Genomic DNA, 112,580 nt, shown 5'->3' on the forward strand with positions numbered 1-112,580 from the left:
CTGGGCAGATTCAGGCAGATCGGGTGTGTGATGAGGACCCATTTCCTACTTCATAGCCTACTGTCTTCCTGCTGTCTTCACGTGGCAGAGTTCAATGAATGCAGGCATGAATGTTCTGCACAAGGACACAGGCCCTCTCCCACTCTCAGGCCCACCATAGTGCTGCCATGATTGATTCCTTATCTATAATTCTTTGACTTGTCACTGCCTGAATCAATCAGCATGACAGGTTTTCTCTCTTACGAATGATGCAGGAGTGGTATATCAAGCAGCATTGTCTTTGTTCTGAACAAGGACTTCAGGAGTGTTAGGTCTGAGAAAGACCTAACCTTTTTACCCAGGTAGTGGGTATGACTAAAATGAGTATGATACAATCTACGAGGTTTATGAACTAAAAAAAGGCCAACCACAAAAGAAGGTGATCTATGGAGCAGCCACACTTCCCTTCAGTGTAGGAAATCTGTATCTACATATTTTATTACATATCTGAATGGAGGACAGGAAATTCTAATTTGCTTACTGGTGTACCCCAATGCTTAAACAATAGCTGGCACATTACACAAAATCAACACATATGTACTGAAGGGCACCAGAATTACATTACTCTCCTAAACAGGCCCATTTTTGCTCCTCTAGTCATCCAAAATGCAGCTTTGAACCCTCCCCATTGTCAGTTTAAATTAAGGCAGGCTAGGTAATTATATCATTCCCCTCCAAGTCTTGGAAGACAGTTATCAGGTGGGAAAGAAACTGAAAAAATTAGGGGAAACACTAGAACTAACATACTGAGGCTGAAATCAGACAGCCCTCTATAAAAATGACACAGAACTCACTGATAGAGGCATTTGTGAATACCTTTTAGATGGAAATGCTGTTTCCCTACTAGCCAACCTCAAGTAAATTCACGTCCCTTCAACTGAGTTCTAATGTCTGATATGCTACTGGAACATATAATTGTACGAGAGATTTTCTTGTTTAAAACCTTTCTGTGGCTACGACAGACCAAGCATAGACCAAGGAGGCCATACTTTAGCAAGAGAACACCTTCACAGACCAACAGGCCTACCCTACAAACTTCATCTCCTGCTACCCTGCCGGGAGATTATATAATAAGCTTGAGATATAATCTACATACCATAAAATTTCATCCACATTTTTTAGTGTACAAGCAATAAACTTTAGTATATTTGCTTAGTTGTACAACCATCACTAGTTTATTTTAGAATATTTCAATCACCCTAATTTCCATTTCTCTGTGATAGAAGGCAAAAGTATGGCTTACTACCGAGCGCTGTGTTGACACCGAAATATAGGGAAGCGCGTTTTCTTCATAACTTCTTCTGAACTAAATGCCTGGGTTTCCTTGCTGTCTGAATCCGGCTTCTTTTGCACACCATTTCAGGTTAGTTTTTTAATCGAGACAAATCACCCCATTAGTGGCGGTAATTTCAGTACTGTTCTCAGGACATGAGACTCAGATGTCAGTCTGTTTCATAACACGTAAAAAACATTTACTAAACCTGGTTTTTGCCTTTTCTCGCTCGATTTCCCACCCCCTACTTATGTCGCCGCGGTAAAGCACAGATCACCAGTTCTGATAGGCTGACACTCATGCGTGGGGCTTGGCGACCTGAAGTTTTTCTTCTTACTTTTCCACTTTTAATAATCTTCGCCGCTACCATGAGGGCGAATGATTCTGTACGTATATGCACTTTACTAAACCCCGCAATGTTTTCTAGTTCAGGGCTAGTGTTCCATTTCCACTATAGCACTTAACTGCTTCCCGGCTAATAGTTACAGCTCTTTTTAAGAGTAGTTGGGTGGCCCTGAAAAGGGCCTTTAGATTGAAATCAAACTGAGGGCAAACCGGAAAGGTTAACCACCAAAACCATAGAGAGTACGGCCCTGGCGCTTGAGAGCATAGACCACATCCATAGCGGTGACAGTCTTCCGCTTGGCATGTTCGGTGTAGGTGACTGCATCCCGGATCACGTTCTCCAGAAACACTTTCAGGACGCCGCGGGTCTCTTCGTAGATGAGACCAGAGATGCGCTTCACACCGCCACGACGAGCCAGGCGGCGGATAGCAGGCTTAGTGATGCCCTGGATGTTGTCGCGCAGAACCTTACGGTGGCGCTTAGCGCCACCTTTCCCCAAGCCTTTGCCGCCTTTGCCGCGTCCCGACATGGCTTCGCGAGTAAACCAACAGCGACTGACGAGTAACCCGAGAACCGATTCTTATATACCTACTCCCTCCGCCCCTCCCGCCAGAGAGGGCACGGAAAGCGTGCAAGCCGGAAGTGACGCCATCAATCCCCGCCCTTAATCCCTCCTCCAACCCCGGGAACAGGCGCCAAAGGAACTGAAGGGCCGGAAGTGAGAGGCGGATCAGGTTGGGCTATACTGTTTTAACTAAAGTAATTAGAGGAAGCAGGCTTAGAGCAAACATATTCCAAATATCCTAGGTAGAACAAATTCTTTAAAGGGCGAAAATTTACTATCAATAATTTTTGATAGTCGTAAAAATGTCAAAATCAGAGATAGAAATGTAAAAATGGTTATACTATCCTGACGGTCAAAAGGCCCTATTATAAAAACATCTGCAAATGTCACTCTGCGTGCCTCCGAAACTCTGGCTCTTCATTAAGATATAACAGTACTAAACACAAAGGGCCAGTTTGTTCGCATATGCAGGGAATATTGAAACAAAAAGCACCCATGACCCGAGTGTTATTGATGAATGTTCTTCCATCCCCAAAGCAGTATATTCAACTACTGTAGTTGGTTTGTCTTACAGCCGTTTTACTTGAAAACGTGGGTGGCTCTGAAAAGAGCCTTTGGTTGAAATCTCAGACTGGAATTTATGCCCTCTCCCCGCGGATCCGACGGGCTAGCTGGATGTCTTTGGGCATGATGGTAACGCGCTTTGCGTGAATAGCGCATAAATTGGTATCCTCGAAAAGACCCACCAGATAGGCTTCACATGCCTCCTGCAGTGCCATCACCGCCGAACTCTGGAAGCGCAAGTCGGTCTTGAAGTCCTGGGCAATCTCACGCACAAGGCGTTGAAAAGGAAGTTTACGGATAAGGAGCTCTGTGGATTTCTGGTAGCGGCGGATCTCGCGCAGGGCCACCGTGCCAGGACGGTAGCGGTGAGGCTTTTTTACGCCGCCAGTGGCCGGTGCACTCTTACGAGCCGCCTTGGTGGCTAGCTGCTTGCGTGGCGCCTTGCCGCCGGTGGATTTACGGGCAGTTTGCTTAGTACGAGCCATGACAAGTAACTGCGAAGCAAATATGCCTAACACTAGCCCAAATAAATCGCCCAGTATTTTTTGCTGGTATTTATAGTACGTCAGGGGTAGTGATTGGGCGGGAGAAAAGTTTGAATATTACGTTACAGGTTCTGATTAGTCTAGCTTTAAACTTTCCAAAAACCGTACAGTTTCATTGGCCGCTTCCTTCTATCCTCAGCTCTTTTCAATTTTTTTTTTTTTTTAAACTTTTGTTCTTTTCCACACACGATTTTCCTGTCAATGCAATGCTCTGGGCGTTACCTTTTCGGAAAAATAGACATTCACTAAATTGATATTGTAGTAATGTAGGTTTTCTTAGTCCCCTGAGTCAGGTGGGAATTGAGGGTACATTCTCTGGTCTGTAACCCGATATCGGGTTAGAAATTTTTAAAGCCATTTTACCAAAAAAGAGAGATCTCTCTGTAAAGCTTAAACTGACCGACGAACTTCTTTGAAACCTAGAAGATGTAACCACAAAAACAGTAAAAAAAAAAAAAAATCACACTAGCGTTTCCATAAGTATTTTCTGTAATAAGGCACCTTTTTCTTATGCTCTGACTTTATACTTGGAGCTTTCTGAAACTAAAGTCTAGAATACACTTAGCCTGGTGCAATGCCGGGTAGACAACGGCGGGACAGCCACAAGGGATCAGAGGAATTTCCCCATGGGAAGCAGGCGATGGACTAAACTCAGTGAACAGATTATGGACCAAAACGAAGACAATTTACTACTGCCAGTGACTGATCTTATTTTTTTTGAAAAAACCAAATGTGAACCGTTATGCGAAAGCGGTAGTCCAGATTCTACCTTTTGATTGGTAGAGTCCATTTTACTTGGTAGCCAGTAAGAATGCATATCTAGCATCCCTCATTTGCATGGAGCATTTCCCTTTCATTTGAAACTTGTTAAACCCATTAGACACAGGCGGTATAAATCATTCTTTAAACAAATTTTTGCGTGCAGTATTTCCCTTTTAAAAACTTTGTATTAGATGCCACATTTATTACTATAGGAAAAGCTTATGTCTTTCCAGAAATGCTCATTTATGAAACCTTCCTCTTGGAGAAACATTGTATACCTGTGTTATACTTGTCCTTTAAACCAAGACGCCTAGCTCCAATTGTTCTTATCTCTTCCAAGTTATTAGAAATTACGTAATGGGTTTTGTAAATACAGACTCAAGAAAATGACAGTTAAGAAAGGGTAAAGATGGGCGACTCTCGTGTCTGGGCTCAGTCGTGTCCGACTCTGCGACTCCACGGACTGTAGCCCGCCAGGGTCCTCTGTGCCTGGGATTCTCCAGGCAAGAATACTGGAGTGGGTTGCCATTCCCTGTGTCTGGAACCCTTTTATTATTGGCCACAGGCGGAAACGAGCTCTTAGGTTTTTTGAGGGTTACTGGGGGAAATTCGGGTTACTAAGACCAGTGCGGACTTGTTTGAAAACCGCAGGTACTGGCGCGGGAATGACTTGTCACTGCTTCATTCTCTCTACTGCTAGGAGATTGCCCAGGACTGAATTGTGAGGGACTGTAAACCAGAGTGGGGTTGTGAAAGGGAAGTTTTATTCTCTTCAGTGGTTAGTCTGATTCGCATTGTGAAGTCGTTTTAGCATTGTTGCTGCTTTTACAGCCACAAACAAGTTAAAGGGACAGTGCCCTAAAATATTATCTCGGGGCTGTGTTCTCACATTTTCATACTAAAGCAACTTTTCCCCCTGCTCCCACATCCTCCCTGTGTGCAATGCCTATCCAGGCACAGTTTAGTCCACCCAGAGATTACTTGATGTCTTTCGTGTTCTAGGTTTGCAGCTTGGTATATGTTATGAGGATGAAAGGCAATCCAAAATTTGTTACGTGCATTGGGCTGTGGAAATAAGTTGAAATTACATAAATTGCGTGCTAAGTTTTCCACAGGTGCAGCTTGAGGGTCAGTTGCAGTGTTAACCAATTCTTTTGTTTTCTGCAATTCTCCTTTGTCCCAAATACATAAACGCACCCTGGTTCAGACCAAGGGCACTCGCGTCTCGGGTCTTTACCGCACATACTCAGCGTTGCCAGGAAAGGAAGTGGCATCAATGAGAACTTTTCCCAAACCTGCAGACCAGGCCTACATATTCTCGCTTTCCGCTCTCCCTTTCAGTCATCCAAGATATAACCTTTTGAATTGATTGCAGATTAGAAACTGATATCCCTTGGCAGTGCTTCCCAGAGGCGAGGTTTCAGGTGAAACTCCTTGGATTCTTACGCAATTACCTTATTTACAGCTCCTCCTCCCACCCCCAAAAGGAAAAAAAACAAAACAAAAAACCCCTGCTTTTTTTAAAAAGAGGTCGCACCCTCTGATGGTAATGGCCTGGACCCTACCCTGCCGAGTGGAGTATTTCCGTCTCCGCTGGGCGACCGGCGTCGAGGTGAGGGGTGGAGAAGGATGCTGTCTGGGTGCTTCAGTGCAAGCGGCAGGAAAGCGGGACCACAGGCCCCGGCGGCCGGCTGCTGCCTTGCGAGACCCAGCCGGGAGGGCAGGGGGCGCTAGGGTGCCGGGGGCGGGCGCCAGCGCTCACCAATCACAGCGCGGCCCCGCCCTATAAATATCGCGCGCCCGAGCCACCCGCATCTTACTGCCTCGTTGGGTCTAGCGGTTTAGTTAGTTTCTCCTTACTTCCGCCATGTCCGAGGTCGCGCTCCCCGCTCCAGCTGCTTCCACTCCCCCTGAGAAGCCTTCAGCTGGCAAGAAGGCGAAGAAACCTGTGAAGGCTGCAGCAGCCGCCAAGAAGAAACCCGCGGGCCCTTCAGTTTCGGAGCTGATTCTGCAAGCCGTTTCCTCCTCTAAGGAGCGCAGCGGTGTGTCCCTGGCCGCGCTGAAGAAGGCGCTGGCAGCCGCTGGCTACGATGTGGAAAAGAACAACAGCCGCATCAAGTTGGGTCTTAAGAGCCTAGTGGGCAAAGGCACCTTGGTGCAGACCAAGGGCACCGGCGCCTCGGGTTCTTTCAAGCTCAACAAGAAAGTAGCCTCCGTGGATGCTAAGCCCAGCGCCACAAAGGTGGCAACGAAAACCAAGGTAACAAACGCTTCTAAGAAGCCCAAGAAGGCCACTGGGGCGGCTGCTACTAAGAAAGGTGTGAAGACTCCAAAAAAGGCTAAAAAGCCTGTGGCGACAAAGAAGTCCTCCAAGAGTCCTAAGAAGCCCAAGGCTGTGAAGCCTAAGAAAGTAGCCAAGAGCCCTGCCAAAGCCAAGGCTGTGAAACCCAAAGGGGCCAAAGTAAAGATAACCAAGCCAAAGACCGCTGCCAAACCCAAGAAGGCAGCACCCAAGAAGAAGTAAGAGTTCCGTTGGAAGCTGCTTCCAATAAACCAACGGCTCTTTTAAGAGCCACCAACTTATTTCAGGGAAAGAGCTTTATTACCACACTTTTTTTTTTTTCTTTCTGCCCTCAATGCAAATAGTGTGTGCAAGCCATTCTTAGCTCTACATCAGAATCTTAAAACTCACACTGTGGGGTTAGAAGCTGGTGTTTTGGGCCTCTCAAACGATTTCCCTAATCCCGTTTTAATCGTATGTCAGAAACAAGCGGGGGAACTTTGGAGCCTATCCTTTAGTCCCATACCCCAGAGTAGTTCTCAGCAGCACGATTGAGGGCTGGGTCCGTGTGCTATGTGCTCGTTTGTCTGTTAAAGATTTCTCGTGTTATCTGAGATCAAGGCCGGGACATAGGTTCTTGGGCCATATCGCTACCGCTAAGTTGGCTTTTTCCGAAATTGGGTGGCTCTGAAATGCTTTTAAGGTGACCTTGGGAACGACGGTGATCCGCCGGCTTAGCCGGCACTCAGATTGGTGTCTTCGCAAGCCTCAGGCTGCGCCATCGAGGCCAGGCTCGGCCGACTTACCCCGGGACCATTTGCCGGTTGTCAGCTAGTTTCCCGCCAGGGTCAGGAGAACTTGGCTGCCCTGGAATTTTAGAGCTAAAGCCCAAAACCTCTTACCGGGTTTCTCTGCTCCTGGAGACAGAACTGCCCAGATTGGATATTTGAAATTTCCGCTCTGTGCCTAACTAGATAGTATTTCTCCAGGCGCAGGGTTTTCAACCCTGGTGTGCTACACCACGTTAAATATTGATATTTGGGGACACTTTTATAGAATTGGCTCTTAAAGCTTTCGAAGTTTTAATTTTGGAATTCAGTTTAATTACTACTTTTTTCACATCCAAGGGGAAAAAACACAATACCATATGTTGAGCCCGGTTTACTCACTTAAACTTAATGAAAATCAATTAGTTGTAAAACTTTTACATATAAGGGTGCAAAAAATTTTTTTATGTGAATACCAAGCATTTGTTTTTTTGTACTGCATTTGCTAAGAATTTCCACAGTAAATTTGAATAATATTTTTAGCAGTCAGCCCTGTTTAGTTCTCGGTTTTAATTAACATGGCATTGTTTTGTCCTTTAGCATAATGTTAATTTTTTGTATCTCCACTATATTTAAATGGTTCCCTTCAATTGTTTTCTACTTTTTTAAATTAAATGGCAGCTAGACTTTCTTCATGTATTGATACTATCATGTGGTTTTTCTCTTTTAATTTGTTCAATGCTTTTAGATGTTGTGAGCTCTCAAACTCAATGTGGCTGAAAGAATAAACTAGAAGAATGAGATGAATTTTCCTAAAATGATCATCTATAAGAGAGAAGCAAGTGTGCTATGATGGTGCTGGGAGGGTGAATCAGAAGTTTTGTTGTAAAATTTGCAGTCTAAGAGATTTCCCAAGCGGATGAGGGAGTAAATTAACTGGGTTCAAATGTTGCTGATAGACTGAAGTGACTAGATGCCTGAGAACAGTTCCTTGGTTTAGTGGTATGGATGTCAGTAGCAGCTTTGACAGAGTAGTTTAGGGGAGGATGGAGTTGAATTAAGTTGGAGCCATACATTTTGGAATCATTGGTATATGGATGGCATTTAAATTCATGAGACTTGGTGAGGTCACCAAGGGGGTGAATGAGGTGGAGAATATAAAGAACGGTAAAGGATAGAGGAGACCTGGTCCTGACATTTTATCACCCATAAAAATGAATCATTATTCCACCTCTTTGTGCTTACCTTTGCTTATTTATTGTAAGTTAAGCTCTTTGTGCACAAGCCAAGAGGCTTGCCTCTTGGTGCACATGGCTGAGCACAGAACTTGCCTGCAATTGTGAAGGCAGTTCCATTCTCCCAGCTGTGGAGTTCAGTATTTAAAACTGCTGCTAAACTCTCAGTTTTAAAAGAGGGAACCTAGCTCAGGGGAAGAGACTATGACTGTTTGCAGGAGTTCATCTTTACATGGTACAGGTTAGATTAAAACTCCTCAGCAGGTATTCAGTATGTGCTGATTCTTTCTGTCTCCATCCTGAGTTTCCAGTTTCTATCTTGGAAGCCCCCTTTCATGAGCCCACAATCATCTCTCATTCTGTCAATACATCTTCATCAATAAATCAGAAGCTTTCTCAACTGTAGCCAGAGCACCTCGAACCTGTTCCTTCCATAAGGAAGATTTTTAAAAAGGTAGAACTCAGAAAGAGATTTGCAGCTAAAGGGGGCCTTCCTAAAGACAACAAGCTGACACTTCTAGAATTCAAGTGAAACAAAGGTGATATTAAAATGTCAGGGTGCAGGACTTCAAGAGCACCTTCAAGAGGACTCCCAAAAGGATGTATTCACCTAGAACAAGGAGACAAGAAATTATGGAATAAGGAACTTGATGTTCCCAGAGTTGTCCAGCAGAGGGAGGCCTCTGGCTGATGGCAGGCTGACCACAGAGAAGGTAGAAATTGGAGGCCTTTAATAGCCATCATGTTCCCTACTTCTAAGTGACTAGAAAAAAGGTTACCCATTAAGAAAATTTTTTTTCTAGGAAAAAAAGAACTATACTTACTTTTATATCAAGTTTATTTAGACTTTTCTATCAAATCCTAATTTTAAAAACTTTAAATGTGTTCTTACACTTGTTATCAGATAGGACACATTTAAGTTTCAACTGATTTGAAGGTTTGTAACTTAGCATATTAAAAAGCAGAGACATCACATTGCCAACAAAGGTCCGTCTGGTCAAAGCTATGGTTTTTCCAGTAGTCATGTATGGATGTGAGAGTTGGACTGTAAAGAAAGCTGAGTGCCGAAGAACTGATGCTTTTGAACTGTGGTGTTGGAGAAGACTCTTGAGAGTCCCTTGGACTGCAAGGAGATCCAACCAGTCCATCCTAAAGGAAATCAGTTCTGAATATTCATTGGAAGGACTGATGTTGAAGCTGAAACTCCAATACTTTGGCCACCTGATGTGAAGAGCTGACTCATTTGAAAAGCCCCTGATGCTGGGAAAGATTGAAGGCAGGAGGAGAAGGGGACAACAGAGGATGAGCTGGTTGGATGGCATCACCGACCCAATGGGCATGAGTGTGAGTAAACTCCAGGAGTTGGTGATGGATAGGGAGGCGTGGCGTGCTGCAGTCCATGGGGTCGCAGAGGTGGACACGACTGAGCAACTGAAGTGAACATATAGTTTGGATTATTGCATGAATTACCAAGGTGATGGCTAGTAGAAAGCTTACTAATCTTATGTTTCTCTGTCTTCCAGCTACTAAAACAAACAAAACCCAGTTAAGGCCAAAACTTCATCATCTTATCTGCCATATTTCAGCAAGACATAACACTACATAAATCTGACTGCATGTTGGTGGAGTTCCTACCCATGGCTTTGGTTTTCTCTATAAAAAGGGCAAAAGTCCTGGGTAAAAGCAAGGTCTGATATGGTGGCAAAACAGAAATGAGGAGGGAGGGGAAATCTCTATTTGCCAAGGTGGAACATGGGGAGGGGATTGGCTCCCAAACCCAGCAGAAATTCCAGGAGAGACGACCTCAAAAAGCAACCTTCATCGGAGAAGGCCTAAGCCCTGCAGGAAGGGATGCAGACAGAATTTCTTTCCCACACCTCACGGACCCATAGGCACTGTGTATGTACTGTGATGTATGTATGAGGGGTGTCATCCTTTGATCCTGGTGTCCCAGTGGAGAAGATAAAAAGCAGACTGTGGGGAGGATCATAACCAGGAGGTGACAATTTGGACAGTGACCAGAAAGGAATAGGATGGGGATGTATAAAGCCTCATCCAATTATCTGGTCTCAAGATTTCCAGAGAAATGGGTCTCAGTGGTCCCAGATGTTTCTGGGAGAACTCTGCCCAGTTAGCATCACACAACTTTCACCCTGCAACAGTATCACTCCCTGCTTCCCTTGTTTTAGCTTTTATCTGTCCAAACAGTAATCATACAGTCATAGAGCCTTGGATATGGACCTTTAAAGCTCCTTAAAGACAATGCCTTCCAATCCCTCCTGCAGCAGATAATACAATAAAATAACTCATATAAGATGCCCAGGTAGTTAATAGCAGCTAATAAACACAGAATAACTATAAAATTTGACATGTCTATAAGTGTTACATTAACTATAATTTTAAAGCACTGCTTATTGTGTTTGCCTAATAACCACATGGTACAATAGTATTTGATGTGATCTGTTAGTGGCTCAATTATGTCCAACTCTTTGCAATCCCATGAACTGTAGCCCACCAGGCTCCTCTGTCCATTGGAATTCTCTAGGCAGTAATACTGGAGTGGGTTCCCATTCCCTTCTCCAGGGGATCTTCTCAACCCAGGGACTGAACCTGAGTCTCCTACACTTCAGGCAGATTCTTTACCATCTGAGCCACAGGGGGCCTTACAATATTTATATATCTTATTATGTGTAACATAGACTAGTAGAAGGTGTATCTGTCACAACTCCATTCTTTGCTTAGGGCTCCAGGTTCATCATATTATGCACAGCTGCCTAAGGACTTATGCTTATAACATAAAAAAAAAAAAAAAATACAGAAGACATATGTGAATAGATATGGCAGGATGGGAGGGAGAGGCAGGGAAGGCAATGGAGAGAAGGAGATGGGAGAGGGCAAACTGATAGGGGTGGGGACAACTCCAGAAGTGTAGAAAGAGATTCCACACAACTGAAGCCCATGGGAGACTGATGACATTAATGTGTAAATGGAATGAGTCCCAAGGCAATGGGGAGTGGTAGGGCCAAGGGGACACCAGAGAGCACATATGAACATTCTCTACCCAACTAGAAGGTGTCTGTCCTCCTTCCCAGTCCCCTACCCCTCTATATACCACCAACTAGGCAAGTTCTCAATTCTTGGTGGAAGGCATAACCATTAAAGGTCTTAGATTAGAGAATCATTCATTCATTCAACAAATATTTCTCTATTTATTTACTTATTTCTTTATTGGCTTTCTGGATCTTAGTTCCCCGACCAGGGATCTAACCAGGTCCAAGGTAGTGAAAGCATCAAGTCCTAACCATTGGATCACTAGGAAATTCCCTCAACAAATATTTACTGTGTATCTACTATGAACTAAGTACTGTAACAGGTACAAAAACACTCTTATTCTCTATAAAACTTAATTTCTTCATTAGTAAAATGGAGATGTTAATGCCTGATTTACCCATCATTCTAAGCCCAACCCTTTCTGACAGCAGTAAGTAACCTAAAGTTTGTTTTTTTAATCAATTACTCTAAATAGTCCTTCCAGTCTCTGGTGGATGCTGGCATGCCCCAAAGACCCATCCTGATGGCAATGCTAACCTCTGCACCACTGTTCTACACTTCTACAAGATCTCCCCTACCCTGTGAGCAGCTCTCAGCCTGCTCTGGTCCTGATCTGCTTTGCCTTGCATATACATAAAGACCTTTTCCCTGGTGGCTCAGGCAGTAAAGAATCTGCCTGCAATGCAGGAGACCCAGGTTTGATTCCTGGGTCAGGAAGATCCCCCGGAGAAGGGAATGGCTACCCACTCCAGTATTCTTGCCTGGAGAATTCCAATGGACAGAGGAGCCTGGCTGGCTATACTCCATGGGGTCACAAAGAGTCGGACATGACAGACAGACTGACTTTCATTTCAGTTTCATGACCAAGATATTATGGGAAATCTAGAATTTCCCCTCAACAACACTGAGTGCTAGGAGAATAAAAAATACAACTGGGACTTAAAAGTGGGTATTAGAGAAGACTTCTCTCCAAATCCCTTGGAGGTGATTGTTCTCCAGTGGTGATGCAAATGTAGCTCCTTCCACTTTGAGGCTTGTCTCTCTTCAGGTCATGGTTCCAAGGATGCTCTGGGGCTAGTCTCTGACCCATGGACTCTAAAGAGAAAAAAGATGGAGAACTGTAACTGGCAGTTCTGAAGGGGTACACACCACTTTTGGCTAAGTCTGAAGGGGTACACACCACTTTTGCCCACCTTCTACAGACTAGTATTCAGTCATTTGACAAGAAGGGTCTAACTTCTTGTCAAATTCAGTCATTTGACAAGAAGGAGTCTAACTTTGAATCCAGGAAGAAGAGGAAAGGGACCATACTTAACAAAAGTTTAATAATCTCTGACACAGGTACTTTGCTGACTCTCATTGTCTGGCTGTGACCTTTCTCCCCATCCTGCCACGTCACAAAGGCCAGCATCAATTGGTTGGTTTTGAGATATTAAGAAACTAATGAACCACTGCAGCACCTCAAATACAGAGCCTACTGATAAAAAGATGTACAAGCCAAATGATTCTGATGATTATGAATCATGTCAATAATAAGAGGTAGTAGCTGAGGTAATTTTTATTTTTGATCTTTATTTTTTATTTCATTGAAATCCCTTTTATATAGTAAACTACACAGAATTTAAATGTGCAGCTTGATGAGTTTTGACAAATGTATATTTGCATTTACCACCACCCTAATCAAGGCTTAAAATTGTTAAGATGTTAATTCTCTCCAAGTTGATATATATAGCCCAGGGAATTGCCTACAAAGAGGCACAGGGGAACTATCTAAGTTGATGGAAATGTCCTGTGTGTTGGTTAAGGTGGTAACCACACATACTGGTCTATAAAACTCATTGACATTAATACAGGTGCATTTTATTGTGTATAAGTTATCCTTCAATAAAGTTGTTTTTTATTATGTTATTGGCTGGAATGGGGGTGACAATTATTTTAAGGATAATTAGGCACAATACAACATTAAGAATTGTATAATCAACTTATTATTACATATAAAAAAGGGGATAAACAGTGGCATGATGAATTAAAATTAAAAACAACCTCTAAATTTTACTTTAGCCTATGGTTTTAAAAGCTGCCCTCCTTAACAAAAGCTACTCTTCAACTTTCCAAGTTCCATTATTCTGGTTGTTTCACATTGTTCTCATTTATCAGCTTATCTATCAAGAAAAAGCTATCAGATAAACTCATTCATGTGCGGATAGAAACATATGTTAAACTTTAGTGAACACTTTAATTTTGAAAGAAAATACTGGTTAGACAAATAAAACTAAAAAGATCAATACTTAATGGTAAGACTACACCTACTGAAACAAGTAAATGGGAAGAGCTGGAGAACAGGCCCTTTCTAGATTCTCCCATCTCTCCCTCCCCACCTCAGCACATACCCTGGGGCCTTCTTACACATGGGATCACCAACTCAAACCACCTGGTCTAAATTAGGGTTCCTGCTGAGCAGCTAGGGTTAGCTCTCTCCAGTGTTAGTCGTTCGTTGTATCTGATTCTTTGCAACCCCACGGACTGTAGCCCACCAGGCTCCTCTATCCATGGGATTCTCCAGGCAAGAATACTGGAGTAGAGTGGGTTGCCATTCCCTTCTCCAGACAATCTTCCTGACCCAGGGATTAAACCCAGGTCTCCTGCATTGCAGGCAGATTCTTGACCATCTGAGTCACCAGGGAAGCCCTGAGGTTAAGGACTATGCTACTTGAACCCTAGGTGACATCATATTGATATGTCCTATCTCTCACTATGCCACATCAGAGTACCTGGCAGCACTTATTAAGAGTAGGTGTTGGAATCTGAAAGTCTACCACTGGGAGGGTGAAAAGGTAAACTGGATGGGGGCGGGGGGGAGCGGGGAGAGGTGCACACACACTAGGATTAGATAGGATTTAGATAAATTACATACAGCAACAGGAAAGGTCTTACACACATGTTGAAAGGTCTTTGGGAAACATCTTAGAAACAGCATGAGATCACAGTAGCAGAGCCTGCCAGTTCTCCACACTGTGGAAGTATACAACCTAAATGTTCTTCAACAGAGGGACACAGGAGCACATTATGATTTATTCTTTCAATGGGATGGACTACACTGCGTGCATCTACATAGGTAAACGAAATCAATACCACATAGGGAAAAAAGGGACAGAAGTTTAGATAGAAAAGGTCAGTGCAACAAGAAAACATTTAATATTGCTTTAGTGAAAGTGAAAGTCACTCAGTCGTGTGACTCTGCGACCCCATGGACGTCCATGGAGTTCTCCAGGCCAGAACACTGGAGTGGGCAGCCTTTCCCTTCTCGAGAGGATCTTCACAACCCAGGTAGCGAACCCAGGTCTCCCGCATTGTGGGCAGATTCTTTACCAGCTGAGTCACAAGGGAACTCCCAAGGATACCAGGGAGTGCTGGATATTGCTTTGCTTGACTTTAATAATTCATGGAAATTATGTCATATCCATCTAATCTTAGGGAAAATACTTTTTAATATTTTTAACAAAAGCAGTTACTGGGAGAATAGAACCTATCTTCAGAAGCATGGATACCCCTAAGAGAGATAGGTGGTGTTCTTCCCTCAGCGTGTCACCTTTTTATTTCTCTAAAAACAATCTAAAGCAGTAAGTCAAATGTTAACTTTTAAAAATCTGGGGTTGGATACGCAGATTTCCTCTACTTATTTTTTGTACTTTTCCATTTGAACTCTTTCACGGGGGGAAAAAAAAAAAAACAGTAACTACAAAGTATGGCTAAAAGGAATTGCAGGTTCATGGACCCCACATCAGCCTCACCCTCGCCCTCCTGCCACCCCACCCTAGGACTGTCTTTACTCACCCTGCCTCTTTTCTTGCTGGCATACCTGGGGTTTCCATCTTTGTCACCTGAAGAGTCCACCTGGGTCAGCTCATTTCCCAGAGTTCTCGCCCTGAGAGAGAAACGAAAAAAGGATCAGCAGAGATCCCCAAGATGCTTGCTGCATTCCAGCCTCAGACCCTCACTTTGACTAGGGACGCGGAGTGACCTCTCAGGTGAAAGGATGCTGAGTCTGCGCCAAGAATGCTGGCCACTCAGAGAAGCCGAGAAGCAAGTTACGCGTGGGGTACACATAGGGCTTATAAGGGCAGTAGCGAGGGCGGGGGAGGGGGGCCGGTAACGGTACTCTCGGAGGCAGGGGCGGGGTCAGCTTTGTGGGCGGGGCTTCCGCGGTGAGCGAAGGTCTGGCCCCCACGCGGCGCGCGGGCCCCGGCTCTGAGCAGCGTTTCTTACGCTGGTGACGCTGGAATCCGGCCTCGCGAGATTTCCTCTCCTTAGGTCTGTGGTGGAGTCGCGGTAGCGACGCGACTATCTTCACAGCGACTGCCTGCTTGCTGGTCTCTGCGCGCGCGTCTCGTGAACAACTGAATTTCGGGTGTAAGAATCACAAATGAGGAAAGACGAATCGTCCTTACCAACAAACAAAACCTGGAAAACATCTTTTTAAGAAATAAACTCGTGACCTTGTCTTTTCAGAACTTTCCTGAAATACGTCACGGACAGTGGCAGGGAAAGGATATGTAACTTAAACGCCCCTCCTCCCCTCAGCCTCACAGAACAGCCCCCACCAGTTCGCGAAATGCGCGGAGTCCTGGACTCCATACAGCGGCCGGCCACCAGAAAATGTGAAAGGGAGGCCGCAGCGTAAGGGCAACCCCCACGGGTCCTGCCGCCCGCCCTGCTTTAGCTGGGGGGGACCTTGAACCCCACCCCTTCCTCCCAGGACCCGCATCTGGAGAGAAATGAGAGTGCCCGGTAGATTTGGGGGAAGTGGTGAAGTCATTTGTGGCTCATCTAGGGGTGTGGCGGGCCTGGTAAGGCCAAAGAAGTGATGTCTGACGACACCCCCAGGGGAGAAGACCCTTCCGTGTTACCTGCAGAACCTCAGAATGTCAGACCTCTGCCTGAGCTCCCCTCCGTTATATCGACATCCCTTTTTAATTTGGGGCAGGCCAGGCTTCCCTAAGTTATTTAAAATATCTCTAGGAATTTGCTTCAACGGTTGAGAACCACAGACGTGCTACGAGTCCCATACAGTAGTGGGTCGAGCCCCACACAGTAGTGAATGTTCTTCTTTGTCGATCTCCACAGTTAATATTTTTGAAATAGCGGAAGGCCCAGAGAAATAATTGAATTACCCAGGATGCCACAAAGATTAAGTGATGGTGGCCCAAGAATTCCTCTTCAGCAAGTCTTAAAAGTATGAAAGGGCTTTGCAATCATTATATAGAAAATTAAAACGCCTGTTTATTTTATTGTATAGCTAGTGCTTTGGGCCTGAGCATTTCTCACTACAACCTGGGATTATTGCCCCACTATTACACTTGAAGAGATGGAGACCCAGAGAGGTAGTGTCACTTGTTCATTAAAATCAGAAATTGGACTGGACCCTAGGAAGGTGGATCATTTTATTTTTAAACTTTACCTAATATCTTTAATGGATCCAGAATGTCCAGCAAACTAAAGCAGGAACTCAGGAGTGGTATCAAGATTGAAAAAAAAGAAAAAAATCCAGTCCCATCCTCAGAGAATTTAGGTCTTGGAGAAGAGGGACAGACGGCTAAGATAAAAGACATGGGGAAGAGAGGGAGCTTTGAAGATTGGAGGCCCTGCCTGTGGACTAGAGTGTCGAGGCAACGCCTAGTTCTTGGAATTTCACAGATTGGATCATTTTTACTTGGAAAAAATGGGGAAATCAGGATAAACTCAAGGAGAGATTAGCATAGTCTAAGGTCCACAAGCTTATTAATATGCTAATCAAGCACCTTCTTGAACAACAATCACTTTGTCTTCCTTATTCCTGGTGAAGAGGGACTATTTGGGGTGAAGTGCCTAGGTGTGGAGCTTCCTGCGTTTTCAATCCCAGCTGCTGCATAAACACTTCTTCCCTCCCTGAGAGTCCCAAAAAACTAGTGCAGAGATTCCACTTCAGGCTGGTAGTGTGAGTGGGCAAGGTTGAGAGAGAAGGATGTGAGGATCAGTTCTCACAGAATCCCAGGCACTGAGGCTGTTTGTGTGGATGAAGAAAGTGTAATTACTGACAGCACTGAGAGCTCTAATAAATCTTGTTTCTGGAAAGAAACAGGCACTGGGTCTGTTGAGAGCTAGGGACTCAGAGTGTCTCTGTATCTCTGTCCCTCCTTAATTTAGATTTTGAGACTTTATGCAGCAAGCTTCTTAGGATAAATTGCAAAAATTTCCTAAATTTGTCTTATCCCATTGCTTTTTGCAATGTGACTTTGTAGCTTTTCCTTCCATCAAGAACTGGAGTTAAAAAAAAAAAAAACTGGAGTTAATTTTTTTCTCTGTCTCTTGAATCTGGGTTTGACCAAGTGATTTAACAAATGTGACCCAAGCAGATGGTTGAAAATAGCCTGGCATAGTGCAGCTTTCACACATCTTGATTCTCTCACAACCCTGAAACTCCTATGTTATGAAAGATACTGAGCTCATTGTTGGAGATTAAAGCGCCCAAGTCAAGAGCCTGCCAACTGCCAGACTTGCAGGTGAGGCTATCGCATATCACCCAATGCCAGTCAACTCTCCAGTTGATGGAAACACCTGAGAAGACCCAGCAGAATTTAACCCTAACTACAAGAACCACTGGCTGAGCTACAGAATTGTAAGTGAACAAATGGTAGTCGTTTTAAGCAACTAAATTTTCAGGTAGTTTGATACTCATCAAAAATTGGCACATGCTTAGTGAATGGTCATGAATTAGTCTTCTAGGACAGTCTCAATTCTGCCTGTCCTTCAAGAGAAGCAACCCATGCTCTGTAGCAAATCCTAGATACATCCAGATCCTTATTCTCTCCCCCTCTCCCCTCCATTTTTTCCATTTTTATATCCCTCCGTTTCCTACATTAGGAAACAGAAATGAGGGCTAATGAAGTGGTCTAGGCTCCAGTGATGTTTTCACTTAGCAGTCTCATTCCCATCTCCTCAGAAAGATTCTCCAGTCAGATTCCCCAGCCCATAGTTTTCCACATTATCAAAGTCCCTTCAGGTTCCCAGCTCTTAGAGGGTTTGATTGATGACAGTGAGAGTTGTGGAAACATAAGAGGCAGGTTGGGGAAGAGGAAGAAAGGGAAGGAGGGAGATAAGAATATATCAGTAGTATTTTAAACAAACGTTCATATACTGTGACTCCGAAATTCTCTTTCAAAAATTCACCCGAGTAAAACAAGAGAAGTGAAAACCTACTTACATACATTGATGTTCATTTCAACATTAAATAGCAAGAGACAACTGAGTGTATGTGCGATTATGAGATCACTAGTCGTTTAAAACCACATCTTAACATAATGTTTAATGCCATGGGGAAAAGCTGAGGAAAAAAAAATGCAAGATCAAACATATATATGGGGAAGGTGATTTGGAGTGTGCATTCTTTAGAACTAAGAGTATTATTACTGTATTTTACAGTATTCCATACAATATATCTGTTAATTTAATCATTTAATATCTAAAGCTGTTTCCATATTTATATATTGAAAAAGGAAAAGAGAGGGGGAGGTAGCAGTGGTTGCTGTCTCTGAAAAATTATTTTTTCTATTATTTATTTATTTGGCTGTGCCAGGTCTTAATAGTGGCACATGGATCTTCGTTGTGGCATGTGGAATCTTTCGTTGCAGCATTCTTCATTGTGGCATATGGAAGCTGGTTCCCTAACCAGGGATCGATTCTGGTTTCCCTGAATGGTAAGCATGGAGTCTTAACCACTGGACCACAGGGAAGTCCCATGTCACTGAAACGTTGAGCTGAGACCTGGATGTAGGAGAAGGTGGTAACTAGGATGCAGGGTGCTGGAACAGGGAGGCTGTATCATGGAAGGTGGAAAAGGCAGTCTCAAGTGCATTCCTGACCTGTTTCCCATTTTCAGTGCTTGCTTCCATTTCCTGGATGTCCTCTGAGGTACTGTGTAATGGGGTCTCAGAATTGTTTGTCTGAAGCTCATTTGGTGAAGCTTTATCCACCCACACCATTCCCTCTTCAGCTGAAGTTTTCCTCCTGGGATGTTAATTCACTAATACTTCCTGTCTGCCAAGCTGGTGATTGAAATGAGCTCACCCAGCTTCAGAAAAGGCAGATATGGAAAAGGCTACTCTGATCCTAGAACATATTATGCTCAAAGGCTCTTGGGCCAGAATGACCTTGGCATTATCTAGGACCAAAGAGAAAGTTACTGTATATGAAAGGTGAGAAGTGGAAGCGCAGACTATTAATCCAGGAAGGCAAGGTCTGTGGGCCAGAATTTGCCTTCTAGGCCATTGTGAGGAATTTGAACTTTACCTGAGAACAGACACTGCTTTATCTGGACTATTTATGTTTCTCTACTTCTCTCAGTTGCTATCCTGTTACTCCTGCTCTTTCCTGTGTCTCTGGTCTTCTGCTGCAGCACCACATACACTTCACGTACCTAACACCTCACGCAATTACAGGGCATGGGGTATCAGAAAGGTATGAGGAAGGGGCACCAGAGGACATCTCTTCTTTTGTTTTTTGGCTAAATATGTACCAAATGCTGCCCACAGATTCTGCCTACCATGAGAGGGTTTTCCAGACTGACGTGAGACATTGGATTGGGTGGGTATGGGAGTCACATTCCCTGTAGCTCTCTGATGAATCTTGCTCAGAATTCTAACAAGGTGGAGCTAAGTTGCCCAAGTTCATTACTGCCTCACCAAGGTGGACAAGGAGGAAGGTGGCTTTGGACAAGTTCTGGCTGATCACATTAAAGCAGAAGGTTGTAGGGTATGTAGCAAAAGATAGCTCTTGAATGCATGCCCTTTGCTCTAGTTCTGTGTCTCTCTTTCCATCTTAAAGCTTGGAATGCAGGTGTGATGCCTTGAGCTTTAGAAACTGCCTTGGACCCTAGGAATAGTGCGAGGGTTGTTGGAAGGCTTGGCAATTTTGGGGTGTTGCTATACCAGCCCTAGACTGGATTTCCTGTACTTCCACATCTGGACTGCTTCTTCATGAGAGAGAGAACTTGTTTCAGCCACTGTCCGTTTGCGTTTTCTATTCTATAGAACTTAACTGAATCTTCAGGGGCACAATGATTTGCTATCTTTAGAAAAAACCATCTGCTCTTTGTTTTGCTTTTTTTCCTAAATATTAATCGGAATTCTGTAACTTTCTGAATTACATTTTTATGTATTAGTCTGTTTAGCTTTTCTTTCCCCTTCTTGAGTCAGTTAGGTCATTTAGTTTCTTTTGAAAAAGTCATTTAATTAAGATTTTCAATTTTATTTGCACATAATTCTTCAAATTGCTCTCAAAATTATTATTCTAGTATGTGCCCTTTCATGTTTCTATTTTTTATGTATTCTCCTTTTGAGTAGAGCAGCCAATGGTTTATCTAATATAGTAGCATTCTTAACCTGAAAGGACTAGTAGGACTTATTTTTCTTTCTATAACTTGCCAGCATCAAAATCAACTTCTAGTTTTATCTTTATTATTCTTATAGTTTCCAAATATTTATTTTGTTAATTAAATTTATTTACTTGAATATTTACTTTATCATCATTTTTTCTTCTTTAGCAATAATAAGTGTTTAAGGATATAGAATTTTCTCTGAAAAAAAGCATTCTACTCTAGAAATCAAAGCTCTGAACCCACTGAAGAGGGATGGAGAGGACAAAGCAAAATCATTGCTATTATCTTGCTTTCCCCCAGTTCAGTGTGACCCTTTGGGGTATTTTTACAGTCATTGTAACCATTTATTCAATGCAAATTTATTAACTATGCACGAAAAGTCCAGCACTGTTCTAGGTACAGGGAAATAGCAGTGAAGAAAAGAGACTACATTTCTGTCCTCATGAGATTTAGATTATATTCTGTATACTAGTTAAACCAAGGAGGAGACTTTGGTCTGTCCCTTACTCATCTGGGGGAGGCAGGAACAAAGGAGAATACTGATAGACCTGGAAATAGGGCCGGAGAGTGTCAGAGAAGGAGGCCTTTGGGAAGGTAAAGATGTGAGAGCCAGTGGCCATATTGTAAAAGGACACAACTCCAGCCTCGAAGTCCAGAAAAATCCCCACAACCAGGGGCTGCTCTGTCAGTTGAATGGAAGTTAGGGGATAAGTAAGCGCTACATAGCCTTCCTTGCACCGTCTGATGGCCCAGAATCCAGACTGAGGCGTCGGCACCATGACAGTGTCCCTCTGAACATTTTCCATACAGACTCCTAAATCCCACCCAGTTCCTTCTCCCACATCTACTTCAAAGTAATGTTTCCCTGAAGTGAAGCCTTCACAGCCCAGGATACAGGGCAAGGCACTAAATCTCCTAGAAGAATTATCAAGCTTCTCCTGAGGGCATCCACGAGTCACTTGTCTCCCATCCTCAGACAGAATTAGTTCATAATGAGCTGTATCTGGATCCAGAGTCACGCTGACTGCAAACAAAAATAAGGACATGATTTTTGTGGCTGAGAGCACAGTTTATTTTAAATAAAACCAGCCTGTGTTCAGATCCAAGCATGGTTTCTTACTAACTGTCATGAGCTTAGGCAGTTCATTCTCTAAGCCTCAGTTTTGTTAAATATAAAGTGGAAATCATCATATCTGTCACCAAGATAAGTGCCCAATAAGTGGTAGTAATAATAATGATAACATCATCATCATCTTCAACATCATCACCATCTTAGTCACTCAGAGAAGCCAAGGAGCAGGACTAACCATAGTTAACTTGATTAACTTCCTCTCCAAAGTCCTTCCTCTCTCTTGGAGGACTTCTAGGAATCATGGAACATTGAAGCATAAATGAGCCCTTCCTCATCTCTACTTAATTACCATTTACACTGAGGATCAGAGAAGGAAAATGATACAATTGATGTCATAACTTGTTATTGGAAATCCCAGAATTTTACTCAGGCTTCAGGACATACACCTCAGCTCTTCTTTCTTGTTTCAGGTAATATTCTATAGGGATTATACAGAGTAATATACCTGACTAGAGTCAAGTAAGACAGAAAAAGGTATGATAAACTAAACTGTGATACTGACCAGCAGTGCAATTTTAAAAATGAAAAGTGGTAGTGGGATGTTACAGCAAGAGAGTTAAGAACTACTGTGTTACTGGGTTAAACACTGATCAGTTGGATTGTGGTAATAAGGGAAATCAAGTATTAGGAAAAACTTCCTGTGCTGGATGTTCTCCCTTTGCTCCTCCAGATCACACTCTACCTTTCTCCAGCCTGCTCCATGTCCAGGAAGGGTAACCCCTCTGGACACCGCAACAAGGCTCCCTTCCCTCTGACTACTGTTTGGTTAAGCCAATGGGAAGGACTAGAGGAGACCATAGGGCAAAAAGAAGCAGAATTAGAAGTATTTAGTACCCCAAGTCCCTCCCTACTGGCTGTGATTTGGAGGGTCTGTGTTTGGTCACACTCTCCTTTAGCTACAGCTCCCTCTATCTGCTACTGAAACCCTGGGAAGGTGATGACTTCCTCCGTATTCCTAGCTTTGGGTTGCTTCACTGTTCCTTGTTAGCACTAAAATCCTCATCTTTGTAAACATCCCTTTATTAACTCTGTTCAGTGAGTCTTTATCATGAGCCAGACTCACAAAGTTTGGGGCTTCAATTAATATTCCCGGAATGATCCAGGAAAACCAAGCTGAGAAAATCAAATTTTTACAGGTTAGTAAATCACCTGAAAGATGGTTGATTACTGAGCTCTTTGGAAATCAATCACAGACCTTGGTAGTGGTTGTTACTGTTGTTTGTCTTGATAAATTGAAGGGGAACTGAATACGGGTTCATTATCCTTATCGGAAACCCCTGGGGCCAAATGGGTTTTGAAATTCAGAATATTTTTGATGTTATAAAGGCAAGAAATACAGATGCTCTAATTAGACCCCTGGTAGGGTCTAAGGTGGCTTCCCTCATAGCTCAGTTGGTAAAGAGTCCGCCTGCACTGCAGGAGGCCCCAGTTCGGTTCCTGGGTTGGGAAGATCCCCTGGAGAAGGGATAGGCTACCCATTCCAGTATTCTTGGGCTTTCCTGTGGCTCAGCTGGTAAAGAATCCTCCCACAATGCAGGAGACCTGGGTTCGATCCCTGGGTTGGGAAGATCCCCTGGAGAAGGGAAAGGCTACCCACTCCAGTATTCTGGCCTGAAGAATTCCATGAGCTGTATAGTCTATGGGGTCTCCAGAGTTGGACATGACTGCGTGACCTTCACTTTCACTTTTCAGAGTCTAAGGCAGTGTCTTGTAATCTAATGCATCAATATATCTGCTGTAAAACAGACTTTCAAACTAAGCAGGATAAATAGGGAGTTTAAATTGTCCCATTTCAGTTCAGTTCAGGTTTCATCTTGATGTCACTCAGACACTAAGGGAGCCTTCCATGATTCTGCCTCTTAGTGTTCATCTGTTCAGTTCAGTTCAGTTGCTCAGTCGTGTCTGATTCTTTTTGACCCCATGGACTGCAGCATGCCAGGTCTCCCTGTCCATCACCAACTCCTGGATTTTACTCAAACTCATGCCCATTGAGTCAGTAATGCCATCCAACCATCTCATTCTTTGTCGTCCCCTTCTCCTCCTGCCTTCAACTTTTCCCAGCATTAGGGTCTTTTCCAAGGAGTCAGTTCTTTGCATCAGGTGGCCAAAGTATTGGAGTTTCAGCTTCAGCATCGGTCCTTCCAATGAATATTCAGGACTGGTTTTCTTTAGGACGGATTGGTTGAATCTCCTTGCTGTCCAAGGGACTCTCAAGAATCTTCTCCAACACCATGGATAAAAAGCATCAATTCTTTGGCGCTCAGCTTTCTTTATAGTCCAACTTTCATATCCATAAATGACTACTGGGAAAACCATAGCTTTGACTGGACAGACCTTTGTTGGCAAAGTAATGCTCTGCTTTTTAATATGCTCTCTAGGGTGGTCATAAATTTTCTTCCAAGGAGCAAGTGTCTTTCAATTTCATGGCTGCAGTCACCATCTGCAGTGATTTTGGAGCCCAAAAACTAGTCTGTCACTATTTCCACTGTTTCTCCATCTATTTGCCATGAAGTGATGGGACCAGATGCCATGATCTTGGTTTTCTGAATGTTGAGTTTTAAGCCAACTTTTTCACTCTCCTCTTTCACTTTCATCAAGAGGCTCCTTAGTTCTTCTCTTTCTGCCATAAGGGTGGTGTTATCTGCATATCTGAGGTTATTGATATTTCTCCCAGCAATCTTGATTCCAGCTTGTGCTTCATCCCGTCCAGCATTTCTCATGATGTACTCTGCATAAAAGTTAAATAAACAGGGTGACAATATACAGCTTTGAAGTACTCCTTTCCCAATTTGGAACCAGTCTGTTGTTCCATGTCCAGTTCTAACTGTTCTTGACCTGCATACAGATTTCTCAGGAGGCAGGTCAGGTGGTCTGGTATTCCCATCTCTAATTTTCCAGTTTGTTGTGACCCACACAAAGTCTTTGGCATAGTCAATAAAGCAAAAGTAGATATTTTTCTGGAACTCTCTTGCTTTTTCAATGATCCAGCGGATGTTGGCAATTTGATCTCTTGTTCCTCTGCTTTTGCTAAATCCAACTTAAACATCTGGAAGTTCACGGTTCATGTCTTGTTGAAGCCTGGCTTGGAGAATTTTGAGCATTACTTTGCTAGTGTGTGAGATGAGTGCAGTTGTGCATTCTTTGGCATTGCCTTTCTTTGGGCTTGGAATGAAAACTGACCTTTTCTAGTCCTGTGGCCACTGCTGAGTTTTCCAAATTTACTGGTGTATTGAGTGTGGCACTTTCACAGCATCATCTTCTGGATTTGAAATAGCTCAACTGGAATTCAATCACCTCCACTAGCTTTGTTCGTAGTGATGCTTCTTAAGGCCCACTTGACTTCACATTCCAGGATGTCTGGCTCTAGGTGAGTGATCACACTGTCATGATTATCTGGGTCATGAAGATCTTTTTTGTATAATTCTTCTGTGTATTCTTGCCACCTCTTCTTAATATCTTCTGCTTCTGTTAGGTCCATACCATTTCTATCCTTTATTGAGCCCATCTTTGCATGAAATGTTCCCTTGGTATTTCTAGTTTTCTTGAAGAGTCTCTAGTCTTTCCTGTTCTGTTGTTTTCCTCTATTTCTTTGCACTGATCACTGAGGAAGGCTTTCTTATCTCTCCCTGCTATTCTTTGGAGCTCTGCATTCAGATAGGTATATTTTTCCTATTCTCCTTTGCCTTTCGCTTCTCTTCTTTTCACAGCTATTTGTAAGGCCTCCTGAGACAACCATATTGCCTTTTTGAATTTCTTTTTCTTGGGGATGGTCTTGATCACTGCCTCTGTACAATGTCATGAAACTCCATCCATAGTTCTTCAGGCACTCTGTCTATCAGATCTAATCCCTTGAATCTATCTGTCACTTCCACTGTATAATCTTTAGGGATTTGATTTAGGTCATACCTAAATTGTCTAGTGGTTTTCCCTACTTTTTCCAATTTAAGTCTGAATTTGGCACTAAGGAGTTCATGATCTGAGCTACAGCCAGCTCCCAGTCTTATTTTTGCTGACTGTATAGAGCTTATCCATCTTTGGTTCAAAGAATATAATCAATCTGATTTCTATATTCATCCATGTGTAGAGTCTTCTCTTGTATTGTTGGAAGAGGGTATTTGCTATGACCAGTGCATTCTTTTGGCAGAACTCTATTAGCCTTTGCCCTGCTTCATTCTGTACTCCAAGGCCAAATTTGCCTGTTACTCCAGGTATTTCTTGACTTCCTACTTTTGCATTCCAGTCCCCTGTAATGAAAAGGACATCTTTTTTGGGTGTTAGTTCTAGAAGGTTCTTGTAGATCTTCATAGAACTGTTCAACTTCAATTTCTTCAGCATTACTGGTCAGGGCATAGACTTGGATTACTGTGATATTGAATGGTTTGCCTTGGAAACAAACAGAGATCATTCTGTCGTTTTTGAGATTGCATCTGAGTACTGCATTTCAGACTCTTTTGTTGACTATGATGGCTGCTCCACTTCTTCTAAGGGATTCTTGCCCACAGTAGTAGATATAATGGTCATCTGAGTTAAATTCACCCATTCCACTCTGTTTTAGTTTGCTGTTTCCTAAAGTGTCAATGTTCACTTCTGCCATCTCCTGTTTGACCACTTCCAATTTGCCTTGATTCATGGACCTAACATTCCGGGTTACTATGCCATATTGCTCTTTACAGCAGTGGACTTTACTTCCATCACCAGTCACATCCACAGCTGGGTGTTGTTTTTGCTTTGGCTCCATCTCTTCATTCTTTCTGGAGTTTTTTCCCCCACTGATCTCCAGTAGCATATTGGGCACCTAGTGACCTGGGGAGTTCATATTTTTTGCCTTTTTGCCTTTTCATATTGTCCATGAGGTTCTCAAGGCAAGAATACTGAAGTGGTTTGCCATTCCCTTCTCCAGTGGACCATGTTTTGTCAGAACTCTCCACCATGATCCGTCCATCTTGGGTGGCCCTAGATGGCATGGCTCATAGTTTCATTACCCTCATTAGTGTTCATACTCTTATGGAATTCCTTCCCTTTGATTGTGGGCAGGACCTGTGAATTGTTTCTGACCAGTAGACTATGGCAATAATGATGAGATGGGACTTTCAGTCTCTCTCTCTTTCTCTCTCTCTCGCTTACTCTGAAGAAATAATTAGCCGAGGTGGGAGGCCCAAGTGCAAGCAGCTGAAGGGTGGCTTCTAGAATCCAAGGCAGCCTCCAGCCAGCAGTCAGCAACAAGCCAGAGCCCTAAGTGCCAAACCCAAAAGAAATAAATTCTGCCAACAACCTGAGTGAGCTTCTAAGAGGATTCTTTCCCAGTCTAGCTTCCAGATAAGAACACAGCCAGGTCAACGCCTTAGCTGCAGCCTTGTGAGACCCTAAGCAAAGGACCCAAGTGGGTCTGCACAGATAACCAGTATCCCATGTCCCTGTCTAAGCACTGGAGAAAACTAACAAGAGAGAGTGACAGCTACACTAAAGATATCTGAATGACCCCTCTGGCTGCGAGCCTGCCTGGGGACAGGTGATGAACTTCATTACCACTTAAGGTCCCGTCTATCTGTAGGATTTAGGGCTTCTTCACATACCTTGATGTCTCCTTAACATTTTCTTTACATCAAAGTAAAGCTCCGAAACATTGCACACAGTATGAAGGTCCAAAGAGAGGGCCTCTGGTGGTTCTAGCTTCACAGCGCAACTCCTAGAATAAGCAGAAAGCAAGACTTCTTCAGTGTAAATTCCATTTAGCTCTGTATACCCACACCTCTTTCCCTCCTGAACTCATATAGGACTCACCTGCTCAAAGTATCTTTCACATCCTATGAAGAAAGAAAGACAAAAGATAAGTGTGGGAACATCAATATTTCATGGGACTTGGCATGTGAGGCTGTTCTCTGTAAACACTCCTTCCAAAGAAGTAAAAAGACTAATCGTGGCCTTAGATATTGATGAATACCCAGAGACGATGGTTTCCATCCTGGCCCCATGGGATAGTCAGCATATCAGGGTGTTTATCTGTTACCTTCCTTGCTGAGCTCTGTGGGGAGCTGCAGTGTCTGCAATCATGTCTCCCTGTGATGTGGAAGAAGGCCAGGAGCTTTGCCCCATGCTCCCTCTGGAAAGATTTGCTTTCAGTGACCTCATTTCCTTCAGAGTGAGCCCATATTAGAGACACTTATTGCAAAGGTCCAAAATGGTGAACTCAGCCTTAAGCCCTGAGACTGGGCCACTATGGTGGTAGCAGCAGGTATCACATGGTGGTGGGGCATTGAACTATATTCTCATCCTTACAGTGTGACCCCTAGTTCTGTTAGTAGGAACGGGAAAAAAACAGGTACAATCATAGTTTAGTTTATTGTAATGGGCTGCATCCGAAAGAGCTCTGGAGGGCTCTACAAGCAAATCAAGGAGAAAGTTATCACTCATTTTGACTGCCCCACTTTGTCACCCATCAGTCATCTGAAGGGGTATTTCAGAAGACACTCTCACAGTCAGAGTTGTGTAAAAATGGTAGCCAAAGTTGTCCCATGGTTCCATTTGGCCAAGGAACCCACCATAGCCATATTATTTCTAATTCACCTAAAGGCACTCTATAGACTGGTGGAGGCCACCTTGCAAACATTGACGTGTATCTAAAAGGAACATTACTTTAAATTCCCTACACTAATGTGCCATTTTTGAGTGAACAGGCAAGCCTCACCAAGCTTCCCATGGTTCCTCACCATTTTCTTGCTAAAAGGTCAAAAACAAATACCTTCCCTCCTTTCTCCAAGTGCATAGTCTTACCTGAAGCAATTTCTGGGCTGAGCCCTGACATTTATTCTCTAGTTCCAGGATGTGGTTCTGGAGTTCATGGTTCTTCTGTTGAAGATTGGCCTTATTGTCCCTCAGTCTCCTCAGAGTTTGCTCTTTTTCTTCCTCCAGTTTCCATAGATAAGATTTCTCTTCCTCATGAAGGAAGCTCTGGAGAGTCTTAAAGTCAGACTGGATTTTTTGTTTCTGAGCCTCTATCTTCTCCTTGAGTCAGGAAAAGTGGAAACAAACCAAATGCCCATTGATGGATGAACTGATAAACAATATGCAATATATAGATACAGTGGAATACTATTCAGTCTTAAAAAGGAATGGCATTCTGATACATGAATGAATCTTAAAGACATTACACTAAGTGAAATAAGCCAGAAAAAAAAGAGCAAATATTTTATGATTCCACTTATATGAGATACTTAAAATAGTCAAATTCATAGAGACAGAAAGTAGAGTAGTGGTTACCAGGAGTTGGAAGGAGGAAGGAATGGAACTATACACATACAAATAGTTAAACAGTACATTTTGTTATGTATATTTTAACATGTACACACACAAAAGTAAGTTTGCTCAGCTACCATAAGATTATTTTCCCATGACTCATTCAAGCTGGAAAATTGTCCCACTGTAGAGTCATGCCTGGAAGACAGATACTCAGATGTGGGAGAGGGTGTCACAATTCTCTAGAATCACCCTATTTCCTTATTCAACCAACATGCAAAAGAGATGAGAAGGAGTGATAAATAATTTAAACATGGGACTAGAATCAAGGTCAAAAATTTTTTAAAGTTAAAAAGATAAAAATGAGTTTTTATTTGAGATGTAAGAAGGTAGCTCTGAGTCTGAGAGGATTTCTTGAAACAAAAGCTTATAGTGAACATCACCAAGGCTGGACTTTAAGGCATCCAAGCTAACAGGAGAGTCCATTATTCTCAGCAGTGGGAGGTCTGGGTAGCAGACTTTTGTCATAGTTAACTATGAAATAGTTATCCATCAACCCGCGTCCATGTACTCAACCTTATGTGTAAGAGCGACAGAAACCAAATGATACAGCTTGTCAGACTCAGCTTTCATTTGGTGAGAAAAGAATTGCAATCTCCATGGATGATTTCTCAATTCATACAGTGTTTTGATGGCTGTGATGTTGTGGTTGAAGGGTCATTGATGGGGTTTCCGTGTATATATTAGTTGTAATCAAGATCCTCCCCACTGCCTAAGATCCCAGAAATGAGAGAGGTAAGATTTAACAACCATACCTAAAGGATTGGAGCAGAGAGGTTGGGAGGTTGGACGAGACCTCTGAAAGAGGCAAAATGTCTCACTGGCCTGTGGGATTTGTCTGCAAGTTGATGAATTACATAAATATTTTGTAAAGGAATGCATCTCTGATCAGGGGGAGGCTGGTCAGTCATGAAAATAGTCTTATAGACCTGAGAGTCTGTAGTACTAAGTGTGTAGGTTCTTGGAGCACTTGGATCTTCCTTATAATCCAAGTAGATTTCCTTCATCAGCTTCATGAGCTTCAGTAATACGAATCTCACCTGGAGTGATTCTGTTTTCTTAGCAGTCACAAAGGTTGATTTCTGAACTTGTAAGGCTGAGAGCCACACCCTGTACTGTGGTACATGTGCCCTGTACTAGTATGTGTGCTACGGCAATCAGGTTGATAAGGCCTTCAAATCAAGAAGGTACTTTGAGATATTAAGAACTGAAACTCAGTGAAGAATGACTCTAGCTAAACAGGCATACCAGTTCTGCTTCTCCTGACTGAGGTTTCAGAATTCTAGCCAACTACTACTGAAAGGTTGAGGGGGTTGGAGATAAATTCTCATAGATTTTAGACAACGAGGGGCATAAAACCAGTGGTTTCTCTTTGGATTTTGTCTATTTGGTCTGGTTTAGTGACAATAAGCTTTCACTATATTTTGCCCAATCACCCCCTATATCTGAGCTCTAGGATGGAAAACAGCCTGAGATCAATAAGCCCAAACTCTTACATTCCATTTGGTTATTTGCTCTGCCGTAAACAGCTGCAGGTTCATACATTCCTCTTGCAGTTGCCTCAGTTTTGTCACAGCTTGCTGGAGCTTTTCCTGAAGGAAAAATTGAGTGAATAAAGTCTATTCAACAATTCTTCATTAGCCACCTAAGGGGCAGCCCAGCCCTCCAAGACTACTAGAATAAAACTGAATACGCATTGAGTCCTCACACTTTGCCAGGAAGCATGCTAAGGACTGTGTTTTGCTGTTGTTCAGTCACTAAGTCATGTCCCATTCTTTGCGACCCCGTGGACTGTAGCCTGCCAGGCTCCTCTGTCCAAGGGATTTCCCAGGTGAGATTACTGGAGTTGGTTACCATTTCCTTCTCCAGGGGAACTTCCCAACCCAAAGATCAAACTGCATCTCCTGCATTGGCAGGCAGATTCTTTACCACTGAGCCATCAGGGAAGCCCAAGGGTTGTATATGCAGTAACATATTTGATTCCCTTGGCAATCCTGAGAAGTTAGTAGGATTTTTAACATCATTTCTGTGCTGCAGAAACAGGCTTAGAAAGGGGATAAATAACTTGCTCAAAATGCTGTAACTGGTGGGTGGTTGGACTGTGATTTCAGTTCATCTGTTGACCCTGAGTCTGAGCTATATCCACTACCACTAACAGTCTTGCCAGGGAAATGATGCACATAAAACAAGATAATAATCACCTAAAAATATTTTATTTAATAATGTACTGACCCAAACAGAACCAATGCCAGAGTGTTTGGCACATAGGGTACTTTGTATGTATTATGGTGAGTCAAGAAGGAAAGATCAGGCTGCCAGCCAAAGTTATTAGAAACAGTTAATGGAGCAGGAGGGCTCTGAGGCCTTTTGAAAAATGGTATCATGAAACCATTTTAAAGTGACTTAGTATCCATATCAAGCTTTTAGGTTGTTTTTCAAAACAGTGCCTCACATTTTCATGGAAAGCAAGTTTAAGCTAAATCAAATTGCTAGCTGTGATCAATACTAAAAGAATCAGCTCCTGTCCTAAACCCAGTAAGTATGCTCATTAATTCTTGTGTGCTGTCAACAAAGGGCTCTGCAGAACTTGTTAGCAAGTCAGTATTGCAGTTGCTATGTGCCAAATGCTATTCTAAGCTTTACATGTATTATGTCCTTAAGCCTTATAACAACCTCCTGAGCATGTATGTTGGGGAGGAAGGGAACTACTCTTATCCCCATTCACAGTTAGGGAAACCAGGGCATGAAGACATTAAATAACTTGCTCAAAGCCACCTATCTAAGATTTCAAACTAAGCAGTCTGACTCTCTAGGCTTAGAACCATCACCCCATGGTGCTTCTTTTACTACTTGGTGGGAAAATAATTCCAATGGGAATATCCCCATTACAGCAATTAACTGCTCCATGGAGTTTAAGGAAGAGCTGCCATGTGCTGAGTGGTGGTCAGTATTGGCATATACTGATGGAGGACTCAGAACCTTAATAGTCGATCACCTCCAATTCATGGAAGGGGGGGTTCAAGGAGCTCACACTGAGGACAACAATTTTCTCAAATCTAGGCAGGACAGTACTCTTGCCTAGAAAATCCCATGGACGAAGGAGCCTGGTAGGCTGCAGTCCATGGGGTCGCTACGAGTCGGACACGACTGAGCGACTTCACTTTCACTTTTCAGTTTCACGAGTTGGAGAAGGAAATGGCAACCCACTCCAGTGTTCTTGCCTGGAGAATCCCAGGGATGGGGGAGCCTGGTGGGTTGCCATCTATGGGATCGCACAGAGTCGGACACGACTGAAGCAACTTAGCAGCAGCAGCAGCAGCAGGTAGGACAGAGAAGGAATAAGGCAGCAGGGCTATGCCCACTAGGTTCCATGATAGCAAAGGTCAGCCTTCCTTTACATGATTTTTTTAAAAATGGTTTTGTCTTTTTATTGGAATATAATTGCTTTACAATGTTGTCCGTTTCTGCTGTACAAAATCATGAATCAGCCATTTGTATATATACATCCTCTCTTTCTTGAGCATCCCTCCCACCGCCCCCCACCCCCTCCATTCCACCTCTCTAGGTCATCATCACAGAGCACAGAGCTGAGCTCCCTCTGCTGTATAGCACCTTCTTGCTAGCTGTCTGTTTTATACATTAGTACTGTATTTTGAGTGAGTATATGCTTTTGAGTGGGAAACTCAGGAGTTGCTCAAAACCTCACACTCTGCTTTATCCTTGATGACCAATCACTTCCAAATCCTTCCCCTCTCACTCTTTCCTAAATCTGGCTTAGAACTGATCTCTTCCCACTTCTCACAGGAATAATCTGAATTTTACTACTTAGTATTCCTTTCATTGTATCAGTACAAGAATGTTCTTTTCATTGTTAACCTGATCCTTCACTCTGCAAATGAAAATCCCCTCATGGCCAGGACTACTCTGGGCTAGGATGCAGACCTGATTTTCATTCCCATAACATCACTTGCCTCCCCTGCACACCCCCCTGGCCTAGTCACAGCAAGTCAGGTATGCTCCCATGGCTGTGCCTTTGCACATGTGGTCCCCTCTGTCTAGAATGTCCTCTCCCTTCTCCATACTTCTATTAATATATTTGGTTAATTTTTATGTACTCTTCAAGAATCATTCTTGGGAAGATTCCTCAGTTACTACTCCACACCCCTTAGTGCTCTGCTCCACTATCCAAACCAGGGGATTCCAGGCAGCCTTTTTGCTGATTTGTCTTTCCTATTAGACTGTAAGATACCTAAAAGGTGGTGTGTCTTTGACCCCTGTGTTTTCAGACTCTATCCCGTGGTCTTGCACATTGTTTCTCAAATCACACACATGGTATGAAACAATAAAACATGCAGGTGTGCACTGGAGCACATGGCATTCTAACGCAGGGAGGAGTTCATCAGAGCCAGAAAGGATAGGGACAAAAGTGACCTTTGGGACTTGATTTAGTGAGGACCCATCCTTCTACTTTTCAGAAGAATGACATGATGTAAGCTATAATCTCAGGATCCTAATCTTGGGTTTCAGGCCAAATAAATCTCAGGTCTCAGGGGGCAACATGAGGCCAAGTACTCGCCGAAGCCCTGTGGGCCACCACTCACCTTGTAGCCTTGGCATACTTCTTCCACCAGAGCTGTGGCATGCCCTTTGTGCTGTGGTCCACGATCACAGAGCCAGCAGATGAGCTGGCCCTCGTCTTCACAGAACAGGTGGAGCTTCTCTCCATGTTCCTCACATGACATCTCCTGGTCCATCTCCTTGATGACTTCAATGAGATTTCCCAGCTGCTTATTGGGTCGGAGGCTCGCCATGTTAAATGGTGCTCGACACTGAGGACAGCAGAATGTATTCTGCCATGGTTGCATCTGGTAGCAGCTCACTATGCATGCTTGGCAGTAGCTGTGTCCACAGTTGATGCTCACTGCGTTAGTCATTAGGTGCAGGCAGATGGAGCAGGTGGCTTCCTCCCTCATCTTCTTTGAGGCCATGGCTTTTCCTGAAAAGCTCCAATATTGAATCCAGAGCCAGAGATGAAGTGATTAGAATTTTCCCACAGTGATGGAACTTTACCTCTCCTGAGTCTCTGTCCAATGCACTGGTTGCCACTGGTTTCAACAGGTCATGGAGTCTTCTCTAGAGAGAGAAGAAATAGGTTGGAATTTAGAAGATGCATCAAATGTAGCTGTGTTGTGGAATATGATCCTGACTATTACATGTGGCCACTTTAATTACAATTAAATAGAATTTAAAATTCTGTTTCTCACACCTCTTAGCCATATTTAAATTGCTTAATAGCTGCAGGTGATTGGTGGCTATATGAAAGTCCATATGAAAGCCCAGATAGAGAACATTCCATCACTGTGAAAAGTTTTCACTGACAGAGGGAGAGAAACCAGACTAATTTCCTCAACCAAAGCTGCAGCAAGAGCGAGAACTCAGTGAGGGACTGTTAAAGTCTTTCCCCCTCTAATGAACATCAAGAATAATTAGTACCAGAATTGTTTCTTTGTAACTTGTAGTAACACTTAGGTAAAGGGGTGGTCTATTAAGGATTTGATTGAGACAATCAAATTCGACTCTAATTAAACCCTCACTCCTACCCCACAAAGAACAAAAGACACCATAATAAAGTCCCTAGTGGGAATCTAACTGGACGATAATGAAAGTAAAAAAGAGAACCAGAAGAACAAGTAAAGAAAGCAAGTTCTTTTTCCCCCTCCCTGACCTGAGAAAAAGAGAATTGGAAAGAGAGCTGGGAAGAGAAGGGGAGCAGAACTCCTTGACAGCTAGGGAGGTGACTGTCTTCTCCAGGCAGGACTTGTCTCTCAGGAGAAGTTCAGAGTGACTGGAACACAGGGAGTTTGCAGAATCCAGGATAGGGGAAGGTGAGAAGCAGATATCTGAGAAGGCAGGGCCTCTCAACCCTGAGGGCTTAACCTCTAGGGACCTGACAACCAATAGACAAAAGGAGTCGACCGTCTCACCCACAGCTTAGACCCCTGCTTCCGCATTCCTGGGAGTTTGTCAGGGAGGGCAGCAGAGGATGAAGGAAGTTGAGAGTGGCCTTTCCTTTGAACTGACAGGGCCACAATCAAAAGCAAGGATTCAACTAAAGTTACTGGACAGGCTATGTCCCTCTAATAACCAGGACCAATCTCTTGGATCGAAAGAGAATTTCTCCTGGAGATTTCTGTTCTTTGGCAGTTTATCTCCCCCAAGCGAAAAACTAGGCTCCTCTCTGCTACTGGTGCTGTGCTCCCGGGGGGAGAAGGACTTCCCCTCCTCTGGGGCCCCAGGGTGCCTGTCCTGGACCTTCACTCACCTCACATTCTGTATCTTCGGAGATCTGACATGGAGTCTGGTGAAAAAGAAAGCAGACCGGGTGTGAGAGCCATGAAGCAAAGGCCTGGCTATTTTCAGAGTTCCAGCAACTGTTATCAGGAAACAACACCCCTCTGACTCTCCCATCCTGCCGCCCATCAACACACACACACACACACACACACACACACACACACACACACACACACCCATAAGCACACACTCTCACGCACCCAGCCTCCCCCATCCTCCTCCTCCAACACACGTCTCCTATCCCTCCGTGGAGAAAACATGGGTCTGACCTTTTCCACTCCCTTCTCCACACAGCAGACAGTCACATATTCACTGCCAGGTCCCTCTGTAGCTGCTGGTTCCTGAGGTCTGGGTGAGGAAGTTAACTACACACAAAAGTGAAACTATTTCAGAAGGCGGGGCCCTATAAGATCCGGGGTGGAAACTGGTGAAATGGCCCGTATCTTTGGCACTCAGCTTGTACTGAAAGGGAGGGGAGATGGTAGGAAAAATATTTTTCTTTTACAGCGATAAAAAGAAGGAACAAATTAATAATTCAGTAAAACTCTTTTGTAACCCCACCACAGAGGATTTAAAAGTCCAAAGTCTGCAGAGTTTAGAGACCCTGACTTGAAATCTTTCTACTGTTGCCACTAACTCCCTTGGGGTTTATAAGCCGTCCTGGCTGATGTTATGTTTTACCATTTTTAGTCGCTTATTGTTTTATAACTGCTCCGAAGAGTGTGGTGAAAAAAGGGGCAGTACAATAATAAAGCTCACTGGTGTCAGAGAGAATTTGCTCAAGTCAGTCTCCCATTCTTCTCTGTCCTGATGCTGTGTCTCATTTTCCTCCGCAGTGTCCCTCCACAAGATTCAAATACTTATCAGTAATCAGTCAGACACCAGAAACAGCAGATGGGAGCCACTCATGGCCCAGCAGTGAATGGCCTTAGCTGGGAGCAGTTTGAGGCCTGGGAACCATCACCTGCAGTGTGCTCTGTGGAAGGAAGACTGTGGGGTCTGGGGTCGAGTACTTGGCGCCTCAGCTCCAGCCTCTCCAGTTCAAAATAAGGGCAAAAATACTAATACTGTCCCCACTTAATTTAGATTTATTATTTAATAGGGGAAAAAATAGCTCAAAATAAGACCCTGCCCCATGTATAGCCTTAGGTGTGGTGGTGGCGGTTTAGTCGCTAAGTTGTGTCCGACTCTTGCGACCCCGTGGGGTGTAGTCTGCCAGGCTCCTCTATCCATGGGGATTCTCCAGGCAAGAATACTGGAGTGGCTTTTCATTTCCTTCTCCAGGGGATCCTACCGACCCAGGAATTGAATTTGTGTCTCCTGCACTACCGGCAGATTCTTTACCAACAGAGCTATGAGGGAAGCCCAGCCTTAGGTGTAAGAGGTATTATGATAAGTGCACAATAAGTGTTTGCTTAGGAAATAAGTATATGTTGTGACTCAAGGAAGACAGTAAGGAAGGCTGAGGACACAGGCAGGAGAAGTTAAATTTGTTGTTCTGGTTAAATTATTTGTGGCTTTGAAGTCTGGGATGAAAGCACTTTCCTCCATACATGTTGTGTTTGCTTTTGCCTGGTGGCTTGAGTACTACCAGTCAAGAAGTAAACTCAAAAAAAATAGTAATAAAAAAAATAAAATAATAAAAAAAAAGAAGTAAACTCACTTCAAAGGTTGAGGATTTTTTGCTTTTGTTTTTGTTTTGCTGTTTGTTTGTTTTGATAACCCAAGTGATGTGAAATTTCACCCCAAATATGTATAGAAATTGGCTTCTGGTTACAACTTACCAGGGTCTATTTCTCTCTCTCTTTTTCTTTTCTTTGTGCCCTCCTCAGCACCAGAGTTCTCAGAGCTCTTTCAGTTTCCAGGAGGTGAGATGGGTTTATTTCTAGTTCACCTTTGTCACCCTTTGGGAATCTCCATTTTATTGGTGGTAGTGGAGGTGTCTTCTTTTAGACATATCACCTTTTCAGGATCTGGGCTTTGATTTTAGACTATCTTTATTTTCTAATGTAAACAGTTTAAGCTATAAATTTCCCTCTAGGCACTGTTTAGTTGCCTCTCACAAAGCTATATATGCCTTATTTTCATTATTCTATAGTTCAAATATATTATAATTTTTATTATGATTTTTACGTGGTAGATTAATTTAGTAGTATGTTGCTTAGTTTCCACAAATTGGGGGCTTATGTGATCTTAGTTCTCTAACCAGGGTTGGAACCCAGGCCCTGGCAGTGAAAGCATTGGAGTCCTAACCGCTGGACTACCAGAGAATTCCCAAGACAACATATACTATCTGATTTAAATTCCTCTAACTTTATTGACTTGTATAGTGGCCCAGAATATGTCTATCATTATGACTATAACCATATGTACTTGAAAAGAATGTGGATGCAGATATTCAGTATAATTCAGTATAATGTTCTTTAAATACCAATTTGTTCAAGGTGATAGATAGGGTTTTTCAGTCTTCTGTGACTTTTTAGATGTTTTATCCAGTTATTATATCACTACTGAAAGAAAGGTATTAAAATCTCCAACTGGGATTATAGAATTGCTTATTTTTCCCTTTAATCCTTTCCATTTTTGCATCATGTATTTTGAAGGCTTGTCATTAAGCTCATACACATTTATGATTATGTTTTCTTGATGAAAAAACTGACCCTTTTATCAATACAGAATGGTACTCTTTATCTCTGGAAATGTTCTCTGTCTTAAACTCTACTTTTTATTAATATAGACACTCCAGTCTGTTTATGCTTACTATTTGCATAAGTGTGAAGTGTTGGTCATTCAGTCGTCAGTCGTGTCCTACTCTTTGCGAACCTCTGGACTGTAGCCCATCAGGCTCCTCTGTCCATGGAATTCTCCAGGCAAGAGTACTGGAGTGGGCAGCCATTCCCTTCTCCAGGGAATCTTTCTGACCCAAGGATGAACCCTGGTCTCTGCATTGCAGGCAGATTCTTTACCGTCTGAGCCACCAGCGATGCCCTTACTGCTTGCATAGTACCTATTTTTCTATACATTTATTTGACCTATCTGTGTATTTGTGTTTCAGGTGTTTTTCTTCTAGCTAATATATGTTCAGTTCTGGCATTTTTTTTAATCCATTCTAATAATCTTTGCCTTTTAATTGGAGTATTTAAACAGTTAACATTTAACATTAACCTTTATTCTTCTTCCCTTACTATACCGGCTGCTGCTGCTGCTGTTGCTAAGTCGCTTCAGTCGTGTCCAACTCTGTGCGACCCCATAGCCCTGGGATTCTCTAGGCAAGAACACTGGAGTGGGTTGCCATTTCCTTCTCCAGGGCATGAAAGCAAAAAGTGAAAGTGAAGTCGCTCAGTCATGTCCAACTCTTCGAGACCCCATGGACTGCAGCCTACCAGGCTCCTCCGTCCATGGGATTTTCCAGGCAAGAGTACTGGAATAGGGTGACATTGCCTTCTCCGACTATACTGGCTAGGACCTCCCAATAGTGAATATAAACTGAAATAGTTGGCATCCTAGTTTTATTTCTAATCTGGGGGGAAGGACAGAGGTGGAAAAAACTTTTGATAATTTGTCATTTCATATATTTCTTGTTATTACTGTTTTCTTTTACATTTAAAAATTTCACTGAAACATGTAAATTATCATATGTGAAACAAATCGCCAGTCCAGGTTCGATGCATGATACAGGGTACAGGGCTGGTGCACTGGGATGACCCAGAGGGATGGGACGGAGAGGGAGGTAGGAGGGGGGTTCAGGATGGGGAACATATGTACACCCATGGCAGATTCATGTCAATGTATGGCAAAACCAATACAATATTGTAAAGTAAAATAAATAAATATTAAATGAATAAATAAATAAAATAAAAAATAAAAATAAATTAAAAAAAAAAACTTGTAACCAGGAGGCTTGGAAATACATACATACATATATATATGTATATATATCATTACATTTTGCATGTATTAATAGGACAAGAATAGTTTCCAGGAAAATATCACACAACATCTGTCAATTTTGCTTCTATCTTTCTTTCACATTTTATATAAGCTACATAAGGAAGACATTATTTAAAGTAGGCATTGGTTCAATTCCTGGGTCAGGAAGATCTCCTGGAAAAGGACATGCCAACCCACTCCAGTATTCTTACCTGGAGAATTCCACGGACAGAGGAGCCTAGTGGGCTACGGTCCATGGGATCACAAAGAGTCGGACACTACTGAAGTGACTTAGCGCACACACACATTAATATTTTACCAGTCTTCTTAGTGCCTTACCTGTTTATATGTTTACCAGTAGATGGCACTCTCACATTTATGTCCCCATGGCTTTGCCTTTATGAAAGCATAACTATTTCTTTGACATTACATTTTAAAAAATGTAAATTTAATCTGGTTCTTATAAATGATTTTAAGTGATTCATACTAACAATGACAATTAAATCCTGTCATTTAAAATGTAGGCATTTATTAACATAATGAGCATTTATTGAACAGCTTTTTTAGTACTCGTGCCTTGAAAGTCCCATGGATGAAAGAGAGTGGTAGGCTACAGTCCATGGGGTTGCAAAGAGTCAGACACGACTGAGCGACTTCTTTCACATTCTTTTTTATTGCAGACACTAGCCTGGATCCTAGGAAGATATCAACTAAAAAAAAATTTATTTCCTTTAAAAATTTCCAGAAAGTTAAAATATTTTTTTTAATTAATTATATTCTAAGTGTTTTTTTTTTTCCCAGTGGGTTTTGTCATACATTGATATGAATCAGCCATGGATTTACATGTATTCCCAATCCCGATCCCCCCTCCCACCTCCCTCTCCACCCGATTCCTCTGGGTCTTCCCAGTGCACCAGGCCGGAGCACTTGTCTCATGCATCCCACCTGGGCTGGTGATCTGTTTCACCATAGATAGTATACATGCTGTTCTTTTGAAATATCCCACCCTCACATTCTCCCACAAAGTTCAAAAGTCTGTTCTGTATTTCTGTGTCTCTTTTTCTGTTTTGCATATAGGGTTATCGTTATCACCTTTCTAAATTCCATATATATGTGTTAGTATGCTGTAATCTTTATCTTTCTGGCTTACTTCACTCTGTATAATGGGCTCCAGCTTCATCCATCTCATTAGGACTGGTTCAAATGAATTCTTTTTAATGGCTGAGTAATATTCCATGGTGTATATGTACCACAGCTTCCTTATCCATTCATCTGCTGATGGGCATCTAGGTTGCTTCCATGTCCTGGCTATTATAAACAGTGCTGCGATGAACATTGGGGTGCACGTGTCTCTTTCAGATCTGGTTTCCTCAGTGTGTATGCCCAGAAGTGGGATTGCTGGGTCATATGGCAGTTCTATTTCCAGTTTTTTAAGAAATCTCCACACTGTTTTCCATAGTGGCTGTACTAGTTTGCATTCCCACCAACAGTGTAAGAGGGTTCCCTTTTCTCCACACCCTCTCCAGCATTTATTGCTTGTAGACTTTTGGATAGCAGCCATCCTGACTGGCGTGTAATGGTACCTCATTGTGGTTTTGATTTGCATTTCTCTGATAATGAGTGATGTTGAGCATCTTTTCATGTGTTTGTTAGCCATCTGTATGTCTTCTTTGGAGAAATGTCTGTTTAGTTCTTTGGCCCATTTTTTGACTGGGTCATTTATTTTTCTGGAATTGAGCTGCAGGAGTTGCTTGTATATTTTTGAGATTAATCCTTTGTCTGTTTCTTCATTTTTATATTCTAAATGTTATACAAGGTAAGAAAAAGTATTGAGGCTGAGGAAGAAAAACAAAGAAGCAAAAACTCCTGGCAGAACCTGGATACTTCTGCAGAGGTGATAACCTCTGAACTATGTTTTGAAGAAGAAGTGAAAGTTCACCAAGAGAAGGGAGTTCAGGATTACAGAACGACTCTTGTAGAAAGATCAGGGTCATTAAAAATATTCCTTATTATGTAGATACAGTGAAGTTCCAGGACTTAGATCACGGGCTTCATGAGGATGGTTGGTTTCAAAGAAATCCCGGCATCTAGCAGAACTCACATCTGCTTCCTCCCCTCTCCTGTGCACATTTCCCTTATGCAGTGATTATATGGCTGGAAAAATTCAATACCACCATTGATCCAGAGTGCTGGGGGAAGGTGAAGAATGAACCTCTTTGTTTTTTCCGAGCTAGGCTCTTCCTCCTTTTCATCCAATCCCCTACCCTTGAAGGGGCCCAGACAGCCTAAGTCCAGATCCCAAGGACCTCTTAACTGCAGACAGAACCTGATTCCTTCCAGAGATGAACTAAAACCCTTTGCTAACTCTTAGCCACAGTCAAAATCAATCTCAGCTTCCCTTCCTGTTAGTCTCCACCCCTAGGAAAAATCCTCTACATTCTAACACCTTTCAGGGTCACGGAGGTGCCTAAAACAGTATGAGAGATAAAGGACGGAGATAAAGAGTGGTCTCTGTAAGGACATGGGACCAGAGACAGGCTCACTGCTGGACGTCTGGAGCTGATATTAGACTCTGTGGCTCGTGGGTATTAGTTAGTTATTGCTGCAAAATGAATTGCTAGCAACTTAGTGGCTTGAAACAATGCATATTTATTCTTATCTAGTGTCTGTAGGTGAGTTCAGGCATGGTTTAGCTGGGTTCTCTGCTTCAGGGTCTCACTTGGCTACAGTTCAGGTGTTGGATGAACCTAAAGTCTCATCAGAAGTATAATGGGGGAGATATCTACTTCGAAGCTCCCTTGAGTTGTTGGCAAATATCCAGTTTCTTGTAGATGAAGAATTGAAGGTTTAAATTTCTTTGTGGAGGCTGCCTCAGCTCCGATAGTCTCCTAGTTTCTGCCTTTGTAGGGGTTTCCTAATATAACCACCTGCTTCCTCTAAGCCAACAAAAGAGAAAGAGAGCAAACATGTTACAAGATGGAGGATAATATAACATATAACATAATACACTCATGGAAATGACATCCCATCACCTGTGCCATATTCTATTGGTTGGAAGCAAATCCCAGGTCACTCACACTCACACTCAAGAGCACGAACACAGGCATAAACACTAGGAGACAGGGATCACCGAGGTCATCTTAGAATCTAACACATGATGAAACAGGCGGCAGATCAATCTTTGACTGATGACATTCAGGGCTATGGGCCTTAGAAAGATAAGAGTCCTGAGGGGGCAGGGGGACAATCACAGACTAAGGCTGATGACTGGGACCTCAGTCACAGGGTCGGAGACCAGATTTGAGATAATCAGAATACTGTCACAGGGCAGGAAACTTGGAATGCTAGGGCAAGACCTGGAGTGGTTCTGGAACATGAACCTTAAAATGCAGATGAAGGCAACACAAAAAATTCTAGACAGCTTAAGCTTAGCCCTGAGGGAGACACAGGAGGGAAGAGAGAGACTGAGAAGGAGACATAAATAAAAACACTGTCTTTTGGTTTGCACACCAAAATTTGAAAATTTAAGATTATAGACCTAAAAGAGAGAAGTCAGACTCAACAAATGGAACATGAATTTACTTTAAGAGAAAATAATTTCAAAGTCAGACAACGATAACTATGTTTGGACTGCTTAAGGAAATAAATCAAATATTAACTTTTAATTAAAATCAAGGAATTATGAAACTGAAATAAATAGAAATTAAATAAGAAAGGTTGACTATTTTTAAAATTTAGAAATCCTAGGGAAACTATGGGCATTGAAAAAAGAAACTTTATTGCTAAATAAATATTTGAGTATTATTCTTGCAATGAATTATAGATGAAATACAGTGGAAGAGTATAAGAGCCTTTCTTTCTACATAAAGGAGCCTGATGGGCAACAATCCATGAGCTCACAAAGTATTGGACATGACTGAGTGACTGACAAAGTAGCAATGGGCCAGCATGGAAACTGGTATCATCTGGAAGCTTGATATAAATGCTAAACCTCAGGCCCACCCCAGACTCACTGAGGTATTTAACAGTTTAATAAGTTCCCTGTGTAATTCATATGCATGTTAGACTTAAGAAGTGCTATTTTAGGACAGTGGAAAAAAATTTTGAGAAAGTTGTTCAGAACAGAGAACAGAAAGACAAAGAAAACCATACATATTGAACACATGTATGTGTATACATGTACATACACACAGACAAATGTGTGCATATGTATATTCACACACATATACACACACACACACAATTCTATATGCATAGACTATAACTGTTGCTTTTTTTTTGTAGTCACCTTTTTGTTTAGTGTTACAGGTTTCTTTTAGCATCTCACTAGTTACCCAAACCAGATAACCAAAGTTAACAGTCTGGTCTGGCTCATAGACTCTCATACAAAAATACTCAAGAGAGTTCTCTTGAGTAAATAAGTTAGAAATTGGATAAATAAAAAATTTAGAAAAAGTGAATCTCTTTCAATGTGTTCTACATTTGCTTTACTCATTTAAAATTGCATGACATTGTTTGAAAGCTTCCAGGTCAAATGATATAGATGCAACTCATTCTTTTAAGCTGTTGCTTAATTTTCTATGATAAGGCTGCATTGCAGTGTGTTCTGTTAGTCCCACTGACATGCATTTAGGCTATTTCCAGTTTGTCCTTCCATCTTTTCTTCTTCTAGTTGGATTTTTACTGAAATCTGTCTATTAATTCACAGAGGATTAATATATTTATGATATTAAGTTCTCCCCCCCCGTCATATAGTATATAGTGCCATTTAGCCAGATCTTGTTTTATGTCTTTTAGTGTAATTTTACTGTTTCCTTCCTTTGAATCATACTGTCCTTGTTCAAATAATTCCTTAAAAATTTAGAGTTTTGTTAGTAGGGAATATTAAAAGCCTCTTTTAATTTCTATTCTTGGCTAGTTATTTCTACTGTTGAGAAGAGCAATTGATTTTTTTTTTTAATGTTTGTCATGTTTCCAGTCAGTTGACCAAATTTCCTTCATGCCTGTGTACTTTAATCCCCAGTAATGTTGAACAACTCTAATTTGCCACACCACGTCTCTATGACCGTGTTCTTTCTGGAAATTCCTTCCTCTGTATTATTACTGGCTCTTTCACACTACTCATGAAGACAGACCACAGACTGCCTCCTCCAGGAGGCCTTCCTCTGACACCCTTGTGTTGACAGGAGTCCTTATTTGTTGTCTCCTAGTGCTTTGTGCACACTTTTTTTTTTTAATAATTTTATTTATTTATTTTTATTTTGGGCTGTGCTGGGTCTTCGGTGCCACTTGGGTTTTTCTCTGGTTGTAGAGAGTGGGGGCTACTCTCTAGTTGTGGTGCGCAGGCTTACTGTGGTGGCTTCCGTTGTTGTGGAGCATGGGCTCTAGAGCAAGACGGCTCCAGTAGTTTCAGCATGTGGGCCTCAGTGATTGTGGTTTCCCAGCCCTAGAGCACAGGCTCAGTAGTTGTGGTGTTCAGGCTTATTTGTTCCACGGCCTGTGGGATCTTCTGTGGTCAGGGATCAAACCTGTGTCTCCTGCATTCCCTGAGTCACCAGGGAAGCCCCTTGTGCACGCATGATTAGTTTTTATTACTTTTCATCCTGATTGTCTGTCTTTGTGTGTAGTCTGATTTGGGATGCCGAACTCTGTGGAGTCATGGGTCAGGTCTTAAACAAACTGATATTCTTGGAAGCTAGCATACTGTCTGGAACATATAAATTCTCAAAAAACAGTGTGGAATTGAACTTCTCTGACTACAAACAGTTGGTAATGCCAGGCCAAAGAGACTTAACTTTTTAAGATTCTGATCTTTTCTGCTACACTACTCTTGATATTTATAAATAAGTTGTAGATACTTATTAAGTGTGGTGCTCACTGAGCTGATTTACACTTTGTTATGTAAAAATCAAGATGTGGGCTAAGGAGTTTGAACCAGTTGCAGAAGTCTTGATTTTTGATGGCAATTGTGACTCAAGAATTTATCTGTTCAGTGAATTAATGTTTATTAAACATATACTATAGGCCAGATACTGTGGCAAGAGCCGTGGATATACAAGTTCTCAAAATACACAAGATTCCTTCAGGGAGCTTGCAAAATCCGATTATAGGATTAAATTTAAACAAAATATGTAGCTTGGAAAATATATTTTGAATCTTACTGTGGCATTGGACACTGTTGAACACTCTTTCCTTACCATATTTAGTCCTTTTTTGGCGGATCCAGTCTCAAATACTTTTTCCACAAGGGCTGCTACCAGGTCATGCTTTTCAATTGCAAGAAAGAAGGTACTGTTGTTTTCATTCTTCGTGCTACTTACCCACTTTTGAAAAGTAGACTGTGGTAGGCTGAGTAATGGCATCTGAAGATTTTCACATCCTAATCTCTGGAAACTGAATATGTTAACTTGTGTGGTAAAGGGGACTCTGCATATGTGATTAAGGATTTTGAGACCTGAAGATTAATCCGTATTTTTCAAATGAGCCGAATATAATTATCAATACAAGTTTCCTTATAAAGAGGGAGGTAGGAGGTCAGAGGTAGAAAGATTTGAAAATGTTATGCTGCTGCCTTTAAAGATGGAGGAAGCAGCCATGAGCCAAGGAAGCCAGGTGACACGAAAAGCCAGAAAAGTTTAAAAAAAAAGATTCTCCCCTAAAGCCTCCAACGAGAGTGTGGCCCTGATGACATCTTTTTTTTTGTTTTTTTTGTTTTTTTTTTTCCTGATGACATCTTGAGTTTTGGCCCAGTGAAACCCATTTTGGACTTCTGACTTCTAGAACTGTAAGAATAAATCTGTGTTGTGTAATCAATAAGTCACTAAGTTTGTGGTAATTGATTACAGCAACAATAGAACACTAATACAGAGGAACCAAGTAGCTAAGCTAAGGTGCTAGCTCCAGTTGGCTCCTTGGGGGAGTATGGAGAGATTATCTGGGACAAGTAAACTCAATAAGGCAGTCCGAAGCTAATAAAGGCAGAAACGGCAGGACTCCACCTCATTTTATAAGTGATGAGAGCCTAACTGGAAATACCCAGTAGCAACTACAGTCCAAAATTTAAGAATCTCAAATAAAACACAAGTGCAGGGACTTCACTGGTGGTCCAGTTGTTAGGACTCCATGCTTCCAATGTAAGGGGCACAGGTTTGGCCTCTGGTTGGGGAAATAAGATCTCACATGCCTTGTGGCCAATAAATAAATAAATAAATAAAAACCCAAGTACAAGTACCAGGAGTCAAGCAGAGACTGGATTAGAAAGAGCACAGATAAGAAGTAGGAAGGATGAATGCAGGGTAACGTTGTAGGGAGATGTCAGAGTAGCCAAAGTTCACATTTATTAAGCTGTGGACACCAAATAAGGAAAGCCTAGCTGATTTGTGTGCATGTGTGCTCAGTTGTGTCTGACTCTTTGCAACTCTATGGACTGTAGCCTGCCAGTCTCCTCTGTTTAGAGTTCTCCAGGCAATAGTACTGGAGTGGGTTGCCATTTCCTTCTCCAGGGGATCTACCCAACCGAGGGATCGAACCCATGTCTCCTGAATTGGCAGTTGGATTATTTTCCACCGAGCCACCTAGGAAGCCCCTAGCTGATTTAACAGAACCCTTTAATGGGGAGACTATCTCATTTATTGAGGACCTACTACGTGTATGCCTGCTTGCTAAGTTGCTTCATTCATGTCCACTCTGTGAGATTCTATAGACTGTAGCTCTCCAGGCTTGTCCATCCATGGGGATTCTCCAGGAAAACATACTGGAGTGAGCTGCCATGTAAGGACCCATTACTGGTTAGCATAGGTATTTAATTTTATTTGCCCAGTAACCCCATGAATTGAACATTATAACCCTTGCTTTACTGAGATTGTTGTTGTTTAGTCGCTATGTCATGTCTGACTCTTGGTGACCCCTTGGGTTGTAGCCTGCCAGGCTCCTCTGTCCATGGGATTTCCCAGGCAAGACTACTGGAGTGGGTTGCCATTTCCTTCTCCAGGGGATCTTCCCAACCCAGGGAGTCTCATGCATTGGCAAGCAGATTCTTTGCCACTGAACCACCAGGGAAGCTTTTACTAAAGCAGAAACCAATACAGAAAAGTTAAATGACTTGTCCAAGGCCACAGAAAACACTGTGGCCTTCACTAGGATGTGAAGAAGGGGTTAACCTTATCTCTCCAGTTCCAGGAGCCCTGCCCTTTCTTCCATGCCATGCTGCCTTCCTTTCAGGAAAAAAGGCTTGTTGACTTTGTCGGCTGTCTGAAGAGTTCAAAGCAGAAAAACATGGTGTCATCTTTTGAGATATTCATTTTATCAGTGAGAACTTGAAAATGAAGTTAAAAATTAAGCGACAAAGCCAACCTCAGGCTCTCTGCTCTGAGAATGTAGGGCTAAACCTGATTCAGTCTGCCTGCCATGTGACACATTATTTATCCTTGTGAAATTGTGGAATTATCTGAAAAGAAAGAAGGGATGAAAATGTCTTCTTTCTTAAAGGTAGCCTTATAGTCTAGGGCTTACAATACTGGTTTAATGGTGAAGGTAAGTGCATTTCTTCTTTTTGGGTTGGAAGATAATTACTAATCAGAGATCTGTTAAAGGGAGGGAACAGTCTGAGGGGAAGTCAGAGGAAAAACATTGTCAGCAGCATAAGAATCTCCCTCTGGGAATGGTTCCTGGTTTCAAAGTGAAGAAGAGACTTTCTTAAAAAATGCAGTTGATTCAATCAAGACCCTAGAGGAGCAAGACTTGAGAGGCCACCAGTGCCAATGGACTCTGTGGACAATGGTCACTTCTCCAAGGATTCCGTGAGTATTTACTGCGACACCTTGCTAAGTCGGACAGACTTTGGCTGCAGAATAAAATAGTGGATCAGAACTAACAAGGTTTGGGGTTGGGGACTATGACTCATGGAGGACAATGGCAACCCACTCCAGTACTCTTGCCTGGAAAATCCCATGGACATAGGAGCCTGGTAGGCTGCAGTCCATGGGGTCACTAGGAGTCGGAACGACTGAGCAACTACACTTTCACTTTTCACTTTCATGCACTGGAGAAGGAAATGGCAACCCACTCCAGTATTCTTGCCTGGAGAATCCCAGGGACGGGGGAGCCTGGTGGGCTGCCGTCTATGGGGTCACACGGAGTTGGACATGACTGAAGCGACTTAGCAGCAGCAGCAACTGTGACTCATTAGCCTTTTCAGATTTCTGTATATAGTTGAAATTGTCTCTCAGAAACAGGAGAATATGAACAAAGTCGTGAATAAGGTTGAGGCAAGAAAACTTGTATACTTGTGGAGATCAGCTGGTTTGTGGCCCTCACTGTGCAACTGAGGAAAGGTGTCCAGAGAGACTGTGGTTGGTAGCTATCAGTGCTGTGATGGGAAGCCGGGGACAAAGACCCACGGAAGGTGCCCTCTCCCCACCTGCCCAGGGAACATCCCAATTCTGTAGCATAGATGGACTCATACAGGCTTGGAAGACATAGCCTGTGGTCATTGCTTGGAGGAAAGGTGCTCAGGCACTCCTGTGTCATCTTTTACAAGTGGAGCTGAGTTCCCTGTGGGCAGGGCCCCAGTTGCACCTTAATTTTGATATAACCCTGCCTTCTAAGATTACCCACTACTACTGCTTGGTACACTTTTTTTCTTCATGATATGAATTAACAGCATGATGTAAAGGATCTACTGAAATAGATAATTTTATTCCCAAACTGCCAATCTTTCAGAAAGGTAAACAAGTGATAAAAAGAGGTCTCAGTTTTACTAACATAGAAGAAATTGCTTCTTTGCATGTTCTCTGATGTTCGTAGCAAGGTACATCCCTTCCTCCTCCATCTTCTAGATTCTAGTCCAGAAGAACCCAGTACTAAAAGGAAGCATTTAAAGCCAATTTAGCAATCAATCAAAAGCATTTTTATAGAAAGATATTTCATTTACTATAAACCTGTATTTATTAATCTGAGAGGGCACAAGTGCCAATTTTGTGACTGCTATTTTTCCTGTTGTTAATATCAATAACATTTTGCAGTGTATAATATTTTACATTGAGAAGGCATGTCTCATTCTTTTGTTTTCATTCTCAACAGTTCAATGAAGTAACATTATCCCCATTTTTCCTATGAAACAGTGAAAGTTCTGGGATCTTATAAAATCTGCTCTGGTTTACTCAAGACTGAATGACAGAGAAAAACTTGGTCCTTGGATACCCTTTGAACTGCAGGTTCCTGCTCTTTCAACCACAAATAACATTTACTCTGAGTAAACTAGGGGACTCAGCTAATAGAGATGATGCAAGACAGGCTCAATATTAAGGGGAATCTAACAGCAATAGAAACAAAATGATAATAAAATAATGAGTTCTAGACTACCAATAAGAGAAGAAAAAATCTTATCTTTTGCTGATGCCTAAATCATCTATATTATCAATTTTATACCAGATACAACTCTGTTTTGTGTTATGAAGTTATTTTTAAAGTATAGAATTTTCCTTTAACTTAATTTTAATTCAATTTTTCTATGTCTATTTGCAACTTTAACAGTAGGAGTCACTATTTCTTAGAAATGTCACTCGTGAGTAGGAAGACACTTGACAATGTTTATGATTAGGCTAAAAATCATTCCACTGTCTTTAAGTGATATCAGTTATGCTAATTCACAGATCCCATACTTTTATTTGCTTCTGTGATTATTTTAGAAAAATAGGTTCCATTACTATGTCACAGAAGGATCCTCATTTAGAATGGTTTGGGATGTCTGCCTGATTTCTGTATTTGTCTCATACCAGGAAGCAGAGAAATTAACAGAAGTTAACTCTTGAGGCAAAATTTAAAATAGCATTTGAAACCATGAAAGCTAAGGTAGGGATGGCAGCAGATGGAAGGGAAGGAAACTAAAGTCATAGGTTTGTGTTATAATTTCACTAACCAAAAAAGCCAGAAAGAGGAGTCTTCTTTATTTCTTTAAATATTCGAAGCTCAACCTGAAAGTATTTCCATCAGCAAATTTCCTTCTGGAATAAACGATTAAAACTTAATTTAAAATCATAGACAAGCAAGAAGGGTATACTGTAGAGCACAGGGAATTATAGCCATTATCTTGTAATAACCTAGAATGGAGGATAATCTGCCAAAGTACTGAATCCCTATGCTATACACCTGAAACTATTATAGTATTGTAAATCAACTATATTTCAATTTAAAAAACAACTTAAAATTATATACATTTCTGCCTAGAATGCCTTACAATGAAACTACCCTATTGCATTTTAAACTTGTGCTTAAAATGTGAACATGAAGAGGAAGTCGTATTAACAGGTAGAAAAAAGCATCAGTCTGGGCATCAGGAGACCTGGTACTGACTCAGTAAACTCTGTGACTCGAAGCAATTTTTCAAACTTTCTATACATCAGTCTTCTTATTAAAAATAAATAAAACAAATATTTGGGTTAGAGACTCTGAATCTCTTTCAGCTCTAGAGTTCTATGTTTATAAGACTGGTTGGAGTGGTTGATGAGAAAACTTTGAGTATAAGTACTTGTAGCTGCACATACAGTTAAAAAGTTGCCTTCAGCCAAGTCTTGGACTCTTACATAACAAGATAGATCAAATAGAAAATAGTCCAAACTCCAGGTCAATCAGGTGGCCACTCCAGTTTCTTCAGCTGGGATCTGAGTGTTGAGTCCTGAACTGAATTCCTGATGTCAGCCAGATGTTAGTAGAACTAGAAGGCTTCCAAAACAGAGCAAAAGCCAACATATTTCCTGGTACCAATGTTCTCTTGTTAGCAACTGGCCATCTATTCTGTCTCTTATAATAGAAAAAGAAAATTTTAAAACTTAAATGGAGTGATCTCGTTCTCAGAATTTTAGAGTCATTTAGCAAGCAGAAAACTATCTTGACTATGCTGTATGAAGCCTCATCATTGTTCTTTCAAAGACACCTTAGCTTTTTCTGAGTGTAAAATAAGTAACTACTAATTGCTTACAATCAAATCCCTTATGATTATACAGTGGAAAAGACAAATAGATTCAAGGAATTAAATGTAATAGACAGAGTGCCTAAAAAACTATGGACAGAAGTTCGTGACATTGTACAGGAGGCAATGATCAAGACCATCTCCAAGAAAAAGAAATTCACAAAGGCAAAATGGTTGTCTCAGGAGGCCTTACAAATAGCTGTGAAAAGGAGAGAAGTGAAAGGCAAAGGAGAAAAGGAAAGATATACCCATCTGAATGTAAAGTTCCAAAGAATAGCAAGGAGAGATAAGAAAACCTTCCTCATAATCAATTCAAAGAAATAGAAGAAAACAATAGAATGCAAAGGTTAGATAGAGACTCTTCAAGAAAATTAGAATACCAAGGGAACATTTCATGCAAAGATGGGCACAATAAAGGACAGAAACAGTACAGGCCTAACAGAAGCAGAAGATATTAAGAAGAGGTGACAAGAATACACAGAAGAACTACACAAAAAAGATCTTCATGATCCAGATAATCACGATGGTGTGATCACTTACCTAGAGCCAGACATCCTGGAATGTGAAGTCAAATGGCCTTAGGAAGCATCACTACAAACAAAGCTAGTGGAGGTGATGGAATTCCAGTTGAGCTATTTCAAATCCTGAAAGATGATGCTGTGAAAGTGCTGCACTCAACATGCCAGTACAGTTTGGAAAACTCCGCAGTGGCCACAGGACTGGAAAAGGTCAGTTTTCATTCCAATCCCAAAGAAAGGTAATGCCAAAGATTCCTCAAACTACCACACAATTGTACTTATCTCACATGCTAGTAAAGTAATGCTCAAAATTCTCCAAGCCAGGCTTTAACAATACGTGAACCGTGAACTTCCAGATGTTCAAGCTGGTTTTGGAAAAGGCAGAGGAACCAGAGATCAAATTGCCAACATCCACTGGATCACTGAAAAAGCAAGAGAGTTCCGTTAAAGCATCTACTTCTGCTTTATTGACTACGCTAAAGTTCTTGACTGTGTGGATCACAATAAACCGGAACATTCTTAAAGAGATGGGAATACCAGAACACTTTACCTGTCTCCTGAGAAATCTGTATGCAGGTAAAGAAGCAACAGTTAGAACTAGATATGGAGCAACGGACTGGTTCCAAATTGGGAAAGGAGTACGTCAAGGCTGTATATTGTCACCCTGTTTATTTAACTTATATGCAGAGTATATCGTGCGAAATGCTGGGCTGGGTGAAGCACAAGCTGGAATCAAGATTGCCAGGAGAAATATCAGTAGCCTCAGATATGCAGATGACACCACCCTTATGGCAGAAAACAAAGAGGAATTAAAGAGCCTCTTGATGAAAGTGAAAGAGGAGAGTGAAAAAGCTGGCTTTAAAGTCAACATTCAAAAAACTAAGATCATGGCATCCAGTCCCATCACTTCATGGCAAATAGATGGGGAAACAGTGGAAACAGTGACAGACTTTACTTTTTGGGGCTCCAAAATCACTGCAGATGGTGACTGCAGCCATGAAATTAAAAGATGCTTGCTCCTTGGAAGAAAGGCTATGACAAACCTAGACAGCATATTAAAAAGCAGAGAGGTTACTTGGCCAACAAATGTCCGTCTAGTCAAAGCTATGGTTTTTCCAGTAGTCATGTATGGATGTGAGAGTTGCACTATAAAGAAGGCTGAGTGCCGAAGAATTGCTGCTTTTGAACTGTGATGTTGGAGAATAAATACTCTTGAGAGCCCCTTGGACTGCAAGGAGATCCAACCAATCCATTCTAAAGAAAATCAGTCCTGAATATTCATTGGAAGGACTGATGCTGAGGCTGAAACTCCAATACTTTGGCCACCTGATGCAAGGAACTGACTCCTTGGAAAAGACCATGATGCTGGGAGAGATTGAAGGCAGGAGGAGAAGGGGACAACAGAGGATGAGATGGTTGGATGGTCTCACCAACTCAATGGACATGAGTTTGAGCAAGCTCCAGGAGGTGGTGATGGACAGGCATGCTGCAATCCATGGGGTCGCAAAGAGTCAGACACAACTGAACTGAATTGTTTGAAAAACCACTTGGTAAATATGGAAAATCATAACGTGACCATGGTGTGTTCTGTAACCCTGAAAAGGCCATTGCTGTCATTTGTGTAAATCTGTTTCTCTCTTTTTGGGTGTGCATGTATCAGCACAGGCATAGTGCCTGCTTTGTACACTAGAGTACAGGCGTTTCCTTAATGTTATGCAATAGGTTCAAAAACAAATAAGTCCAGTACAAGAATCTATTACAGTTGATTCATAAACTCTTACGCTTAGGTTAATTTGTCTCCAATATTATGCTGTAATAACTAATACTACAAATAATGTTTTTGGACAAAACTCTTCATCTGTCTCTTTTATTGTCATTTTTCATCCTATGGGCATAGATAATATTCTTAAGGATGCAGATAAGTCTTATTAAATTTATGTGCAGAAAGAATGCAAAGCTTTGAATGATGCAATGTAAGTATGATACATGTGTTTGTGAGGTCATGGATGCTTCAGTTTAGGAAAAGCTGCAAAACTGATAATGTTCTTAGAATAAGGATTGTATGGAAAAGAAATAAATGTATGAATCCCCTGAAGATCGGTGTATAAATATCAAATTAAATGTGTCCAATTTGAAGTCATGAATTCTCTTTGCCTGTTAAATAGCTGAATTTACTTGTAATTGTAGTAGGAAGCCCTCATTCAATGTGATTTTACAGGTGACTTGAAGAACTTTTCAGCCCAGCGAAGTGTGCCAACTATGTTAGCAAAGATAAGAATAAGCATTTTAAGGTGTTACATATTACAGTAATGTATATCTGTTACACCATATCATTGTTCATGCTCAAAGAAGACACCTTTGAGTGAATGTTGTTCTGTTTGTGCAGAAAGAACAGAAACATGGTCAGCTGGAACTTTCCTTCTCCAGCTCTTGAGCTCAATTTAGCTTTCATGTCTTCTGACCTGCCTCAAGCCATCATACTGCTTACCTTTGCATGGTTCTCTGTGGTTTGCAATTTTCTCATTCAATTCTTGCAGCACCACTCAGAAATGAGACATTTTTATTGGACAGGAAATGGCTAATTAGAGAATTTAAATGACTAGCTCTAAATCATTTAGTTGGAGCTCACAGTCAGATTTTCTTATAAAAATCAAGTCCTCTGTAAGCATGACAATAAAAAAGTGTACTGCAAAATGTAAATCATACAGCTGTGTTGGATCACAATTTTCACTGATGCTGGGAGAAGGCAGCATTAACATGAAAAAATTGTGTCTTGTTTTGCATTGTTGTTCTTCCCTATAGATAAAAGCCTGTCGTGGTAAAAGAGATTCAGGGCAGAGGAAATCTCCACCACAAAGTGTGGTACCATTTCCCAGAGGAGCCAAATGGATGAGAAGCCTTCCACCAGGAAAAGTAAAGCCACATCTCTATTCTCAACCTACTTATGGAACAGTAGAAGCTTATTTCCAGTGTTCTTCACTCAACTTTGCTCTCCTTTCTCCTCCTTTTTCTATCAAGCCTCCTTACTGTGAAGACTGTCTCAGTGTAATATGAGACCAGCTCCAGCCTCTCATCCTATTACCTACTGCTTTTTCCTTAGGGAGCACTGAATTATCTATGAGATATTAGGTCAAATGATCAATGAATCCTTGGACATAAGAAATGAAATGAGTCCTGAAAAGGTCACTTTAAACAAACCCCCTCACCCATGTATGAATTCCTGTTGTAACATCTTTGCCCAGGAGCTGTTTCCTCTGAGTGTGGAAACCTCCATTAATAGGGAAAATAATTCTTTTGCAGGCAACCCATCCTATCCCTGAGCCTATTTGGCCATTAAAAATGCTTTCTTCTAGAATATTGTATCTGTTCTTCACAAGTTCTCTATTTCTCTTTAGTTCCAGTTCCCCAAGTATGCAGAGAAAAATTTTAATCTTTCATTCATGTGGAAATCCTTTCAATATTGGCCCATTGTTCTACTATGTGGAGACTTTAAAAATGTGTTGCTCTTATAATAGGACGACTTGTCCAGTACCATATCACCTACAAACAGTAAAAATGGTTCCCCATATTAGCTTTTTTAAAGCTGAGTATATGTGAAGGCAGAGTTTAGTGACATACATCAAAAATATTTCCAAGTGAAAATTACACTGAGGAGTTAGTGGATGTGCTCATTTAATGCACTATCTCTCAGGTATTTTAAAAGAGAACCCTTGGGTATATGATTTGTTTAATTCAAAGTAGCTCTCTATGTATAAACTTTCAAGCTTTATGGTAAATGAATATACAAAATGGATGAGACCCCAGACTTGAGGCTGGGAGACTCAGGTTCTATGACTGACTCTTCCTTATCTTCCCCATTCACTTTATTTTGGAACACTGTGACATAAATACCTTCATTTAGTTTGTCCTATATTTTCATGTGCTACCCACACCTCTGAAGAAGGCCTTACTTGATTGTAAGAATCCTCTGAAAAAGGATCTTACTTGATTGTAAGATCTCTGATTTATTATCTTGAAATCAACTAAAGATTGTGTCAAAGGAGGGTTGTAGTCGTGGTTATTTGAGTAAGAAAAAATGGTGAGACTGCATAATATCATCTGTAGTTTTCTCAGATTTAGCAGTGGGAGAAGTGGAAAAAGGCACTCACTGCAGATATCTGTGCTATTCTCTAGGTCCTGAATTCTGTTCATTACGCTATGGACTGGCTCTCATCATGCACTTCTCAAACTTCACCATGATAACCCAGCGTGTGAGTCTGAGCATTGCAATCATTGCCATGGTGAATAGCACTCAGCAGCCTGGTTTATTCAATACCTCCACAGAAAGACCCCTTGCATTCACCTTCAATCACTCCAACAGATCCATCAAGGAATTTAATACAGCAGAAGTAAGTATAGTGGAGAACAAGGCTCTTTGTTGACAGGGAAAACCCAATTTGAAAAGAGGACTTGGATCTTGATTCTGTGGTGTATAGAACATGAATTATCAATAACAAACTAAAAATGTCTGGGATTATTGTTCTCTGAGATATTGCTTACCTCTGTGATTAGTCTTTCACTGAGATGATTATGATTACAAGGTTGTGGGTGTGACTATTGGAAAAAGTTGTGGATGCTTCTAGAAAGGAACAGCTTACTGGATATCTTCAATGAAAAACTAGGCACTGTCTCAATACATCTTTCTGCCTGATTCTAAGCAGTTCTCTGTACCTTTTATTATCTTTGAGCCATTTTACAACTCTAAGTTCTATATATTAACAGTAATAAAATGATTCTTGCCCATAGCTCTGAAAATGAATTTTGTCTTGTGGAAAATCAATTGATACTCTCCTCCACGTGCCCCTCAGTTGAATAAGTTAGTTTTGCCATATATTTAACATCTATTTCAGCATTACTTCCTGCTTATAAGTATGTGGTTCCTTGAATTCTCCTTTGGACCAGTTGTGTCATCTTACCAATTCCTTCATTAGCCAATGAGTTAAATAAAATATCACCTGTTCATCTTATATTTATATGAGAATAATCATTCAGTCAGTCAGTTCAGTTGCTCAGTCGTGTCCGACTCTTCACAACCCCATGAATCGCAGCACGCCAGGCCTCCCTGTCCATCACCAACTCCCAGAGTTTACTCAAACTCACGTCCATTGAGTCGGTGATCCCATCCAGTCATCTCATCCTCTGTCGTCCCCTTCTCCTCCTGCCCCCAATCCCTCCCAGCATCAGGATCTTTTCCAATGAGTCAACTCTTCGCATCAGGTGGCAAAAGTATTGGAGTTTCAGCTTCAGCATCAGTCTTTCTAATGAACACCCAGGACTGATCTCCTTGAGGATGGACTGGTTGGATCTCCTTGCAGTCCAAGGGACTCTCAAGAGTCTTCTCCAACACCAGAGTTCAAAAGCATCAATTCTTCTGTGCTCAGCTTTCTTCACAGTCCAACTCTCACATCCATACATGACCACTGGAAAAACCATAGCCTTGACTAGATGGACCTTTGTTGGCAAAATAATGTCTCTGCTTTTTAATATGCTATCTAGGTTGGTCATAACTTTCCTTCCAAGGAGTGTCTTTTAATTTCATGGCTGCAGTCACCATTTGCAGTGATTTTGGAGCCCAATAAAATAAAGTCTGACACTGTTTCCACTGTTTGCCCATCTATTTCCCATGAAGTAATGGGACCAGATGCCATGATCTTAGTTTTCTGAATGTTGAGCTTTAAGCCAGCTTTTTCACTCTCCTCTTTCATCAAGAGGCTTTTTAGTTCCTCTTCACTTCCTGCCATAAGGTGGTGTCATCTGCATATCTGAGGTTATTGATATTTCTCCCAGCAATCTTGATTCCAGCTTGTGCTTCCTCCAGCCCGGCATTTCTCATGATGTACTCTGCATATAAGTTAAATAAGCAGGGTGACAATATACAGCCTTGACATACTCCTTTTCCTATTTGGAACCAGTCTGTTGGTATTATACCCCATTTAAATGTTTTCCTTTAAACTATCATTTACTGTACATTTCTAAATGTACAGTAAAATCATCCTCTAATTTTATGATTTTGTTACCTTGGAGCCAGCTTATTTATAATGACCTCTCTGCCTCAAATCTTTCTTCCATTATTCATTCTACACATTCACACTCCTGTGCATAAGAATCCAGGATACCTTCAAGTTGCCAACTCCTCTCTTGAAATGCTGCACTTCTCCAGAACCTGGCCCACTTCTCAGCACACTCATATCTGCTGTCAGTGGCTCAGAAACAGTCTTTGCTCTGAGCAAGTCAGAATCCTGGTTAGTTTCTAATCATTGTATATCATTCCAAATGCTACAAGTCCACTTTTGCTGTATTTCTTCAATGACAATGAGTTTTCCTATTTCTCTTTATACGAATCAGTCATTCTACAAAGAATGATTCAAGTACTTCTTCCTTCCTGGGACCTTCCCAAATTGTTCTTCCCTCTTCTCAAAGTCCCTATTTTACTGCAGTTCATCCTCAAGCTTGAATTCAGACATGAATCATATATCTTGCTTTTTTTGTAGTTATTTTATAGTTTTTATTTTATGTTTTGGAGCTCTTCAATGTATACCATGGTGCCATGTATCTAGTGGCTACAAAAAATTATTTATTGGGTTATATCAGAAGAGAAATGTGGTCTTATTAATGTGTAATATGTGTTTTAGGAAGTCAATTCTGCTAGGATAGACCATGATTCTTAAATTTGATTTTAGGGACCGATTTTGATAAGCATTCAGTAAAGATGTGTTTTGAAATTTTTTGAAAGCGTGTCACCCGAATTATTTACTAGAACCAAAATAGTTAAAAGGTGATCTTTCACTGTATTTCATTTACATCTTCCTATCAGCTACCTATATAATCATTTATCACTTTTCCTCTTCATTTACTCTATTTTGTCTCCATCTAAGATAATCAATTTAGGAATATAATGGGTTGTTTGGAAAAGTTGGATATTTAAGTTTAGTTAAAAATGGAGAAAAACCAAAATTAGTATTACATAAGAGGGCCAGAATCCAGGTGGCACAGTGGTAAAGAATCTGCCTGCCGGTGCAGAAGGCACAAGAGACACAGATTTGATCCCTGGGTCAGGAAGATCCCCTGGAGCAGGAAATGGCAATTGCTCCAGTATTCTTGCCTGGGAAATCCCATGGACAAAGGGGACTGGTAGGCTACAGTCCATGGGGTCACAAAGAGTCGGACACAACTGAGCACAAGCAGCTCTGGCTATAAATTAGATTTTTTATAAAATAAATTCTTAGTAAAGAATTTTCCTTCCCCCCAACCCCCACCCCAGGTCTCTGTATATGAATGGAGTCCAGAAACTCAGGGTATCATCTTTAGCTCCATCAACTATGGGATAATACTAACTCTGATCCCAAGCGGCTATTTAGCAGGGATATTTGGAGCAAAACAGATGCTTGGTGCTGGTTTGCTGATCTCCTCCCTTCTCACCCTCTTTACACCATTGGCTGCTGACTTTGGAGTGATTCTGGTTATTGTGATTCGGACAGTCCAGGGCATGGCTCAGGTAACCAGTTACTTTCTCATTCTGTGTGGGATACAGGTTCCTGAATTCTACTGGAGATCAAGTCTTACTAATTGTCATTTCAGGGTATGGCATGGACAGGTCAGTTTACAATATGGGCAAAATGGGCTCCCCCACTTGAACGAAGCAAGCTCACCAGCATTGCTGGATCAGGTAAGGATGCATGTATGGATCACAACTTTGTAATCTGCTTCACCCTATCACTTCTCTCCTTCTATGCCTAGTTGGTTTGGGGGACAAGGAGAAAAGTGCTTTAAAAAAAATTCAACAATGTAAGACAGTCACACAACAAATAAGATAAATATACCTGTCCTGTAAAGGCACTAAGACTTCAGACAGAAAAGACCATTGTGAGCATTGTGAGGTCAGTCAGAAAAGCATTGTAAGGAAAAGTTTAGAACTTTAAGAGTTTGCATAAGTGGAAAAAATCAAGTAAACTGTATAAACACCATGTTAGTAAAGATATGCAAATGAGAATTAAGACTATCAGTGGTAAAGAGATAATCAGGCTAGAAAGTAGAGTTTAAAGAGTGCAGTTTTCTGAGCTCTTTACTTTTCTAAGCTAATAGTTACAACAACCCTTTGATGACTATTTTAAACTCTCATTTTACACAGGAGGGAACTAAAGTATGCAAAGATTAACTAAATTTCCCAGAGGAAAATAGCCAACAGGTGGTAAAATTGAGGTTTAAGCCCTGGCAGTTTGGTCCCAGAGTGCACACTCTGGATCACCATGCTACACTGCCCTTCTGAGTGTATAATCATACTAAGTACTAACTTCATCATTCCTCTTTGCCTTATGCTTGAAGAATAGAACTGCACGTCATAAAGCCTTTCACTCCTGGTCCCATGAGTGGGTGCAGATTTTTACTACAGAAACAACCCTCCTGCATTCTGGCTCCTTCCAGTGTAGTTATCATCTCTTCTAACTGAATATTCCCAGTTGGTCTTTCTCCTCTTTGTTTCCTTCAAACCTCCCTTTCCATCAAGCCAAGTTATCTCTTTAAAGCATAGATGGGGCATTTTTGCTAATTTGCCTGGGAATCTTCAATGTATTCCTCCATCTTACAGATAAAGATCTTATTACATGGATATAAAGTGCTGCGGTTCATGGAGTCGCAAAGAGTCGGATAAGACTGAGCGACTGAACTGACCTGAAAGATGCTTTACCGTATGGTCTCCTCCTGCATTCCCACTCAATATTCCTCTGTAGGCAAGGCTCAGGTCACACTACATACTAAGTGCACTTAAAGTCTCTCTTTTTCTACAAAAATTCCATCCACCCTACTGCTTAGGATGTGTAAACAATTTTTTATTTTATCATCAATTTTAATTTTCTCCTCATGTTTCTCCTCATTTCTCCTTATACTTTCACAGAAAATAGTTTTACTATCATATTTGTATTTCACATTTTTTCCCCAAAATTTCATATTGGGACCCATTGAAGGGGTCATAAAATCAATTTAGTAGGTCAAAAACCAGTGTTTTAAAATAAAAATAAATACAATAAAGTAGAAAATTTTGGAGTGAATTGCACATGGTAAGGCTAAGTATTGATTCATGAAACTTTTGTTTGACGTGTGTGTGTTTGTATTTGTGTATAAACTGTGTTGCCATGTAAAATACATTTCTTATTGTGAGTCTCTGAAAAATATGTTCAGACTCAAAGGTCTACAGTGTATTACACTTTAATAGTGAATTTTGTTCATGTTCACTGGGCTGAAATCTCCTTGAGGTCAAGGACTTTATCTTATTCGTTTTTGTAAGACTTTCCTTTTCTGTTGCCAATCTCATATTGCCCTCACCAAAATGTAACTCTAATTATAAAGAAATATTGTGGGCTTTGTTTACAGAGAGTTTCTATGACAAATGGGATTTGGATTTGGTCACGTTTGTGTTAAAGGAGCCATTGAAGCATCAGGTGGCATATCGCTATGATTTATTAATTCTAATTATTTTCCATGACTTTACTGGTGGAGATCTGTGAGCTGGAATAAAGTCTCTCATTACCCAGTAATTCTAAATCTGCCACCTCACTGTTGGAATAACACCTAGGGAAGTCATTCAACCATTGCTATTTTCCTCAGTTTGTTTTTTGTTTTTTTTTTTTTAATCCCTTTTCTCTTCAGGGTCAGCGTTTGGGTCCTTCATCATTCTCTGTGTGGGGGGACTAATCTCCCAGGCCTTGGGCTGGCCTTTTATCTTCTACATTTTTGGTGAGTCACTTTCTCTTAAATCCTAACATCTCCACTTCCCAGGCATTTGTTTTCATGCTTACAGCACCCATGATCCATATTCTTCCCATTTGAGAGAAAATGCATCTTTATGGTGCTGACTTTTGAGAAATCTAGAGTGCAACCTTACACGCTCATCCCAGGCTTCTTAGAATCTCTGCCACCACATCTGAATTGCCATGTTTAATTGCCGCATGTAGTTAAGATGTCAAAACTGTTAAAGCACATTTTCAATTTGTCTTCATATTTTGCTATAATTATTGTTTCTGCCAAGGTACCCTTAACCTATTCTCTACCAGGTGAATCTTGTAAAGTTCAAGTTAAATGTCCCCTTCCATATGGGGATTTCCAAGTCTTATCCCATCAGATTAAGTCTTTCTGTCCTCTGTGATGGTTACTGATAATTTCTTTTCTACGCTGTGTTGACATGTCATTATTTATTTCCCCTTTTTCCTCTCCACTAGTCAGTGAGATGATTAAGGCAAGAAATCTATTCCATAATTTTTTCATCACTTTGGTACTATCACAGTGCCCAACCTATAGCTTTACAAATAAAAGAATGAATAAATCCAGTAATTAGAGGGAATTTAAAGAACATTAATCCACAGAGTCTTTAAAATAGAATCTTTTCAGATGACAAGTCTCAGCAATGAGACAAGTTTCTATCTTTTTGTTTTAACTAATCGGTATCATTCAATATGGTTCTGGCTAGGATGGCTTTCTCATTAATGATGCTACTCCCAAGTCATTTTGGTTCACACATGTTAATCAGGTACTGTTAAGAAATATTTTTCTGGAAATCCATAATGGATATATCATTTGAATATGATAACACTATCTTTTGCAAATGTGTTGGAAATTTTTCCTTGCCACACCAATTTTATGCATCCATTGGAGTCTGAAGAGTAATTAATCAGCTATGCAAAGGTATGTCATTCTCCTGCTTCCTCCAGAGGGCTCTGACATTGTCAAATGGCATTCTACATTTAGTCAAAAGGAGATTTGTAGGTGGGTTGAAATGAAAAATGGTAAAATTTAGGTCCTTATGGTGAAATAACCATGAATTAACATGTGTGTTTTGGGGGGAGATATGCTACTTCAGAGGAAACTCCCTTCCCCCAGCTCACAAATCTACCTGAAAACTAACTGGGTCCCGGCTTCCCAGGTAGCATTGGCTGTGTCTGCTGTCTCCTGTGGTTCACAGTGATTTACGATGACCCCTTGCATCACCCATGCATAAGCATCAGAGAAAAGGAACACATCGTGTCTTCTCTGACTCAACAGGTACTGTGCAACCCTTCTACTTGTGGACCATGCAGAGACCTCCAGGGTAGGGTGTGGGGCTCTCAGGAGAGGCACCCTCTGACCTGTTCTAATACCCATATTGATTGGATGTTTCCTTTCAGTCCAGTTCTCCTAGACGATCTGTCCCCATAAAGTCTATGGTCAGATGCCTACCACTTTGGGCCATTTTCACGGGGTTTTTCAGCCATTTCTGGTTATGCACCATAATCATAACATACCTACCAACGTATATCAGTTCTGTGCTCCGTGTCAACATCAGAGACGTGAGTATGCTTCCTGTACTTTTATGAACATATTAATGGTAAAAGGAGAAACAGTTCTGCGCTGCCTACTACACTTTGGCTTTGCATATAATCACTCTTTTAACCCTCACAATGATTGAGAGGTTTTGTAATTATTCCCATTGCACAGGTGTATAAATAAGGGCACGTAGAGGGGGAAGACTTCCCTGGATTACACAATTATTCAGTGATTGAGCTACTACAGTATCTGTGTTCTTAACCACTATGCAATGTTGCCATGCTAGCTGATGCTTCCATTTCCTTTAGAAATGAATTGTACTCTTCTCTGGAGTCCAGTATAATGCAAGTGCTGGCCGTCTTACCTGAGACAGTGTTCTTCTTATAGAAAATGATGCCAATTTCTTTAAAACAACTCAGAGTGTCAGGAGGGTGGGCTAATGGTTGGTCTGTGTCACTAATAAAATCTGCTGCCATATGTACCTCTGTAACTACTCACTCTGTACATTTCCCTCCTTCAGAGTGGGGTTCTGTCCTCCCTGCCTTTTATTGCTGCTGCAAGTTGTACAATTCTTGGAGGTCAATTGGCAGATTTCCTCCTGTCCAGGAACCTTCTTAGATTAATCACTGTCCGAAAACTCTTTTCATCCTTAGGTAAGTCTAGGCAAAACTCAGTTAACAAATCCCTTTTCCACACATGGTCAGATGTTCTTGACAGTGTGTCCCCATTGCCCAGGGCTCCTCCTTCCATCACTATGTGCTGTGGCCCTCCCTTTTGTGGCTTCCAGTTATACAACAACCATTATTTTGCTGATACTTATTCCTGGGACCAGCAACCTGTGTGATTCTGGATTCATCATCAACACCTTAGATGTTGCCCCCCGGTAAGATCTTTACCTGTTTGTCCCCTTCCCCAGGCCTTTCTGGAGGTTTAGACTCGGTCTTTTTTTTTAGACTCGGTCTTTTTGTAACTCCTTCTTGTTGTTGACATGCAAAAATTGATGGCAGAGTACTAACAAATATCGAGAAATGTCAGTATGTGGCCATGACTTAAGGCATTTTTAGAACAATGGTGCCCAATCTTGGCTGATAACATTGAGGTGAAAACCTTCCCTAGCTTCCCCACTTGAGACTGGACTGTGTGTTCTAGGAAAGGACCCATGCATATGTATTTTGGAAAAGCTTCCATAGTGTTGATGATATTAGCTACCATATATATATATGCTTGCCATGAGCCAACGCCTATTTAAAGGACTTCTCACGCATCAACCTCTCTGATAGCTCAGTTGGTAAAGAATCTGCCTACAATGCAGGAGACCCCTATTCAATTCCTGGGTCAGGAAGATCCACTGGAGAAGGAATAGGCTACCCACTCCAGTATTCTTCGACTTCCCTTGTGGCTCAGCTGGTAAAGAATCCATCCACAATGTGGGAGACCTGTGTTCAATCCCTGGGTTGGGAAGATCCCCTGGAGAAGGGAAAGGCTACCCACTCCAGCATTCTGGCCTGGAGAATTCCATGGACTATAGAGTCACGAAGACTCTGACAGGACTGAGTGACTTTCACTTTCATATATCAACACATCTGATCTGCACAACTACATGCCTTACTGGTATCTTCACTTTATAAGAGAGATAGATGATAGAGGCACAAGAAAGTTAAGTGACATGCCTGAGGTCATGCAAAGGCAGAGTCAGGATTTGGACCCAACCCATCTCTCCAGAGTCTGTCATCTTGTCCACTGCTCTAACTGCCTGCCATACTAAGACACTGGGGTGGGAACCTGGGCTCCTAGGAGATAGAATTGTTTCCTAGTTGTTGAGTTGGTGTTGTGGCTTCCCAGGTGGTGCAGTAAAGAATTCGCCCGCCAATGCAGGAGACGCAGGAGACTCAGGTTCGATCCCTGGCTTGGGAAGAACCCCTGGAGTAGGAAATGGCAACCCACTGTAGTATTCTTGCCTGGGAAATCCCATGGACAGAGGAGCCTGGCAGGCTATAGTCCATGGGGTCCTAAAGAGTTGGATGTTGAGTTCGTAGATAAGTGATTTCAGGATTTGCAAACTGATATTGCCTGAGCTGTGTTGAAGTGAACAAAAAAATCTGCAGTAGTCTAAATGACTTTGCTATTAGAGCTGAACTGCATTAGTGTTGAGTTACTGAAAAGACATAGGCAGCTTTCTATATAAAATCATCTATAAAATCATCTCTCCACAGATATGCAAGTTTCCTCATGGGAATCTCAAGGGGATTTGGGCTCATTGCAGGAATCATCTCTTCCACTGCCACTGGATTCCTTATCAGTCAGGTTGGGCCAGTTTATTGAACATCTGCAAGTGGCAGGTATTGTTTTAGGCACTGGGGATTCACAGCTGGGCCCCTGTTCTCAAGGACTATGTGATCTGATGGGGAAAATCAACATGGATATCAGCACAATTATTCTGTTTGTAGGGGACTCTAAGTCAGACACTGGTAAGTCAGATTTCCCAGGGAAAGAGAAGTATAAGCTGAATTTCTAAAAAATGAATAGATGTTAGATTGATGAAAATGAGCAGTTCGGGCAGAGAAAATAGCACATGTGACTTCCTGGAGGAAAAAAAGAATGAAACAGCTCTTATGACTAGAGTGAATGATACATGTCAATGATAAGAGGTGAAGTCACAGCAGCGAAAGGGGAAAGTTATGAAGAGTCTGTTCATATTAATCCCAATTTCTAAAATAATTATTAAATGGAAACACAAAGGGTCCCAAGACCAGCTTAAAGAGAATTTAAATCATGGGTGAAACGAACGGCTGTGAGACAAAGCAGGGAGGATGGCCCATGAGGCTTGCTCAGTACCAAGTGTGGGTTGGTAGGGAAGATGGAAAGGCAGAACCAGGCTGGGATGGCAGGATAGTCGTGAGTCAATTTATCAAAAAGAAAAACAAAAAAATCATTTTAATACATCTCTAGGTGACCTATTTTCAGGTTACTTTTTGACCAAATTGCTAGGAATCCACTGTGACTATAATGCCAGAAATAAACTATGACTTATAAGGGTTTCAAGAGGAGACTCATACAGTCAGACCAAATATGACTCACATCATATTGAGGTGTCCATTCAGGGGGTTACGGTGATTGATGCCAATAGCCAAAAACAGAAGAGTGATGATCTTCAAGCTGTTATTTTAGGCATAATTTAAATGAGTAATATAATATTTTCAAGACTCCAGATCCAGATTTCTAGAAAAATATTAGTATAGGTTGATTTAGGGGGGCTTAAAGAAAAATTCATTCCAAGTCAGAAACTAGTGTGCTTTTTAGCATCTTCTTTGAGAATTCAAGGTGTTAAGTGGTTATTCCATATCATTCCCTAGATTCTTATGATCAGTGTTGCAATATACAAAATGGAGGCTTTCTAGAACTGATGGAGAAGCAACTCTGAGATTGATAATTCTGATTTTTGGGTTTTTTTTTTTTGTTTTTTTTTTTTTTTGCCTCCAGGATTCTGTGTCTGGTTGGAGGAATGTATTTTTCCTAGCTGCTGCTGTCAACATGTTTGGCCTGGTTTTTTACCTTACATTTGGACAAGCAGAAATCCAGCACTGGGCCAAAGAAAGGACTCTCACCCGTCTCTAAGAATATAGTTACAAACTTCAATGTAGTACTTTGCATTAACTTTTCAACATTTTTTTACTTATTGTTATTCTTGGCCACAGACTTGGCAGTTCTCAATTTTGGTTGCATGTTCGATTTCCCTGGGAGTCTCTAAAACATCCAGGTGAATGGGATCTACTCCAGAGATTCTGAATGAATTGGTCTGGGGTAGAGCCCAGATATCACTAGTTTTTAGACACTCCCCAGTACTTGTGACACACACCCAGGGTTGACAACTGCTGGGGAAACCTGAAACATCAATCCCGTTGCCTTTGAATTTTCCTTTTTGGAAAGAATTAGAAAAATAAAAATCTGTGAGAAAATAATCACTGATAAGTACCTTCATGGGGGTTATTATAGGTGCAGAAAATATCTACTATATCCATAGTCATATGTTATATAGCTCAGCACAGAATATAATTTTAAGGCTGTAATCCACAGAATTAACATTTTTATTGTTTTTATACATTGAGAAATATGGATGTTTATTTATGTGGTTACATTCTATTAAAATTCACATGCTAAAATTAAATGGGTCATTTTAAAATTATTTACACTAGGATTATTTCCATCAGGCAAAATAGATATTTACTTATCCTAACTATTTCCAGGAGATTAACAACCAGGAAATGACAAGGAGATTAAATTAGATTAGCTAAAGATCATAGGCGAGAGCACACAGAATTGGAAAACCTATAACGTAAAAAGAATGAATGTGAAGGGAGGCAATGTGGTAACTTTTAGAAGAGACAATGAGATAGTTTGGACCATAGATTGAAAACTGGAGGAAGGCAACAGAGACATTTTCAAATGAAATGAAAGTTTAAATGGAAGAGAAGAAACCTAACGACATAAGATGTAAGAAATCATAGAACAATATCACACACCAGAGAAATTCTTTTCAGGATTAAAAAAGATCATTTGACCTTTTTTAGAGTTTCCTTATTTTCTCAAGAGTCTCAGATAGTCATCATCAACCCTAAGAGGAATTAATTCTGACTCCTAGTACTTAAAACACATCCTCTAGGCTGTCTCTACACAAAGAGCTGATATCGGTTTTGCTACAGCTATCCTAGAGGAGAAATTCTTAGCATGTTTAGAAGCCAAGTAGAACCACAAGGACTAGAGCCTTGGGCTAATTGAGAAGATAACGAGAATCTCCTAGTACAAATCAATCAATATTTTTGAGCTAGTGCTTTAAAGGAAACTGATTGCCAGGCTCTGAGGGTGATGCTGAGATGAGAACACTCTAGCTGTATCTTCTGGGTATTTATAGTTTAGAGAGGAAGGAGAGTTTGTAGTAAACCAAAAAAAGAACAAACGAGAGGAGTAGCATAATGGATGGGCAAATTGAACACAGGAAAAAAAGAGAAAAAACCTAGACTACCCAATAGGCAAATGTTTTGAACAAGGACTTCATCAAAGAAAAATTCAAGTGGCCTATAAATGTATAAATTGGCCCTCAACTTCCTTAGACTTTTGAGAATTGAATATCAAAACCACAGTAAGATACCACTACGTGCTTAACAGAAAGGGAAAAATAAAAGAAAATGGAAAACAGCAAACACTGGCAAGATGTGAAGCAACTGGAACTCTCACACCCTATGACTGTGAGTATAAAAGAACTCGGGGAAAGTCTCTTGGTAATATCTCCTAAAGCTAAATTTAGACATTCCAATGATTTAGACATTTCACTTAGAAATGTACACAGATATTTGGAAAAAGATATACAACAATGTTCATAGGAGCACTATTTATAATAGCCCAACAGCAAACAACTTAACTGTCAAGAGAAAGATGATTAAAAAATTATGGTCTATTCCTACAGCAATGAGAATAAATAGACCACAATATGCAACACCATGGATGGATCTCATAAACACATTTTAAGTGAAACAAGACAAAAGTTACCTTCTTTTAGGAGTTTAAATAGTTTGGGGGAGAATGGATACACATATGTGTATGGCTGAGTCCCTTCCCTATTCACCTGAAGCTATCACAACATTGTTAACCAGCTATAACCCAATACAAAATAATAAGTTAGTAAAAAGGGAGGAGTACTCAGTAGGGAGTAATAAGAATCTAAAACAAAGTTTAAATAGAGTTTTGTTTTTTAAAACAAACAAAGCTAATTATTAAAAATCCAGGTAAGGATTCCCCTCGGGTAGGAGAGGGAAGGCGGCGCTTAAAGGAGGCTCCTGAGGTACTGGTAATAATCCATTACTTGGGTGCTAGTCACCTGGGTGTTTTAACTTTGTGAAAAGTGTACATTTATGATTTGTACATTTTTATGTGTATTAAAAGTAAAACATTTACTTAAACTCCATGTTTCATCCACTTCAAAGTTTCTCTTCTCTCTTCAGCTTAGGTCTGACAGACAGACACCTGGGAAGGAGCCCTGATCTCTAGTTTCCCATTCTCCCTGATCCTCAGATTCCTCCTCCTTTGCCCGACCCACCAGCATCAGAGCAGAAGGCAGCAGGGTAGTCTCTGTTGTCAGCTTCTGGATTAAAGTCTAAGTTCTTAAACAGCAAAATGAGCAAGCTCAGGCTTCCCAAGAAACCCTATCCCTGGAAGCATCAGTTGTCTTCGGAGGTAAAGGTAAGAACAACAATGGCTCAGCATTTCTAGGCTTTCTGAGCACCTGCTTTGATTATTCCTGAAAAATAACATCTGTGTGTCAGAGACACTTCAGTTATCTTTCTCCATTTGATGGTCTGAAGCAGTTACCCTCCACATTTCCTAAGGTCTTCAGAATAGATGCATTGTGGTTGATAGGAAGCATCTCTAATCCATCTCCCCCATCCCAAAGAGTTGTTTCTAACATTAACAATTCTTTTCTAATATTCATTTCTAACATTTAATGTAAATTAATTTGTTTTTCTCAAAAATCATATTGATATCTATTGAATGAGATGATCTGCTTCTCTTTGATTATTAAATATTGTACATTAATATAGTTCTTAATGTTGAGCAAACCGTTTCTTCAGTATTCTTTTGATAGACCACAGAATTTGATTCACTGATGGTTTCTTCAGGACTTCTGCTGCTTTACTGGTATATGACATTGGCTCTGGATGCATGAGTGTCATGTCTGGATATGGGGTTTATGCCGATTTCAAAACAAGAAAGGAGAACTTTCCTTATTCCCCAATACTCTGAAAAAATTAACTAGAATGGAAATTTTATTATTGTTATTATTATCTGAAGGCTTGAACACATTGGTTTATAATTATGTAGGCTTAAATCCCATGGACAGAGGAGCCTGGCAGGCTACAGTCCATGGGGTCACAAGAGTCAGACACAACAGTGACTAAACCACCACCAAAGCTACTTTGAGAAGAGTTCTTTGATAAGAGGCTTTATTTCCTTTGTGTTATGGGTCTGTTAAAGGGCTCTATATTTTCTTCCATCAGTTTTGACAACTTAAGATATCTTGGAAGATCATCCATTTTATACATAATTTAAATTATATTTGCGAAATATTCCAGTGTTTTATCAATTATATTTTTATAATATATTCATGTTTTTCTATAGCTGAGGTTTGAGCTTCTTTTGTACCTATGACATGATGCCTGTGTGCTTTCTTTCTGCTTCTTCATTAGACCACTTAGTGATTTATTTATTTCAAAGAGAGTTTGTCTCTTATTTTTTAATATGGTAGCCTTATCTTTTGTCATTCTTGCTTCCTGTTTCCCTTTGTTTTACTTATAAATTTTGTTTTGACTATTTTTGTTTAAATGAAACAATTTAAGGCATAGAGGAAGACTTGTAGTCCTCTTGTTTGTGAAGATTACATTTTGCTGTGTTGTGCCCTCAAATTTATTGTCATCTTAATGCTTTATTTCTCAAGTTAATAACCTATGGAGTAAAAGGTGAATAATGTCTCAGTGCTACTCACTGGTACACTGAGACATCTGAACGTCTCACCCAAGTACAGCGCCTTGGCTTCATTGCCGTTCTCTGAAATTTTGCTCTAACTTGTTGCAGTTAGTGTACTAGTGTCACGTTAAGTACTTTGCATACGAGAATTGCATTCTATTGAATATCATAGCTGTCACTGTTATTTGAACTTAATTCAAGGGTCACTAGGGTGAGGCAAGCCAGGTGCCAGGGAGGCACTCTTTCTCAGGCTCATTTTGTGCAAGCACAGAATTGGCATATGAGAGTGAGCATCTCCTTAATTTTGCACCATGGGTACCTCTTGCTTACCTTAGCCTAGCCCTAGCCACTAACATTTTTTTTTCATGAACCCACCCCCTGCATCCACTTCTTCTGAATATATTTCAGTGGAGATATTTTAAAACAGTTCTTGAATAATCCTTAGTCCCATAATAGTGAATAATTTCTTTTTTCAAAGGAATACTATCATTGTGGAACCTTAATACATTAAAATATTAACTTAGCCAGTATTGACTTCCTTCAAGTCTTTTCTTGTGTCTAATGTAATAATGAAGTCTGATCAGCCAGCTAACTTTTGTAGGAGAGGTGTATTTAGACTCAGTGGTATAAGATTCTGTCTTTAACCTGAATTCCATACTTTGACCAAGATGTTCCAAGATGTTAATCACTTCCAACTGATGTTGCCTTGAACATTATAAATGATTAGCTTTTCATCTAGTGGTCTTAGAGTTTCCTTCAATTTTGCTTTTTAATTAGTGATTCTTCTCTGTTTGTTGAAAATCCTTCATCTATTTATCAATATGCTAGAACCTTATATCTGTCTTCTAATTTCTGCTGACTTTTATCCTTGGATCTTTTACTTTGTTTTCTCCATGGAATTCTCAGTGCCAAATGCACATGAACACATTTCCCAAGGTCTTCATCAAGCTCCCTAAGTTCCAATTTATTTCCTAAAATTTCCTGAAAATATGCCTATGTTCACACTATCCATCTATTAAAAAAAAATGGCATCTACACCTTTTTTTGTGGAGCGATACTTAGAGTGTAAACAAAGAGTTTCCAAATATTGGTTTGGGGATTACCTGTTAATGATTAATATTCATCTGGCTTTTGGTTCTCCTGCCTTTTCTTGTCTGCTGTGTGTGGCTCTTATTATAGGAGAATACTGGTCAGAGTTGGAATGTTCTGAGTTCAGAACAACTGAAGCAAGGCAGGTTGGGTAACTAGTTCTTTCAAATGAAGCTGGACTATTTTCCTGGAGTACCAAGTTTCAAGATGTATTTGATAAAATCCTCCAACCAAAAAACTTAGATGGTTATTTTTTATTAAAATCAAATCATGTCATGAAATATTTATTCTAATTGAAGTCATTCCTCATTTTATTTTATCTGGTGTGTGCTTAGTCACTCAGTTGTGTCCGACTCTTTGTGACCCCATGAACTGTAGCCCACCAGGCTCCTCTGTCCGTGGGGATTCTCCAGCTAAGAATACCAGAGTAGGTTGCCATGCCCTCCTCCAGGGGAACTTCCCAACCCAGGGATCAGACCCAGGTCTCCTGAATTGCAGGTGGACTCTCTACCATCTGAGTGACCAGGGAAGCCCTATTTTTTTTTTATATTGCTTAAAAATAGACAATTTGTATAGAGAAGTGGTTTTCAAACTGTTTTGACTGTGTATCACATAAAAAATTTTAAAAACTTTAGGTACTCTGCTGAATATTTTTAACTTGACATCTAAAACTTCTCATCAAAAATAGAAATGACTTGCTTTGTAAATAACAGAAAATATTTTATCTTATAAGATGTTTAATATTTTAGGCCATGCAGCCTTCTTGAGCTAAAGTAGTGGCAGGGACAGATACAGTTCCTGTCCATGTGATATAGAGGAAAACAATAAGTAAACTACATATTGTGTGGAAGCAATCAATGCTAAGGAGAAAAATTAAACAGGGAAGAAGGACTCATTGAAAAGTTGACATTTGGTTAAAGTCCTACAGAGGGGAGGCAAAGGGGGAAAGTAGATTCTAAGTCAATCACATATTACAATCAGGATGAGAACTAAGGGAATGTAATGTAGAAGAATTTGAATGATTGGAAGAAGGACAAGGTGGCCAAGGAAGACCTCACTGATTCTATTTATTTGGCTGTGCTGGGTCTTCACTGCTGCACAAGCTTTTCTCTAGTTGCAGGGAGCAGGAGTTACTCTCTAGTTGTGGTGTACAGGTTTCTCATTGCTGTGGCTTCTCTTGTGAAGTGCAGGATCCAGGGCCTTCAGACTTCAGCAGTTGTGGTTCCAGGGCTCTAGAGCATAGGCTCAATAGTTGTGGTGCATGGGCTCATTTGCTCCACACATGTGTGTCTCCTGCTTTGACAGGTGGATTCTTTATCACTGAGCCACCAGGGAAGCCCATGAAAATCTCACTGAGAAAGTGACCATTGAGTTGAACTGAGCACTGAAAGTTGGTAAGAATTACTAGATAAATAAGGCAAAATAAGCAGCATGAATAAGAAGAAAAAATAATTTTAAAAAAAGTAACGTAATAGCCGACATTTGTGGAGCGCTTATTATGTGCCAGCTAATTCTTACAACAACCTAACAAGTAGGTAGTATTTTTTACCCTAATTTAACAATGAGGCAACAGGGGCAAAAAAAGATGTTCATAACAGGATTTAGAATCCTGGTGGTCTCATTGGATCTGAACGATCAAGAAAATTCAGAAGATATGAGATGGTTCTTTTCAGAAACTGAAGATAGCAGTGATTTTGAGAAAGGATATAAGTTGACACCATTGTAGAAGTTAATGGCCTTTAGTTTATGATAATATGCAGAGTGCTGAGAATCTTCTTAGTATGTAACCAGTGTTTTAAGAGAACTTGTAGAGAAATAACTAATGGTTCTGAGAAAATTTAATCCAAACAAGTCTTACTTTAGCTAAAATGGCTCCACTTACAAGATAGAAGTTTTGGCATTTGACTTTAAATGAAGGCTAGTGAGGCTAATTAACGAAAAGCTTTCAGAACACAAGGAGAGCACAAAGTAACCAGAATTTATGTGCTCTCCAAGTTTGCCTGAGTAATGTGTGTGGGAGGAAGCCTGAAGTTAATGCCTTCTTATCTTGCAGGTTGGCCTATTTCTGTGCTAAAATCAATTTTCCCAACTGAGAGGTTATCAAGAGCCCTAACTAAACACAGCAGCAACATTTGGAAGGGGTGGCTTTTGGTGCATGGTTTCCTGACTAAGCTGTGTGGTGGTTAGGCTCTATACCTGGATCCATCATGTTCAGGTCTCCTGGTTCTCCAGTCTGCCTGAAAGGGACCCCCAGTTTCCTTATAAGCTGAGTAGGTTCTCTTGTATGCTTTGCTACTGAAAACTCTTATGTGCTCTGGGCTTTTCTCCACTTCTGTTTAGTTTGTTTTCCAGCACATAATTTGACTTTAAATATGTCACTACTGCTGGCTCAGCAATTCCAAGGTCATGCCCTTTTGCTCCATAAAAGGATTTCATAGCATCTGCCAGCCTCCTCCCTATTTATACTTGGATTTCAGCATTGTCATTTCTCCCCTCAGGTGTTACAACTCTCTTTTCCCCTTCCCCATGTGTTATTGGCTTTCTACACACTCTTCCTTTCCATAGACTTGTGTTTTCCTTGATTGTAATCATCTCACTTATCCAACTGCAAACCTTAATTTTTTGCAGTCATCAAACCATAGGACTCTCCACTAGTCATAATATATATTCCCAACTCCCAAACCAGCACAGTCTTCCATATATTTTCTCCATTGTACACGCTTTCCCACATGCAAACTCTTATACAAACACTCCTTTCCCTAGGAAGCCTTATAAAATAATTCCAAGCTGAGTCAGTCATATGTTGGTAATTTGACCTCTGGTTCCTCTGCCTTCTCTAAATCCAGCTTGTACATCTGGAAGTTCTTGGTACACGTACTGCTGAAGCCTAGCTTGAAGGATTTAGGCATAATCTTGCTGGCATGTGCAATGAGTGCAATTGCATGGTAATTTGAACATTCTTTGGCATTGCCTTTCTTTAGGACTGGAATGAAAACTGACCTTTTCCAGTCCTGTGACCACTGCTGCATTTTCCAAATTTGCTGGCATAATGAGTGCAACACTTTAACAGCATCATCTTTTAAGATTTGAAATAGCTCACATTTATTGTAAAGTTCTACACCTTTGTTTGTCCAGTTTGAATGTAATCTCCTAGAGGGTGGTAACCATCTTTTCCTTTTCAGCTTTTAACAATCAGTCTGACATAAAATGGACGTATGATAATATTTTGAATGCTACATAACTGAATGAATATTTCAAGGTTCCCTGGTGCTCTCAAAGTTTTGCAATATGAGAAAAAGAAATATCTTAAAGTACTTGCCTTAAATTTTATCTACACTGTGATTCCCAACACAATGGAAAAGCAAGTAGGGGTAAAAAAAACCAACAAGGAAAATAAATAATATTGAAATTTGGTGGGGGGGCAGATGTGAGGATGATGAATCTTGGGCAAATTTCTTATTTCCCAAGTTTATTTGAAATAGTATTCAAAATTTTTTAAATGTATACTAGTATATTTAAGAGGCTGAGGCTGAGCCAAAGTGGAAACAATGCCCAGTGTGGTTGCATCTGGTGGTAAAAGTAAAGTCCGATGCTGTAAAGAACAGCGTAGGACCTGGAATGTTAGGTCGATGAATCATGGTAAATTGATTGTGGTCAAGCAGGAGATGGCAAGAGTTAACATTAACATTTTAGGAATCTGTGAACTAAAATGGATGGGAATGGGAGAATTTAATTCATATGACCGTTATATCTACTACTTTGGGCAAGAATTCCTTAGAAGGAATAGAGTAGTCCTCATAGTCAATAAAAAAGCCTGAAATGCAATACTTGGTTGCAATCTCAAAAATGACAGAATGATCTTGGTTCGTTTCCAAGTCAAATCATTCAATATCACAGTAATCCAAGTTGATGCCCCAAAGTCTAATGCTGAAGAAGCTGAAGTTGAATGATTCTATGAAGACCTAAAAGACCTCATAGAACTAGCACCAGAAAAGATGTCCTTTTCATCATAGGGGACTGGAATGCAAAAGTAGGACGTCAACAGATACCTGGAATAACAGGCAAGTTTGGAGTACAAAATGAAGCAGGGCAAAGGCTAACAGAGTTTTGCAAACACTGGTCATAGCAAACACCCTCTTCCAACAACACAAAAGACAACTCTACACATGGACATCACTAGATGGTCAATACCAAAATCAGATTGATTATATTCTTTGCAGCCAAATATGGAGAAGCTCTGTACAGTCAGCAAAAACATGACCAGGAGCTGACTGTGGCTCAGATCATCAGCGCCTTACTTCAAAATTCAGGCCTGAATTGAAGAAAGGAGAGAAAACCATTAGGCCATTCAGGTATGACCTAAGTCAAATCCCTTATGATTAAACAGTAGAGATGATGAATAGATTCAAGGGACTAGATCTGGTAGACAGAGTGCCTGAAGAACTATGGACGAAGGTTTGTAACATTGTATGGAAGGTGATGACCAAAACCATCTGCAAGAATAAGAAATACAGAAAGGCAAAGTGGTTTTCTGAGGAGCACTTACAAATAGCTGTGAAAAGAAGAGAGGTGAAAGGCAAAGGAGAAAGGGAAAGATATACCCAACTGAATGCAGAGTTCCAGAGACTAGCAAGGAGAGATAAGAAAGCCTGTTAAGTGACCAATGCAAAGAAATAGAGAAAAGCAATAGAATGGGAAAGGCTAGAGATCTCTTTAGGAAAATTGGAGATACCAAGGGAACATTTCATACAGAGATAGGCACAATAAAGGACAAAAACGGCAAGGATCCAACAGAAGCAGAAGATACTAAGAAGAGGTGGCAAGAATACACAGAAGAACTATACAAAAAAGCTCTTAATGACCCAGTTAGCCACGATGGGGTGGTCACTCACCTAGAGCCAGACATCCTGGAGTGTGAAGTCAAGTGGACCTTAGGAAGCATTACTATGAACAAAGCTAATGGTGGTGATGGAATTCTACCTGAGCTATTTCAAATCTTAAAAGGTGATGCTGTTAAAGTGTTGCACTCATTATGCCAGCAAATTTGGAAAATGCAGCAGTGGTCACAGGACTGGAAAAGGTCAGTTTTCATTCCAGTCCTAAAGAAAGGCAATGCCAAAGAATGTTCAAATTACCATGCAATTGCACTCATTGCACATGCCAGCAAGATTATGCCTAAATCCTTCAAGCTAGGCTTCAGCAGTACGTGTACCAAGAACTTCCAGATGTACAAGCTGGATTTAGAAAAGGCAGAGGAACCAGAGGTCAAAATTACCAGCATATGTTGGATCAGAGAAAAAACAAGGGAATTCCAAAAAAACATCTATTTCTGCTTCATTGACTACACTAAAGCCTTTGACTGTGTGGATCACAACAATGGAACGGAACACCAAATCACCTTACTTGCCTCCTGAGAAACCTGTATGCAGAATAAGAAGCAACAGTTAGAACTGGACATGGAACAACAGACTGGTTCCAAATTGGGAAAGGAGTTCATCGAGGCTTTATGTTGTCACCTTGCTTATTTAACTTATATGCAGTGTACATCATGTGAAATGTCAGGCTGGATGAATCACAAGCTGGAATCAAGATTGCTGGGAGAAATATCAACAACCTCAGATTCTGTCCTTTATCATGCCCGTCCTTGCATGAAATGTTCCCTTGATATCTCCACTTCTTTCTTTGAAGAGAACTCTAGTCTTTCCCATCCTATTGTTTTCCTTTCTTCTTTGCACTGTTCATTCAGGAAGGCATTCTCATCTTTCCTTGCTACTCTCTGGAACTTTGCATTCAGTTGGGTATATTTTTCCCTTTCTCCCTTGCCTTTTGTTTCTCTTCTTTCCTCAGCTATTTGTAAAGCTTCCTCAGACAACTACTTTGCCTTCTTGCATTTCTTTTTCTTTGGGATGGTTTTGGTCGCTGCCTCCTGTACAATGTTACAAACCTCTGTCCGTAGTTCTTTAGGCACTTTGTCTACCGTATCTAATCCCTTGAATCTATTCATCACCTCCGCTGTATAATCATAAGGGGTTTGATTTAGGTCATACCTGAATGGTCTAGCGGTTTTCCCTACTTTCTTCAATTTAGGACTGAATTTTGCAATAAGGAGCTGATGATCTGAGCCACAATCAGCACTAGGTTTTGTTTTTACTGACTGCATAGAGCTTCTCCATTTTTGGCTGCATTTTTATTTAGGATTGGTAATGAAAAATGCAATCCAATTTTGAATGTCACTTTTATATCTGTCAAACTGGCTAAACTCTCTCATAAATGATAATAATTCATGTATAGATTTTTATTTTTCTATGTAGAAAATCATATCATCTATTGATAATTATAGTTTTACTTCTTTTCCAATCATTTCATATTTCTTTCTTGTGCTATTATGTTGGCTAGAATTTCCAGTATAGTGTTAAAAATGTGATAAGCAAGCACCTCTCTTATGTACCTGATATTAATAGGAAAGTTCACCTTTGAGTGGAATGTTTTCCTAGATTTTATATATACTATTTAATTTCGATTTAATTTAAATTTTATTTGCATTTTGGTCTACTAGTTTGCAGGGAACTCTTTCCCTTTTCACTTTGTTGACTTGAATATAGTAATTGGAGATATTTTCTTGACATTGATTGCTAACCACAACTTTTTAATTTTATTATATTTGGTTCATTTGAATAAGGTAGATTTTTTAAATCTCTTTCATTCATGAATACCACTACATTTCAAAGGTGTTGATAATAATAGTAACAATGATGATGGCAAATGATGACTTTCATTTACTGATTTTCTATTATACGCCAGTGTGGTGAGTGGTTTGGTTTTGTTGCATGACTTATCTATCCCTATTTCTTTCAGTGATCGCCAAATAAGTGAGAATCAAAGAAAAATACACTTGTTCCTAGTCCCAGGTAGTAAGTACTTTACTTACTATGGGTCTGGACATAAATGCAACATGATATAATTTATAGAGCCTGTACTAATGAGAAGATGCAATGCCATCTTGCTTGATAGTTATGATTTTTTCTACAATACAAATAGCAAATTAATTTTGTTTACTGTCTTATATGGAAATACATAACACCTCAACACATTAGCACTCCTAGTTTTCGTCCATGTCTTCTAAAAATTATATTTGTCACAAATGTTCTCTTTTCTTTCCTGTTACTGCTATCTTCAATAGCATAAGATTTTGCAGTTTTAGTTAGGCATTTCTGTTACTGTAGTTGCAGAAGTAAGGGACATTGAAACTAGAAAGTAGACTAAAAGAAAGCCATATCTAAGGACAAAAGAAGGAGTATTTGCAGTATGGCAATCTAGCACATGAGCTTCCTGGGTGGTTCAGTGGTAAAGAATCTGCCAGCAATGCAGGAGATGCAAGAGATGCAGGTTCGATCCCTGGTTCAGGAAGATCCCCTGGAGGAGGAAATGGCAACTTGCTCCAGTATTCTTGCCAGGAAAGTCCCATGGACAGAGCAGCCTGGCGGGCTACAGTCCATGGGGTTGTAAAGAGTTGCACACAACTGACCACACACACACACACAATCTAGCACGTAATTGAATGTGTTGTGTAGATAACAAAACATATACTATTCTGTTCAGCTGATAGAAGTCAGAATATGATAGAAGTCAGAGTAATAAAGATGGTTTTCCAATATGAGTTCAATGACCAGATTGACTGCATTTGTTATAGAGGTAGTGAGGCCAAACAGGAGTTTGACTTGAACTTGGAGAAAAAAGGATTTGCCAGTACCATCACAGGGGCTTAAGTTTCTGAGCAGACATGAGACATCACTGGGTTCATGGTTTAGAACGAACCCATGAAAAAGCGTCAAGCTCCAGATCCAGAGAATGACCATTATCATTTAGTCAAGACTTTCATTTCAGGATTCAGATTCATCTCATGTGATTGCTTGACAGCTGCCCTAGAATCTCCTGAATCACTACTGGGCATTGTGAGGTTTGGGGCAGAGTGTGCACAAGAGAGGTGCTTCCTCTGCTAGGACCCATTCTGGCTTTCCAGACTAGAAACAATAGGCTTTCTATGATCACAGTAGGATTGTACACTGGAGCGGTTGCCCAGAAACTTTACCCTGAATGAAAGCCAACATCTTGCTGAGTTGGCATGTGTCTAATTATCAGTGACAGCTGTTGACAGTCTTATGAAAACAGCTCTGAGGATAATTTTAAAAGTTACCAAAGGAGAAATGTGTGCCCTATCCTCTCTAATAATTCTAAGTGACTAAAAGAAAGTGATTTAAAAACTAACCATTTTCAAAATAAAAACATATAAAATTTTTAATAGGTGGATATCACAGTATAAGTCAAAGAAATATTTCAATCTATATTCAAGTGTTTAAAAATTGCTTATAGAAATGAAGCAAAGTTGGATTTTTTTTTACCCAGAGACAATGTACATCTATTTCTACCAAGTCAAATTCGGGACAAAGAACTCATGAGCATTTGAAGATAAAGTTAAAAATTAAATTGCAAAACCAAGTCACATTTTCTGACTTGGATAATAATTCAGGGTTAGACATATTTGAATTCTAAAGCTGTTGATCATTTATCTCATGGTCCAGAGTCCTTCAAAAAATGACTCAGGGAAAAATCTGTTACACAGGAAGGTGAAATTTATACCCCTTCCTTCAACATAATGGACTTAGATTTCCATGCTTAAATTCCCAAAGTGCAGATGGAACAGATCTGTTTTTCTTTCCTCTTATTATCTCATAATGAATATAATAAAATTTACTTGAAAGAATTGTGAGGAGGACATACAATAAATAATTGGAAGTAGTAGTTCGGACTCCCCAAGACCCAGGTACCTCCTTCAGAATCCTTGATCTTAGTAATAGACTTTGACAGGATCTCACTTCTCCACCACAATGCTGGGAGATGGTTTACCCTCCCACTATATAGTCTGAATAGGTGTAAATGGTCAAATTCAAAATAAAAAGGAGAGCTCAGTGGCCATAAACTAAGAACTAAGAAGAAACTTAAAATCAAAGTGACAAGTGGGAACTTAAGCCAGAAGAACTGACAGGAGTAGAACTAGGGTTAATAGTCCATGGCTGGAGATTGAGTCTATGTCACATAGGAAAAGGTGTCTGGGCTGCAAGCACAGAGCATGCAAGGAGCTGGAAATGAACCATCTACATAAAGCTGGGGATCTGAAAGCATTGGTTCATCTCTGAGATGAAGACGAGCAAAACCGCATGAACACTGGGAAAGTAGTGAGAATGTTTTCAACTGTGTAGGGATGTAGATAAAAACAAGTCAACCTAAAGAAATTGGGACAGGTTGGCTTTCACTGTGCCCATATAGGTGTTCGACATGAAAGTGAAAGTTGCTCAGTCATGTCCGACTCTTTGCAACCCCATGGGCTATACAGTCCATGGAATTCTCAGGCCAGGATACTGGAGTGGGTAGCTTTTCCCTTCTTCAGGGGATCTTCCCAACCCAGGATTCTAACCCAGGTTTCCTGCATTGCAGGAGGATTCTTTACCAGCTGAGCCACAAGGGAAGCCCAGTTCCACATGCATGTTGTTTATTCCCCAAAGTGACTTATGGCATGGCTCATAGCATATAATAGCATGTACACAAATTTAGAAATAATACAAAGCATTAATTTATAGTTTGTGAATGCACCTATAGGTAGCAAAAATAGAAAAATATGGAGAAATGTCACTAAATTTATGTGAGATGTTTTCGCTTTTGTTCCTATGGGTGTGTGTTTGTGTGTGTAAAGGAGAAAGGACCCAGGGAAAGCTACAGAGTGAAGTTCAATCTGTAATGTTATAGTTCAGTATTTCAAGGGTAAAAATTAACAAAATTTCAAAGGGAAAAAACAGATACAAGGAAGGAAAAAATACTAAACTATTTAATTATAACATTGCCTTTCTTTTTTAAATTTTTTCAAAAGCAAACTAAAATCATTGAAGATACAACAAAGCAAAGCAAAAACCACACACCGATGTCTGAACTAGAGAAAACATCAGAGGTTTTGAGGAGATATACCCGAGGAGTATGCAGTACTTGGATGCAATCTCAAAAATGACAGAATGGTCTCTGTTCGTTTCCAAGACAAACCATTCAATATCACAGTAATCCGAGTCTCTGCCCCAACCAGTAATGCTGAAGAAGCTGAAGTTGAATGGTTCTATGAAGACCTACAAGACCTTCTAGAACTAACACCCAAAAAAGATGTCCTTTTCATTATACTGGACTGGAATGCAAAAGTAGGAAGTCAAGAAACACCTGGAGTAATGGCAAATTTGGCCTTGGAGTACAGAATGAGGCAGGGCAAAGGCTAATAGAGTTCTGCCAAGAGAACGCACTGGTCATAGCAAACACCCTCTTCCAGCAACACAAGACAGGACTCTACACATGGACATCACCAGATGGTCAACATCGAAATCAGATTGATTATATTCTTTGCAGCCAAAGGTGGAGAAGCTCTATTCAGTCAGCAAAAACAAGACCAGGAGCTGACTGTGGCTCAGATCATGAGCTCCTTATTGACGACGTCAGACTTATATTGAAGAAAGTAGGGAAAACCACTAGATCATTCAGGTATGACATAAATCAAATTCCTAACAATTATACAGTGGAAATGACAAATAGATTCAAGGGACTAGATCTGATAGAGTGCCTGATGAACTGTGGATGGAGGTTCATGACATTGTACAGGAGACAGGGAGCAAGACCATCCCCAAGAAAAAGAAATGCAAAAAAGCAAAATGGCTGTCTGAGGAGGCCTTACTAATAGCTGTGAAAAGAAGAGAAGCAAAAAACAAAGGAGAAAAGGAAAAATATACCCATATGAATGCAGAGTTCCGAAGAATAGCAAGGAGAGATAAGAAAACCTTCCTCAGTGATCAGTGCAAAGAAATAGAGGAAAACAATAGAATGGGAATGACTAGAGATCTCTTCAAGAAAATTAGAGATACCAAGGGAACATTTCATGCAAAGATGGGCTCAATAAAGGACAGAAATGCTATGGACCTAACAGAAGCAGAAGATATTAAGAAGAGGTGGCAAGAACACACAGAAGAACTGTACAAAAAAGATCTTCACAACCCAGATAATCACAATGGTGTGATCACTCACCTAGAGCCAGACATCCTGGAATGTGAAGTCAAGTGGGCCTTAGGAAGCATCACTACGAACAAAGCTAGTGGAAGTGATGGAATTCCAGTTGAGCTATTTCAAGTCCTAAAAGAAGATGCTGTGAAAGTGCTGCACTCAATATGCCAGCAAATTTGGGGAACTCGGCAGTAGCCACAGGACTGGAAAAGGTCAGTTTTCATTCCAATCCCAAAGAAAGGTAATGCCAAAGAATGCTCAAACTACTGCACAATTGTACTCATCTCACACACTAGTAAAGTAAAGCTCAAAATTCTCCAAGCCAGGCTTCAGCAATATGTGAACTGTGAACTTCCAGATGTTCAAGCTGGTTTTAGAAAAGGCAGAGGAACCAGAGATCCAACTGCCAACATCTGCTGGATCATTGAAAAAGCAAGAGAGTTCGAGAAAAACATCTATTTCTGCTTTATTGACTATGCCAAAGCCTTTGACTGTGTGGATCACAATAAACTGTGGAAAATTCTGAAAGAGATGGGAATACCAGACCACCTGACCTGCCTCCTAAGAAATCTATATGCAGGTCAGGTAGCAACAGTTAGAACTCGACATGGAATAACAGATTGGTTCCAAATAGGAAAAGGAGTATGTCAAGGCTGTATATTGTTACCATGCTTATTTAACTTATATGCAGAGTATATCATGAGAAACACTGGACTGGATGAAGCACAAGCTGGAATCAAGATTGCCCGGAGAAATATCAATAACCTCAGATATGCAGATGACACCACCTTTATGGCAGAAAGTGAAGAACTAAACAGCCTCTTGATGAAAGTGAAAGAGGAGAGTGAAAAAGCTGGCTTAAAGCTCAACATTAAGAAAACAAAGATCATGGCATCCGGTCCCATCACTTCATGGCAAATAGATGGAGAAACAGTGGAAACAGTGGCAGACTTTATTTTGGGGGGCTCCAAAATCACTGCAGATGGTGACTGCAGCCATGAAATTAAAAGACACTTACTCCTTGGAAGAAAAGTTATGACCAACCTAGACAGCATATTAAAGAGCAGAGACATTACTTTGCCAACAACGGTCCATCTAATTAAGGCTATGGTTTTTCCAGTAGTCATGTATGGATGTGAGAGTTGGACTGTAAAGAAAGCTTAGCGCTGAAGAAATGATGCTTTTGAACTGTGGTGTTGGAGAAGACTCTTGAGAGTCCCTTGGACTATAAGGAGATCCAACTAGTCCATTCTAAAGAAAATCAGTCCTGAATATTCATTGGAAGGACTGATGTTGAAGCTGAAACTCCAATGCTTTGGCCACCTGATGCGAAGAGCTGACTCATTTGAAAAGACCCTAGTGCTGGGAAAGATTGAAGGCAGGAGGAGAAGGGGATGACAGACGATGAGATGGTTGGATGGCATTACCGACTCAATGGGCATGAGTTTGAGTAAACTCCAGGAGTTGATGATGGTCAGAGAGGCCTGGCATGCTTTTGTCCATGGGGTCGCAAAGAGTTGGACACGACTGAGTCCAAGGAGAAAGGTCAAGAATCTCACGTCGGTGAATAAGCAGGCGAAAGTGCAGAGAGGTTCAGATTCCGAATATTCAAGGCACATTTCCCCAAAGGCCACTTGGCAAGACGCCTTCTCATTTAGCTTCTACTTTGATGAATCTCATTAATGATTACCGAGTCAAGCCCCAGGGTGGCAAAGCATCTGCAGCTGCTTGCGGGCAAAGTTGTAGAGGGTGAGAGCTTGAAGGGAGAGCAGGTTCTAAATCGAAGTCCTTCCTCAGACACTAAATCGGTAAGTCACTTATCTTGGTGTTGCAGTGAAAGACCTCAAAGGGTCCTTTCTGTGTAACAGTCGTATATTTTTGACAATTTTTATATACCCCCAAGTCTCAGGTTTTCTCATATGGATTTAAAAAAAAGTGAGTGGAGATATAAAAGCCCAATCTCCTTAATAACATGAACAGAAGAGAGGTAGAAGCAGGAAGCTGAAGTTTTGTGCCTGATAACCCAAAACTTTGAGAAAATGCCAACTGTGGAAGACCTTTCCAATAAACAGGTGCTCTAGTGAAATGTTTAAAGGCAGAGATTTGGGAATTCAATTTGGGGGCTTGTGAACAAACATCAGAGCTTTCATTTACCAATGGGATGAGCTGAATGAAGTGGGTCAATAATATCTCCATCTGGTGTTGATGTGAACTGCCTGGGTTAGTAGTTAATAACTGTGGTTATCATAATTTCTGTTGTTGCAACAGCTGGTAGGACACACAGGAAGAGCTATAGAGTGGTTGTGAAAGAACATTCCGGATAAGAAAGCATTGGCAACCACATCACTGTCTCTTACATGAAGATTCATTCCCTCCCACTCCCATTAAAGTTGTGCAGGATTTTTCTCCTGGGCAGATTCACAGCAGCAACAGGGCTATTCCCAGTGTCCTGAAGGACTCCAGCCTTTTGTAATCAAATTCATTGCCTTAGTTTCCCACCCAGATCAATTAGGGTCCAGGACTTTGACACAAGACAGAGCTGGGGGTGACTCTGGTCTAAGACAGCATCTAGAGGAATGCTGAGTCAGAGCCAGTGAGATGGTGTGAAATTTAACCAAACAAAAATGGTTGGGGATAGAAGAGGCAATGGAATGGTCACCAGGGCCACCAGCAAATGGTAGGTAGATTGAGGATAGTTGGAAGAAGGTGATCAGGGAGAATCCTTAAGGCAGGGATGTAGAAGTTACAAGTTTTTGGTGGTCCCTGTGGCCTCTCAGATATGTAGACACGGTGCTATTGTTAGAACACCCCCAGCCTTTAAACCCAGGGGGCTCTGCAGGAAGGTAAACCTCAAAATGATTCCCTGTGAACATGACTTCAAACCAGAAACATCTCACAATGCCATATCATCTCTGATTCAGGCAACCAGCAGGGTTTTCTTGACCAATAGTGGGAAATAAGGTAGCTGTTAAAAAATATGTGTGAGTGTACATGTGGGTGTAAACACATATATAAATAGAAAACACATATGATATATATGTACTTTCTTTTGCATACCCCTTGGCCTTGGAGGCTAATGGGAGTGAAATTATCCTGGCAACCTCACTGCCAGGGCATCCAGCCAGAAAACTTTCTTGAGGTCACCAAGCTTTCCTGAAATTCAGATACTCCCTTGATAGCCAAATACTCTCAGAACTTTCCCTTATGTGGATCTCTATTTGCTCTCTATGCTCAGCCACCTGTTTAGCTGTGTGAGTGAATGCTTATAAAATTTCCTGGGAGATGTACATGGTCACATCTGCTGAGACTGGACACTCTGATTTCCAAGACAAGGCATGCCCTGTTGTCTGGAATAGAGATAGTAGAAAACTGGAAGTACTCTGACATTCAGAATGTTCCAGTTCAAATAGTCCTACAGTAGGGGTATGGTAACGTCTCATAACCACAGAGTTACACTGACTGACATCATAGCAGAACATGGAAGTGAGAATAAATATCACACATGGGGAAAAGCTGTTAATAAAAACAACATATGCTTGTTCATCATTGCCAGGTTGTACAAGACAATGCGTCTGGCCACATATTTATTATTTAGTCAAGTATCTCCCAAACAATATTTGCACTTAAAATCAGGGCAGTTAACCTATGTGTATAAGGTCTATTTTTTAAAATTGAAGTATAGTTGGTTTACAATATTGCTAGTTTCAGGTGTAAAAGGTCTATTTTTAAAAAGTCCTGGCCACACCAGGGAATTAGAATGCCTCATGCCAAGATCTGAAGAGATACCTCTCTAAAGAAGATACATGGATAGCAAATGAACACATGGAAAGATGCTCCACCTCATTAGAGAAATAAAAATTAAACCATGATGAGATATTACTACACATCTTTCAGAATGTCTAAAATTAAAAAGACCGACGACACCAAACTGTTTAGTATGTAGTGGATCTGGACCTCTCTCATACACTGTTAGTGAGGATGTAAAATGGTATAACCACTTTGAAAAGCAATCTATCATTTTCTTAAAAAGTTAAACATATATTTATCATATGACCCAGCCATTCTACTTACAGGTATTTAAGAAAAATGAAAGCACATGTCTAAACAAAGACCTGTGCTTGAATGTTCATGGCAACTTTATTTTTAATGGCCACAAACTGCAAATAATGTAATTTTTCATCAAAAGGTGACCAGATAAACAAATTATGGTATAACCATGCCATGAAGTATTGCTCAGCAATAAAAAGGAATGAAGTATTAATATGGGCAGCATAGATGAAACTCAAAATAATTATGCTGAGTGAAATGAACTCCAGCAATGATGGCAATAAACCATATAGCAACCATGTGCTGTCTATTGAATCCTTATAAATCCTTGATGAAGGTGCTGCAGCTGCACTGTTGTTGTTGTCATTGTTATTAACAACAGATGGGAAACTGAAATACACAAATTTGTTCCTGGTAACACTTGGCGCATTCGGTAAATCACAAGCCTGGATATGAACTAAGGAATGCCAAGCTCCAAATCTACCACTCTGAAATTGGCACTTGGTGAGTACTCTAGATCCTAAATAATAAACAGTTCCAAAATTAGGTATACCTGTTGTATTGAGCCAAGAGTAGGTGATGATCCTCTTCTACCAACCCAGATGGAATGGCCCAACTTTTTTTTTTTGGTAGTCAGTAATATTTAATGAAATTCATCACAGTAGTTTGACAGATAAAGGAACGGAGGCAGAGGTATCTTTATTAATTCGTCTGCTATTGCAAAGTTAAGAAGTATCAGAGGTCCTCTGATTCTAGAGCTTGAGATTCTTCCTGAAACAAAGCTGCTTCTGATCACAGGTTAAACAATGTAAATAAATGTTGGACAAGACTCAGCCAGATGTGAATTAGAGTTAGATTACTTTGGCCTACCCTACCTTGCCAAAGGGGTAGCTGGATAGGAGAGTGGCTCCTGGTCAGGTGGACTACTTGACTCCAAGTGACTCCCACCAGCTTTTGTTTGCCTGTTGCCCACTTTTTATTTTTATTTAATTTTTTTTGTTGCTCACTTTTTAAGTGTTTTAAAGGAGTCTCTTTTCTCATGCCTGATATATTGGATTACACTCCATCACCCTAAGAGGTAAAAAACAGACATCAGAAGAGAAGAACACAGTTACCACTATGACAGAGTTGAGTCCCACAGCAGGGAAGAACTCTCAAGATATACAAGGGGATGAGAAGGTCAGCCCTAGGAAAGGTAAAGTCAGTCTTGACTAGGTGGTTTTAGTGTTTTATGGTGGATTTTTACAATGTTGTAATGTGAAGAAATGAATTTGTATCTTTTAAGTTGTATAATTCCTTTTTTGAAATCAAGTATTCAATACTATTATTGTACCTTTGAAAAGACATGAAAGAAACAAATACCATTATTCTAAAAAAGTATTTTACTTTTGATGATTACCTTCTAATATTAATCCATATGCATTACATTCTTGATAATTGCTACCAAATTGTCTACACATAGTATTGTGTACTCTGCTTGCTATTGCATGTAATATTATAAGCCTAATTACATTGCTTAATTAGGAAAATTTTAAAAATTAATTACAGAAACCTTGAAAAATCAAGAAATGAAAAAATTAATAAGCTTAATTCAACCACTGTGATTTTTTTATTGTCTCTCTTTATATGTATATTTTACATAATTCTGTGATGTATATATTATGTTGTGTATTTTGGATCACACATGTTTCTGTTTGCCTTATAATCATTATTCTTAAATGATACATATTATTTTTCCTGTTTATCCAACAGAGAAAGTATATTTGCCTGAAAATTCTTCCTGGGGTTGTATATTTAAGTTGTGTAGCTGCTTTTTTCTTTTTTTTTTTGCTTATCTATCCCAGTGACTCAGCAGTAAAGAATCCTCCTGCAATGCAGAGGAGCTGCAGGAGCTGTGGGTTCAGTCCCTAGGTTAGGAAGATTCCCTGGACAAGGGCATAGCAACCCACTCCAGTATTCTTGCCTGGAGAATCCCGTGGACAGAGGAGCCTGGTGGGCTATGGTCCATAGGGTTGCAGAGTCAGACACAACTGAAGCGACTTAGCACATCATATACATAGATTAACTGATAGATGTAGTTACATAGATATAAAATTGTATATATTATATATAACATATATGTGTGTATGTGCGTGTGTACACACACACACATATATGTTGTTGTTTAGTCACTAAGTCACGTCTGACTCTTTTGTGACCCCATGGACTGGTAGCCCACCAGGCTCCTCTGTTCATGGGATTTCCCAGGCAAGAATACTGGAGGGGGTTGCCATTTTCCTTTCCAATACATGTATATATACATCTCATGATATCCTTTAACATAACACTTGTCTACAGTTGGAATTAGTACTTCCTCAGGCCTTTTTCCTAAGAAAAATACAAATCTGAAGCAATGGTTACAAATATTTCATTTCCACTGGCCATTATCGAGACCTTAGTTTTTAATCTGAACAAAATGAGGCCACATAGAGAAGTTTGAGCAGAAAAGAGTGTGACCAAATTTATGGTATAAGTGAAAGAAAAGAAAGTGAAGTCACTCAGCCGTGTCCGACTCTTTGCGACCCCACGGACTGTAGCCTACGAGGTTCCTCCATCCACGGGATTTTCCAGGCAAGAATACTGGAGTGGGTTGCTATTTCCTTCTCCAGGAGATCTTCCCAACCCAGGGATTGAACCTGGGTCTCCTGCATTGCAGGCAGATGCCTTACCATCTGAGCCATCAGGGAAGCCATTCATGGTATAAGTAGAGCACTACAAATGCTGTAGAATTCTATGTACATTTTGAATGTAAAGCAACACTGTATTCTAGGTAGATGAGATGTAGGCCATGGAAGAAAAATCAAGGATAAATTGTAAAGTATTTGGAAGGATGGTATTTCTGTCAGCTGAGTTGGAAAGCAATTTGGGTGGAGCAGGATTGGGAGGGGGAACATAGGAATTTAGTTTTGGATCTATTAAGTTTGATTTGTTGATTAGTTCATCAGTTGATTCTTAGTGGAGCAAAAATGATGTACTTTAAGTCAATTTGACCAAATGCAGTATTTTTGTGTTATATACTGACTTTTAAAAATTTAACATATGAGATGTTGCACCAACATTATTTTTCATATATTTTCACTAGACACAGGAAACCATTTTTAAGGACACATATAGTGGGAATTCCCTGGTGGTCCAGAGGTTAGGACTCTGAACTTCTCCTGTAGGGGACCTGGGTTTGATCCTTGACCAGGGAACTAAGATTCTGCAAACTGCTCAGGGCAGTCAAAAAGACACAAAGATTTAGGACACATATAGTAGCCTATAGGGACCACTTAATATGCAGCAAGCAGCAGACTAAGCCTTTTAAATACACTCTCTAGTGGATCTTTCAGCAATCACATGAGGCGGATCTTCACTCCACCCATTTGTGAACCATTAGTCACCTGGTTTGCTGATAATCCTTTTTAATAGCCTTTGGCCTCTATGATCCCAAAGTACATTGGAGAAATCAGAGGCCACAAGAACTGATAAATTATTAGCTGATCTGATTGACATTGGAAATCATCATCCATTCCTGAAAAAGGAAAACTTTACAAAGATATTATTTTTGAACTCCTCATTCTAATTACAGTGTATTTTCCAGTTTCTTCCAAATTCCTCCTCCTTCCCTCCATTCAATGCAAAGATTCAGAAGGTAAAGCGTCTGCCCACAGTGCGGGAGACCTGGGTTCAATCCCTGGGTTGGGAAGATCCCCTGGAGAAGGAAATGGCAACCCACTCCAGTACTCTTACCTGGAAAATTCCTTGGACTGAGGAGCCTGGTAGGCTATAGTCCATGGGGTGGCAAAGAGTCGGACACAACTAAGCGACTTCACTTCACTTTAAGAGAGTATAGCCTTGAGGGAAAGGCTCTTTTGTAAACCTCAAGGCACTTCTTTTCTTGAAGTTTTGAAGACTTCTTGACAATGCATAGTATTATCCTCCTCTCCTACACCATGTCGTCATACAAACCCCATAGGGCACTGGGGTTGTGGCAAAGGTATTCTCATGGAATCATCTGGGACAAAATAGGAGCTACCATATACAGGCAGCACAGTGGATAAGAGCATAGACACCTGAGCTATTCTGTTAACTGACCTCTTTGCACCTGTAAAACAATAGCAGTAGCTGCCTCATAGGATTGTTGTGAAGGTTAAATGAGTTAATTCTCAGTCATCGTGGTACATAACCTACCAGAAATATCTGACATACCTTCTGACTCCCTCCTAGCTGTAGCCCCTTACACCTTGGCTTTGAGGTCACCACATTCTTCCTGGTTTTCTCCTATCCCACCTACCCTTCTTTTTCAGTTTCTATTGCCAATTTCTCCCCATTTATCCAGCCTCCAAGTGTTGGAGAACCCTAGAGTCAGTCCTTGGTTATATTCTCTATTTATTCTCATTTTCTAAATATTATGGCTTCAAGTATTATCTGTAGATTATTAAATACCAGTGTTATGCCTCAGCCTCTACATCTCTCCTAAACTCTAAAGTTTTATACCCAACAACATTCTCAGCATCTCCTGAGTGCTTAAAAGGCATCTTTGTCTTAACTGTCCAATACTAAGTTCTTTATCACTCCACTGCCTCAAACCTTCTTTTTCCACAGATCTCTTCCTCAGTGAACAGCCAACCGTATTCTTCCTGCTGTTTAGAATAAGAATCCCTCCAATGCCCCTCCCCCAATCTGTAAACTTGAAACCAAGATTCAGTTGCTCACCTACTGGGATCTGTCTGGGATCTTATCATATCTTAGTTCTACAGTTGCCAACCTAGTCCACGCTTCTTCACTTTTCTTCTGGATTGTTGCAATATTTTCTTCCTGGCAATAGCCATCTTTCCTGAGAGTACAAAAACAGATTATTTTAATTTTGTGCTCATTTCTTTTTCTGTTATTTTTTTACTATATTTTTTCATAGTTTGTGGGTGTCAACTTTTTTCTAATGAGAAAACTTATAGGTTTAATTTCAAAACTTAGGTGAAAGTTTGCCCTCACTAAGACATATGAGAAGAATAATAAATCTACACCAGTGAACAACTCTTTCAATATTTTAAAATTTACATTATCTATGTATATATGTATATAATGTAGTACTTATAAATTATATAATTTAAGTATATATACATATACATATTTTATTTTTATGTATATATTTACTTTTAATATATATCATATCTTTATATATTTAACTATGAGTAATTTCATCAGCCATAGACTATAATAATCTAAGAATTGGAAAGACAAAATTGTAAGAACAGAACTCCCCAGAAAAAGTCAGGGTCTATAAAACTATGGTATAAAACATCCTTTGATTCAACTCAATGGTTTCCTCCTTTTGTAATCTTTCTTTCCCAAAGCCAATAGAAGTGCATTTGAATCATCAGGTGATACCTTTCTGTATTTTAACTTGTGAAAAGTAAATAAAGGTTCCATAAGGGAAGTACTAATACACTGTCTTAATATTTCTAGCTCCTAGCATTTGTTCCACTCGCTATGGAATAGCCTTCATGGTACACCTCTGCAACTTCATAATAATGGCACAGAATATTATCATGAATATCACCATGGTAGCCATGGTCAACAGCACAAACCATCAGCCCTCATTTAATGACTCCACTGAGGGGCTGCCTGTCGATTCCTTTGGTGACCCAAATAATTCCCCAAAGAGTCTTCCTGCAGGGGTAAGCAATGAAAGATTCAAGTTATGTTTTTGTTTTTGCTGTTTATTTCAATGTTTTTTTTTCTAGAATTTTTTAAAATTTATTTGTTTTAATTGGAGGCTAATTACTTTACAATATTGTAGTGGGTTTTGCCATACAGTGACATGAATCAGCCATGGGTGTACATGTATTCCCTTCCTGAACCCCCCTCCCACCTCCTTGCCCATATTTTTCTAGAATTTATATGTTAAAAAGTTTTAATTGAGGAAACTGTGATTTGTAAGTAAGTGAAAAATCTAAAGAAGCTTCTTAAGTTATGAAAGAGCCTTCCTATGCGTGGCTTACCAAAGCATTGTCTTTTTCTTTAAGGCCCCTGTGTATGATTGGAACCCTCAAATCCAGGGCATCATCTTCAGTGCTATCAACTATGGCATGATTCTGACACTGGCTCCCAGTGGATACCTGGCTGGAAGAGTAGGAACAAAACGAGTGGTTGGTGCTGCTCTGCTTGGATCCTCCCTTCTTGTTCTTTTCACCCCTCTGGCAGCTGAATTTGGACTAGTTTTCCTCATTGCAACTCGAATACTTCAGGGCATGAGCCTGGTAACCAGATATTTTATAAATATGACTGAATATGAATTTCTCTGTGGGACCACGTATCAACAACTCTATTTTTATTTCAGGGGTTAGTATATGGGGGTCAGTTTGCAATCTGGGAAAGATGGAGTCCTCCACATGAACGAAGTCGACTCTGTGGTGTTGCTATATCAGGTAAAAACATATAACTGAAACGAGTCCACTACAATCCAACATTCTTTCACTGAGTTCTCTTGACAGTTTGTCTTTTTTGTTTTTTGACCACTTTTTTTTTTTCATTAGAAGATTCTTTGTCTTCTGCTTAATGTTGATCAAGTATTTATAAATTAGGGAGATGGGTCCTTTGTCTCTCACATAACTATCAGCTATTTTCCCCAGGCTGCCATTTGTGATTTGATTTTGCTTATAATGATTTTTGCCATTTTTCAAAAAGGCATTTTGATGTAGTCAAATTGAGCGTTCTTTTATTTTATGGTTTTTGGACTTTGAATCATAGTTAGAAATGTTGCAAAAGCATCCAACCATGGCTTTTATTGACTATGCATGGTTTCATTTTTTTATATTTAAATTTCTGACATACTGGGATTTATACTAGTGTTGAGTGTAAGGCATGGATCCAACTTAATCTTCTTTGGAATTGCTCTCAGTTGTCCTGAGAACAGCTTTCTGGTAATGATCCGCCTGGACAGTGATAATGATCTGCCTGGAATGAAAACTCCAGAGGAAGAAATATCAGTTACACTAAGGAGTAATGGAAAATGGAAACAGTATGGCTAACACATTCAGTTCAGTTCAGTCACTCAGTTGTGTCTGACTCTTTGAGACCCTATGGACTACGGCATGCCAGGCTTCCCTGTCCATTACCAATTCCCAGAGCTTGCTCAAACTCATGTCCATCGAGTCAGTGATGCCATCCAACCAGTCTCATCCTCTGTTGTCCCCTTCTCCTCCTGCCTTCAGTCTTTCCCAGCATCAGGTCTTTTCTAAGGAGTCAGTTCTTTGCAACAGATGGCCAAAGTATTGGAGTTTCAGCTTCAGCATCAGTCCTTCCAATGAATATTCAGGACTAATTTCCTTTAGGATTGACTGGTTGGATCTCCTTTCAGTCCAAGGGACTCTCAAGAGTCCTCCAATACCACAGTTCAAAAGCATCAATTCTTCGGTGCTCAGCTTTCTTTATAGTCCAACTTTCACATCCATGTATGACTACTGGAAAAACCATAGCTTTGACTATACAGACCTTTGTCAGCAAAGAAATGTCTCTGCTCTTTAATATGCTGTCTAGATTGGTCATAACTTTTCTTCCAAGGAGCAAACATCTTTTGATTTCATGGCTGCAGTCACCATCTGCAGTGATTTTAGAGTCCAAGAAAAGAGTCTGTCACTGTTTCCACTGTTTCCTCATCTATTTGCCGTGAAATGATGGGACCAGATGCCATGATCTTAGTTTTTTGAATGTTGTGTTTAAAGGATGGCCTTATCCTCATATAGGTATTCAGATTTCTCATTTCAATTAAAAAATACTAGCAGTAATATTTTTAATTAGCAACTATTCTTTTTTTTTTTAAGTGAATGTCATATACACATATCTCCCTGGATCTCTCTGATATTATTCATTAATTATTTAAAATCTTCTCTTTTTCATTTGGATTAATTGCAGTTTTTGAGTTTGGTTTCTCTCTTTCACTCTCTTGATTTTCTCCAAATTTTTGAGGATTTAGGAAGACCATTTCTTATTTATATTTGAGGACATCCCTTAGTCAGCTGTGGTAACCAAAGTGAATCTCCTTAGTCTAAACTGGAGCCTCCACTCCCCTACCAGTGGATGTGAGCTCTGATGACAAAGATTAAACCTCTGGAGTTGTGAAGGGCTCTCAAAAGGCATAGGGTCAGGTGGGTGTGTATGTGTGTGGGACTCTGGAAACACAGAACTTATGGTTGTCTGGGAGGCCCAGACAAAAAAACATCGGAGGAAACCATGAACAGGTGGAGTGAACTGAACCTACCTGCCTACTTCAGTGATTCTCAGAGGAACTACCATTTCCACTCATGCTGGGGCTCCCTAGTAGGCTGCACTAAGGACAGCATCACTCAGCTCTTGAGGTTGGAGGAGGACTTTCAGAAAAGTATCTGTCCTTAGCAGAAAGTGAAAGTGAAAGTTAATCACTCAGTTGTGTCCAATTCTTTGGGATCCCACAGACTGTAGCCTGCCTGGCTCCTCTGTCCATGGAATTCTCCAGGCAAGAATACTGGAGTTAGTTGCCATTTCCTTCTCCAGGGGATCTTCCCTACCCAGGAATCAAATCTGGGTCTCCTGCATTGCAGACAGATTCTTTACCAACTGAGCCACTGGGGAAGTCCTTAGCGGAAGAGCACAGCTACTGCTAGCCTCTAGGACAAAATATACTGTATTTTCTTCTAACGGGCCCACAAAGGTATACCTATAGGTAGGAAGCTTTGTAACCACTTGAGGAGCTCAATAAATTAATGAAGAAGAGTAAGCAGACTAAACAGATTTGGTAGCTCATATTTGAGGCAGGTCTCATAGGTAATGGAAACACACATGCATACACACACCTTTAATCTAAGGATCATATATCATACAGCAATGAATATGAACAGCTGAATGCAACAACATGAATAAGTCTTAGTAACATAAATGTTGAATAAATAAAGCATATCATGGGGAAATTGCCTCAATGCAGTGGTAGTCCCAGGTACACAACCAAGCCAGGAATCATGGAATAGTTAGGCTCACAGACAAAAAACAGGTGTTATAATTGCAGTTTGTCAAGCCAATTTAAAACACAGAGTGAGATGTAAGAAGGAAAATGGGGTGAGTTAATACATTTAAGATAGGGTGCAAAGAGGTGGAAAGAACAAGAAGGGCCCAGGCTTTGGATTGATGCAGTGACCTGTCCCCCATTATAACTGGCACAAAGGCAGAGAGTTTAGAGAAAAGAATGCAGCTTTGATGGAGGCAGTGGTGGAAAAAGGTACTGATTTCCATCTTCATTGATTTGTGTCCTGAAGTCAGGCAGTCTCATTTCAAATGCTGCCTTTCCTTCTTATTAATTGTATGACCTTGGGGTGGTTAATTAACTTTTCCATGTTTCTATTTCCTCAATTGTAAATTTGGATATTGGTGCTTAAGGAGATAACACAGATGAGATGGTTCAATAAACTGCATGGCCAAATGAGAAGAAAAACATAAGTGATCTTTTTTTTTTAACTGTGGGATCGGGAAAGCCCTTTTAAGCAAATGAGTGTCTAGAAGTCATTACAGAGGAACCTCATAGATCTGAACCCCATGAAAACTTACAACTGCTGGATTACAAAACACACCATAAACAAAGTTAAAAGTGGGAGAAGAGAACTGCAGCCAGCATGACAGAGGGTTATTTATAACACATAAAGGTTCTATAAATTGCGGCAAAGTGAAAGAAACAAATAAAAAGATTATGAACAGACTTTTCACAGAAGAATTAAAAAATGACAAACGTAGGAAAAATAATTCAACTTCACTATAAAAAGAAAACAGGTATACTGTTTTATATTCACATTTGGAAAACTATATTAGAATTTTGAGGATGTCCAATGTTGTCAAGAGATGAGGAACAAGTATTTGTTGGCAACTTAATTTGGTATGGACTTTTAGCAGGATACTTCAGCAGTATCTGTCAAAATAAAAAATGTACAATCTATGATTTAGCAAGTCTACTGCTGATATTTTATATATTTAGAAATAAATTATGTTTATGTTCAGAAGTGATAGTTTAGTTTATGTTCAGAAATTACAATGGCTGTAGAATCTAGAGTGACATGGAAATATTTATAAGACCAGTTGCAACTAAAAAATAAATGTCACGGGACAATAGGTACATTATTGTACCTATGTCCTACTTATTTAAAGTTAATAATAACTCACATACATATATATAAAATTTGACCAGTTAATGTTCATCTAGGAAATTTTAAAAACCTAATAGTCTAGTTTTGAAAAAGTTGTAAAAGGAAAATGTGCCCACATTATATGTGAATACTCTGTAAAGCCATGGAAATAAAAAAGTGTTGTTAGCATATTAATAGGCAAATGTATCTAACTTGCTGTCTACATATTCCATAAATACATTTACAAAGCAACATGTGCATATCAGTATGTACAGAGAAGAAAAGTATGCAATTAAACATCGTGTAATAAATTGTAGCTCCTGGTTAACATTAGAGAAAAGAGTAGAAATGGATTGGCGGGGCATTTGGTTCTTTGTGGTAATTTACTTTTACAATAAACATATATGTTACATGAATTATGTAATTAAAAATTAAAATAGCATAAAAGCATAATTGTCATCTACAGTGATACTAGGGAACTGCCAGAAAAATGGGTCTTTAGGAGAACCTATGAACTCAATCACAAATTTGAAGTTCATATATATATTCTACCATGCTCATCTCTTTATGGTGATAGTGCTCTCTATTACTCATCTCTTTATGGTGATAGTGCTCTCTATTATGTCACCTATCCTTTTGTAGGCACCTAGTGGGTGGCAGTCCAGCCCCCACGGCCTTATTCTCTCTTTGCAGGATTGCTGCTGGGAACCTCCATTGCCATCCTGCTGGGTGGCATCATCAGTCAAACTCTCGGGTGGCCTTTTGTCTTCTATATATTTGGTAAGCTACTATCTCCCCACTCCCAGGTTTTCATATCTAGGGTGACTCTTCTGATATCTAACTGTGTGTACTTTTCTGGAAGAAATGAGTCAAGATAGAAAGATTCTAGTAAAACAAAATGTCTTAATATAATAGTTGGGAAGAATGAACCTACGCCATCAAAGAATTTGGGAGTTCTCCTACCTATGATGCTATCAAACTGCCATGATGCATTTTTAAAATATTTAATTAATTAATTTTGGCTGTGCTGGATCTTCATTGCTGCGTGTGGACTTGCTCTGGTCGTGGTGAGCGGGGACTACTCTCTATCCAATGCAGTGCATAAACTTCTCACTGCAGTGGCTTTTCGTTGCAGAGCACAGGTTCTAGGGTGCACAGGCTTCAGTAGTTGTAGCACACAAGCTTAGGTGCCCCATGGCACATGGAATCTTCCCCCAAAAGAGATCAAACCTGAGTCCCCTGCATCAGCAGGTGGATTCCCAACCACTGGACCACCAAAGAAGTCCACCATGATGCATTATAAATGCAGAGTGACTGGGCAAAATCTGCTGCCCTAGCAGAAAGTAGGGGACAAACCTGAAAAGCAGTGGTTTGTGAGAGGCAGAAGAATCAGAGTTGAGGAGGTGGAGCTAAGAGCCCTGAGAGAGTGAGGCGGGTATAGCCAACAGGAAAGAGCACCTAACAGGAGATATCTGCACACAGAGAAAACCCTGGCTATCTGCAGAGTCCTCCTTGATACTCTGCAGAGCTCTGATCTGGGTATATGTGTGAGGACAATATCTGAGGGCAGGGGAGGATGGAAATCATTGGAAAAGATTAAAGAATAGTGTCCCAGTACTTAGAGAGCATCATGGCTAGTGCCTGTTTCCACAAAGCAGACTGAAAAAATGTTTAATTCTTGGCTCATTGGGCAGGATACTCATAAGTGTCTTTCCTCAGTAGTGAGAAATAATTAGCTCCAGGGAACACACTATTGTGGATCTCTCTAACAAATGATGATGATAGATCTAAAAGGATCAGTGTTTCCATGTAATTTAACTGTATCCCAAAACAAAGCTCAAAAATATTTATAGAAATACAAAAATATTTAACACCCAACAAAATATAGTTCATGTTATGCTGAACTCCATAATGGCTCTAACCATAGGTTATCAGGCATGGACAACAGCAGGAAAACATAATCCATAACAAGGAGAATAATTAATCAATCAAAACCAACCCAGAACTGACACAAATGTTAGAATTAGCACACAAGAATAGTTATTGTAACTATATTATAACATAACTCTATTTGTTCAGAAGTTAAGACAAGCAAAACATATTTTTAAAAGACCCTAAATCAAACTTCTAGAGATAAAACTACATTATAAGGATTGAATTAATGACAGATAATACAACAGAAGAAATGATTAATGAACTTAAAAATAACAGTAGAAACCATCCAGAATGAACTACATAGAGTTAGGGGAGCATCTTTCATCTAATGAGGTGACTTTTGGTGGCCTCCTGGATAGCTTCAGTATGGAGGCCACCAGAAAGACCAAGCCATGATTAGAAACTTGGAACTTTTAGCCCCACCCTCCATCTTCCTGGGAGGAGAGGATGCTTCAGATTGTATTAATAATTAGTTATGGCTCAGATGGTAAAGAATCCCCCCTGCAATGCAGGAGACATGGGTTTGATCCCTGGGTTGGAAAGATCCCCTGGAGAAGGGAATGGCAACCCACTCCAGCATTCTTGCCTGGAGAATCCTCATGGACAGAGGAACCTCGTGGGCCACAGTCCGTGAGGTAGCAAAGAGTCAGACACAACTGAGCAACTAAACACAGCATTGTATACCTACATGATTTAGCCTCCTTAAAATCCCTAAGCTATAGGGTTCTGAGAGCTTCCAGGTTGATGAACACACCCACATGCTGGGAGGGGAGCACGTGCCCAACTCCACAGGGTCAGAAGCTTCTACACTCAGGACCCTTCCAGATCTCACCCTATTCATGGCATCCAGCTGTTCATTTATCATGAACCTTTATCATGTCCTTTATAATAAAGTGAAAGTGAAGTGAAGTCACTCAGTAACGTCTTACTCTTTGTGACCCCATGGACTGTAGCCTACCAGGTTCCTTCATCCATGGGATTTTCCAGGCAGGATTACTGGAGTGGGTTGCCATTTCCTTCTCCAGGAGATCTTCCCAACCCAGGGATTGAACCCAGGTCTCCCACACTCTAGGCAGACGCTTTACTGTCTGAGCCACCAGGGAAGTCCCTTTATATTAAACCAGTAAATAAAAATGAACATTTCCCTGAGTTTTGTGAGCTGTTTCACCAAATTACCAAACTGAGAGGGAGTTGCAGGAACCTCAGAATTTGTAGTAAAGTTGAACGTAAGTGTGGGAATTTTAATTCGGGGACTTATTAGTCGCACTTAGTATCTGAAGTAGGAGGCAGTCTGTGTGAGTGAGTCCTTACTCTGTAGGGTCTGTGCTAATGCCAGATACTGTCAGAATTGGGCTAAATTGTAGGACACTAGCTTGGTGTATGAAGAGAATTAGAGACTTTCTTAATGAGAAAAACCAACACAGATAGTGTCAGAAGTGTTGTGAGTAGCTATATAGTTTTCCTTTGTTGTTGTTGTTCAATTGCTAAGTCATGTCTGACTCTTTGTGACCCCATGGATTGCAGTACACCAGGTTTCTCTGTCCTCCATTATTTCATGGAGTTTGCTCAAGTTTGTGTCCATTGACTCAGTGATGCTATCTGATCATCTCATCCTCTGCCAATCTCTTCTACTTTTGCTTTCAATCTTTCCCAGCATCAGGGTCTTTTCCAGTGAGTCAGCTGTGCACATCAAGTGGTCAAAGTATTACAACTTCAGCTTTAGCATCAGTCCTTTCAATGAATATTGAAGGTTGATTTATTTTAGGATTGACCGGTTTAATCTCCTGCAGTCCAAGAGACCCTCAAGAGTCTTCTCCAGCACCACAATTTGAAAGCATCAATTCTTTGGTATATAGCCTTCTTTATGATCCAACTCTCACATCTGTACCTGACTACTGGAAAAGCTTGTAGCTTTTGACTATAGGTACCTTTGTCAGCAAAGTGATGTCTCTGCTTTATAATAAGCTGTCTAGGTTTCTCATAGCTTTCCTTCCAAGAAGCAAGTATCTTCCAGTTTCATGACTGTGACCATTTGCAGTGATCTCAGACCCAAGAAAATAAAATCTGTTACTGCTTCTACTTCTTAAGAAGTTGAGATACCAAGTTTAATGCCATTTCTAGGGTCTGTGATTTTCATGCACACAAATAATCAAGAAATGTGAAATAATAGGTTCTAGACTTATTTAAAAAGCTGTGATATTCATGTGAATTTTTTGAGAAGTGGAAAGAAGATATTATGAGCAAGAGCTTTTCCCAGGACCCATGCCAGAAAATGTTCCAGTTGAAAAGAAATTCACACAGTTTACCAATTTAATCTCTGCTTGCAGGAGGTTTTGGCTGTGTCTGCTTTCCTCTCTGGTGTGTTTTGGTTTATGATGACCCCGTCGCTCATCCATGGATAAACATTACAGAGAAAGAATATATCATATCCTCCTTGGCCCAACAGGTACACGTAAAACTCCAACCTTCTCCAGAGGTCTTATATCAGCATCTGAATTTATCAGAGTGACTACGAACATGTGAGCATGTCTCAGGTCTTACTATTCTGATCAGTAAATTTGTTTTCAGGTCAGCTCTACTAAGCAGCCTCTTCCCATCAAAGCTATGGTCAGATCTGTACCCCTCTGGTCCATGTGTGTTTGCTGTTTCAGCCATCAGTGGTTAATGAATGTAATAACTATATATACACCAACTTACATTAGCTCTGTGTTCAACATTGATATTAGAAATGTGAGTATATTTCCCTCCAACCATTTTTCTTGTTTGCATGACTCTCAAATTACTCTGTCTTCACAAATCATTCATCTAGAAAAATTTATCTTTTATTACCAAGAACTAATTTAACAGTAATGTGAGTAGCTTTTCTGCAGGTATGATGGAAGGGACCACTGATTTTCTTAGGAAAGTATGATTTCAGAGTTGTCAGTAGGATTATTAGTGATTTATCAGTATAAGGTTGTGGTCTCACGGCCTTTATTATGATGGTTTACTCAATGTTTTCCCTTCAGAGTGGTTTCCTGTCTGCCCTTCCTTTCATTATTGCCTGGGTCGTTTGCTTCCTGGGAAGTTACCTGGCAGATTTCCTTCTGACCAAGAATTTTAGGCTTGTTACAGTGAGGAAAATTGCCACAGTTCTAGGTAAGAACAGGGCCAAAATGTCTGATAATTCACAAGGCATACAACATCCAAAAATGTTTATTGCTTAATTTGTCTGTTCCTCATTCCTTAGGAAATCTCCCCTCCTCAACATTCCTTTTGGTTCTGCCATTCGTTGCCTCCAACTATATCATAGCAGTGAGCCTTCTGACGCTCTCCTGTGGACTAGGCCTGTTATGTCAGCCAGGGGTCTATGTCAATGCCTTAGATATTGCTCCAAGGTAGGACTGTAATCTCCACTCTCATTTTCCTATTTTCTGAAGAAGATTTAGCCTGCAGACTTCTGGAAGCCTCAAACTTTGCAAAATTATAAATCATGGGCGATTATGATTGTGGCCATTTTCAGGTATGTGGAGGGAAGGGCATTATTGATTTGTCTCAGTGCCTTTCATTGGACATACACAGAGCAAGTCTTTTTGACATAATTGCTATTAATATATGATACATTCCGGGGCTGAAGCATGCTGCCAAACAAATGTGGATCTAGCCTGAAACATTCCTGTCACCCACAGGCATTCTAGTTTTCTCATGGGAATGTCAAGGGCGTTTGCACAGCTATCTGCTGTCCTGGCACCCACTGTCAGTGGATTTCTTCTCAGTCAGGTAAGGTTTTCTTGTCAGGGTTTCTTAAAATGCTCTGCCAAATCCACTCATAACGATAATAGCTTAAAAAACATTTTCACATTTTGGAGAATAAAATTAAATCATGAGTAACTTTGTCATGAAGATCAACATAGCAAAGGAAAATACAGAACAGTTTCTTTCGTGACCTCATTCTGAAACCAAAGCACTCACTGGTGATCCGCTGGTAATTTCCAGTCTTCGAAATCACACAGTGACATACATGTCCTATGAGAAGATGATGAATCCATGCATATATGCAACTTGTCATGTCTTCTGCAACACTTTGAAATTTTCATTTGCATAACCATACAAAAGCAAAGAGATAATGAAAGCAAATATGTTTAAGTGTCTGATATATGCAGGGAGTATTATAGGTATTTCATAAACAGTAATCTAAGTTATTGATTCTCATACTAATTATGAAAACAAAGTATTAATATCCTCATTTCCTGATGATTAAAATATGATAGAATATGTCTTTCCACTGAGAGGATGTAGAATCAGAATTCTTCTTAGACCTATCTAGCTTCAAAACCCACAGTTGTCTTCTTGCAAGATTCTTGCACTGGAGAAGAAGAAATTTTATTAGTATATATATATATGTATGTAAATATGTATATAGAGAGAGTCATGATTCGCACAAAAGAGAAAGTGTTTGGCACTTTGATAAATAATGACAAATGCAGTTCTGGAGGTTAAATATAAAAGTCTCTAAGTCCATTTTTTAAAAAATTAATTTATTTTAATTGGAGGCTAATTACAATATTGTAGTGGTTTTATGAAGAACATTCTGAATCCATTTTGAAATTCTTTCCATCAAATTATTAAGCTGTGTTTAGGAAATGAATTTTTACATGAAGATCCACTAGTGAACATTGTCTTCTAAACTATTAATGTGAGTTTCATAGGAAAAGGGAATTAAAGGGGTAATACTTACTTGAACTTTTGTTTCCTCAGGACCCTGAATTTGGGTGGAGGAATGTCTTTTCCTTGTCATTCGTCATTAACACATTAGGACTGATCTTCTATCTTATCTATGGAAAAGCAGATGTCCAAGACTGGGCTAAAGAAAGAAAACTTACTCATTTATGAAGGTAAAGAGTAATGATTTCATCTATGGTTAAAACCACGAGAAGCACTATTTAAACTTAATTTTTATTTTACATTGGAGTATTACATGTTTAACTCTATGTCATTTTTCTTTCTTAGTTACCCCACTTTGGATGGAAAGTCATTAGGTACTTTATTTCATAAATGAGAAGGCTTCAGTGGTGGACAAACAGAAAAAATTTTCTTTGCTGTAGCTCTTTTCAAATCTGAGAGCATTTCTTTATTTTACTCAGACTTCTTTTTGAGGAAAATATAAGATGAGTGAAAATCCAAATAAAATGATAGCCAAGAAAAAAGTTGTCATCTTCATGGAATTAACAGTGCATTCAGAGAAGCTGCTATATGGGAGCCAGTATGCTAGATTCATAGATTTTGGATCTCTAAACAGGAAACAATGTTTTGAAACTCTTAATGCAGGGCAATAACCTCACTAAGGCAATGGTTCCTCCTATTTGCAAAAACGAATACTGATTTATATTTGTTGGGCTCAATATTGTCCATGTGTTCCTTCCTTTGTGTGCTCCACTCCCCTCCATCCTGCTCAGGCCCCAGGAGGCTGACCTGTGTGGTTTGCACCCCACACTTTCTCTACTGGCTTCTGCTGGATTTTCAGTGGAGGCAGGAGAGTGAGGATAGGAGTATTTATCTCTACTGTTCCTCCCCATGGAGACTGCAGGTGGGTGATCCTTCCTCTGGAGTTCACAGCTCCTAGCAAACAACTCTCTACATACTTTCTTGTAACTTCTCTCTCCCCCTGTCCTTTCAAACCTTCTTTGGCCTTTATGTTGCAAGCCCTGGAATATCTTATGGTTTTCTTCCCACCGTCTCAGCCCTATGTAATTGTCTCATTTAACACTGTCCTCAAATTACCCACTATGAGTCTGCGATGTTTCTCCTTCTAGGATCCAACGATTTCAGTAAAGTATATATAAAGCTCAAAACATGAAATAGATCAGTATTTCTTTAAATTATAATTTGTGGGTGTCAGTAGGTCATAGCATGTTCAGAGGGACCAGAACTACATTCTAGGTTGCTCCCCGTGGTGATCTTTACCATATAGAATAGATTATAGCCATTAAGTTATTTTGTATAGAAGTGGTGTTATGGACACTAGTTCTGTGTGAAAATTTAGGACAAGGATAAAGAAGATTTTCCATAGTCTAGAATCTAAACCCTTGGAACACTCGAGTAAATTAGACACAGTCCCTATTCAAATGTGGAAGATAGACATAATAATACGCGGCAGTGCATTATCTTAGGTACAATAGCAGGGGAACATACAGGTCATTAGAGGACACCAGATGAGGGGTTCTAATCCTAAACTGAAGAACAAAGGGGAGATCTTCTGCAAGTAATTCCTGATCTATATGTTAAATGAGGAGGGTTATGGTAAAATTTCCTATGCTGGAGAACAGCTTATGCAAAAGTATGAAAGCAAGAAAAAGGATGGATTCTTAAGGGACTCACTTGCCTACATGGTCAGTTAGTGAAAGACAGAAGATTGAGATAAGGAGGAGAGTGTGACAGAGCATGGAGGTCTTGTTTACCATGTTAAAAAGCTTGAAGAGTGTCCTAGCATTGATAGTGACATGGGCAGATTTTCTCTCTAGATAGCATATGCTGGCTCAATTCCAGAATCAGGGAGGCTAGTTAGTGGTCCACACAGCAGCAGTGAGGACTGACCTAGGGCTAGAAGAGCTGGCATGGAAAGAAGAGAGACATGAACAATGTTCAAGAGGTAGAATTGAAAGATCATGGCATTGGGTTAGATGGATGCAGGAGAAGAGAGGAGATAGGAGTCCTGGGCCTCTAACCTTAGATATGGGATAAAGAGTGGTCTGAATAACTAAGCCAGAGAATTCAGGAAGAGTCCTTTTCAGGGGGAAGACAATGATTTGACTTTGAGACATGAATTAGTAGTAAAAGTGGGGTAAACAAGCAGGTGTGTGTATAACTTTCCTGGGCTGCCATAACAAATACCTCAGGCTTGTAGCTTAAAGAGTAGTGATTTATTGTCTCACAATTCTAGAAGTCCAAAAGCAAAATGTCAGCAGAGTTGGTTCCTTCTGAGATTTGTGAGAGAGAATCTGTCCCATGCCTCTCTTCCAGTAGCTCCAGGCATGCTTTGGCATGTAGATAGCTTTCTCTGTGTGTCTTCATCTCATCTCCCCTCTCTACATATCTGTCTCTGTGTCAGAATTTCCCTGTTTGGGGAATCCTCTGGTGGTCCAGTGGTTAGGATTCAGCACTTTCACTGCTCTCGCCAGGGCTTGATCTCTGGTCAGGGAACTAAGAACCCACAAGTCACAGACGCAGCCAAAAAATAAATCCCCTAATTTATAAAGATACAAGTCATATTTAATTAGGGCCCACCTTAATGACTTTATCTTAACTTGGTTATCTGCAAAGAGCTTACTTCCAAATGAGGTGACATTTGGTACTGGGGGATTTCAGTATCTTTTGGGGAGACAGTTCAATGCATAACAGCAAGCCCAACAAAACCCTGACTGTATATCTGAAACTTGCAAAAAGGACTGGATAGAGGCAAAGATATAAAAGTATGTATGCTCAGTACTAAAGAGCTAAATGTGTAGTGGTCAGGAAGAGCCTATGAATGAAAAAATACCAAGCCAAAGACAGAATGCCAACATTCAAGGAGTGGACAGAATAAGAAATGCCCACAGACAACAGAGATTAAACGGTCAGGCTTGTATGTGTGAGGAACAATAGGGGGACACAACTATCATGGGAACTCGTGGCCTTAAAGAAAGATGGCAGATCAACAATAAGTACATTGCAATTCGGGTTGGTGAGGTCAGAAAAGGAACACAGTCACCTTGTGTTAGAAGTTCACTGGTGGCTTTTTCATGACATACTCAGCTGAGACGTGGGTATGCAGGTCATTTTGCAGTTTGATGGTGGGTGAAGAGGAATGAGAGAGCAGAGGAAACAAGAAAATTATTTTCAGAAAGTTTAGTTGGGAAGAGGAAGGGATGGGAATATAGCCAGAGGAGAACAGAGGGAAAGGAAGAGTGACCTAGTGCGGAAAGGAACCTGGCCCAGGGAAGCTTTAGGGAAGAAACGCTGGAATGGGAGTGAAGTTATGGAAGGACAGGGTGACGAGATGGAGCAAGGTCTTTGAAAACACAGTAAGGATTCAAATATAGGAGTCTGCCTTGACGGTATAGAAAGAAAACGTAAAATCTGAAACAAGAATTTTCTCATTAGGAATGGGATTACAGGAAAAAAGTCCATTAACAAATTAAAAAACAACCTACTTAATGGAAGAGAATATTTGCAAATCATATGTTTCCATGCATGCTAAGTCACTTCAGTTATATCCAACTCTCTGTGAACCCATGGACTGTAGCCCATGATGGGATTTCTCTGTCCATGGGCTTCTCCAGGCAAGAATACTGGAGTGGGTTGCTGTGCCCTCCTCCAGAGGATCTTCCCGACCCAGGGATTGAACCTGTATCTCCTTTGGCTCCTGAATTGCAGGCAGATTCTTTACTGTTGAGCCACCAGGGAAGCCCATCATATGTTTGATAAGAGGTTAATATCCAAAATATAAAGAACTCATACAACTCAATAATGAAAAAAATCTGACTTAAAAATGGGTAGAAGAACTGAATAGACATTTTCCAAAAGAAGGCATAAAAGGGGCCAACAGTTACATGAAAAATGTGCAACATCATTAATCATCAGTGAAATGCAATTCAAAACTACAATGAGATATCATCTTATACATATTAGAATGTCCATTATCAAAAAAAAAACAAGAGATAACAAGTGTTGGTGAAGATGGGGAGAAAAGGAACCCCTGTACAATGTTGATGGGAAGGTAGTTATGGCAGCCACTAAAGAAAAGGCAGTCACTAAAGAAAACAGTATGGTGATTCCTCAAAAAATTAAAAACAGAATTATTGCATGATCCAGCAGCCCCAGTTCTTTGTATCCAAAGGAAATGAAAACAGTATTTCAGATATCTGCACTTCTATGTTTATTGCAGCGTTATTCATAATAGCCAGAATATGGAAACAGCCCAATTGTCCATCAATGACGAATGGATAAAGAAGATGTTTATTTAAGCCATGAAAATGAAAGACATTCTGCACAACAGGAATGGATTTTGAAGGCATTATGCTAAGTAAAATAAGTCAGATAAAGACGAATATTTTGATATCACTTATCAGGGAAATCTAAAAAAGCCTAATTCATAGAAACAAGATTACAATGGTAGAGATTAGAATGGGAGTTACCAGTGGCTGGGGGATAGGGGAAAAGGGGAGACGTTGGTCAAAGAGTACAAACTTCCAGTTATAAGAAGAGCAAGTTCTGGGAATCTCATGTACAGCATAGTGATTATAGTGAATAATATATTTTACACTTGACTGTTGCTAAATGTAAATCTTAAACATTCTCAACACAAAAAAGAAATGGTAATAATGTTAATAATGTGACATGATGGAGGTGTTAGCTAACACTATGGTGGTAACCCTTTTGCACATATAAGTGTTTCAAGTCAACATGATGTAAACTTATACAATGTCACATGTGAATTATATCCCAATAAAGCTGGGGGGGAAAAGTAAGGGCATCCTTTTTTTTTTTTTTTCCCTCAGCAAAATGCCTCCTGACTATACTTGTTGAACTAAATTAAGAAGTTCCAAAGTAGATACATTTTTGTTTGGTGAACCCTCTTTCTTCCCTATGATATTAATGTGACAAAAGAAAAAAAAATTTACTAATGAAACCTGTAAGTTTTTCCTGGTGGGCCATATAACCTAAAGGCTCCATATGCTTGTATCAGAAGAAAGATCTTGATTATTAAATATATTATTAAAATGCCTACATTGAAAATGAAAGATGACTTAAAATTGAACCAGTTGATTAACATGGTCCTAACTTTAGGTGTATTATATTTTTTAAGTTATGTACTATACAATGAGAGCTCCTAAAGACAGAAATTTGATTCTTCTCTTCCTTGCAATCAAGTTTTTAAAAGTGATCTCTGTTGTCTTTTCTGAAATTCAAAACACATACAGAAGTATTTTCCCCACACCACAGTTGTTTTGTTTTTTGACTATGTGTGCTTGCATGCTTCTGTCATGTCCGACTCTTTGTGACCCTGTGGACTATAGTCTACCAGGCTCCTCTGTCCATGGGATTCTCCAGGCAAGAATATTGGAGTGGGTTGCCATGCCGTTCTCCAGGGGTTCTTCCCAACCCAGGGATTGAACCTGTGTCTCTTAGGTCTCCTGCATTGGCAGGTAGGTTCTTTACCACTAGCTCCACCTGGGAAACCCCATGTTCATTTGATTCACTCCTTTTCATTGTATTTAAATTCCATTACACACATGAGTACGCATTATGGATGATATAGTAAGTGTCCCAGGAAGCTTTTCTTATACAAGGTTAGTTAGCAGTAATTTAAGTCTACCCATTATTGACCCAAACCAAACAATCATATCCTAATTTCTAGCCCAAATTAAACATATTCCCACTTAAGCTTTGTCTTATCAATATTAAACAGTTGCATCCATCACTTCATCACCCAGCACTCACGGAGGCCAACAGAATGGAGACAGATAGTGGTCTTACACAACTGTGATTAAAACTGGTCAAAATGTTCAAACACTTAAGGCTACATGAACATATTTCTAGCACCCTGCCTTCCTCCACTGGAAGCTTGGAAAGGGCCCACACAAATGACAAGTTCTCGCTGCAGCTGAAGCTTCAATGCTTTGGCCACCTGATGTGAAGAGCCAACTCACTGGAAAAGACCCTGACACTAGGAAAGATTGAAGGCAAAAGGAGAAGAGGGTGGCAGAGTGTGAGAGGGTTAGATGGCATCACTGACTTAATGAACATAAATTTGAACAAATTCTGGGAGATAGTGAAGGACAGGGAAGCCTGGTGTGCTGCAGCCCATGGGGTCACAGGGAGTCGGACAGGGCTTAGTGACTGAACAACCACAATCTTGTCACTGAGAGCACTACATGGATGTGACTGACGTGCTGAAGGCCCCGACATTCCAAGGCTGTGCCATGCTCCTTTGAGTCTTCAAAATAAGCATTTTTAACAAATATCTGGTGAACTGAGTTAAAGCACTAGCGTATGGTCAGGCCTCTCAAGGTGGCTGATCTCTTGCTCTCTGGACATCTCCTGCTTGACCTACACATGCTTCACCTACACTCCATTCACAGGAATGTGCTTTCCACCTGCTCCTTAGGCCAGAACATCTCCACCTGTTAGCTTATTAAAGGGAAACAGCTGTGCTCATGATGGTCGTTAACCTGAGGGGCTGGGAGGGAAGTGCCCTGGCTGTTGGTTCCCCTGGTAACTGATGAGCCAACCTCCTTGACATCATTCCCCCTATAAATGGTAACCTCCCCCAGGCCCGGCCCTTGGGTGTTTTGCTCCTTGGTTGCCGCATGCTGTGGAGGTGCTGCTCCAGGACCTGGCTTCAGACATATACGGTCTCCTGTCCAATGAGCAACTGCTGTCTTCGTCACTGTCTCCAGGCTATTTCTTTGGACTCAAGGCTGGGCAAGTACAAGGCTTGCAGGGTGCAGAATGGTGAGTCAGCCAGAAGATGGAGGAAACTCTTGTGAGTGCGAGATGTTAGGAAATAAGGACAAGGAACAGAAAGTTGCAGGGTTGACTCTCAGCATGCGGGCCATTCACTAGCATATGGGGCCTTGTGGCAGCTGTCTACTATGAGAAGCATCTTTCTCTTTCCATTATGTTGACGATATCCTGTTAACCACAGAGCCTCTTTCTAGTTTAAAAGGTAGCAGCCCCATGCTCGTGGCTCATTAGATTCCAAAGAGACAGCTGGTGAATAAGCCACTGTTTGGGGTCTAGAACAGCTGTGTGTGAGATTCAGGACCCCCATGGACACCAGTAGTGACAAGGGAATCCACTTTTTCAGCCATGAAGTTCAGGAATGGGCCCGTGAGAATGACACACAGTGGCATCTTCCCCTGCCTCACAACTCCATTGCTGCTGGGCTGTGAATGAGCTGCTTAAACATCTGAGACAGGAAACCCACTCCCTCAGTGGTGGACACATCCCAGGAGCAATGGTCCCAATGCTGACACCATCTTAACTCAGAGGCAACTAGTTAATGCCGTCGAGTTCCCTAGTTGACCACAGAAGGACTGTTGCCAACGGTTGGTCAGGACAATAATTCACTTTTGCCCTCATCATAAGATCTTCCCCAGTGAACCACATTATAACAACATGGCCCTGAAACTGGCAGGTAAGTCCCCGTGGTTTGGATTTGCAGGCTTATGGGGAAGAGAATTAGAAAGGGACTTACAGGTTTCACCTGTCTCCTCCTCCTGGGCCCCACCTAAAAGGACTAAGGTAACTAATCTGGGCCCCCTGCTGGAGAAGGACGCCATTCTACTAACCCTGAGGTCTTGTTATATGACCTCTCCAGTATTCAGCCCTCAGCTATGGGGTCCGCAGGTAGATGGGTGGTGAGGTCCTCAGGCTAGGACAGAAACCACAGACAGGAGTGGTGTTATTTCAGAATGCAGGTACTGCTTGTATTTTGCTTAATGGTCATGCTCTCCCCTGTACTGCGCCTGTTAAACAACTTATGTTTCATCCTTAGTTTGAGCAGAGGGAACCTGTTCACAGACTGGGTGACAACAGTGGCCTCCCTATGAAATGAGTTGGATTGCTGGGTCTACAGGGAGATGCCAATGTGGTCCTCCTCTGGACCTTCCATGAAAAATTGACCCAATAAGGGCCTGACTCAAGTTTGCCCACCTCTTGGACTCCTAACACTCTTTAGCTGCTGTCATCTATATTGCATTTGTGGTATTTAGTTGCAGTTCACCTCTGCATACCTGACCCCAGGGATAATGTGGAAGGTAAGAGGTGGGGGAGCAGGATTGTAAGGATCATGCAGGGTGTATAGGGGAGGGGTGTTTTGTCAGGCCACTCAAGGTGGCTGTTCTCTCACTCTCTGTACATCTGCTCATCCCGTGCCTGCTTCAGCTACTCCCTTCCCACACTACCGACCATCCTTCAAACTTGCTGCAGCCCCAGTTAATGATTGTTCTAACTTTAGATCAGAACATTTCCATTATAATTACTTATCAAAGTGGACATGAGAGGCATGCCTCTCTGCTGGTTTCCCTGGTAACCAATGAGCCAACTTGACTCAGTCCCTTATATGAGCATGCTTTCCCCCTGCTCATTAGGCCAGAATGGCTCCACTTTTAGTTTATTAAAGCAAAACATCGGCCCTCATGATGGTTGTTAACCTGAGGGGCTATGAGGGATGTGCCCTAGTTGCTGGTTTCCCTGGTAACTGAAGAGCCAACCTGATATCAATTCCCTTATAAATGGTAGCCTCCTTGCCCCGCCAGCCCAACCCAATTAAGACTGCTGCCACGTCCTGCCTGCCTTCCTCCCCACATGGGGTCTGTCACTTTAGGACCTGGCTTCAAACATATAGGATTCTCT

General features: G+C 40.6%; 5 protein-coding genes across 13 annotated transcripts; 3 read left to right on the plus strand and 2 right to left on the minus strand.

The window, feature by feature from the left end:
* Nucleotides 1–1,820: 1,820 nt before the first annotated feature.
* On the minus strand, nucleotides 1,821–2,228 carry LOC122429194 (histone H4). Its single transcript, XM_043449436.1, has one exon. The coding sequence runs from the start codon at nucleotides 2,185–2,187 to the stop codon at nucleotides 1,876–1,878; it is 312 nt and encodes a 103-aa protein (XP_043305371.1). The 5' UTR covers nucleotides 2,188–2,228; the 3' UTR covers nucleotides 1,821–1,875.
* A 3,684-nt stretch (nucleotides 2,229–5,912) lies between these two features.
* Nucleotides 5,913–6,646, plus strand: H1-1 (H1.1 linker histone, cluster member). The gene has a single exon (XM_043450292.1). It carries the CDS (start codon nucleotides 5,962–5,964, stop codon nucleotides 6,616–6,618), a length of 657 nt encoding a protein of 218 aa, XP_043306227.1. The 5' UTR covers nucleotides 5,913–5,961; the 3' UTR covers nucleotides 6,619–6,646.
* A 14,534-nt stretch (nucleotides 6,647–21,180) lies between these two features.
* On the minus strand, nucleotides 21,181–36,022 carry TRIM38 (tripartite motif containing 38). Its single transcript, XM_043450081.1, has 8 exons — nucleotides 35,889–36,022; nucleotides 35,588–35,623; nucleotides 33,867–34,398; nucleotides 30,762–30,857; nucleotides 28,744–28,974; nucleotides 27,754–27,776; nucleotides 27,546–27,658; nucleotides 21,181–21,864 (listed from the first exon to the last, which is right to left on the minus strand). Exons 3-8 carry the CDS (start codon nucleotides 34,251–34,253, stop codon nucleotides 21,344–21,346), a joined length of 1,371 nt encoding a protein of 456 aa, XP_043306016.1. The 5' UTR covers nucleotides 34,254–34,398; nucleotides 35,588–35,623; nucleotides 35,889–36,022; the 3' UTR covers nucleotides 21,181–21,343.
* An 11,900-nt stretch (nucleotides 36,023–47,922) lies between these two features.
* SLC17A2 (solute carrier family 17 member 2) lies at nucleotides 47,923–73,645 on the plus strand. 3 transcript variants are annotated; one of them, XM_043450836.1, is made up of 14 exons: nucleotides 47,924–48,081; nucleotides 48,257–48,347; nucleotides 54,838–54,948; nucleotides 56,209–56,423; nucleotides 59,336–59,569; nucleotides 59,653–59,740; nucleotides 61,717–61,803; nucleotides 62,987–63,105; nucleotides 63,228–63,389; nucleotides 63,887–64,019; nucleotides 64,102–64,249; nucleotides 65,580–65,670; nucleotides 66,847–69,600; nucleotides 73,276–73,645. In XM_043450836.1, exons 3-13 carry the CDS (start codon nucleotides 54,921–54,923, stop codon nucleotides 66,979–66,981), a joined length of 1,440 nt encoding a protein of 479 aa, XP_043306771.1. In that variant the 5' UTR covers nucleotides 47,924–48,081; nucleotides 48,257–48,347; nucleotides 54,838–54,920; the 3' UTR covers nucleotides 66,982–69,600; nucleotides 73,276–73,645. The 3 variants fall into 3 exon arrangements, with proteins under 3 accessions (XP_043306772.1, XP_043306771.1, XP_043306770.1); XM_043450835.1 differs by lacking the exon at nucleotides 48,257–48,347; XM_043450837.1 differs by lacking the exons at nucleotides 48,257–48,347; nucleotides 73,276–73,645 and having other exon boundaries at nucleotides 47,923–48,081; nucleotides 65,580–65,705; nucleotides 66,847–66,976.
* Nucleotides 73,646–84,600: 10,955 nt separating this feature from the next.
* Nucleotides 84,601–109,062, plus strand: SLC17A3 (solute carrier family 17 member 3). Of its 7 annotated transcripts, XR_006266218.1 has the most exons (15): nucleotides 84,844–84,863; nucleotides 87,485–87,606; nucleotides 88,118–88,297; nucleotides 92,590–92,801; nucleotides 93,150–93,383; nucleotides 93,464–93,551; nucleotides 97,962–98,048; nucleotides 101,531–101,649; nucleotides 101,772–101,933; nucleotides 102,212–102,341; nucleotides 102,433–102,580; nucleotides 102,872–102,962; nucleotides 103,941–104,077; nucleotides 104,639–104,769; nucleotides 108,106–109,062. XR_006266218.1 is itself a non-coding variant. In XM_043450839.1 (14 exons), exons 3-13 carry the CDS (start codon nucleotides 88,222–88,224, stop codon nucleotides 104,073–104,075), a joined length of 1,482 nt encoding a protein of 493 aa, XP_043306774.1. In that variant the 5' UTR covers nucleotides 84,844–84,863; nucleotides 87,485–87,606; nucleotides 88,118–88,221; the 3' UTR covers nucleotides 104,076–104,077; nucleotides 108,106–109,060. The 7 variants fall into 7 exon arrangements, 6 of the variants coding, with proteins under 6 accessions (XP_043306777.1, XP_043306774.1, XP_043306773.1 ...); XM_043450839.1 differs by lacking the exon at nucleotides 104,639–104,769 and having other exon boundaries at nucleotides 108,106–109,060; XM_043450838.1 differs by lacking the exons at nucleotides 104,639–104,769; nucleotides 108,106–109,062 and adding an exon at nucleotides 104,193–104,389.
* The last annotated feature ends 3,518 nt before the right edge of the window (nucleotides 109,063–112,580 follow it).

The sequence above is a fragment of the Cervus canadensis genome, chromosome 28 (assembly GCF_019320065.1).
Source record: "Cervus canadensis isolate Bull #8, Minnesota chromosome 28, ASM1932006v1, whole genome shotgun sequence".
NCBI lineage: Eukaryota > Metazoa > Chordata > Mammalia > Artiodactyla > Cervidae > Cervus > Cervus canadensis.

Bases quoted from the DNA above. Each gene is read 5' to 3' on its own strand.
- SLC17A3 (XM_043450839.1), top strand. From the start codon at position 88,222: ATGACAGAGTTGAGTCCCACAGCAGGGAAGAACTCTCAAGATATACAA. The intron at 93,384-93,463 runs GTAACCAGATAT...TTTTTATTTCAG, and splicing joins TACTTCAGGGCATGAGCCTG to GGGTTAGTATATGGGGGTCA. The intron at 98,049-101,530 runs GTAAGCTACTAT...CTCTGCTTGCAG, and splicing joins TTTTGTCTTCTATATATTTG to GAGGTTTTGGCTGTGTCTGC.
- SLC17A2 (XM_043450836.1), top strand. From the start codon at position 54,921: ATGGATGAGAAGCCTTCCACCAGGAAAA. The intron at 56,424-59,335 runs GTAAGTATAGTG...CCCCCACCCCAG, and splicing joins AGGAATTTAATACAGCAGAA to GTCTCTGTATATGAATGGAG. The intron at 59,570-59,652 runs GTAACCAGTTAC...TTGTCATTTCAG, and splicing joins CAGTCCAGGGCATGGCTCAG to GGTATGGCATGGACAGGTCA.
- H1-1 (XM_043450292.1), top strand. From the start codon at position 5,962: ATGTCCGAGGTCGCGCTCCCCGCTCCAGCTGCTTCCACTCCCCCTGAG.
- TRIM38 (XM_043450081.1), bottom strand. From the start codon at position 34,253: ATGGCCTCAAAGAAGATGAGGGAGGAAGCCACCTGCTCCATCTGCCTG. The intron at 30,858-33,866 runs GTGAGTGGTGGC...TTTTTCCTTCAG, and splicing joins AAGTATGCCAAGGCTACAAG to GAAAAGCTCCAGCAAGCTGT. The intron at 28,975-30,761 runs GTAAGAGTTTGG...TCCTGACTCAAG, and splicing joins AGCAAATAACCAAATGGAAT to GAGAAGATAGAGGCTCAGAA.
- LOC122429194 (XM_043449436.1), bottom strand. From the start codon at position 2,187: ATGTCGGGACGCGGCAAAGGCGGCAAAGGCTTGGGGAAAGGTGGCGCT.